Below are 129,749 nucleotides of genomic sequence, written 5' to 3'. Positions count from 1 at the left end.
TTGCTTGCATCCTTAAGATTTTTATTAATATCGATTGTTTCCAGATTGTTTATTTGACCCCTATGACGATCATTAAGTGTTGTACCGCATGATTCTTGACAAATGTCTCTTTTTCTTTTATGTACACTGAGAGCAGACGCACCAAAGACAAATTCCTTGTGTGTCCAGTCATACTTGGCTAATAAAGAATTCTGTTTTATTCTATTCTATTCTGTTGTGGTATTACCTTTAGGGCATATCTAATGATTCAGTTGCTTCTTCATTTCTGCATTTTCCTTCCACGCCGTTTGCACTTTAAGTATATGAAACATAAAATGGTCTCCGCAAAGAGGGAGCTGTAATAAATCAATGCACTCAAGATCTTCAAATGCTTTTTAAACGAGAGGAAGAAATTGAATTATCCTCCTTTCTCGCATGATGAAGGAAGTGTAGGCACAGCGAGAGTTCAAGTGGTTTGACCGACTTCTCTAACAACCAAGTGCTTGTGGGTCAGCTCAAGTTTCTAGTGCCTGGTTGAAACTCAGAAATGGGCCAATGTTTCCTCTACTGAAAGAGACCCCCCACCCCCAATACCTTCTTTTGAACACAATCCCAACTTCATAGATCACAGGTGAATTCAGATTTGGAAAGTGTTCTCGGGGTTGGTTTTTCCAGAATCCTGGCCAAAGGTCAAGTCTTCACATGTGGTGCCATGCACGTAAGAGACACCTGATGTCTTTGTTGTTCTGCATGTACACTGAGCGCTTCTGCAATGGAAGCAAATTTCTGGGGTGTCCAACCACACTTTGCACAATGGAATATGTCTATTCTATTCTATTCTATTCTAATTCTACCCTACCGTACTCTAGCCTTTTACTTCCCTTCTGCACTACCCTACCCTTCTACCCTACCTTACCCTATTTTACTCTACCCTTCTACCTCTCTTCTACCCTACCCTACCCTTCTACCCTACCTTATCCTACTCTATTCTACTCTTCTACCTCTCTTCTACCCTATCCTACCCTTCTACCCTACCTTATCCTACTCTATTCTACTCTTCTACCTCTCTTCTACCCTACCGTACCCTTCTATCCTACTCTATTCTACCCTTCTACCTCTCTTCTACCTTACCCTACTCTATCTACTACTTCTATCCTACTCTATTCTACCCTTCTACCTCTCTTCTACCCTACCCTACCCTTTTACTTCTCTTCTGCACTACCCTACCTTTCTACCGTACCTTACTCTACCCTTCTACCTCCCTTCTACCCTACCCTACCCTTCTACCCTACCTTATCCTACTCTATTCTACTCTTCTACCTCTCTTCTACCCTACCCTACCCTTCTACCCTACCTTATCCTACTCTATTCTACTCTTCTACCTCTCTTCTACCCTACCCTACCCTGCCCTACTCTACTCTACCCTTCTACCTCCCTTCTACCCTAACCTACGCTTTTACTTCTCTTCTGCACTACCCTACCCTTCTACTCTACCCTACCATACCCTACTCTACCTTTCTACCTCTCTTCTACCCTACTCTGCCCTACTCTACCCTTCTACCTCTCTTCTACCCTACCCTGCCCTACTCTATTAAACCCTACCCTGCCTTACTCTATTCTAGCCTTCTACCTCCCTTCTACCCTGCCTACCCTTCTACCCTACCTTACCCTTCTACTTCCCTTCTACCCAACCTACCCTACCCTACCCTATCCACCTCTTTCTACTGTGTATTATTCCATCTCATTATGTCAACTGTCAATCCATTTGGACTTTGCGATCTCAACCTGCAGGTGGAAAGCTTGACAGGTGAACACAGAAGTGTCATCTGGGGAGAGAACAGATCAAACCTATCCTTTTTTATGCACTCTTGCCTCCTAGAGGCCCTGCGAATCCTAGCATCAAGCAGAGACTCCTCCTCTTCTCCTGAGTCACTCATCTCAGGAGGTGCAGAAGGCCTGGGTTGCTCTTCAACCTCTGACACCACGTCTTCTTTGCCTGTTAGTCTTGGGTGCCAGGGACACAGGATGCCTGTACCACACCTAGAAACATAGAAACATAGAAGACTGACGGCAGAAAAAGACCTCATGGTCCATCTAGTCTGCTCTTATACTATTTCCTGTATTTTATCTTACAATGGATATATGTTTATCCCAGGCATGTTTAAATTCAGTTACTGTGGATTTACCAACCACATCTGCTGGAAGTTTGTTCCAAGGATCTATTACTCTTTCAGTCAAATAATATTTTCTCACGTTGCTTTTGATCTTTTCCCCAACTAACTACAGATTGTGTCTCCTTGTTCTTGTGTTCACTTTCCTATTAAAAACACTTCCCTCCTGGACCTTATTTAACCCTTTAACATATTTAAATGTTTCGATCATGTCCCCCCTTTTCCTTCTGTCCTCCAGACTATACAGATTGAGTTCATTAAGTCTTTCCAGATACGTTTTATGCTTAAGACCTTCCACCATTCTTGTAGCCCGTCTTTGGACCCGTTCAATTTTGTCAATATCTTTTTGTAGGTGAGGTCTCCAGAACTGAACATAGTACTCCAAATGTGGTCTCACCAGCGCTCTATATAAGGGGATCACAATCTCCCTCTTCCTGCTTGTTATACCTCTAGCTATGCAGCCAAGCATCCTACTTGCTTTTCCTACTGCCCGACCACACTGCTCACCCATTTTGAGACTGTCAGAAATCACTACCCCTAAATCCTTCTCTTCTGAAGTTTTTGCTAACACAGAACTGCCAATGCAATACTCAGATTGAGGATTCCTTTTCCCCAAGTGCATTATTTTACATTTGGAAACATTAAACTGCAGTTTCCATTGCTTTGACCATTTATCTAGTAAAGCTAAATCATTTACCATATTACAGACCCCTCCAGGAATATCAACCCTATTGCACACTTTAGAGTCATCGGCAAATAGGCAAACCTTCCCTACCAAACCTTCCCCTATGTCACTCACAAACATATTAAAAAGAATAGGACCCAGAACAGACCCTTGTGGCACACCGCTTGTAACCTGTCTCTGCTCAGAATACTCGCCATTAACAATAACTCTCTGATGTCTATGCTTCAGCCAGCTTGAAATCCACTGAACTATCCAGGGATTAAGTCCAATCTTCACTAATTTATCTATCAGCTCTTTATGTGGAACTGTATCAAAGGCTTTGCTGAAGTCCAGATAGGCAATATCCACTGTCTCTGAGTCCCCTGGGTCCGTTACTAATTGCGCAGGATGTGAACGAGCCACAACATCTTTCCTCAAGGATCAAAGGTGTTGTGAGTGCTCCTTGTCCATCTCAGGTCATGTCTGATTCTGAAAAGGATGAGCCAAGCCCCTCTGGGTAACCTGGGCCTTGGGGGCTGCCGGAGGAAGATGAGAGCGAGGGTGAGGCAGACAGTGACTGGGGAGAACCTCAGGGGGCTGATATGACATTGGGAGAATGGTCTCAGTCAGACATTGAGGAAGACATGTTAGTGGAAAACAATTGGATAAATCCTCGCAATAGAAGAATGGCCAAAAGGCGAGAGGAGATCCAGAGTAAAAGGTATTAATTCACAGCCTTAGCTCTTTGAGGTATGATGTCACTTCCAGGCAATATAAAGGAATGGGGTTGTGGGAAATGGGTCGTGGAACCTATTTTTGGATAAATTGATTTTCTTTTTACTCTGAGACGGTGTGTGTGTTTGAATTTACATTCGTAAATCTCCCCCTGGGCACGTTTAATTTATACATGGTATGCTTGTGTGTGTGTCTGTTAGTATATGGGGTTTTTTTTAATCTTTAAATATTTTAATTAATTGGAATACTTATTATTTGTTTCACTTGTTGTGAGCCGCCCCGAGTCTTCGGAGAGGGGCGGCATACAAATCCAAATAATAAAATAAAATAAATAAATAAATAAACTCATTAGGGGGGCTCTTCATGAAGGATCCAGCATTGGTTGCCGATCAATTTCCGGTCACAATTCAAAGTGTTGGTTATGACCTATAAAGCCCTTCATGGCATCGGATCAGAATATCTCCGGGACCGCCTTCTGCCGCACGAATCCCAGCGACCGATTAGGTCCCACAGAGTGGATCTTCTCTGGGTCCCGTCAACTAAACAATGTTGTCTGGCTGGTCCCAGGGGAAGAGCCTTCTCTGTGATGGCCCCGACTCTCTGGAAAAAGCTCCCCCCAGAGATTAAAACTGCCCCCACCCTCCTTGCCTTCCGTAAACTCCTTAAAACTCACCTCTGCCATCAGGCACGGGGGAATTGAGGCATTTCCCCTCCCTCCCCCCGGGCCTATACAATTTATGTATGGTGTGTCTGTGTGTATGTCTGGTTTAATAATGGGGTTTTTAAAATGTTTTTTAAATTTATTAGATTTGTTATGAATTGTCTTATTGTATGCTGTGAGCTGCCCTGAGTCTACGGAGAGGGGTGGCACACAAATCTAATAAATAAATAAATAACACTTATATTATACTGAACCGTTTTTTGTTGTTGTTGTCTTGTTCACTTCTTCTTCTTTTTTTAATATATATTTATTAATTTTTTCCTTTTTTAAAAAAAGTACATAGTCATATTTACAGATGAATCTACATCATATATACATTCCTATCGACATTGTCTTCTAATTACTTTTAGATTTCTTGATGTTTTATTCCAATGCTTCTTTTAAGTTTCTTTTTTTTGTCCATTGGTACCATTTTGTCCAGGTTTCATAATAGTCCGATTCTTTTCGATTATTAAGCTCCATTGTCAATCTGTCCATCTCTGCACAGTCGTATATTTTCTTGATAATCTCATTGCCTTCAGGTATTTGCGGATTTTCCCAGTTCTGTGCAAATACAATCCTTGCAGCTGTTGTAATATGCAAGCTTAGATAATTTACATTTTTAGAATAGTTACCTCTCATAATACCCAGTAGAAAAAACTCTGGCGTATATTCTATTTTTGTATTTGTTATCTGACACAACCAATTATTTATTTTCCCCCCAGTATTTTCTTGTCTCTGGACACAACCACCATAGGTGAAAGAAGGTGCCTTGAGTGTTTTTACATTTCCAATTTTTGTGCATTTCAGCTAGTCTTTTGGGTGGAAGATGGCAACGGTATAGCATTTTATATTGGTTTTCTTTATATATTGTGGCTTTTGTTAATTTAATATTTCTCTTCCAAATCTGTTCCCATTCCTCTATATATATATTATGGCCAACGTTTTGCGCCCAGGCAATCATTGTAACTCTTGTTTTCTTCTTAAATGTGTTTATCTTATTGTCATTATGTGTTCTCAAGTATCTTTGTAAAACTTTTTAAAATTCACAATAATTTAAAAAAAAAATAGAAAGATCCGAGTCGCATGCATTTATACTCTGTATTTTTTTAACTTTTTTTAAAAAAAAATGTTTGTTGCTGTTCCCTTTAGATGGCTTCTTCATCGTTTCAGCTTTATCCTATGTGGGCACTCGGTTTTAAGGCCTCTAGAAGTGGATGATATATTTTATAGAGGCAGCAAGAAGGATTTCCAATTCAGGACAAAGAAAACCGGGCGACTGCTTTTAAACTGGGAATTACATTTGGCAAATGCTGCTTTTGTCTGTTTCTTTTTTAAAAAAATAAATAAAGGGGAGGTGGGGGCGTCTCATACGGAGGCTTATTTTCTTTGACATTTGAAAAGAAACAGCCTCTGATCTTCACTGACAGTGCTTCAAAATACTCCAGAAGTTAAATTGATATGTTGCTCGCTCAACAAATAATATGATTGCTGTGTTATTCGGAGCCTTTCTTGTAATAGGGATGCTGTAGAAACTTCGGCTTTCTCTGAGATGCCTGTAGGTGATGGACGAGATAAATAGAATGCCAGAAACCTGGAATGAAAGCTCTGGAACAGATTTGCCGTCAGCCCATTAAATCTGGAATTTATTTATTTATTTATTATTTATTTATTTATTAGTTGGACTTGTATGCCGCCCCTCTCCGAAGACTCGGGGCGGGTCACAACAAGTAAAACAGTCACAACAATCCAATTAATTAAAATATTTAACGATTTAAGAAAACCCCATGTAATAGCAAACACACACACAAACATACCATATATAAATTTAACGTGCCCAGGGAAGATGTTTAGTTTCCCCATGCCTGACGGCAAAGGTGGGTCTTGAGGAGTTTTCGGAAGGCAGGAAGAGTAGGGGCAGTTCTAATCTCCGGGGGGAGTTGGTCCCAGAGAGCCGGTGCCGCCACAGAGAAGGCTCTTCCCCTGGGACCCGCCAACCGACATTGTTTAGTTGACGGGACCCGGAGAAGGCCCACTCTGTGGGACCTAATCGGTCGCTGGGATTCGTGCGGCAGGAGGCGGTCTCGGAGATATTCTGGTCTGATGCCATGAAGGGCTTTAAAGGTCATAACCAACACTTTGAATTCTGACCGGAAATTGATCGGCAGCCAATGCAGACTGCGGAGTGATGGTGAAACATGGGCATACCTAGGTAAGCCCATGACTGCTCTCGCAGCTGCATTCTGCACGATCTGAAGTTTCCGAACACTTAATTTGCTCACGTAATTTCTCCCATCTCTCTAGGTTTAATTGTGCTCTTTGTCTGGGGTTCTTTTTCAACTCATTTCTGTTTCAAACTTCTTGAGCATAATGAAAGCAATATACGAGGGTCGCCCAGAAAGTAATGCACCACGTTTTTCTCTTCTCAGCCTACAGTAATAGTACGGGTGCAAAACTTTAGATATACATTACAGTGGTACCTCTGCTTAAGAACTTTTCTAGATAAGAACCGGGTGTTCAAGATTTTTTTTTTTTGCCTCTACTTAACAACCATTTTCTACTTAATAACCTGAGCCCAGAAAAATTTCCCAGGAAATTTGAGAATTTGAAGCGTGGAACTCATTACCGGACTCCATAGTGTCATCCCCAAACCCCCAACACTTTACCCTTAGATGATCTACGGTTGACCTATCCAGATTCCTTAGAGGTCAGTAAGGGGTGAGTACAAGTGCACTAGAGTGCCTTCCGTCCCCTGTCCTATTGCTCTCCTATATCTCCTATACCTTTCTTCTATTCCTATATTTCTTCTTCTATTCTTTCATTGATATGTTCTATTACTATACCTCCTTTTCTATTATTTCTTAGATATATTTTACTATGAGTATCTCCTCTATAACCTTCAACATGTATTTTACTATGTGTATATAGATATATACCCACTAAAACCCTCATTGTGTATTGGACAAAATAAATAAATAAATAAAAATAAATAAGAGTAGCACGAAGGTCCTGTCAGTTTCCTGCCACTCCCCTGGGTTTCTCTCTCTGGAGCAGTGTATGGGAGGCAGCCTCGGGCCAGGTGTATGGGAGGCACATGCTCCTCCTCGCCACCTCAGAGTCCCTCTTTTTTTTTTAAGCCTTAAAGTTTTGGATTCTTTTGATTCCCCTCACCTCACCTTCTTCCTTCAGCAGCGACTGTCCTCCTCTTCTTCCTCCTCCTCCTCCCACCCAAATTCCGAGCTTTTATTTCTTTCCTAATGGGTTTGCACGCATTATTTGCTTTTACATTGATTCCTATGGGAAAAATTGCTCCTACTTAAGAATGTTTCTACTTAAGAACCTGGTCACGGGACGAATTAAGTTCTTAAGTAGAGGGACCACTGTATTTGAATTGTCAGGAGTGCGTGTGTAAATTTTGCGTTTCTTCCAACAGATAGCGTAGCTGCAGCGGTGTTTCAAAATGGCGTCTGTAAGTGATGTACGTTACAAGCAGCGTGTCGTCATTGAATTTCTCACTGCGGAGAAAGAAACTGTTGGGAACATTCACAAACGTTTGTCTACAGTTGATGGAGAATCTGCATAAGTCGACAGAAGTACGGTTAGTCGCTGGACACAGAGGGTGAGGCCATTAGAAGATGGTTTGGTTATTTGCACGGTGCAGAAATGGATTCGTGACGAGAACAAGGAGTGGTACCGACAGGGCATACACGCCCTTGTGTCTCGCTGGAGGAAGGCCATAGAACAGGACAGAGATTACGTGGAAAAATAGGGAGTATAGAAGAAACATCATTCTTTCTTATGTGTCAGTTTCATTGTGCTCAATAAATAATTGTTGGCGGGGAAAAATGTGGTGCATTACTTTCTGGGCGACCCTCGTATGTTTAAAGAAAAAAATAAGAGAAAAGGAGGGAATAAAAAAGGAAAGAAAAAAGACAGAAACTGAAAAAAGAAAAGCAAAAGAAAATAGGATTTAAAAACTGGCTTCCAAACTTCTTGACAGCACTTGTAAATTCATTTTGTAATTCTCTCTCTCTCTCTCTAAGGTTACATTGTGGTTGCCTACATTCCATAAGTCATTCTTTTTAATCATCAAATCAAAAATCACAAGTTTCTTTTCTTTTTTTTCCTTTTTAGCAAAAAGTCCATAAAGGGTTTCCAGCCAATTTGCCTCTTGTATTGACAGTGACAGTTAAAACAGTAGTAGAAGTCAAGATGATTTACAGTGTTCCCTCGATTTTCGCTTGGGATGCGTTCCGAGACTGCCCGCGAAAGTAGAATTTCCGCGAAGTAGAGATGCGGAAGTAAATACACTATTTTTGGCCATGAACAGTATTACAAGCCATCCCTTAACACTTTAAACCCCTAAATTACCATTTCCAATTCCCTTACATTATTTAGATTATTTAGATTATTACTCACCATGTTTATTTATTAAAGTTTATTTTAAAAAATATTTATTAAAGGCGGACGAAAGTTTGGCGATGACATATGACATCATCGGGTGGGAAAAACCGTGGTATAGGGAAAAAACCCATGAAATATTTTTTAATTAATATTTTTGAAAAACCGTGGTATATACTTTTTGTGAAGTTCGAACCCGTGAAAATTGAGGGAACACTGTACACTCTTTTTAATCATTAAACCCATGAATTGCAAGGTTTTTTTTTTTCATTTTTAGCAAAAAGTCCATAAAAGGTTCCCAACCAATTTGATTTGTTAGGTTGACAGCAGTGGTTAAAATGTCAATAGAAGTCAAGACAGTTTAAACTACCGGTACTTTTAATAATTAAACCCATAAATCACGTTCATTTATTTTTTTCCTTTTTAGCAAAAAGTCCATCAAGGTGGGAGTGACTCGGCAGAGGAGGGCTTGGCACACAGCCAAAGCAGTCAATCTTCCTTATCTTCTATTGCTTAGAATGATGACATTTTGGACAAACGTAAGTGCAGAATTATGCATAGAAGAGACCAAATAAGAACATATTACAGGAAATAAGGGAGGCCACCTGTGTTTGGGTGGGGCTCCAGTAATTAGGGCTGCTGCTATAAACAACAGCGTGTGGGTTTGGCCATTGTGGAAGAATATCTGATCGCAGTTCATCAGGAATCTTGTGTGCCAATCTGCCTCTTGCGTTGACAGTGATACCGGTAGTTAACACATTAACAGAAGTCAAGATGGTTTAAACCAGCATGGCTGGTTGAGGATTTCTGGGAATAGAAGTCCACACATCTTATAGTTTCCAAGTGTGAAAAATACTAGTTTTAATTTGTGTAAAAAAGCGAGCTTTTTCTGCCAAGCAACGGGACCAGAGTATACTTTGAATACACTTTTTAAAAGTTTTTTCACAGTCTAAAGTAGGCCTGCACAGCCTTTGAGCTGCAGGCAAAATCAAACCACCCTTGGTGTAAAAATCCTATTTTCCCAGTCTAAACACCTCCCCAAATGTTTGAATTACAAACAAATAAAAGGACCCTATCTTTTCGAATAATTGTTTATTCTTGCCAACGGCACATCACATTTGTACATTAACAAACATTATTCTGCACCATAATACCCTATGAGACTAGACTTTCAATCCTGGGCCTAGAAAGTTTAGAACTAAGACGCCTTAAACAAGATCTAAGTATTGCCCACAAAATCATATGCTGCAACGTCCTGCCTGTCGGCGACTACTTCAGCTTCAACCACAACAACACAAGAGTACACAACAGATCTAAACTTAATATTAACCGCTCCAAACTTGACTGTAAATAATATGACTTCAGTAACCGAGTTGTCGAAGCGTGGAACTCATTACCGGACTCCATAGGGTCATCCCCAAACCCCCACACTTTACCCTTAGATTATCTACGGTTGACCTATCCAGATTCCTAAGAGGTCAGTAAGGGGCGAGTAGAGTGCCTTCCGTCCCCTGTCCTATTGCTCTCCTATATCTCCTATACCTTTCTTCTATTCCTATATTTCTTCTTCTATTCTTTCATTGATATGTTCTATTACTTTATCTTCTTTTCTATTATTTCTTAGATATATTTTACTATGAGTATCTCCTCTATAACCTTCATCATGTATTTTATTATGTATATATTGATATATACCGACTAAAACCCTCATTGTGTATTGGACAAAATAAATAAATAAATAAACTAAAATAAATAATGAGTTGGGTTGGTTTTTTTTTTAAAGCCTTTTGCTGGACGGCATTCACAAAAGAATATTAAATGCTACAGAGGCTGACCAACAATCCCACCTCCCCTCAATTTACTTCTAACCCAAACACAACTGAGATAGGAAGGGGGCCTTCTTTTGGGCAACCCTAAGAATAAAAACCCTTCCACTTAAATACTTGAACGAAAAGCACCGAGACACTAATTTATCATTTGCAAACCGCATGATTTAAGTAGGAGCGGGTTTAATTTCCTGCCTGGTCCCTTCACACATTACAAGGCAGCCCCCCCCCCATTAGATTTTTTTTTTCCCTGCGCGGTTCCAATCACTTAAAGTCGCTTCCATTTTCTTGCTGATGAAATAATTGAAATTCTTCTCACTCCCTGCACTTTCGGGCAGGAGCGCAAATTTTTGCAGAGGGACAAACCATGTCTTCCACTCAACGTATGCACGGCGCACAATTCCCCCCCCCCTCGCCACCTTCTCTTTCCATTCCCACCAAGTTCCCCCACTTCCCAAAGGCGGTTTCTTTGGGGCTTAATCTTAAAAGCAGCTAAGCTTTCATTTATCGGTGGCCTATCAAACAGGTCCATTCGCCATCCGCCTATTTGCTGGATAATATAGTGCTCATTAAGTGATTGTTTGGAGGAATTAGGAAAACCCGCCTCGCCTAATTTAGCCACCAGGATGGAAAAATGGGTGAGTGGGGGCCGTGACTTGCTCCTGCTATAGAAAAGGCAGAGAGAGAGAGAGAGAGAGAAAGAGAGAAAACATTTGGCTTATGGGCTGTTTTCTTCCACCTAATCTATCCATTAAGCCTTGATTGTTTTTATTTGTTTTGTATTTCAATATTTCTCCCAATTAGGTTAACAACTTTCTAATAACGCTTCCCAGGGACCGACTCTGGGGCAAAATGTACAAATGCTTCAGAGTCATTGAAAACCGGAGCATCAATATTTACAACCTGCCCGTAATGGACCACAGGGTTCAAATGCAGCTATTTATGGCTTTTCATATGTCATCTTTCCCAAGATGCTTCTTTGATTCATCTGCCCTCTCTCTCTCTCTCTCTCGACCTTCCTCTCTCTCTATATATGTGTGTGTGTGTTTTCATATAAACATATATTTATATAAACATGTGATATATAGGGATTGGATACTGTAGCCTAGAGGATAATTCTCTGCCTTACAAGGCAAAGGTTGCAGGTTCAAGTCCCAGTGGGTATGGCTAGCTGATGAGGCCAAAATAAGGCCGAAATAGATCTATCCTAGTCTCCCTTAATTTTCAAATTCAGCTTAAACATGTGACACATACAGATAGAATTGTCGGCTATCAATAAAATTAACTGCCTTGGAAATGGCCCTGGGTTGGGCCAAGAGGCAAAAAAGGAGCTGTGATGTTCCTTCAATACACCAGGGTGATTCGACACAAAATGTAACCCTTCTCTGGTACAGAGCTGAAGGGATTGGATACTGTAGCCTAGAGGATAATTCTCTGCCTTACAAGGCAAAGGTTGCAGGTTCAAGTCCCAGTGGGTATGGCTAGCTGATGAGGCCAAAATAAGGCCGAAATAGATCTATCCTAGTCTCCCTTAATTTTCAAATTCAGCTTAAACATGTGACATATATATATATATATATATATATATATATATATATACAGTGTTCCCTCTATTTTCGCGGGTTCGAACTTCGCGAAAAGTCTATACCACGGTTTTTCAAAAATATTAATTAAAAAATACTTTGCGGGTTTTTTCCCTATACCACGGTTTTTCCTGCCCGATGACATCATATGTCATCACCAAACCTTCATCTGACTTTAATAAATATATTTTTTAATAAACTTTAATAAAGAAACATGGTGAGTAATGATCCAAATGGTAGCTAAGGGAATGGGAAATTGCACTTTAGGGGTTTGAAGTGTTAAGGGAAGGCTTGTGATACTGTTCATAGCCAAAAATAGTGTATTTACTTCCGCATCTCTACTTCGCGGAAATTTGACTTTCACGGGCAGTCTCGGAACGCATCCCCCACGAAAAGTGTGGAAACACTGTACACATTTGACCAAAAAAAAAAATCACACATAAGCCTTCCCTGGTACAAGCTGACCCAGGAGGCGAGCCTGTAGCCTAGAGGCTAAGGCCACTGCCTTACAAGGCAGAGGTCCAGGTTCAAGTAAATTAAACTTCTGTGAAATCAAACTGTCCACTTCGGAAGCAACAGTGATTGACAATCAATTTCACATGCTGTTGTGCATTTTCAACTTTGGACAGAACCAAGTATTCAAAGAGAATATTTCATTCCTTCTATAATTTAATAGTAACGATATTGATTTTTTTAAAAAAAAAATCCGCCTAGGCTGATATATGATATAAAATGGGATTTTTGATAGCTAAGTAGCATGGAATCAAACTCTTTTTAACAGATTGTCTAGGGCTCTATCTATCTATCTATCTATCTATCTATCTATCTATCTATCTATTTATCTATCTATCTATCCATCCACCTATTCATCCATACCTATCCACCTATCTATTTATCTATCCACCTACCTGCCTCTCTCTTTTTATCTCTCTCTCTCTCTGTCTGTCTGTCTATCATCTATCATTTCTCTCTCTCTATTTATCTGTCTGTCTGTCTATCTGTCTATCATCTATCATTTCTCTCTCTCTATTTATTTATTTATTTATTTATTTATTTATTTATCTGTCTGTCTATCATCTATCTGTCTATAATTTCTCTCTCTCTCTCTATTTATTTATTTATTTATCTGTCTATCATCTATCATCTCTCTCTCTGACATCTATCTATCTATCTATCTATCTATCTATCTATCTATCTATCTATCTACCTACCTACCTACCTACCTATCTGTCTATCATTTATCACCTCTCTCTCTTTCTCTGACATCTATCTATCTATCTATCTATCTATCTATCTATCTATCTATCTACCTATCATCTGTCTGTCTGTCTGTCTGTCTGTCTGTCTATCTATCTATCTATCATCTATGTATCTATGTATCTATCTATCTATCTATCTATCTATCTATCTATCTATCTATCTATCTACCTACCTACCTACCTACCTACCCACCCACCCACCCACCCACCCACCCATCTATCTCCTGGGTTGCTCATGTTGAATTTACCTTTACAGGTCCCTCATGGGTTAGTGGGGGCTTGCAGCCATAATCAAAAGAGACCCATCAAATCTTTTAAAAGCTTTCCCTTTTCTCCTTCTTTCCTTCCCACTCCTCCAGCCGCTCAAAGACAAAAAAAAAAAATATCCATTGCTGACAGATGCAAGCTATCAATAAGAAATTTAAAAACTCAGTATGAAAAGTGGCAAGGGTAAGAGGCCTTGATCAACATCACAAATAGGATTTTACCCAGCAGGTAACTCCTAGTTTATATTGGTAATTGTAAAGGGCATTTTACACGGGAATCAATTAAATGAAAATCTTTTAAACCCCTTTTAAAAAGGGACTTTTTAAAGTTAACAGGTGATTTTAATTGGAACCAGAGGCGAAGCATCCTTTTTCTCTCTTTCCTTTCTATAGCATTCAGAAAAGGAACAAAAATCAATACATCTCCATCAAGGGCTGATGTCCTAGTGTTTTTGTAAGCCAAATACTGAAACTTAACAAATACAATGTAGTTTGCTGTATGTGTGTGTGTGTGTTTTAAATTACCCTCTTTGGGTGATGGAATAAGAATGTAAAGATAAATCACGCAAGATCTATAGATTATAGAAATGTTCATTAAGTGGTTTAAAAAGGAAAACATGTAAGTACTGTAAATACTAAGGGAAAATGTACCAAGATTCTGGATTAAACCGTTTAATTCTGCTGCTATTATTATTATTATTATTATTATTTCTGCTACAAAGAGCTGTTTTTCCCCCTAATTGGTACTCCAGCTTTACTCCTACTTATTTTTCAGCCTAATGCAACAGATGTGAACATGTAAGTATGCAGCGGATAGTTACTTCCAGGTACAAAATTCTATTGAAAAAGCATATTTTAAGGCTTGGATTAAAGAATGATTGCAAAAGAATTGTACAGGATTTGGTATAATCTAAATTTGCTGTTTGCAATAAGGAACGGTTGAGAAACAGTATGTGCCAGTTATTTTAAGAAGATACAATCTCTTTTAAGTTGGGACTGACTGCCTGGATATATCCATGTAAATTTATTAGCAAACCACAGAACTGGTTTTCCCGTCCTTTTCCAATATACAGTATATCTTTATCTCTGTCTCTAGGATATATACCGGTATCCTTCTCTAGCCTGTTGTTGTTGTTAGTTAGTCATGTCCAACACATCACAACTCCATAGACAATGTTTCTCCAGGTCTTCCTGTCCTCTTCCCATCCTCTGGAGTCCATCTAAGCTCACGCCAACTACTTCAGTGACTCCATCTATCCACCTCCTTCTCTCTCGTCCCTTTCTTCTTTTGCCGTCTGTTCTGCTGGGCTCTCTGGTAGGAGCCTCCCGAAAATTCAAGGGTACAAATTGCAGACACATAAACGTTTGACAATTCAAAACAATGTTCCTTATCACAAACGTCAAAATAAACTAAGCACTCTTTTTGTATTGCAAAGAGCACTCGTCCCAAAACAACCGGGTAGTCTGTACAATTTCCCTTAAGCAGTCATTAAGTACTTAGCCAGCAGCTGTGGAGAAACTTCACACCCCTTCTTCTTCCAACGAAGTGAGACACACACACACACACACACACACACACTGCTCTGCTTTGGTTTCAAAGGAGTGAAAAAGTAACAAAGTCCAGCACACAAGATTCCTGACGAACTGCAATCAGATATTCTTCCACAATGGCCAAACCCACATGCTGCTATTTATAGCAGCAGCCCTATTTATAGCAGCAGCCCTAATTACTGGAGCCCCACCCAAACACATGTGGCCTCCCTTATTTCCTGTAATATGTTCTTACTTGGTCTCTTCTACGCATAATTCTGCGCTTGCATGGGTCCAAAATGTCATCATCTGAAGCAATAGAAGATAAGGAAGATTGACTGCCTTGGCTGTGTGCCAAGCCCTCCTCTGCTGAGTCACTCCCACCTTCTTTTTCGTCCGAGGAAACTAAACTCTGAACTGATTCTGTCGGCAATAATACAGGCCTGTGACATGTTGAAGTTTTCCCTGCATCCACCTCCCCATTCCCTGGGGCAGGAGCTGGGCCAGAGCCAACCACAACACTAATGAGTTTCCTCTTCAGGATCTGGCCTTCTAAAGAGTGGTCAGGGTTGATCTCCTCTAGGACTGACCAGTTTTTGTCTATCCTGTTTATAATCTAGCTATCATATAAATATTTTATATATGTCTATGTTTACATACAGGTTGTCTAGCCTACATCCTGTATATAAATAGAGAGAGATACAGTATATACCTCACTGTGTTTCCCTCCATCCAGCCAGTAGCCCACCAATGACCCTAACCCAAACCCTTGACGTGAGTGATGTCAAGTTGGCCACCTTTAAGCCAGTCACATGACCTTTAAGTCACCTCCCGGTCTCATGATCATCAGGCCACTCCCACCTGGTCACATGGCTGGCAAGCCACACCCATAAAATAACAACAACAACAACAACAATAATAATAATAACAATAATAATAATAATTTATTAGATTTGTATGCCGCCCCTCTCCGAAGCCTCAGGGCGGCTCACAACATAGCAATAGTACAATACATTACAAATCTAATATTAAAAGTCAATTAAAAACATTAATATATCATAATCAATATCGTAAAATCACAACTCTGCACCCGTACACACTCAACCCAATTAATCATACTACAGAGGTCAGAAAAACAACGAAGGTGGGAGGTAATCATCCCCACGCCTGGCGACAGGTGAGTCTTCAGCGTTTTACGGAAGGCGAGGAGGGTGGGGGCTGCTGATTCCAGAGGGCCAGGGCCACCACTGAGAAGGCTCTTCCCCTGGGCCCCGCTAGCCGACATTGTTTAGCCGATGGGACCCGGAGAAGGCCAACTCTGTGGGACTTAATCGGTCGCTGTGATAGTAAATTTTTTTTGCATCCCTGAATCCACTGCTTTGAATCTTACATTTCCCACTCTTCTGGATCAATGCCGAAACACAGAGCTAAAAAGTACAAGCAACTTTGAACTTACTGCATTGGTCAGGAAAGGAAACTGAGGCACCGGTGGCCTTCCTTTCCTCGCTGCATTATTCCGTGCGGAAAGCTACTGTGGACCGGACCTACGAGTAAATGATTAGTAGTTTGCCCATAAGAGTAGAGCAAGGAAAGCGTTTGGCTTTTTGTTTATTTATTCCATTTTCTCCTCCTCCTCACCTTCGTTCCAACCGACTTGAGAAAACAGGCTTTTAAATTAGGAAGTGATTTGGCATGTAAGTGAGTGCATTTAAGCTGATAAGAGAGGGAATGGATCTTAATGGCTGAAATATTTGTCGCCTCACAAATAAACGGAGGATATCGGGAGCTGCTAATACAGCTAATTTTGACCAACTCCTTCCAGCTCAAGGCTGAAAAATGAGGTCAGCACAGGTTGAGGCAACAGAAAATGAGCGTCTGTCAGGAGACCGGCCAGAATACTGATAAGAAAGTCTATTCGGCTGCATGACGGGGCCGTAGAAGAGGAAGGGAAAGCAGGAACCGGTATGTTCAAATTAAAGCGGTGGCTTTCCCAAGTGTCCAGGGTTTTTAAAAACAGCAAGGTGACAAAAGCTGGCTCTCAAGCAGAACCAGAATACAAATGCCTCCTTTCTTCTTCTTCTTCTTCTTCTTCTTCTTCTTCTTCTTCTTCTTCTTCTTCTTCTTCTTCTTCTTCCTCTTTTTCTTCTTCTCCTCCTCCTCCTTCTTCTTCCTATTCCTCTTCTTCTTCTCCTCCTCTTCCTCCTCCTTCTTCTTCCTATTCTTCTTCTTCTCCTTCTCCTCCTCCTCCTCCTTCCTCTTCTTCTTCCTCTTCTTCCTCTTCTTCTTCTTCTCCTCCACCTCCTCCTTCTTCTTCTTCCTCTTCTTCTCCTCCTCCTTCCTCTTCTTCCTCTTCTTCCTCTTCTTCTTCCTCCTCCTTCCTCTCCTTCATCTCCTCCTCCTCCTCCTTCTTCTTCCTCTTCTTCTTCCTCCTCCTTCCTCTCCTTCATCTTCTCCTCCTCCTCCCTCTCCTCCTCCTTCTTCTTCCTCTTCTTCTTCTTCCTCCTCCTTCCTCTCCTTCATCTTCTCCTCCTCCTCCCTCTCCTCCTCCTTCTTCTTCCTCTTCTTCTTCTTCTTCCTCCTCCTCCTTCCTCTCCTTCATCTTCTCCTCCTTCTTCTTCTGAAGATCTTCCCCTTCTCCTTCCTTCCCCTTCTTCCTCCTCCTTCTTCTCTTTGTCTTTGTCTTCCTCCTCCTCCTTCCTTCCCCTCCTCCTCCTCTTCTTTTTCTTCCTCTTCCTCTTCTTCCATGGTTGGAGGAAACAGGTTGTTGAAAGAGTAGTGGATGCTTGGAACAAACTTCCAGCAGACGTGGTTGGTAAATCCGCAGTAACTGCATTTAAACATGCCTGGGATAAACATAGATCCACCTTAAGGTAAAATACAAGAAATAGTATAAGGGCAGACTAGATGGACCATGAGGTCTTTTTCTGCCATCAATCTTCTATGTTTCTATGTCTCGAACTAACCAACTAACTAACTAACTAACTAACTAACTAACTAACTAACTAACTAACTAACTAACTAACTAACTAAACAACTAAATAACTAAAAACCAAATAACTAAACAAACAAACAAACAAACAAACAGGGAAGTTTGTTTGTTTGTACTTTATTTTAGAAAGTACGACGAAGTTTGGGATACACTGGTCTATGGGAAAGCTCCAGCCCGCGGTAGCCTTCAACGGATTATATGTCCTCAACAGAGCAATCCAAGGGCTCATATTTGATAACCATTAAGCAGCTTAATGAAATAATTATAAGCCAGGTGCCCCGAGTCCCATGCAATCAATAGCCATGAGCTCCAAACTGGCCATACACCCTGGGCGTTGCCATTTGCACCACGGGGCTGCAAAGCCCAGCCCTCGGCCTTCGAAATGCAATTGATGCTCAAGTTGCATTAAAACACTCCCATTGAGGGCCCGGCGTAATTAAAGGCGGGCAGGACACCCCAGTTTGCCAGTCAATATCCTTTATTGGCTCCATCAGTCCTTCCTGGGCTGCCTCCCTCCCTCTCTTTCTCTCCCTTCCATCTCCCTTCTCTCCTTTCTGCACACTATTAGCACAAGTCAATTTGCTGTCGGTGGGCAACCCGAGTCGAAGTGACATTAATGCACGCTCACAATAGCCTGGCACGTGATCGGCTCACTTCACTCGCTTTCAAAAATTACGCTCCGCCGCCAACTCCGGAAGCGCGGTGACTTGTTAGCCCGAGCTGCGGGGTTTGTCCCTCCCGAGCTTCATATTTCATGTTTAAAGATTTCGTCGGATGTGCTGATGGCAGAAATAAACTGCCCGCCCATGGGGAAATCACTCCGAATAATAGAATTAGCGATTGTTGGGAAAGCAATCCAAAGCAAAGTAGCACCAGAAAAGGCACGAAGTGATAAAAGTATTATTATTATTCTTATTATTTTCTCGCCATCACTTTTGCAGCCCCACTTTTATGGGATAATTAAAAGGCTGCTTATTAATAAATCAGGGTAAATGGCAGAAATTAGAAGTCAGATTTTTTTTTTTTGGCTGCGATTTGAGTAGAATGGATTAGAATGGAATGGAATAGAATAGAATAATGGAATGAATGTAGAACTGAATGGAACAGAACTCGAAATGAAGAATGGAATATGAAATATGAAATAGAATGGAATGGAATGGAATAGAATAGAAGAATGGAATGAATGTAGAATGGAATGAATGTAGAATTTATTTATTATTTAGATTTGTATGCCGCCCCTCTCTGCGGACTCGGGGCGGAATGGAATGGAATAGAATAGAAGGGACCGCCTTCTGCTGCACAAATCCCAGCGACCAGTTAGGTCCCACAGAGTGGATCTTCTCCGGGTCCCGTCAACTAAACAATGCCGCTTGGCGGGACCCAGGGGAAGAGCCTTCTCTGTGGCGGCCCCGGCCCTCTGGAACCAACTCCCCCCAGAGATTAGAATTGCCCCCACCCTCCTTGCCTTTCATAAGCTACTTAAAACTCACCTCTGCCGTCAGGCATGGGGGAATTGAGATACTCTTTCCCCCTAGGCCTTTACAATTTTATGCATGGTATGTCTGTATGTATGTTTGGTTTTTATATTAATGGGTTTTTAATTGTTTTTAGTATTGGATTATTGTTGTACACTGTTTTATTATTGCTGTTAGCCGCCCCGAGTCTCCGGAGAGGGGCGGCATACATATCCAATAAATAAATAAATAATAGAAGAATGGAATGAATGTAGAATGGAACGGAACGGAATTCGAAATGAAGAATGGAATATGAAATAGAATGGAATGGGATAGAACATGGAATGAAGAATGGAATATATGGCATATGGACTCCAAGTCTTCGGAGAGGGGCGGCATACAAATCTAATAAATCTTAATCTTAGTGTGGAATAGAGTAGAATAGAATTCTTTATTGGCCAAATGTGACTGGACACACAAGGAATTTGTCTTAAGTATGTAAGTTCTCATTGTACACAAAAACTATAAATGATAAATCATGGTCATAGCCATCATAAAAATACATTAATAAACAATAAGGTACAACATAGTGATAGAATCAACATGAATCATACTAGGAAACTAAATAAAACAATATAAAACGTAAAGATGCAGGCAATAAAGTTATAGTCATATATCATATAAATAGTGTGTGCGTATACATATACATACACATACAGTACATGTGTGTGTGTGTATGTATATATGTATGTATGTATGTATGTATGCATGTATGTGTATGGTGCATATATATATACACACACTATTTCTATCTATCTATCTATCTATCTATCCATCCATCCATCCATCCATCTATCATCTATCTATCTATCTATCTATCCATCCATCCATCCATCCATCCATCCATCCATCCATCCATCCATCCATCCATCCATCTATCATCTATCTATCTATCTATCTATCTATCTATCTATCTATCTATCTATCTATCTATCTATATCTATCTATCTATCTATCTATCTATCTATCATCTATCTATCTATCTATCTATCTATCTATCTATCTATCTATCATCTATCTATCTATCTATCTATCTATCTATCCATCCATCCATCCATCCATCCATCCATCCATCCATCCATCCATCCTATCTATCATCTGTCTAAATATAAATCTAAATTCTGAAGGTGCAGAATGGCACATCCATATGTACAAATTCGTTTTCTGTGCAATAAATCCATCTGGGTAGAGTACAGCCAGTATCTGGAGACGAGGAATCTACAGTAATTGAACTCAGAAAATTAGGAGGCTGCAGAAAAGGCTAAAGAACTTTATGTTGAGTATGAAGGGAATGTGTTTGTGTGTGTGTATGTGAGAGACACAGAGAGAGAGAGAGAGAGAGAGAGAGAGAGAGAGAGAGAGAGAGAGAGAGAGAGAGAGAGAGAGAGAGAGAGAGAGAGAGATTTGATTAAATATCTCTTCCTCCTCCTGTTGCCATTCAGGTCCTCCATAGCTAATCCCCAGAGATTCATTTTACTTTATAAAAAGGGAGGCAGGAAAAAGGTTTAAGTTGTGTCTTTTGAAAAAAAAATATTAGGAAAAACCTTCCATAAATTAACACTGGCTGACCTCTGGTGGACGAAAGCAGCATTTTGGCCGGAACCGTTGTAGCTGGATTATTAAACCCGCTGGAGACCTTCATTTTCCGAGCAATTGAAGTGGGCCTATACAATACAAGGGAGTCCTCAACTTATGGCCACCCACAATTAGGGACAGAATTGCAGTCCTTAAGCAATATAATGAAGTGAGTTGCATTCAAGATTTTACAACTTTTATTTTCCCATTAATTGTTGGAAGCTGGCCAGGAAGGTTATGGATGTGTTGATTTCAGTATAACTGTCATATATGCCAATTGCAAAAGCATCCGATATTTTGATTATGGGACCCTGGGGGAATGATGGAATTGTCACAAGAGTGAGGACTTTTAACTCCCACCCCCTCTCCCGCATTGCTGCAATGACAAGTCCGTTGCTAAATCAATGGTTGTGGGGTCTTAACACCCCAGAATGGTTTGGGCTTAGAAGGCAGACTGGGAAAAACAAAACAAATTCCAGACAAACTGCTCAAAACTCGGAGTATAAGAGCTGGAAGGGGTCTTGGAGGTCTTCTAGTCCCACCCTAGAACATTTTGAAGAAATGGCTTTTCTACCTCTTCTTTAAAACTTCCAGTGTTGCGTTCTTTACAACTTCTGGAGGAAAGGGGTTCCACTGATTTAATTGTTCAGGAAATTTCTTTTGCAGGTTGCTTCTCTTCTGAATTAGTTTTCACCCATTTCTGCTTGTTCTGCCATTGGGTGTGTTGGAGAATTGTTTGACTGCCTCAGACCCTGAGATATTGGAACACTGCTATGTCACTCCTAGTCCTTTTCATTAAACTAAACATAATTCCAACCACTCTCTTAAGTTTTAGCCTCCAGTCCCTCTAAATTATTGTATACTGCTCAAAAAAAATAAAGGGAACACTCAAATCTAGGATAATTCACATCCTAGATCTGAATGAATGAAATATTTTCATTGAATAACATGTGAAATTAGCTGTCAATCAGTGTTGCTTTTTAAGTGGAGTTTGATTTCACAGAAGTTTGATTTACTTGGAGTTATATTGTGTTGTTTAAGTGTTCCCATTATTTTTTTTGAGCAGTGTATTTTAGTAATTTGAAGCTCCACCTCAAGGTTGTTTCTACTTGTATCTACACGGAATTAAATAACAAATTTCCAAAATCCCGTAGGTTTATTCTATTTAATCAAGCTTCTTATTCATGCATTTCAAGTCAAGTACTGACTGTATTGATCTAGCACTAAGACTCTGAACCAGTTCTGACGACGCGACTTTTGAAGGAAGTTGAAGGCTTTTGAACTTCCTTGGAATTCCCATGCGAAAAAAAGTATATCCATTTCAAAAGCAGAGATAAATCTGTGAAATTTGAATGTCACCAAAACAGAGGATCCATTTTCTTAGGGGCGTGGGGCAGTTAATCTATGGCTACGTATGTATATATTCTTTGGAGCATGTCAAGAAATTCCCACTCATGTTAAGGCTCATCTTAGATTCAGTATTTCAATTCCAGTTCGTGTAATCCTACATTCTAAGACAATGTGAACTGAGCATCCATGTGGGCTTGTGTCATATCTGGGCTTGCCCAACCATGACCTTTGATCTACGCAAGTAATACTACAACACCCAATGCTCTTTAGCATTAGAGAAACCTCCACTGGAAATCCAGAGCAAAACTGGTTGATTAATTGCTTTACTCCATTACACACCTAGTCAATAAGCTTATTTTAGATTAGCACAAGAGAATAAAGCTTTTTTTCAACTTATACTCTTTACCATCACTTTATCTAGGCTTGGCAGCTACCCACACCATGCGCTATGATTTATCTGCAGCTGGGAGACCTTAGTATTGTGGCCTTTTCTGACAATCATCACATAGGCTAACAAACAGGTAGTTCTTCCAATTTGACATCACATTCGCATCCTTTTAAAGAGTCATTGAGGCCACCTGGAGCTTTCTCTGTGCTCAAGGTCTCCTCCTAAAGACCCTCTAGATAGAACAGTGATTTTCAACCTTTTTTGAGCTGCGGCACATTTTTTACATTTAGAAACATAGAAGTCTGACGGCAGAAAAAGACCCCATGGTCCATCTAGTCTGCCCTTATACTATTTTCTGTATTTTATCTTAGGATGGATATATGTTTATCCCAGGTATGTTTAAATTCAGTTACTGTGGATTTATCTACCACGTCTGCTGGAAGTTTGTTCCAAGGATCTACTACTCTTTCAGTCAAATAATATTTTCTCATGTTGCTTTTGATCTTTCCCCCAACTAACCTCAGATTGTGTCCCCTTGTTCTTGTGTTCACTTTCCTATTAAAAACACTTCCCTCCTGGACCTTATTTAACCCTTTAATATATTTAAATGTTTCGATCATGTCCCCCCTTTTCCTTCTGTCCTCCAGACTCTACAGATTGAGTTCATTAAGTCTTTCCTGATACGTTTTATACCCTGGGGCACATTGAGCGGGGGGAGGGTGGGGGCTAAAAAAAGTTTGGACAAAAAAATTCTCACTCTCTCTTCCTCCCTTTCGCTCTATTTCTCTCTCCCTTCTTTCTCTCTCCATCCCTTTCTCTTCCTTCCTCTTTTTTGCTTTCTCTCTCCCTCTCTACCTCCCTCTGTCTTTCTCTCTCCTTCCCTCCCTCTTTCTCTCTCTTGCTTTCTTTCTCTCTCTTGCTTTCTTTCTCTTGTTCTCTTTCTCTCTTGCTTTCACTCTTGTTCTTTTTCTCTCTTGCTCTTTCTCTCTCGTTTTCCTTCTCTCTCTTGTTCTCTTTCTCTCTTGCTTTCTTTCTCTCTGAGCTTCGCGGCACACCTGACCATGTCTCACGGCACACTAGTGTGCCACGGCACACTGGTTGAAAAACACTGCTCTAGAACAGGGACCTCCAAACTTGGCAACTTTGAAGACTTCTACCTCTTCAGCATGGCAGGCTGGAGAATTCTGAGAGTTGAAGTCTACATATATTAGAAACATAGAAGTCTGACGGCAGAAAAAGACCTCCTGCTCCATCTAGTCTGCCCTTATACTATTTCCTGTATTTTATCTTAGGATGGATATATGTTTATCCCAGACATGTTTAAATTCAGTGACTGTGGATTTATCTACCACGTCTGCTGGAAGTTTGAAGATATTAAAAGTTTGAAGAGGTCTGCTCTGGAAGAATGCAAATAATTTTGAAATTCCCCGATTTCCCTGTGAATTGCGGTCTAGTTAAGGCGCGATCGTAGGTAACATCATACCAAATGGCTAAGCCGTGGAGAAATATTGGTAGCTGAGAAAGCAAGTTGTTGCCACATTTTTCATGAATTCCCGTGATTTCCCTGAAAATTCTGATTTCCTTAATTTCCAGTTTTGCTGACACCCTGATAAATCTTTCCCATCCAGAGTTGAAGAAACTCCCTGGTTGAGAAGCAAAACATCTTCAGAGAAAAGCCCCAAGTCCTTCAGGATTGGGCAGCATGCAAATCTAAATAATAAATAAAATATTAAGTTGTTTCTTGAAAAAACTTGAGAAACAATTCTCTAAATTCAAAGTGTTGGTTATGACCTATAAAGCCCTTCATGGCACCGGGCCAGAATATCTCAGGGACCGCCTTCTGCCACACGAATCCCAGCGACCAGTTAGGTAGGTCCCAGAGTGGGTCTTCTCCGGGTCCCGTCAACCAATGTCGCTTGGCGGGACCCATAGAAAGAGCCTTCTCTGTGGTGGCCCCGACCCTCTGGAACCAACTCCCCCCAGAGATTAGAATTGCCCCCATCCTCCTTGCCTTTCGTAAGCTGCTTAAAACCCACCTCTGCCGCCAGGCATGGGGGAACTAAGATACACTTTCCCCCTAGGCCTTTACAATTTTATGTATGGTATGTTTGTATGTATGATTGGTTTTTATATAATGGGTTTTTAACTGTTTTTTTAGTATTGGATTTTGTTGTACTGTTTTATTGCTGTTGTTAGCCGCCCCGAGTCTGCGGAGAGGGGTGGCATACAAATCCAATAAATAATAATAATTAATAATAATAATAATTTGCTACATAACCCAATAGTCAATAGTATTCATTCGTCTGGAGTAGAATTGGCCCAAAAGTCTTCGGAGAGGGGCGGTATACAAACCTAGTAAACTATTAAAATTATTATTATCAAAACACGTTTTTTAAACTAAGAAAAAAGCAGAACACCAGTTCCACGTTGCCAATTAAATAAGTTTTATTGGGATTGGAGTTACATGTTCACTTGTTCCTTATACAGTACTCATACTGGTAAAGTGCAGTGTTTGTCCCCCTTCCCCCTGTGCACCTATTCAAAAGTATCAAGAATGCCCTTGTGGTTGAGTCCTTCAAGCTCTGAAGGTGGCCCCATGGAGTGCCGACATCTCCGGATCTTCAGTCAACCTCCTCAATGGTTGGTCCAGAAGATGCTCCACCAGAGGGGGGGGCGCCACCCCCAGGGAAATTGCCGGGCATCCCACCGGGCATCCCTCCAGCACTCTGGTACAGCTTGGTGATGATAGGGTTGCAGACTTTCTCCAGTTCTTTCTGCTGGTGCTCGAATTCTTCCTTCTCGGCCGTCTATAAAGATTAACAGGAGAAACGTATTAAAAACCCAGGAAAGACAATAGGACTATAACAGGGGGTAGGCAAAGTTGGCTCTTCTATGACTTGTGGACTTCAACTCCCAGAATTCCTAGGCCAAACATGCTAGCTCAAGAATTCTGAGTTGAGGTCCACATCTCATAGAAGAGTCAAGTTTGCCTTATATGTGTAATTATATGCACATAATTATTTACTTTTAAAGGGGGTGGGAGAATGTTTATTTATTTTTATTTATTTTATTAATCAGATTTGTATGCCGCCCCTGTCCGTAGACTCTTCCAAGGTACATGGTTGTTAGGGTTTGCCATTGTAAACTACCTATTGTAGTCTATCACATTAAATATTTTGGGCTGGTTCGCCATAAGAGGGCGCCAGTACTCCTTTTCTCAATGATGCTTTATCGCTCATTCGCTTTTGCTTTGCCTTGAGGGGGGAGTGTATTTGCTTAATGCTTATTATATTGGCTTTGCATCTACACACATCTACACTCTGTTAAAATTCTCTGCTCAGTGTATGTCAAAGGTCTCATAGCCTAGCTATACCGAGACATACCAACAGAGAATATCAAGTGTTTGAGTACAGAAAAAGGTTGGGAGGCCCCGATCTTATTTATTTATTTGAGTTGAAAGGGACCTTTGCAGGTCATCTAGTCCAGGGGTTGGCTCTTTCATGACATGTGGACTTCAACTCCCAGAATTCCTAAGCCAATCATGCTAGCTCAAGAATTCTGGAAGTCGAGGTCCATATGTCATGTAAGAGCCAACTTTGCCTACCCCTGGACGAGAATAACCTTGCCTGAATTTGCAATTCGGAAAGGTGTTTTAAAAACCCAAGAAGGCCCCAGCAACCAACATATATTGATTTATTAATTAAGTGATATCCCCTTGTTTCTGTGTTTCAGTAAAGGTAAAAAGTTAAGACCTTTCTTCAAGGAAAAAAGGCCAGGTCCAAAATCCAGCCATTTTCAATAATGCGATATAACTGCAAAAAAGGTCACTCAGGTGTTATTTAGAACATAGGCTTTTTCAAACCTTCAGGCAAAAAGCAGCTTTGGAACCTTCACCCTTGTGACCCTAATGTTATTCTTTTCTTTGACAGCAGCGCCACTTGGGGACGCCAGCAAACCCCTGCAAAGGACGTCCCAGTTTGGCCACAAACCTGGTTCTTATCCAGCCAGTTGATGATTTCATTGCATTTGTCCAAGATCTTCTGCTTGTCGTCATCGTTGATCTTCCCTTGCAACTTCTCGTCCTCCACTGTTGCCTTCATGTTGAACGCGTAGGACTCCAGGGAGTTTTTGGACGACACCTTGTCTCTCTGCTTCTCATCCTCAGCCTTGTACTTCTCGGCTTCTTGGACCATGCGCTCAATGTCTTCCTTGCTGAGACGACCTATGGAGAAGCAAGAATCATGATTGATTTTTCCTTCCATGCCAAACACCCAATAGAAGTCCACAAACGGTGGCACTGTTTGAAGCAAAGCCGTTGGACAAGCCAAGAGCCAACTTGTTAAATCTAGTGATGGCGAATCTATGGCACGGGTCCCACAGGTGGGGCATGCATCTGCTGGCATGCAAGCTGTTGCCCTAGCTCAGCTCCAACGTGCATGTGTGTACCAGCCAGCTGATTGTTGGCTTGCGCAGAGGCGCTGGGAGGGTGTTTTGGGCTTCCAGAGAGCCTCCAGGTCAAGGGTCCTCAAACTTGGCCACTTTAAGACTTGCGGACTTCAACTCCCAGAATTCTGGGAGTTATTTATTTATTCCAATGCATAATACACGTTAATTGGAGATAGGGAGAGACAATTGGACAGGGAACGGAAGGCACACTGGTGCACTTATGTACGCCCCTTACTGACCTCTAAGGAACCTGGAGGGGTCAATCGTGGATAGTCTAAGGGGAAAATGTTGGGGGTTAGGGGTTGACACTGAGTCAACCCAAGGTAAGTGACTGTCTAGACCAGGGGTCGACAAAGTTGGTTCTTCTATGTGGACTTCAACTCCCAGAATCCCTGAGCTGCCATGATTGGCTCAGGAATTCTGGAAGTTGAAGTCCATAAGTCATAGAAGAACAAACTTTACCTACCTCTGGTGGTCTAGACTCAACATTCAATGTTTGGAGGCAATGCCTGGTCTCTCTTTATGGAAGACTCACCTTTGTCATTGGTGATGGTGATCTTGTTCTCCTTGCCTGTGCTCTTATCAACAGCCGAAACGTTGAGGATGCCATTGGCATCAATATCAAAGGTGACTTCAATCTGAGGAACACCCCTTGGAGCTGGAGGAATGCCAGTCAGTTCAAACTTGCCCAGCAAGTTGTTGTCCTTGGTCATGGCTCTCTCCCCCTCATACACCTGAGAAGGCAAGCAGAATAAAGGAGGTTTAAGCAGGCCTGTGCTAAAACTCCCAGTGGTGGGAAATTTCCCCACTTTATGAGAAAAGCCCCCATTTTTTAAGTCTAGCCAGACCGGTGGAAGAAGACGCAAGCTGTAAGTCTAGCTACTAGAAATATTATTAAGCTGACTTCAATTTTTCAGTTCTTAGTGTTTAATAATGCTCCCCCTCTTGTTCCTCGCAAACTAAACTATGTTTGTTTCTTTTTTTCTTCTATCACTATCTGTTCTTTCCCTTTCTATATTTTGTTTTGTCTGATTTAAGACATTGTACAATACAACATGCAAACAAGTATGAAACAGAAGTTAAAAGATTATGTATTGTGTTTTTAAATGTTTATAAACTGCTCAAAAAAAAATAAAGGGAACACTTAAAACAACACAATGTAACTGCAAGTCAATCAAACTTGTGAAATCAAACTGTCCACATTCAACTTTGTGTATTCAATGAGAATATTTCATTCTTTCAGATCTGAGGTGTTATTTGAGTGCTCTCTTTATTTTTTTCAGCAGAATAAATTTAATAAACTTTTTTCTACTAAAAATCAGTTCTTAATGTTTAAAAGATGCAGCCCTGGAGAGAAAAAAAATCACCAGGCGCCTTTTGACCCAGGGAATTTGGTCGCTCAGACATCCAAGGAAGGTAATTTAAGCCAACACTGGTTTTCTTCCAACCTCTGGTGGAAACTACGAATGGTTTTGGAACCTTCATCATTGCAACCAAACCTTGGTCTGTGCACCCCAATTGGTGAAGCTCCAAGAGGGAATAAATGTAACTCTGCCTCTCAAAACATTTTCAGCAATCACGATAAAGTGGCACCTCCACTTACGAACTTAATTCGTTCTGTGAGCAGGTTCTTAAGTAGGAAAGTTTGTAAGAAAAAGCCATTTTTCCCATAGGAATCAATGTAAAAGCAAATAATGTGTGTGACTGGGGAAACCACAGGGAGGGTGGAGGCCCCGTTTCCTCCCAGGAGATTCCTAGAGGCCCCAAGGAGGCTTCGCCCTGGCCTTTTCCAGCCCTGTTTCCTCCCAGGAGATTCCTAGAGAGGCCCCAAGGAGGCTTCTCCCTGCCTTTTCCGGCCCCATTTCCTGCCAGGAGATTCCTAGAGGCCCCATGGAGGCTTCTCCCTGCCTTTTCCGGCCCTGTTTCCTCCCAGGAGATTCCTAGGGAGGCTTCTCCCTGGCCTTTTCCAGTTAGTTTCGGAGGCTCGGGTTTGTAAGTGAAAATGGTTCTCTGAGAAGAGGCAAAAAATATATTGAACACCTGGTTCTTATCTAGAAAAGTTCATAAGCAGAGGCGTTTGTAGGTAGAGGTACCACTGTATAACCAATTCTCCCACGGGATTCTCCCCTCGTGGGTTCCGCATACCTGAATCAGCACCCCTGGCTGGTTATCGGAATACGTGGTGAACGTCTGAGTCTGCTTGGTGGGGATTGTGGTGTTGCGTTTGATCAAGACGGTCATGACGCCACCGGCGGTCTCGATACCCAGAGAGAGAGGAGTCACATCCAGAAGCAAGAGATCCTGCACGTTTTCGGATTTGTCCCCGGAAAGAATTGCAGCTTGAACAGCTATGGAAATAAAAAGAGATTTAACATATGGTGAGTATCCTATTTGCTTGCTGGCATAAGCTTTTTGACATTATTAAAACCTGGCTGAAGTCATGTAAGGAATTTAAGAATTCCTTTGGGTAATCTAATATATACTACATCCAGATCGTTGTTTTGTATATCTTATAGTTAAGCACACTATAAGCCAGGAATCCTCATACGTGGCAACTTTTAAGACTTGTGGACTTTTAACTCCCAGAATTCTCCAGCCAGCTATGGAGAATTCTGGGAGTTGAAGTCCACAAGTCTTAAAAGTTGCCAAGTTTGAAGACTACTGTTCTAAAGCCATCACTGTGCAGAAGCCACCTTTGTTAAGAGTAATTAAGTGTAGAGAATAAACAGGAAATGCATCACAGGAACAATAGAGATGAAACTTAAGAGTGCCACCGTGATACAGGAAACAACTGCAATAGAGAGGAATGATATAGAGTTGCACCTAGGAGATTCATCTGACGTATGAAGACTCCTGTATGTATGACACACCTCAATGTTCAAATAAGTAAAATATTTTAAAGAAAAAATATCTTATACACGGAATAATACGACACCTAATATTAGGGGAGCTGTGTTAATGCAGGACATTAAATTCTGTAAAAGATGGAATTGCATCCCCCTTACCTGCTCCGTAGGCGACGGCTTCGTCGGGGTTGATGCTCTTGTTGAGTTCTTTGCCGTTGAAGAAATCCTGGAGGAGCTTCTGGATCTTGGGGATCCGGGTGGAGCCGCCAACCAGCACGATGTCGTGCACCTGAGACTTGTCCAGCTTGGCGTCCCGCAGCGCCTTCTCCACGGGGTCCAGCGTGCCGCGGAAGAGGTCGGCGTTCAGTTCTTCGAAGCGAGCCCGGGTGATGGACGTGTAGAAGTCGATGCCCTCGTAGAGGGAGTCGATCTCAATGCTGGCCTGAGTGCTGGAGGAGAGGGTGCGCTTGGCCCGCTCGCAGGCGGTGCGCAGGCGCCGGACGGCCCGCTTGTTCTCGCTGATGTCCTTCTTGTGCTTCCGCTTGAACTCGGTGATGAAATGGTTGACCATGCGGTTGTCGAAGTCTTCGCCCCCCAAGTGGGTGTCCCCGGCTGTTGACTTCACTTCAAAGATGCCGTCTTCGATCGTCAGGATGGAGACGTCGAAAGTGCCGCCGCCCAAATCAAAGATCAGCACGTTCCTCTCGGCACCAACCTGGAGGGGAGGGGGTTTAGGAAAAGGTGAAAGGTCAGACAGAACCCTGAAGCGAACGTGGCCCAGGGAATAACTTGGCTTGGCCATCGAAACTATAAGTCTGCCTGTGGGAAGCAAGGACATTTCAACAGGTGGCTGAGGAAGAGTAGAGTAACCTAGCAACCGCCCAGCACCTCCTATTGGGGGAAAAGTTCCATTTTTAATTAGCTGAAAACAGTGACAACTCCCAGAGTTGGGTTTTCACCAGTTGTGCAAATGATGTATCCAATAAATTGTTTTTTGAGGAATTTGGTAAGAATTATTTCTTTTTTTTCTACAGTGATCCCTCATTTTTCACAGGGGATGCATTCCAAGACCATCTGTGAAGTAAAGATTTTTTAAAATGTATTTAACAAGTATTTGGACTTTTAAAACCCATCCTTTGCATTAAACAGTCATTCCATAATGTTTCTCAGCTGGAACTACATATGATATCCTACCAGTTTAATAGAGTACAGTAGTACTGTAGAAGAATTTTATGCATTTTAATGGATTTAAAATTTTCAATGGATTTAAGCCCCCTTTGAAAACCCGTGAAGTAGCGAATCTGCAAAATATGAACAGTGAATGTAGAGAGGGATTACTGCATATTGTTTTGAATTGCTGTATGCTGCCCAGTCTGAAAAGAGGTGGTTGGCTTATAAATAAATTACATTGATCTGCCTCAAAGTTCTGCATTCAATAGGTACATTACTGGGAATATTGGCATGAACAACTCTTGTCAATGGAAAAACCCAAGCTGGATCCCCCAAGGGATTTAGGATTCCCCAGCATCTTATGCATTGAAGATTTCCCAACCTTCAACCACTCACTTTTTTATCCAAGCCGTAAGCAATCGCAGCTGCGGTTGGCTCATTTATAATCCGGAGCACGTTGAGACCAGCAATGGTTCCAGCATCTTTTGTAGCTTGGCGCTGGGAATCGTTGAAATAAGCTGGGACTGTGACCACGGCATTTGTAACAGTCTAGAGAGGGGAAAAAATAAGTTATAAATCCACAGTAACTGAATTTAAACACACTCCGCAGTCTGCATTGGTTGCTGATCAATTTCCGGTCACAATTCAAAGTGTTGGTTATGACCTTTAAAGCCCTTCATGGCATTGGACCAGAATATCTCCTGCCGCACGAATCCCAGCGACCGATTAGGTCCCAGAGTGGGCCTTCTCCAGGTCCCATCAACTAAACGTCGGTTGCCGGGCCCCAGGGGAAGAGCCTTCTCTGTGGCGGCCCCGACTCTCTGGAGCCTGCTCCCCCCAGAGATTAGAACTGCCCCTACCCTCCTTGCCTTTCGTAAACTCCTTAATACCCACCTTTGTCGTCAGGCATGGGGGAACTGAAACATCTCCCCTGGGCCTATACAATTTATGTATGGTATGCTTGTATGTATGTCTGCTTAATAATGGCGTTTTTAGAATATCTTAAATTGTAAATTATTAGATTTGTTATGAACTGTTTTTATTGTCTTGTGAGCCGGCCCGAGTCTAAGGAAAGGGGCGGCATACAAATCTAATAAACATAAACATGCCTGGGATAAGCATATATCCATCCCAAGATAAAATACAGGAAATAATATAAGGGCAGACTAGATGGACCAGGAGGCCTTTTTCTGCTGTCAATCTTCTATGTTTCTATAAATAAACGGGGAAAATGCTTGATAGTGTATCTCAAATTTCAGCAACTTTTTAAGAGGTGTAAACTTCCTGGCTGAGGAATAATTCAGGGACTTGAAGTCCACTATCCCTTTAAAGCTGTTAAGAGAAACAACGTTGAGTCCGCTTCCCCCTTCCTTTCAAAGAGCTCACCTTTCCTAGATAGGCTTCTGCAATCTCCTTCATTTTTGTTAGCACCATTGAAGAAATTTCTTCGGGATAAAAGCTCTTGGTTTCTCCTTTGTATTCCACCTGGACTTTGGGTCTGCTCGCATCGTTCACGACTGTGAAGGGCCAATGCTTCATGTCCGACTGGACGACGGCATCTTCAAATCGGCGGCCGATCAGACGCTTGGCATCTATTCCAAGATAGTGAAAATGTTAATTATCTTTCCTTATTTAAAATGTGCAAATTAGAACACATGTTAGAAGAGCTTAAACAGCACCTCTTAAAATCAAGCCAAGGTTGCAATTTTGTGGTTTTATAATGGGCAGGTAGCAACCACACTATTGCATTTTCAAAACCTATTACGTTCACAGAAGCCCTGAACGTAAGAGCCCTGGTGGCACAGTGGTTAGAGTGCAGTACTGCAGGCTGCTGACTGCCAGCAGTTTGGGGGTTCAAGCCCCAGGGGGTTCAAGCATGATTCAGCCTTCCATCCTTCTGAAGGCTGCAGGAGAGGGGCGGCATACAAATCGAATAAATAATAATAATAATAATAATAATAATAATAATAAAATGGGGACCCAGATTGTTTGGGGCAAAATGTTAAGAGACGACTACAAAGCACTGTAAAGTAGTATTTAAGTCTCAGTGCTATAAATGAAGGTCCCATTGCTTTAAGAAACAGAAATCTAATTACCACTTAATGTTAGAATGGTGTCAAGAGCCATAAACTTTGGCCACTGCAATGATTTATATATATATATATCAATAGTTCCAAACCAGTTTGGAAGTTTTAAGAATTATTGTGTATATGCCAGGAGTAGGCAAAGTTGGCTCTTCTATAACTTGTGGACTTCAACTCCCAGAATTCCTGAGCCAATCATGCTAGCTCAAGAATTCTGGGAGTTGGAGTTCACATGTCATAGTAGAGCCAACTTTGCCTATCCGTGGTATATGCATAATTACATGCAGATAATTATTTACTTTTATAAGGGGTGGGAGAATATCAGAAGCATTCTAGGGGTGTGGGGTATAGTAAAAGGTTGGGAGGCCTCGGTCTTATTTATTCCTTTGAGTTGAAAGGGACCTTGCAGGTCATCTAGTCCAACCCCCTGCTCAAGCAGAACCTACACAACCCCAATCTCCTTGCCTTTCGTAAGCTCCTTAAAACCCACCTCTGCCGCCAGGCATGGGGGAACTGAAATTCTCTTTCCCCCCTAGGCCTTTACAATTTATGCATGGTATGTTTGCTTGTAGGTATTGATTGGTTTTAAAATAAGGGTTTTTTAGCTGTTGTAGTATTGGATTTACATGCTGTTTTTATTATTGTTGTTAGCCGCCCCGAGTCTACGGAGGGGCGGCATACAAATCCAATAAATAAATAAATAAATTAAAAGCTTTTTAGGTATTCCCCCCCTCTTTAAAGTCTGCACTTTCCCACATGGTGATCCCTCATGCCTCCTTACCAAAGACTGTGTTTGTGGGATTCATTGCCACTTGGTTCTTTGCGGCATCGCCAATCAGCCTCTCGGTATCTGTAAATGCCACGTAGCTTGGCGTAGTCCTGTTACCCTGGTCGTTGGCGATGATCTCCACCTTGCCATGTTGGAAGACCCCAACGCAGGAATAGGTGGTTCCCAGGTCAATCCCGACAGATGGTCCCTTAGACATGGTTGATCTGCAAAGGTTAAAAAAAAAGCAAACATCGGTCATTCATTGGAGAGAGAACCATGCCCCCCCCCCTCTTGTTCCTCGAAAATTAAATTTCTAATTTCTTAGTGTCTAAAAGATGCAGCCCTGGAGAAAGGGAAAAAAATAACCAGGTGCCTTTTGACCGAGGACATTTGGTCGCTCAGACATCCAAGGAAGGTAATTTAAGCCAACATTGGTTTGTTTCAACCTCTGGTGGAAACTACGAATGGTTTGGAACCTTCATCATTGCAACCAAACCCTGGTCCTGTGAACCCCCAGTTGGTGAAGCTCCAAGAGGAAATGAGAACCATGCCCTGTCTTGTTCCTTGCAAACTAAAGCAGCAGTTGTTTAATTAATTACCATTGTTAATCTGGGCACCTAAAAAAACGATCAGCAACTTTTAACTTCTAAAATTCCCAGACAGCAATTCAACCGGTCAAACCAGAAGTCTACAAACTTTGCAATTTTTAAGATTTGTGGAGGTCAACCCCCAGAATTCTCCAGCGAGCTGCGCTAAAAGGCTGATTCTGTAAAAGCGCTTAGAGGGCTGTGAAGCTCTATATAAGCCTAATATAAATCCATATAAATCCAATAAACTTAAAGCTATTGTTATCCCTCCCTTCCTTCCAAAGTAGGCAAAAAAATAATATAAACTCGGATAATAAATTATAAATTTAATAAATCACAAAGGTGAAAGATAGTAAATGTTAATTATAGTATATATATAGAGAATGTATTTATATATATAGAATTTATTTATTTCTATTTATACAAATTTATTTATTTGTACATATATAGAATAGCAATAATGTATGATTAAAATGATTAAAGCGATAGATCTACAATACACCAAAAATGAGGTTGTAACAGGGCTAAATGATATGAAAAACTGCATGAAATACTATTTCAAAAGGGAAAGTTATACATAAGAATTTGATAGCTAAGAGAGAAAAGAAAGGAAGCTTTCTCTCCTATTTCCCACCAAGCAAATTCTTGTTTTTGTACTTTTGCTTTGCCTTTTTTCCTTTTATTGTAGTCATGCTGTTTTCTTTGACCCATATGCACATTTGTAAATAGAAGGGCTGTTTATTTTGCTTTTAGTTAATAAAAATATATAATTTTATTTTTTAATGAAAAAAAATAAATTTAATAATAAACTTGTACATTTAATAAATTAAAATATTTTTTTTTAAAAAATCTAACCCTCCCTGGAGCAACTGAACCAAATGGGGGAAAGCAATTTCATAACCTTGGAGAACAGGCAAAAGAATTCCGTTTATCCCCCCCCCCCCCCCCTCCAGCTCCGTCCTTCTCAATGGAACTTTTCCCATTCATCCATTTGCCTTGCGGGAGCAACCACGTGGCCGGCGCCCCTGCAGAGAAGCCCCGTGGAAGGGGCGGGGCTTCCCGCCGACCCATGTGCTGCGCCGGCCGGGACCGGAAGAGCGCGCTGTGAGCACGTGGCCGCAAGCGCAAGCAAAGCCAGACAAAATGGGCTCTTCTATGACTTATGGACTTCAACTCCCAGAATTCCTGGGCCGATCATGCTAGCACAGGATTTCTGGGAGTCGAAGTCCACATGTCAGAGAAGAGCCAGCTTTGCCTACCCGAGCTGGGCTATGCCCGGGTTTTTCTTTTTCGCCCCCGCGCTGGCTGCTTTTCTTCCCCCCCCCCGCGCCCGAGTTTTAGCAGCCGGGGGGAGTCGTGGAGTAAAGCCCACCGACCCAATTTCCTCCGCTTCCTTTTAAACCTCGCCTACTTTTCTCCCTTTTGCAGCCGCATCGCTTAATGCCCATTGAAAGCATTAAAAAAAAAAAAGGGGGGGTAGCGAGGTTCCCCTTTTTCCTTTATTTCTCGCTCGTTTTAAGAGAAAACGATTCACAGCTCGGGATTCAATTAGGCAACGCGAAAGAGACGGGGAGGGCTTTGTCCCCTATTAAATATCCACTATAACAAAGCAAAAAAATCTCCTTTCTTCCAAGCACTGCTGAGACCATCTAGTTGGGTCAGGAAACGCCTGCGAGAAAATCAAACACCCCCCCCCCCCCCACAAACGCTCAGGACCTGAATCCTTATTCCCCCCTTTTCCCCTCCCTCGGGATTGCAACTGGGGGGAAGGGGAAGAGAAAGCAGCTTTCCCTGCAGACGTCGCATTACCCAACTCGGTGACATCATCAGGGCAAAAGGAGGGAGGGAAGGGTGGAGTTTACGGGAAGAAAGTGGCGGAGGGGGCCAGAATTTTAAGGCAGGGATCCCCAAACTTGGCAAGTTGAAGACTTGTGGACTTCAACTCCCAGGATTCTCCAGCCAGCTGGAGAGTTCTGGGAGTTGAAGTCCACAAGTCTTAAGTTTGAAGACCATTGGATTATGAGGACCTTCGTGTTGTTACCCAACTAGGTAATATCAGGGCTAAAAGGGGGGGGGGGTGTTCTAGGCAGAAAGAAAAATTTGGGGGAGGAATAAGGACTGTGGGGTACCCTGAGCGGGGGGCTGGGTGTTTCCTCGCAGATGTTTGGTTACCCAACTAGGTGACGTCATCAAGGCAAAAGGAGAAGGGGGCAGTATTAAGGACTGCGAGGATCTTGGTACTGGAGGGGGGTTCCTCCGAGACGTTGTTACCCAACTAGGTGACATCATTAGGGCTAGGAAGGAGGGGTTCTAGAAAGGAAAAAAGGGGGATAGAATAAAGACGGTGGGGGGGGTCCCATGAGCATGGGGGGGAGCTCTCCTCGTAGGCGTCTCCTGACCCAACTAGGTGGTCATCAGTGCTATAAGGAAGGAGCTTTTGCTACAGAATGGATATTTCATAGGGAATAAAACCCCATCTTCCCTTTCTAAGCACTCGTGTTACCTAACTGGGTCACGAAACATCTTGCAAGACCCTAGAAGCCTTTGGAGGGGGGAAGCCCCCTCCTCCTTCTTAAATCCAGGCCAAAAGGAGGCATTAATAGCCTTAATCAGCTTTCGTTGGGGGGGGAGGAAGCAGAGAGTGCCAACGCCTTGGGGGGAAAAAGTGGGGCAAGGCAGCCCCCGCCTATGCTGTGTAAAAGAGCCCCCTGATGCAATGCAAAACCTCCCCCGCTTATTTTTTTTCCTTGCAGGGAGGCGATTGCAGACAAAAGGCTCAACCCAGGAAAGGAGGAAGAAGGTCGAAGGAAGGATCAAGGCTGGAAAAAAATTGCAGGTCACCTTGAAAAACGAGGAATGAGGGGGGGAAAGTCCCCCCCCCCCAATGAATGCATTTTCCCTCCACCCAGTCTGCATTGCACTCCGTAGAAACCCAGCAATCCCTCTTTCGTTTCTTATTTTAGCAAAAAATAAAAATAAAACTCATTTTTTTTTAAAAAAGAGCAATTTTAGATTTTAAATTAATTTTGATTTAAAAATCCACAAAGAACCTATAACACCTTCCTTTCTCTTTCCAAGCCTGCAAGAAAAAAAGGAATAATTACCTGTTTGCGCCTGCGCAGACCAAGCGATGCAAAACGAGCAGGGAGACCGGCCAGAGGAGAAAGCGGCTTTCCCGGGCCGGCCCCGGACCTTATATACCTCTGGAGAACCTTCCAGAAGAGTGACGCCTCTTTCCGGCCGGTCAGCCAATCGCGTAGCGCCGCAGGGTGGCTTTCCGCCAATGACGGCCGCCGGCGCCCGTGACGTAACAAAGCCGGGAGGGGGACGAGGGCGGGTCAAGGAGGCGCATGAGTCAAGGGGTGCCGGCCGGCTTTTTCCTTTCCTTCCTTTCTTCCTCTTTCCTTTTTTCTAGAACGTTCATCCCTCCCAGAGCGCGAGGGAAGGAGGGGCCTCCAACGCGATGACGTATGCTGGAGCCAATGGCGTTCCCTCACGGCGCGCTTTATTTGCATGAACAGGCGAGACAAAGGGAAAGAGAGAAAGAGGACGTTCGACGCCTCGGGTTGCTTCTTCCCTTTGTGTTCCGAGCGGGAGCCAATCGCTTTCCAGAGTGTCGTTCCACAATTTGCATACTCGGGGGTGGGCAGCGAGGAAGGAAGGCGCGCGGGGGTGGGAGGGAAGAAACGTCCCGTGGTTGGGAAACGATTTTAAGAGACAGACAAAGGAACCAATTCGAGTTGGAAACGGAGGGTCGACCGAGGGGGGGCCGCTCGGCCAATCAGGGCGCGGGCGAATCGGCGCGCGCGGGAAAAGGTGGTGGGTGGGCCCGGTCAGATCGTCTCCTTGATGAAGGAGAGCTGAGGAGAAAAACCGCCGGGCAAAATGGCGCCCGAGCGAGCTCCGGTTGCTGCAGGGCGTTGGCGAAAGGCCACAGCCTAGGTTACCGGAGGACGCGAGCCGAACGACTCGAAGGGAAAAAAACCCCCAAAACCTGATATTGGACTACAACTGCCATAGCCCCCGGCATCAAAGGGGTAGAGATATGTGTGGGAGGGAAGATAACGCAAAAAACTCAGTTCCCTCTTCAAAAAGCACCTTTGGGGCTGTTGAACATAGATATTATTTGTTTGTTTATACACACACACACACACACACACACACACACACACACATATATATATAAACATGTGACACATACAGATAGAATTGTCGGCTATCAATAAAATTAACTGCCTTGGAAATGGCCCTGGGCTGGGCATAGAGGCAAAAAAGGAGCTGTGATGTTCCTTCAATATACCAGGGTGATTCGACACAAAATGTAACCCTTCCCTGGTACAGAGCTGAAAGATTGAATACTGTAGCCTAGAGGTTAATTCTCTGCCTTACAAGGCAAAGGTTGCAGGTTTAAGTCCCAGTGAGGGTATGGCTAGCTGATGGGGCCAAAATAAGGCCAAAATACATCTATCCTACTCTCCCTTATTTTTCAAATTCAGCAAAAACATGTGACATATATATAAATTATTTATTTATTTATATAGAGAGAGATGATGAGGCCATAACAAGGCTGAAATATATCTATACCAGGCTCCCTTCCTTTTCACTTATCAACTTACCAGCAAAAATATGTAACCTACATTTATTTATTTATTTTACATATTTTTGCTGGTAAGTGAAAACGAAGGGAGCCTAGTATAGATCTATTTCTGGAGATGTATACTGTATATATATATATGTATGTATGTATGTATGTATGTATGTATGTATGTATGTATATATGCATGTATGCATGCATGGGTGGGCTGCTTTCCAGACGGGGCAAATGCAGTGGGGTAGCAAAAAGGAAGCTCCACCCCAGAGTACTCAATTTGGGCTGAAAGATGTTAAAAGAAAATGCAAGGTATCCACGCCCACAGTGTGGTAGTAAAACATTTGGTAGCCCTTCACTATCCTCGACCAACTCTGATTGATTCTGAGTAGGATGAGCCAGGCCCATCTTTGTACCCTGATACACACTGATGCGCAAACATACACATGTATGTTACACACACACATATATATACATATAGGTTACATATTTTTGCTGATAGTGAAAAGGAAAGGAGCCTACTATAGATCTATTTTGGCCTTGCTATGGCCTCATCAGCTAGACACACCCTTACGGGGATTTGAACCTGTAGCTGCCGCATGCAAGGCAGGATATTAACCTCTGTGCTACAGGCTTGCCTTCGAATTAAATTCATGCCTCCGAATTTTCTTTTCCACATAAAATCAACTATGTATGTATGTATGTATGTATGTATGTATGTATGTATGTATATGTATGTATATATGGATGAATGTGACTGAATGTTTTTTAAGACATGTTTTTTTAGGGTCGCCTACATTGGAGTTTAGCATTTTAATGGATTTTTAGGTTTGAATTAGTCCACTGTTAACTTCGATTTCTAATATGCTATGTTTCTGTATGTATTTATTGTTATGTTGTAAGCCGCCTTGAGTCTCCGGAGAAATTGAAATAATGAATAAAATAAATACATAATAAATATGCTTGCTGTGCTATCAGAGCCTCCGTAGCTGTGAAGCGAGGAGAAGGCGGCACTCTGCTCGTGCTCAAGGACGCCATTGCCCTAGAGGCGTTTTAATGCATGCCGCTTGACTGCAGGGAAAAAGTTGCAGCGATTTCCTTCAGTCAAATCTGATGAGATGACAGGCGCCATGTGGCCTCCCTTGACCCCGAAAGGATTTTTCCCCTCCTCCTTAATCAGAATAGATGATTGGCTGAACTAATCCAAGAAGCAAAGGAAGATTTCCTCCTCTTTTTTTCTTTTAAAGCCAAGGATTTGCAGAGACACAGAAAAATTGGGAGAGGGGGCCATACTTCCTTCTCACCCTCCCAACCGGGCAATGAATGAAAAACTGGCTTTCAACCCAAAAAGCAGATCATAGTTGGTCATTCACAAATATTGTTCATCCAGCCCACCTTTTCTGCATTTATCTAAGATGCTGATCCTTGCATTTTAATATTAACGTTAAATATTGCTGAACGCGGTCACCTTGCCCTGAAATTTAAAAAAAAAAACTGGACAGAGAAATTTAATCTTTTGGTTTAGTTGAACTGCAGTTTGGCAGCCTTTATTTAAAAACAAGTCTTAAAATGGTGGAATCAGGACTGTTTAAAATAAATATTTACTCCCTTTTGCTTTGCTTATGCTGAGCACAAATCATGAATGGCGGCAGACAAGAAGGTGTCCTCAGTTTACCAGTTCAAAAAAAAAGAAAGAAAAGGAGGAATTTGTACAACAGTAATACATAGTACTACATAGTAAATTGCATACAAGGTAACAATGTTGAAAGAATATTTTACAAAGTAGTAATAATTGGCTGTTCAGAGTATAGTGTTTCCCTTGTGAGATACTATTTAAGGTCATGGATTTGGAGCCATTGTGCTTAAATGTTCCCTTTTACAGTGAAATCCTAGTGAAGTGACATACTATTTTTTCTTGCACCATAATTTCCCCCCTCAATATCTGAGGAATTCCCTTACATTACTTTTATTTTATAATCTCATTTATTCTTTTCAGTGGTAGAATTCAGATTGCAGAGTTTGGCTGGTGAATATAAACAAGAGGTTCAAAACATCTGTGTATATACTAAATAACATGTTTTAGAGTTTACAGGGATTGCAATGCAGTGGCTAATTGTCCAAGTGTGCCATAAGATTTTATGCCTCTCATGGATTGCTCTTTTTGAAATAGAAAAGACTTGTAAAACAACAGAATCAACACTTGGGCCTTTGGGAATCTTAGCTGCTACTGTTCCATTTTCTTTCAACATACTTCTGCATCCCCATGGATAAAGTACAGCTTCAGGAAAGAAAAAAATGGATAGATAGATTTATCAGGAAAAAGGAAACAGGCTGCTGCAGGATAAGCTTTTAAAACAGGGAAGGAAGAAGGAAGGGGGTGGGTTAGAAAGTAAATGAAATGTGGATAATTTAAAGTACAGTAGCTATAATAGGGCAGAGTAGGTGGTTTTAGAAGAACACAAACCATGGAGTTGAAAAAAAGCATAAAGAATACTGATGGGGTGGAGAGGGGCTTATTTGGTGAATGCATTTTTTTGCTGATTTAAAAGGCAGAACTTTCAGAATTTTTAAAAATAATTGTTTTTGTGTGTATGAATTTATAGAATGGGTTGCTTGGGTTTTGTTGCATTTTATTACAATTGAGCATAGTTTTTGTGCTAATGGTTGAGGTAGCATTGGGACTAATTCATTTTTGGATTTGATATATATATATATCGGTATTTGCATGTAATTTATCACTTCCTGTAAAGTGGTTGTTTATTAAAGTAGAAAAACAAATGGAGTGTGTATTGCCAATTTATCTTTCAAGGAGCATTTTTCCATACACTAAATTTTGTGATTCCCATTCTTTCTAATGAGCATTTTTTCATGGTGCCAGCCACTTTTTCAGAAATAACAGTGCCTATAGCCCCCTCCCCCAGGTCTCCCCTTTTTTGTAGCAAGACATTCTAATTATTTGATTTCTATACAGTACTTCATTCATTAAGCATCAATTTTAAAATAAGATTTAAATAGCTTTTTAATTCAAAAGGTGGTGGAAACAGCTTGGGATAATTATTTTGATTGATAACCTGCATTATACTGAGCTTTGGTATAAATAAAATGATGAAATAGTTCATCTGCGTTGGGTTCTATTTTCTTCCTGTTGAGTTCTGTGTTATGGGACTTGAAATGATAGATTGTAAGCCGAATTGCTTTTTAAATATTCAGTTAAGGCCTATGAAGGGATAAACTAGCTTGGTTGAGAGGGATGAAATAATCCTAACATTCTAAACAAGCAGAGAGGAAGCCTGACACGTCTGGTTCTTCTGAGTGAGCATATATAAGACTCGGCTGAGGAATTCGTGCAATGCCGACTTTAATCATAGTTGAATGTGCTTCAAGATGCTCCAGAAATTTTGTTATGGAGACTTCTAAATTAAGTGTGTCTGTTGTATAGCTGGAAACCTGCTTCTTATTTCTTGTGAAAATAGCTTTCTGTCACAGCCTTATAAGATCTATAATACTGACTGCCCGGTATTAGCAATGCACATCCTACTTTTGAATCCTAAGTCACCATTATAAATTACTCTTATAATATATGAGTCTAGCGGTTCTCTTATTTCCTTCTTGCTGACTGTGTTTAAGAATGTGATGGAAATAATCCCCCTGGAATAATATCAGTTTAAAACCCATCATCTTTGCAATCTAGTTGGCACTTGAAGTCAAACAACTTGCATTTTCTTATCGTTAAAGCTGGATGATGCTAGTTCCGTCCGTAGATGAGACTTTCCATTTCGGAGAGATGAAAGCATTGTTAACACCAGTGCTGAAATCTTCATTCCCAGCTCATTTCCATTCTTTATATCTCCTTTAAATTTTGCACTTAGATTTACAAGTTTGAGTATGCTGTCTCCATCCAAATGATCACATTTTCTAGATTATTATCTCAAAATGTTTACATGACATTGTATTCTGACCAAAAATGCTCCCCCCACAAAACCCTTTGGCACTATTCATCCTAAAAATGAATGTCACTATGTCCAGCATAGAGAACAGTTTTTTAAAAACACCATTTTGAAAAACTTGTAAATGGAATTCAGGATTTGATGCTGATCTCACATTCTAATGATCCATTAGGATATAATTCCCTTTAGTGGAATTGCTTATTATTTATGAATATATACATACATACAAATACATTAGCTTGGTCACAGTGGGCTAATGTCTATATTCTTTAGCTGTATTCAGTCGTACGTACCTTCTTAAATTAATGCACTTCCATGTTCACAGAAAGTCCCTCCAGTAAAGAAGGCCAATTAAAGTCTAATATTGTTTCTCACTGTTCCCCAAAGTTACCGTTTTCTGCTTTGTTCTTGGTGATGTGTCCAAATATTGATAACTCAAAAAAAAAAAAAGGACACATGCAAAGTCCTGTCAGTTTTCTCTTGAAGCTGATCAGATTTAACATTAGCAGTGAAAAACAGAGGTCACAACCGAGAAGACTATTGTATATGTATGTGTTTCATTTTCCCTTAAAAATTCTGCTGGGACATCTCTATTGCAAATTGATCCAAAACTGCAAAATGCTATTCCTCTTGTGTCAGCATTCCCTTTTCTCCTTCCAAGCTTTAATCACAAAAATTAAAAAAAAAAAATCTTAAAAAAATAGAAATACTAATTGTTTTTACGAGTTCTCTTTTACAAGTCTGCTTGTACCTCAAAACAGAAAGATTGAAAAATACTGAGGGTTTTTGTTCTTTGTGTGTGTGTGTATGTGTGCATGATTATAGAAAACCAAGGTTGCATTGGAAAATAAAATAATTGCATAATGTTGGCAGTGCATGGTTATGGATATAAGTGGAGCCCAAATAGACAGATCTGAAATCAAACGGTTTGGAAAGCTCGACTCTGAGCAGGCATCATTGTAGGGGTCGCTTCCGTTTTGACCAAACTGGTGTAGTTACTTCTCTTTGGCTCAATTTTCCTGCCATTCATCTCAAGGTGGCTGTGCTGGGTCGGTGTTAAGTGTGGAGTAGCTTCTGTTGACAGGGTTTGCTGGCTGCGGGAGGCACTGTTTTCTGTGGATCTTGTTGAGGAAGAACCAGAATGTGAACTTCTGGAGCCCAAAGAGGAAGAGCCAGGCTTGACTAATCGGGCCTTGGGTGCCTCTGCATCTTCCCTGGGATTAAAAGAAAGCAAAAATGATTGAGAATCTGAGTAATAAAGGACCAGGAGTAGTCATACAACATAGATGTGTTTGAGATTTAGCAAATCTTCTGGGTTACCTGCCAGCAGTCTAGTCATATTTACTTGTTTAAGCCAAGACCATTTTCTCAGTTGTTCCGGTTGACAAAATACTTTCTGTCCCTCATGGTTAAAAGAAGTAGCATTTTTAAAAATAATTTTCTTTACAGTGCTGTTACATTATTTTTGTTGGTTACATAAGCCTGATGTTTGGAGTTGAATTGATATTGTTTTTATTATTATTAAACTGTTGAACAGAACTATTTGATACATGGTAAAAACAACTTGGTAGACAAAACATTTGAACCTCTATTTAAATTCATGACTGAGAAACAAGAAAGAATACTATAGAAGCACTGACTGAAATAAAGCATTCCCTTCCAAGTGACCTAATTTTTGTTAATTTTGTGATCATAATGTGTGCATACCTCCCTTAAAAATCAAACACCAAAACGAACGGAAATGAACAATGAAAACAATACAATAAAACTCTGGAAAGGTGAATTAATTATAACAAATGCAACTGAAAGGCTATCCATTCCTCCCCTGGACTTTATCTGTATCTGCCCAAGGGAGTCAACCTCACAATTTGAGAAACCTTGTTCTAGCTTGGAGAGGTCTCTTCTTAACCACTCCTTCAGGATATAAAATGCTCTCCCTCAGCTGAATCATAATATTTTTAATATAAAATCAGGATTAATTAGCTGGTAAAGGCACATTAGACTGAGAAGTAGGATTCTTGCAAATAAATTATACTCAGAAATTGCTGCATTTGAATAGGAATGTTCCTAGCCTTTAGTCAGAGCTCAGAGAGTCTGAGAAGACATTTATTTCAATTTCCTGATTGTTTCCAGGAATTTTTTACTTTTCTGTTGCCCTGGTTCTCCCCATATGATTGATCCCTTGGCTTACCTTGATTTTCCCAGACATGCTAGGCTAAAAGCAATTGACTAAATTCATAGATTAATGAGTTTTAGGAACATAGATATTGAAGTTACTTTATGATTCTGCTTTGTGTGAATCTGGCAGTTGGGTTAATTCACCGAACCATAATCTAGCTGGGCTAATGTACAAATAGAACCATTGACTCTCAGACTTTAGGCCCTGCCTTTAGAAACAGATTCTCTTTCCAGACCTCCTTGTTTGAATCCTAGGAGTAAATTTCAGATGGACTGCTCTATGTGACCTACATAATTGCCCTGTTTCTGACTCAACCGAGATTCACACCTACACAGAACATCATCTACCTTTTACACAGTATTCATCCTTTTAAGATAATGGGTTGTTGGATCAGACTAGAAAGATCCAAATATTGTTTAGAATTCTATTTCCATAAAAAACTGCAAGTTCACCTAAAACTGGTGTCAGCAGACGTGTACAGGATGGCTGCGATCAAAAAGTATATAGATACTTTTATCTTCCATAGATTTGTCTAATTTTAAATTTTTTTTTGTGCCGGTGCCTGGAGGCTGTTGGGGACTGGATGGGTGTCAACAAACTCAAACTCAATCCAGGCAAGACGGAGTGGCTGTGGGTGTTGCCTCCCAAGGACAATTCCATCTGTCCATCCATTACCCTGGGGGGGAACTACTGACCCCCTCAGAGAGGGTGCGCAACTTGGGCATCCTCCTCGACCCACAGCTGACATTGGAACATCATCTTTCGGCTGTGGCGAGGAGGGCGTTTGCCCAGGTTCGCCTGGTGCACCAGTTGCGGCCCTATTTGGACAGGGAATCATTGCTCACAGTCACTCATGCCCTTATCACCTCGAGGTTCGATTACTGCAACGCTCTCTACATGGGGCTACCTCTGAAAAGTGTTCGGAAACTTCAGATCGTGCAGAACGCAGCCGCGAGAGCCATCGTGGGGCTTCCCAGATTCGCCCACGTTTCTACAACACTCGGTGGCCTGCATTAGCTGCTGATCAGTTTCCGGTCACAATTCAAAGTGTTGGTCATGACCTTTAAAGCCCTACATGGCATTGGACCAGAATACCTCCGGAACCGCCTACTACTGCACGAATCCCAGCGGCCGATAAGGTCCCACAGAGTTGGCCTTCTCCGGGTCCTGTCGACTAAACAATGTCATCTGGTGGGCCCCAGGGGAAGAGCCTTCTCTGTGGCGGCCCCGGCCCTCTGGAATCAACTCCCCCCGGAGATTAGAACTGCTCCCACCCTTCTTGTCTTCCGTAAACTACTTAAGACCCATCTATACCACCAGGCATGGGGGATTTGAGACACCTTTCCCCCAGGCTTATTATAATTTATGTTTGGTATGTATGTGCTGTTTGGTTTTTTAAATCGATAGGGTTTTTAATTTTTTCTTAATATTAGATTTGTGCCTGTACAATATTGTTTTATCGCTTGTTGTGAGCCGCCCCGAGTCTTCGGAGAGGGGCGGCATACAAATCTAATAAATTATTATTATTATTATTATTAAAAGCTTTTCCATGATCCATCTACTTCAGGATGCAGTTTGAATAGGCTTTTACTCCAAATTCAGAATCCATTGCTTTTTCTCTGGTTCTTGGACTTCACTAAAGTCTGATAGGCTTTTTTCCCCTTGTGTTTTCTTGTGTTAAACATGAAAAATCAGTTGTGCCATTTTGTGGCATACTCTATTTCCTATGCCAATTAATTTATAATCCTTTTATATGGATTTCGGGAACTAGCAATGAAATAAAAAGAACAAAAATCCAGATATTGAAGCAAAGAAGGAGCCCAAAAAAGTGTGTTTGTGTGTTTGTGTGTGTTTGTGTGTGTGTGTGTGTGTGTGTGTGTGTAAGGGCGGGATGACAGGGAAGTTTTATGCCTTTGGAGATGTTGTTCTTAGAAAAATCAGTTTAGGTAAATCAAGGGTTTACTGAAGATCTTTAATGGATTGCTCAAAAACTGCAGAGGTCAGCATGATTGGATTGCAAGGAGGGAAATGTAATTCAAATAGGATTAAACTGCAGGATTCCTTTTGAGTCATAAGGGTGTTGCCAGTTGAGTCATACTTCTGAAAACTTCCCGTAAATGCCCCACAAAGAAAGTTCAAGAAACATCTAGTAAGATGAGATTTGCTATGATAAGAGTGGATTCAACACAGAGAGAATATTGTCATCTTATAGAAAACAAGTTATGAAAAGCGCATGTATCCTCCCATGCATACTGATGACTTAAACAGTTCAAAACACGAAAGGGAACCCTCATTCCATCTTTGAAAATGTAAATTTGCTTTAAATAGAAGATCAAGAGCTGTTTCAGAGGGAGGAAAATAGCCTTATTTTATCCAAAGGGCAGTTGTAATCCAGGAAAAGAAATGGTATAGTAAATGTGCTCTATCTTTTAAAATAGACAAACATATTTTTGACAGACTGTTACTTCATAGAGCACACTAGGAGATTCCTCACAATTCAGATTCACTTCACATGGTTTCAGAAAGATATATTTTGGAACCCTATTACATGATCTCATTTTAAAACTGAATGTTGGTGATTGATTTTGGAATCACACACAAAACATTGCCTTTATCACTGACTTATATTCTCCCTCCAGTTCTGAGGCTGTTCTGTAATAAAATTAAGAGGCATTGCAATTTGGGAATGCTTAAGAGCGGTTTTTACAGACAAAATTACCTGATTTCATTTGGAGTCTCGTCTTCATATTTATTTTTTTCTTTCTTTTTGATAGTTCGCCACACCGCCAAGGCAACCAGCAAGGATACTCCCATCACTCCACAGATTGCTCCGGCAACGATGCCGACATTTGGGGGATCTGTTGATTTAGGAACAAATGCTAGGTTTTACTTGTTCTACTGCCAAATACTGCCCTTGTAATTCTGGCATCTGTTTGCATAGACATTTTCAATTCCTTTCTCATTGTTTTATGCCACAGGAGGTACAGCCTGGAGCAATTTCGGCTGACCTTGAAAAAAGATAAACAAATTGGATCTGATTTGTGATTTGAGGCAGAGATCAACAGGAAGTCCCTGGGTTTCTACACTGCTTTGGAAAGTTGCAAAATTATTCTGAAGGAAGTTGAAAACAAACGACATTGGACATGTTTGCGTTGTCCCCAGGAAACGAGCTCAATTCAAGGGAGACTTCATTTTCCATGGCTAAACGGTGAATAAAATTATAACACTGAATTAACTCTACCCTGGAAGCAGTGGGCCGGTTGTTTGCTTCTCAGTTTTTCCTTAGCCAACGCATCTATGCAAATGGCGGCAGTTCATCACTTCAGATATTCAATAGTGGTGCAATCCACCTTGTTGTGCACAGTCCCTTAATTGCCCTAAGTGCACTCGGTGTTACCTCAGCTTTCTTTTGCATTGCATATTTCACATACCTGACTCCCAAGCTTAGATTTGAAATGTTAAAATGTTTTGGTCTTCTTATATTTTGCATATTAGACTTTTCATTTGTTAAAACTTAAGTTGAGTACAAGGAAGTTCCGGATGAAGAAAGAAGCACATCCTTTTAGATATCTGACAAACATGTGGCAACCTTCTGGACTGCATATTGGGATTTAGAGTAGGAGGCTATTTCTAAGATTGTGTAAGTCATTTTTTTTTAAAACGAGCCGTTCCAGTTGATACTCGTGGGGAAAAGCTTTTAAGTCCCACAGAGCCAGTTGCCATCTCTGTGTTAATTAACATCTATATGAAATTTTCCAGGGAGGTTTTGAATAAGGTGGGGTGGTGAACTTTGATTAATATTTTGAAGGCGCTCAGGTATATACGTCCCTATTTCAAACACAGCCAAAGATGCTCCGTCGGTCTCAGTCCAGCATTTTAAGTAGTAAGATGGGTTGAAAGATGTTCAAATTGAATCTTTGTGAGGCAGTATTTATCGATTGCCCAGAAATGTTTTTGCTGCAATTTGATTGCAGTAATTGCTTTCCATGAGGTCATTTTCTCTTCAAAATAACATCGGCTTCATTTAAGAGGGTTTTCTTTTTCCAGCTCACAACTCGGATGAATGCTGGGAATGGGTGTGCCTTTTCCCAGCTTAAACTGGTGCACCAGTTGCTTCCCTTTCCAGAACAGGGAGCCCTGTTAACAATGACTTAAGTTACATCACTACCCATTTTGATTATTCAGTGATGTTCAATTCCCGTGGAAGGCTGGAACTACGAGAGGTCCTTGGTGGCTCTCCGAGTTTGCTTTTGTTTTCCTGCAGACTTTTCATTACCCTAACTGGGTAATATCATCAGTGCTAAGCTACCGATGTAGCAATTCCTGCAGTGATTCAGATTAACAGAGTTGGAAGGGACCTTGTAGGTCATCCAGTCCAACCCCCCAATCAGGAGACCCTACGCTAGTGATGGCGAAACTTTTTTTCCTTGGGTGCCAAAAGAGCGTGTACGCGCACTATCGCACACGCGCGAGTGCCCACACCCATAATTCAATGTCCGGGGAGGGCAAAAACAGCTCTCCCCACCCCGTGGAGGGCTTGTGGAGGCAAGAAACAGCCTGTTTCCCAACTTCTGGTGGGCCCAGTAGGCTCATGTTTCGCCCTCCCCAGGCTCCAAAGGCTTCCCTGGAGCCAGGGGAGGGTAAAAACGCCCTCCCCCACCCTCCTGGAGGCTCTGGAAGCCAAAACCGCAATCCCAGAGCCTCTGTGAGCCAAAAATCAACTGGCTGGCACACACATGCACATGTGGAGCTGAGCTAGGGTTATGACTCACGTACCAGCAGATATGGCTCTGTGTGCCACCTGTGGCACCCGTGCCATAGGTTCGCCATCACTGCCCTGCACCATTTCTCACAAATGGCAGTGCAATCTCTTCTTGAAAGCCTCCAGTGATGAAGCTCCCACAACTACCTAAGGCAACTTCTGTTCCATTGGTTGACTGTTCTTCCTCCTTATTTCCAAGTTGAATCTCTCCTTGATCAGTTTCCATCCATCATTCCTCATCTGGCCTTCGGGTGCTTTGATTATCAGTGGTTTCCTGAGCTCAAGATCAAATGTTGCCAGATATTTTCCATACTTACGTTGCACGGTGACTTGTATGACGCAGCTGTCCTCTCCTGCTTCATTGGAGGCAGTGCATTGGTAAGACCCCGTGAACATCCACGTGAGATTCTTCATGATGATTTGGGCAGGATTAGACAGATCTAAAATAAAAGAGGAGACAAGATTCAACGACGTCTACAGCATAATGGTATCATTCAATCGTGGAATACATTGATGGTTTGAAATAAGAAACGGGATAATCCACCAGGGAGCGGCGGGTGGTTTGAACTGGCAGAACTTACTGAAACGTGTCAAGGGCGGCAAAGACTTGAGTTTTCCATTTGCCTCGACACGCTGCCACGTGTACATGATGGGGGCTGTGCCGGAGATGGAGTTGCATTGCAAAGTGATTTCTTTGCCTTCCGACGCCACCCCTTCTTTCCAGCATTTGGGTTTTGAAGGTTTTTCTGCAAAGGAAGAAAAAAAGAATCAGATTCTGTAGAGATTCTCACATATTCAAGTCCCAAAGGTGCTTTTCACCCCCCTCCCCCAAATGGGCTTCTCTTGTTTGTTCTTCCGAAGACATTTCCCTTCTCATCCAAGGAGCTTCTTCAGCTCTGACCGGGTAGTGGGGAATGGAAGGATTTATGCTCCTTGCAGACAGCTGGTGTGCTGTCCCCACAGACAGAAATAGTTAGATTGTGTTAAGACATATTTCTTTAAGACATTGCATTAGGGGAAATGTAGTGAAATGGCACTCTGAGTAATATAGTTTTACAGGTGACCACATCTGTGTATTCCTATTGTCTCTGACCCGGGATGAGGGGTAATTGGAGAGAGCATTCCAGCAGGTCCTTTGTTTTTCACTAAGAAAGACAGCATGTAGAAGCAACATGTAGATCTGGGGACGATTCAATCAGGTAATGACCAAATCGCTTTGCAACCAAAGTTAGGGTGTACTTGTTTTGAAAATGTGGTGACTGTCTTACCTAGAACCTTCAGAGTGATGTGTGTCCATTCATACTGTCCAGCATTTTTAACCTTGCACGTGTATTGCCCCGAGTCGCTTGGCTGCAGAAGAGAAATCTCCAAAGAAGCGTCTCCGCTCAGGAAATTGGAGGCGAATGAAACACGGCCCTTTTGTTCTTCGATCATATCATGGTAGATGTTGCCTCCTGCATAAGTGATCACCTGGGAAACACAGTTACTCATCAGCTTGGCTAAGTCTTTTGCAAACGTTTGCAACAGGTGATATTAAGGCAGCATTTATTAGTTCACCAGATAACCTGCCCAGCTATGATTACTCACTTCATATAACCAATAACAAAGTAAGCTTCCAAAATGGCTAATAACAGGGTGCACCCATTCAATTCCAGCTTTTTCATCCCATAAACAGTTCAGTGAGACAATATGAGTTATTACCATTTGTACTTGTTCAAATATATAATCCTTCCATTGTTTTAGTGTCAATTTACTTTTATTTTTCCAACCATATACTATAGTTGCACGAGCAGCTTTTATCATAGTCCTTAATACTTCGTGTTCTTCTGTCTTCATTCCTTGAGTTTCTTTAATACTTCCTTCTATTATGTCCCATCCTACCCGCAATTCATTTTTAACTATTCCATTTATATTTTTCAGTATTAAAGTTCAGAACTTTTGAATCCCTTCACATTCCCACCAAAGATGTGTGTACACGCAACCTCTGCAACTTTAAAACATGTGGACTTCAACTCCCAGAATTCCTCAGCCGGCATGTGGAATTCTGGGAGTTGAAGTCCTTATGTCTTAAAGTCGGAACACTAAGTTAGACCTACCGGGACCACTTTCGATTCAGCATCAGAATTCTTTAGCAGCCACTCTATATCCAGACTGGCTGGCTCCAGAAGGTGAAGGCGATGATGGCAGGGCAAAGTTACATTTGCTTCGGCCACCCTTTTAAATTCGGTCTGTGCTTGTGTCATCCAAGTACAACAGGAGGCTGAAAGAGAAGAATTAAGCCAGTCAACTGATTTATGATCTCACCAGTATTGTGGTTTTTTTTGCTGGTTTCTTTTACGGTTGCAATAGGGGCCAATGTACCAAGAGTCTATGGAGAGGGGCGGCACACAAATCTAATAAATAATAATAACCTTGCTTTCATAGTGGGTGGGTGGGTGGAAGGAAGCAGACATTTAAAAAACAACAAAATCCACTTTTAAGAATGACTGTTTGTTCATTGTTGGCTTTAAAATAAGACAACAATGAATAATCTGTCATTCTTAAAGTGTTTTTCTTTTTTTAAAAAATGACCTATTTCGGTTGTAGCCAACAATGTGGAGAAGTAGTAAAAGAACCAGAACCATGATGTCATTGGGATGTCACCAGCAGTTTGCTACCGGATCGGGCAAACCCATCCAAACTTGGAGGAACCTACCTCTAGGGTGGCGGTGGAAGAATTTGATTTTTTAATTACCATATACGGGGTTTGTGCGGGAAAAATCTAGAGCTGGTTTTGCCTGCAAACATGCCACAATGATGTACTGTTTTTTGTTTTTGTTTTTTAATTTTTTTAATTAAAATAAACTTTATTTGTAATACACAAAACATAAACAACAAACCACAAACATTTAAAGAAAAGTTGGACAATTTGTGACGTTCCTGTATCACAACTCTATCAGTGTTCATTTTCAATTACGCAGATTATATTTACATAATATACATCAGATCCTAGCAATGATCTTATTCAGGTTTGTTTGTTTTTTTCCTTTTATGACCGATCCTCTGACATTTACTCTTCAAATTTTCTAACATTTATTAACTCCCTAGTTTTGCTTTTTTCCATTCAATCATAGAACCTCTAACAACAGTTAGTATACTCTCGCTCATCTATATTTTTTTAATTCTTTGGTTAGACTATCCATTTCTGAACACATTGTTATTACCATTACTCATTACCGGATTCCATAGTGTCATCCCCAAACCCCCAACACTACCCTTAGATTATCTACGGTTGACCTATCCAGATTCCTAAGAGGTCATTCCTAAGAGGTCAGTAAGGGGCGAGTACAAGTGCACTAGAGTGCCTTCCGTCCCCTGTCCTATTACTCTCCTATAGCTCCTATACCTTTCTTCTATTCCTATATTTCTTCTTCTATTCTTTCATTGATATTTTCTATTACTATACCTTCTTTTCTATTTTTTCATAGATATATTTTACTATGAGTCTCTCCTCTATAACCTTCATCATGTATTTTTCTATGTGTATATATGTGTATGTATATACCCACTAAAACCCTCATTGTGTATTGGACAAAATAAATAAATAAATAAAATAAATAAAAACATTGTTATTTTTTCGATTATATCTTCCTCAATGGACATAATTTCATTTTTCCAATATTGCGCAAGCACTATTCTCGCTGCTGTCGTTATATGAAGGATTAATTACAATTGATTTTTGTCAAAGTTTTCATGGGCTATACCTAACAGAAAAAGTGCAGGCTGCTTTTCTATTCTCTATTTCTATATACAGTGGTACCTCTACTTAAGAACTTAATTTGTTACGTTACCAGTTTCTTAGGTAGAAAGGTTTGCAAGTAGAAGCAATTTTCCCCATAGGAATCTGTGCAAAAGCAAATAATGCATGCAAAAGCATTAAGAAAAAAATAAAAGCTCAGAATTTGGGTGGGAGGAGGAGGAGGAAGATGAGGAGGAGGACAGTCTCAACATCTTTTTTTTATGGTGTGGTGACCAAAACTGATATGCAGTATTCCAGGTGTGGTCTTACTTTATATATAGAGTGGTATTAGTACCCCACTTGATCTTGATATCATCAAAATAAACTACTTGAAGGAAAAATGGGTGCTCTAATTCTGTACTCACCAACAGAGAAGCTTCTCTAAAAATGAATTGTATCAAAGAATTAGTCCCTACCCAGTATACAGCTCCCCAAACTCTATACTCAGGATTGCAATAAATGCATTAAAAGGGGATTTTAAAAATTGCTAAAGGTTGGTAGCTAAGCAATGCAGTCCATATTCTCCACTGATTTGAGCCTTACTTTTCCTACTGGGATTTCTTGCCTTTGAAAACAAAGCACTGTTTACATAGTTACCTCCCTCTGTGAAAACGGAAGTCAATAACTTTTGTTTAAAAAGCAATGAACGCAGTTGGTGAGTTGCAACACAAGAGGGCAGAATTTACTCAAAGAACAATGTCAAGTCAAGCATTTGAAGTGATAACTTTAGAATTTTTTAAAATTTTATTTTGGAGTTCTGTTTTCTTTCTCCTCTTCAGTGGTTCAAAATTAGAATAATAGAATTGGAAGGGATCTTGGAGGTCCAATCCCCTGCTCAGGCAGGAGGAAACCCTTTATCATTTCAGACAAACGGTCATCCAATCTCCTTTAAAAACTTCCAATGCTGGAGCACTCACAGCTTCTGGAGGCAAGTTGTTCTGTTGACTAATTGTTTTCAATGTCAGGAAATTTAAATTGCTTCTCTCCTTGATTAGTTCCATCCATTGTTTCTTGCCCTGCTCTCAGGTGCTGGCTTGGTAGTAGAATTTGTGATAAGAATAGAATAGAATAGAATAGAAAATAGAGTAGAATAGAATAAAATAGAATGCAGAATAGAAAAAAAGAATAGAACGGAATGCAGAATAGAATACAGTAGAAAATAGAAAATAGAATAGAATGCAGAATAGAAAATAGAATAGAATAGAATGCAGAATAGAATACAGTAGAAAATAGAATAGAATGCAGAATAGAATGCAGAATAGAAAATAGAATAGAATAGAATAGCAGAGTTGGAAGGGACCTTGGAGGTCTTCTAGTCCAACCCCCTGCTTAGGCAGAAAACCCTCTACCATTTCAGACAAATGTTTGTCCAGCCTTCCATGTTGGAATCCCCACAAATTCTAGAGGCAAGTCGTTCCACCGATCCATTGCCCCAACTGTCGTTCTGCCGCTTCATGAACAGAGCCCGTAGGACACAGGGTGGATTTTGCAGCTCCATTTGCACAGGGAAAGAATTGGCTAGGGCCGTCCTGTCATCTCCTCTATCCATCTCGCCCGATTCCGCACATCTGCTTTGTGTTTTCTTTGGCTGGGAGCGGAAGAGAGGCGAGAGGTCACCTCGTCTCAAGGGCTGCCGATGTTTTGAACCAGGCAGGCTCGGTCCCACAAGCATGATGCCTGCAGCCATTCGCTCTGAGCTTCTCTTCTGTTTCAGGAATTTGGCGGAGAGGCAGAAGTGTCTGCCCTTAAAAAATAGTTCATCCCTGTCAGATCCCAGTGGGACCAGCTAACAGGGCTCATAGCAAAGAGGTTGGCTAAGTCAAGCTGTAGAAATCTAGAGCTTTGGAAGAATAGAATAGAATAGAATTCTTTATTGGCCAAGTGTGATTGGACACACAAGGAGTTTGTCTTTGGTGCATATGCTCTCAGTGTACACAAAAGAAAATACACATTTGTCTAGAATAGAATAGAGTACAATGGAATGGAATAGAATAGAATAGAATAGAATAGAATTCTTTATTGGCCAAGTGTGATTGGACACACAAGGAGTTTGTCTTTGGTGCATAGGCTCTCAGTGTACACAAATGAAAATACACATTTGTCTAGAATAGAATAGAATTCTTTATTGGCCAAGTGTGATTGGACACACAAGGAATTTATCTGTGGTGCATATGCTCTCAGTGTACACAAATGAAAATACACATTTGTCTAGAATAGAGTAGAATAGAATGGAATAAAATGGAATAGACTAGACTAGACTAGACTAGAATAGAATAGAATTTGATTGGCCAAGTGTGATTGGACACACAAGGAATTGCATATGCTCTCAATGCACATAAAAGATAAGAGACATTTGTCAAGAATCGTGGTACAACACTTAATGATTGTCATAGGATCAAATAAGTAATGAAGACACAATCAATATTCATAAAAATCTTAAGATACAAGCAACAGGTTACAGTCATATAGTCCTAAGTGGGAGGAAAAGGATGATAGGAATGATGAGAAAAAACTAGTTGAAATAGACAGTAAAAAGTTTGATGGTGTTGAGATAATTATTTGTTTAGCAGAGTGATGGTGTCAGGGAAAAACCTGTTCTTGTGTCTAGATGTCTTGGTGTGCAGGGCTCTGTAGCGAAATTTTGAGGGTAGGAGTTGAAACAATTTGTGTCCAGGATGCGAGGGGTCAGCCAATATTTTCACCGCCCTCTTTTTGACTCGTATACGAGTCAAATCAAGCCCATCTTGATCTGACTCTTATGTCTTTGCGATAAAGCTTTTAGGAGGCTCTCTTAAATTTGTGTTTGCATGTGTGTGTGTGTGTGTTTGGGGAGGGAGCGGAAGGGTGGTGGTGTATTTCCCACCCCTTCTGTTTTGCTCTTTCGGAGGATAAGAAGCAGCTGGAATCTGTGCGATGAAAGCATGAATAAAAGTTGAGTCAAACTGCAGAAGGCAAAAAAAATACAAAATAAAGCTGAACGAAGGATTTACGCGGAAATGCCACATCATCAGAAGACACAGCCAGCCCTTTAAGAATCCGATATAATTGCTGAGCTGGGCCCAAAATGTAGACAATCGTGGGAAGGTGTGTAGCTGGGGGAAAAAAATATGGGAATTATATCCTGGATACTTGCTGCAGAAAGCCCAGGAAATAGACAAGAAAATGTGCATGCTGCGTTTATTTTTATTTTTTATTTTACTTTTGGTATTGTTTCATGCATAGGGTATCGCTGCATCCTGATAGCTGGTGGCTGAGATTTTGTGCCAAATTTGCCATTTTTCCCTTTTAAAAAGAAAAGAGCTTTGGAAGATTAAATGCATGAATTGCTCCCCTTATCTCCATCTGTTAATAAAATGCAGTCGTTCGAACAGCAAAAAATTGGGTGCAGAATGTTGGGCTTTATATAAGATAAGACAGGATGGGATGGGATAGAATAAGAAGATAGGATAAGAGAAGAAGATAGAATAAGAGAAGAGAAGAGAGAAGAGAAGAGAAGAGAAGAGAAGAGAAAAAAAGAAAAGAAAACGTTATTGTCATTTTTTTAATGTGAGCACACTGGCCCAAAATAAAAATGAAATTCTATTGCCTGCTCTCAAGAGACAATGTACATCTTCCCAAACACATATGTAACACACATATACACATGCTACATATACACATATATGCATGCTCCTTGCCTTTCGAAAGCTCCTGAAGACCCACCTTTGTCCCCAGGCATAGGGAAACTGATATTCCCCTAGCTATTATGGTTTATGTATGGTCTGTTAGGTTGTGTGATTGTTTTTCTTTTTATAATAAGGGTTTTAAATTGTTTTTTTTAAACATTAGATTTGTACATGGTGTATTGTTGTCCTCGGATACGGGTGGCATACAAATCTAATAAATTATTATTAATTATTATTATAATAATTGTTATTGTTGTTGTTGTTATTATTATTATTATTATTATTATTATTATTACATACATAAATATATGCCTAAATCCACCCACCCCCACACATATATATTAATCACTGTCCATTTTGAATATGGGCACTTGAGAGTTCTCAAGGTTGATGCTATATGGAAGAAAACTGTGACTGATTCTGGATGTATCTGTTTCAGATACATATACTGTATCTTCAATTCGAGCCGAGGTGGCACAGTGGTTAGAGTGTAGTAGCTACAGGCTACTTCAGCTGACTGCTAGCTGCAGTTCGGCGGTTCAAATCTCACCACCTGCTCAAGGTAGACTCAGCCTTCCATCTTTCCGAGGTGGGTCAAATGGGGACCCAGATTGTTGGGGAAAAGAGGTTGATTCTGTCAACTGCTTGGAAGGGCTGTGAAAGCACTATGAAGCGGTATATAGGTCTAAATGCTATTGCTAAATGCCCCCACCCTCCTAGCCTTTCGTAAGCTCCTTAAAACCCTCCTCTGTCGTCAGGCATGGGGGAATTGACTTTCTCCCCTCCCCCTAGGCTTATAAAATTTATGCATGGTATGCTAGTATGTATGATTGGTTTTAAATTGGTTTTTTTTAAAATTAAGTTAAATATTAGATTTGTTTTTACATTGTATTGTTGTTACTGTGAGTCGCCCCGAGTCTGCGGAGAGGGGCAGCATACAAATCTGATTAAAGTAAAAGTAAAGTAAAAGTAAAAGTATAACATGAGTCGGGGTGGCGCAGCAGGTAGAGTGCTGTACTGAAGCTGACTTGTAGATCTGAAGGTCAGCGGTTCAAATCTCATCCCCGGCTCAAGGTTGACTCAGCCTTCCATCCTTCCGAGGTGGGTCAAATCAGGACCCGGATTGTGGGGGCAATAGCCTAGCTCTGTTTTAAAAAAGTGCTATTGCTAACAGGTTGTAAGCCGCCCTGAGTCTAAGGAGAAGGGCGGCATAAAAATCGAATAAATAAATAAATAGTTTATGAAATGATACTGTCAAGTTTTCATCCAATTTTCTTTCTTGAGTAACGTTGGTTTATCTTGGCAACTATTCAGAGCCAACTTGTCACGTGGAGATATGTTGTTGTTATGCATATATATATTTCATCTGTTGGAACATTCCCCCCACCAAAAAAAGAGATTCTTTTCTCCTCAAAACCCACCTTTGCCGTCAGGCATGGGGGAACTAAACATCTCCCCCTGGGCACGTTGAAGTTATATATGGTATGCCTGTATGTGTGTATGTTAGTATAGGGGATTTCTTAAATTTATAATATTTTAATTAATTGGATTGTATTGGATTGTTTTTCACTTGTTGTGAGCCGCCCCGAGTCTTCGGAGAGGGGCGGCATACAAATCCAAATAATAAATAAATAAATAAATAAATTCTTATCCGGACCCAAAGCCATCAACAACAACATTACGATAGTGATGACTTCTACTCCAAATGTTCAGTTTCCAAGACCCACAAAGAGCAATTCAGATGACTTCTTTTTTCTTTTTAGGAGCAATCAAACTTCCTCCTAGGCTAACTCTGATGCACACTCCCTCCAGTCTTCATGGTCAGTGCCCCTTTATATAATAGCTGGCCTTTTCACATCTAATTAGCGGCTGATGATATTTATTAGGCCACATGCAATAATATTCATTTTGACTTAGCATCTTTGAAACATGGCATTCGTTTCTCAGATTTCTCCATGGATCTTAAGCCAGGGCATCTGTTTTTTTTGTTCAAGCTCTCTACTGATCTCAAGTTGTTTATGGACCTCAAGATGGTGTCAAAGATCTCTGCAACCACAGGTAGGCTTAAAAACCAACATCCTCTTGTCCCACCAAAGTCCTCGGAATATTAGAGCCGAGCTTTGTTTCTTTGGTGGCGGTTGGGTTGGAATTTTTGCATTTTTAGTTTAGTTTTCCTGCAGTACCAAATTCCTTGGGCCGATTTGAAGCGCGGAGCCCTTAATTGCCGACTGAATTATTCAGCATGTTACAAAAACACCGCAGAGGTTTTCCTGCCAGGCGACACAGGAAAGGAGGACATGACAACGTTTGAAAGATGAACATTCGGTGACCCGTTAAAAGGCGAAGACAAAGTAGGCTGAGGACTTATTGCCTCGCTTTTAGTCTCCGGATTCCTTCCATCTGCCATCTTTCACTAGCAATATATCCTCCACGTAACTGATAAATAGAGCCTAAGTTCACTCCCACTTTGCGGCCATCGTCTCTGTAAAAAAAACACATGCCCAATCTGAATTTATGTCATTGGACAAAATTACAGAGTTGAGATAGGCCTTTGCAGTAAAACCTAGATGTAATGGACAACCTGGCTTCAATGGAAGGCCCCTTATTTTAGTACTTTAGTACAAAAAGATATTGACAAAATTGAACGGGTCCAAAGATGGGCTACAAGGATGGTGGAAGGTCTTAAGCATCAAACGTATCAGGAAAGACTTAATGAACTCCATCTGTATAGTCTGGAGGACAGAAGGAAAAGGGGGGACATGATCGAAACATTTAAATATGTTAAAGGGTTCAATAAGGTTCAGGAGGGAAGTGTTTTTAATAGGAAAGTGAACACAAGCACAAGGGGACACAATCTGAAGTTAGTTGGGGGAAAGATCAAAAGCAACATGAGAAAATATTATTTTACTGAAAGAGTAGTAGATTCTTGGAACAAACTTCCAGCAGACATGGTTGGTAAATCCACAGTCACTGAATTTAAACATGCCTGGGATAAACATATATCCATTGTAAGATAAAATACAGGAAATAGTATAAGGGCAGACTAGATGGACCATGAGGTCTTTTTCTGCCGTCAGACTTCTATGTTTCTATGTTTACTATCTGTTACATGGGAATGGAGGCCTTTGAATTTTGGTGTTGGAGAAGACTCCCATGAATCCCTTGGACTGCAAGGCGATCCAACTGGTCAGTCCTAGAAGAGATCCACCCTGACCGCTCTTAAGAAGACCAGATCCTGAAGATATAACTCAAATGCTTTGGCTACCTAATGAGAATGAAGGACTCACTGGAGAAGAGCCCGATGCTGGGAACGATGGAGGGGAAAAGAAGAAGGGAACGACAGAGAAGGAGGTGGCTGGATGGAGTCACTGAAGCAGTCGGCGTGAGATTAAATGGACTCCAGAGGTTGGTAGAGGGCAGGAAGGGCTGGAGGAACGTTGTCCATAAGATCATAGTGGATAGAAACATAGAAACATAAAAGACTGATGGCAGAAAAAGACCTCATGGTCCATCTAGTCTGCCCTTATACTATTTCCTGTATTTTATCTTACAATGGATATATGTTTATCCCAGGCATGTTTAAATTCAGTGACTGTGGATTTACCAACCACGTCTGCTGGACTTTTGTTCCAAGGATCTACTACTCTTTCAGTAAAATAATATTTTCTCATGTTGCTCTTGATCTTTCCCCCAACTAACTTCAGATTGTGCCCCCTTGTTCTTGGGTTCACTTTCCTATTAAAAACACTTCCCTCCTGGACCTTATTTAACCCTTTCACATATTTAAATGTTTCGATCATGTCCCCCCTTTTCCTTCTGTCCTCCAGACTATACAGATTGAGTTCATGAAGTCTTTCCATTTTTTCATTAAGTTGTGATCAGACATGATGACGACTAACAACAACATTAAATGAGAGTTGAGGCCAAAAGAAAAAAGTTGTTCCTTTGGGTCCCAAAATCCTTTAAACCAAAGCCTGTTAAACACAGCTCGTACTATACTGTAAACTGATGATCTGAGTAGCAGTTCTACATAAACATTTTTCATTTGGCCTAACATAAATCCAGGGCTGTTTGAAATGTTTGAAAAGCGTTATTTGGTGCCAGATTAACACGTGTTATGTATTTCCGTTCGTTTCTTTTCTTGGGAGAATGTTTTTTCATCTCCCTGCCTGTATATCTCTATTCATGCTCTTTCTGGTTGTGATTTTACTTATGCGTCTCCTTTGTCTTCTCCTCTTTTGAATGACTTTTTAAATCTCCCTGTTGACTAATCTTTGGGCTAAAAAGACAAATCGTTTATCTTTGTTCCTTGTCAAAAGCCCTTAGTTTTGTCTAATGACAAATTGGGTTTATGGTTGCCTTCCTTTTCCTAGAAGAGGACCTGTATACTGCACGAGTCAAAAACTGCCTGGTTCGGTTCTGCAACCCAACAGACCGACACAGACTTCAGAGGAGAATCAGAACTGCAGAAAAAACAATGGCTGCCAACCTGCCTTCCATTGAGGACCCGTAGACTGCACGAGTCAAAAAGAGGGCAGGGAAAATATTGACTGACCCGTCGCATCCTGGACACAAATTGTTTCAAGTCCTACCCTCAAAATATCGCTACAGAGCACTGCACACCAAGACAACTAGGCACAAGGACAGTTTTTCCCCGAACACCATCACTCTGCTAAACAAATAATTCCCTCAACAATCTCAGACTTTTTATTAAATCTGCACTTCTATTCTACTAGTTTTTCCTCATCATTCCTATCATCCTTTTCCTCCCACTTAGGACTGTAGGAGTGTAACTTGTTGCTTGTATCCTAAGATTTTTATTAATATTGATTGTTTCTTCATTGCTTATTCGACCCCGATGACAATCATTAAGTGTTGTACATCCTGATTCTTGACATAGGTATCTTTTTCTTTTATGTACACTGAGAGCATATGCACCAAGACAAATTCCTTGTGTGTCCAATCACACTTGGCAATAAAATTCTATTCTATTCTATTCTGTTCTATTCTATTCTATTCAAGAGAGACAGAGACAGACAGGACAGACAGACAGACAGACAGACAGACAGACAGACAGACAGACACTGGCCCAAGGACCCTTAGCTGCCTTTGTGCCCAAAGCAGGAAGACTTTAGCAACTGAGTAGTTAATGCCTGGAACTCACTACCTGACTCTGTAGTATCATCACCAAACTCCCAAAACTTCACCCTTAGACTATCCACTGTTGACCTCACCCGATTCCTAAGAGGTCAGCAAGGGGCGTGCATAAGTGCACCAGCATGCCTTCCGTCCCCTTTCCTAGTGTTTCTCTCTTATTAGTACCAATAACATGTATATAAATAGTGTTATATCTTTGTATACTACTAATACATACTCAATGGTGGGCTACTAAAATTTTTACTACCATGCTGTGGGCGTGGCTTATGCATTTTGTTTCAACATCTTTCAGTGCAAATTGGGTGCTCTGGGGTGGAGCTCCATTTTCGCTACTCCACTGTGTGTCGTCCCCCCCGCCCGGGCACCCAATTTGCACTGAAAGATGTTGAAAGAAAATGCAAAAGCCCCACCCACAGTGTGGTAGTAAAAATTTTGGTAGCCCTTCACTGCTTTCAACCTAAGGCAGGACTGCAACTAGCAGTATTGTTAGAGTGACCTTGGAGTCTTAGTGGACAACCAATTAAATAGGAGCCAGCATTGTGCAGAGACAGCCAAAAAAGCCAGTGCAATTATAAGATGCATTCACAGAAGGATGCAATCAAGATCAAGAGAGGTACTAATGCCATTCTATAAAGCCTTAGTAAGACCACACCTAGAATATTGCTTCCAGTTTTGGTCACCCACACTATAAAAAAAGATGTTGACACTCTAAAAAGGGTGTAGAGAAGAGCAACTAGGGGACAGTTTTGGGCAGACAAAAGTCAGGTCTAGAATGAGTGAAAGAGAATACCGCAAAATAAAATTAGTTGGTGGTTAAAACTTTAAACAATTACATTGCAGTCAAAATATGTTGTTTCCTAGCAATCTTGTTGCCCTTTGTTATTCCTTTATCATAAAATACTGGATACAAGAGTGAAATATACATGACCAAGATTCTTGTAAAAATATGAACATAGTAATCAATAGTAAAAGCTGTAGTAACAATGTCAACCTGCAGGTTGGCAAATATATGTTTTGTTTTATTTATTTATTTTATGTTTTTCTTTTTTATTATTAATTCTTTTGTTTTTGTGTATTGTGTATATTGATGTATTGTTTTCTTTTCTCTGCACTGTATTTGTCCTGTTTTTGTTTTAGTGTAAATAATTAATAAAAACTATTTTTTTTTAAAAAAATAAAGATGTTGACACTCTAAAAAGGGTGCAGAGAAGAGCAACTAAGTCGATTAGGGCAGTGATTTTCAACCTTTTTTGAGCCGCGGCACATTTTTTACATTTACAAAACCATGGGGCACATTGAGGGGGGGGGGGGCTAAAAAAATATTGGACAAAAAAATTATGTCTCTTCCTCCCTTTTGCTCTATTTCTCTCTCCCTCTTTCTCTCTCTTTTTTTCTCTCTCCGTCCCTCTTTCTTTCTCTCTTCCTTCTTTCCTCTTTTTTGCTTTCTCTCTCCCTCCCTACCCCCCCTCTATGTTTTTCTCTCTCCCACCTTCCCTCCCTCTTTCTCTCTCTCTCTTGTTTTCTTTCTTTCTCTCTTGCTTTCTTTCTTGTTCTCTCTCCCTTTCTCTCTCTTTCTTGCTTTCTCTCTCTTGCTTGCTTTCTCTGTTTTCTTTCTCTCTTGCTTGATTTCTCTTTCTCTTTCTTTCTCTCTCTCTTGTTTTCTTTCTCTGAGCTTCGCGGCACACCTGACCATGTCTCGCGGCACACTAGTGTGCCATGGCACACTGGTTGAAAAACACTGGATTAGGGGACAGTTTTGGGCAGACAAAAGTCAGGTCTAGAATGAGTGAAAGAGAATACCGCAAAATAAAATTAGTTGGTGGTTTAAAACCTATTTGGAAGAAAACAATTCTTGAGGTTTCAGGACTGTTTTTTTTAAAGGTGGCATTAAAACTATCCCCAAAGTCAAACCACTTCAGGCTGAAGTGTGTAGGTGGCTCTAAATTTTTATCAAATGCATCATTTCCTTTCACCAAATCCACACACCCCTCAGCCAGTCATAACAGCCCAGAATAAACGAAGAGTTGGTTGAGTCAGGTATATTCACTCACCATTTATATACAATTTTGCACTGACAGTTGCTAAATATTTGTCTTTTAAAAAAAAATAATATTTATTTTAATTTTTTAATATAGAAAAAACAACACACAACATATAACAAATGCTCAGTGATTGTGCCCACCACCAGACAAACATTCACACCCCACCACCAAATTGGGGGTGTTCCTTATATATACTATTTTAACTCAAGAGCAAAATATCTATTTACATATTATAAAGTGATTCCAACTTGTTTCTTATAGCTTGGTCTCGGATCCTACTCGCCATATATCGTCTCACCTTATCCCATCGCCCCATCAGTTGTCTCAATTCAGTTTCATTAGTCAAATTCATCCTTTTGTCCATAATCTCAAATTGAATGTCGTCCACCATGTACCTATACCAATTTTGCAATGTCCATTTTGTCGTGTCCTTCCAACCTAAGACTATTGCCGCCTGAGCGCTTTCTATCGCTGCTTGTTTTATTTCTCTGAATTCTCCCATCTCATTACTTTAAACTAATACAGTGTTCCCTCGATTTTCACGGGTTCGAACTTCGCAAATAGCCTATACCATGGTTTTTCAAAAAATATTAATTAAAAAATACTTCGTGGTTTTTTTCCTATACCACGGTTTTTCCCACCTGATGACATCATATGTCATTGCCAAACTAATAATTTTTGCAAATAAATAACAAAAAAAATAATTATTGTTAATAAATAATTATGTTTATAAATATCAGGATCACTATTCAATGGTGAGTACCAGTAATAATGGTGAGTAAATGATTGTTAAGGGAATGGGAAATGGTAATTTAGGGGTTTAAAGTGTTAAGGGATGGCTTGTGATACTGTCCATAGCCAAAAATGGTGTATTTACTTCCGCATCTCTACTTCTCGGAAATTCGACTTTTGCGGGCAGTCTCGGAACGCATCCCCCGCGGAAATCAAGGGAACACTGTACTGTCATTTCCTAAGTAATTATCCATCTTATGTTTAATATCCTATTAATATCCTCTTGCACTTTTTGCCAAAAATTCTACATGTGTGAGAGTAAACAAACTGGGGGTGACGTAGGTTGGAAGTCATCCCTAATCTGTTCCCTCGGTCACACAATTCAGATTCAAGAGCGAAGCAATGGGTGGAAAACTAAACAAGGAGAGAAGCAACTTAGAACTAAGGAGCAATTTCCTGACAGTTTTAACAATTAATCGGTGGAACAGCTTGCCTCCAGAAGTTGTGAATGCTCCAACACTGGAAGTTTTAAAGAAGGTTTTGGATAACCATCTTTCTGAAGTAGTGTAGGGTTTCCTGTCTAAGCAGGGAGTTCCTTCCAACTCGTTGTTGTTGTTGTTGTTGTTGTTGTTGTTGTTATTATTATTATTATTATTATTATTATTATTATTATATCAGTACAACACAGGAAACGAGATCACTATGCTGGATTTCATATTTCATCACCAGTCGGGCGCTTCCCAAGCACCTAGGACTGCATGATGTAGCGGCGAATTATGTTTGCCGATCCCAGTAAAGCGGCCTTTTGCAATTGACAGGTGGAGATTTTGTCAATTCCGATGGTTTTCAAATGTCCACTGAGATCCTTTGGCCCTGCGCCCAGCATGCCAAGGACCACTGGGACCACTTTCACTGGCTTATGCCAGAGTCGTTGCAGCTCGATATTTAGATCTTCGTATTTCAGTAATTTCTCTCGCTGCTTTTCCTCAATTCTGCTGTCTCCTGGGATTGCGATGTCGATGATCCATACTTTCTTTTTCTCCACGATCACAATGTCTGGTGTGTTATGCTTCAGAATTCGGTCAGTCTGAAGTCGGAAGCCCCACAGTAGTTTTGCTTGCTCATTTTCGACCACTTTTTCGGGCTTATGATCCCACCAGTTCTTTGCCACTGGTAAATGGTAGTTCCGGCACAAGTTCCAGTGGATCATCTGTGCCACAGCATCATGTCTATGCTTGTAGTCAGTCTGTGCTTTTTTATGTAGTCAGTCTATTATTATTATTATTATTATTATTATTATTATTATTATTATTATTATCTTTAAGCAGACTTTTGGGGTCTTTCTGCTGTTGACAAGTCATATCTGGAGTTTGGGTTCATACAGAAGGGAGCAAGCGATGCTTCACGCTAAGCCTCTCCTTTTCACAGTCACGATGGGGGGCCTTGGGAGGCTGTGTTTCTGCTTAATTAGCTGGTTCGACGCTGCCCTGCAGCGTCACAATCCTGTCCAACCACTTCCAATTCCAACTCTGTTCTTGCCAACAAATCTACACAAGTTCAGACACATTGGCACGCACACGAAACACATTTGGTGTCAATTGTAAAAGATAAAAATACGCACAAGGACGGCATCTCTTTTTTGATATAACCTATTGCGTTTTTAACCTAGTGAAAATCTCTCCAAAACCTAAAATTCACAGCAAGCTTTTTTTTCAATAAAATGAGAAAAAAAAATGCACCCAGGTCGGGATTTTAACTTAGACCACTTAGAAACATAGAAGAAACGTAGAAGATTGACGGCAGAAAAAGACCTCGTGGTCCATCTGGTCTGCCCTTATACTATTTCCTGTATTTTATCTTACAATGGATCTATGTTTATCCCAGGCATGTTTAAATTCAGTTACTGTGGATTTACCAACCACATCTGCTTGAAGTTTGTTCCAAGCATCTACTACAGTCAAATAATATTTTCTCACGTTGCTTCTGATCTTTCCCCCGACTAATCTCAGGTTGTGTCCCCTTGTTCTTGTGTTCACTTTCCTATTAAAAACACTTCCCTCCTGAACCTTATTTAACCCTTTCACATATTTTAAATGTTTAGATCATGTCCCCTCTTTCCCTTCTCTCCTCCAGACTCTACAGATTGAGTTCATGAAGTCTTTCCTGATACGTTTTATGCTTAAGACCTTCCACCATTCTTGTAGCCCGTCTTTGGACCCGTTCAATTTCGTCAATATATTTTTGTAGGTGAGGTCTCCAGAACTGGACACAGGATTCCAAATGGGGTCTCTACAGCGGGATCACTCAGGAATTTGTGCACAATCCCAGCTGAAGCCTCCCCAGCTGCGCGCCACTCGCCAAACTCTCCTTGTTTATGCATTTTTCTATTATGAGGCAAGCAGGGGAAAAAACCACCCTTAAATCAACCGCATTTCAGCAGCATCGGTGTGCAATCTAGAGATCATACGGAGAGGAAAACAGACCAAGGGGCTGCATGTCCTTTGCATTCCTTTTACCCTGCGGGCAATAAAAAATTCATGTTTTAAAACATTCCATCTACCCTGTGGATGTGTGCGCAGGCAGCTTGTTTAATGTTTGAGGGGAGGAAAAAAAATCTGTTCGGAGCACTAGGTATAAGCATAATGTTTTTATGTTGTTAATAAGATCGAGTGTAGGAAGATTTTTGTTTTTTAAAAAATCTGGTTTGGGCAGCCATGGGCAGGAAAGGATCTGGGTGATCCCAGGAGCAAGATGAGGCAGCGATGTGAAGAATTTGCAAAAATGGCAAATTCTGCCTTGGGGTGCATTAATAGAAGTACAGAGTTGGCTGACGGGAAATAATTCTGCTTTAATCTGCCCTGGTGAGACTCCATTTGAAAAGAAAAATCTGTCTGGTTTTGAGCATCAGAATTTAAAAAAAAAGAAGAGAGAGAGACATTTAGAGTATGCTCAGAAGATAGCAACTAATGAGGATGAGGATGAGTCTGCCTATCGAGATGAAATAACAATAACAATAATAATAATAATTGCTGTGAAAGCCAGAATTGAAAAATCAACAGACGATCCAAAGTGCAGACTCTGTAAAGAAACAGATGAAACAATCGATCACATACTCAGCTGCTGCAAAAAGATCGCACAGACTGACTACAAGCATAGACACGATGCTGTGGCACAGATGATCCACTGGAACCTGTGCCAGAACTACCATCTGCCCTTGGTAAAAAACTGGTGGGATCATAAGCCCGAAAAAGTGGTCAAAAATGAGCAAGCAAAACTACTGTAGGACTTCCGACTGACCGAAATTTGAAACATAACACACCAGACATCCTGATTGTGGAGCAAAAGAAAGTATGGATCATCGACATCGCAATCCCAGGAGACAGCAGAATTGAGAAGAAGCAGCTAGAAAAATTTGCGAAATACTAAAATCTGAAAATCAAGCTGCAACAACTCTGGCATAAGCCAGTGAAAGTGGTCCCAGTGGTCCTTGGCATGCTGGGCGCAGTGCCAAAGGATCTCAGTGGACATTTAAAAACCATCAGAATTGACAAAATCTCCACCTGTCAATTGCCAAAGGCCGCTTTACTGGGATCGGCACACATAATTCGCCGCTACATCACGCAGTCCTAGGTGCTTGGGAAGCGCCCGACTGGTGATGAAATACGAAATCCAGCATAGTGGTCTTGTTTGCTGTATTGATGATGATTGATGATGATGACGACGACAACAACAACAACAATAATAATCCTCATCTTATTTTCAGATTCTCTACTCATTCTTCACATATACAGTGGTACCTGTGCTTAAGAACTTAATTCGTTCCAGGACCAGGTTCTTAAGTAGAAAAGTTTGTAAGTAGAAGCAATTTCCCCCATAGGAATCAATGTAAAAGCAAATAATGTGTGCAAACCCAATAGGAAAGAAATAAAAGCCGGGATTTGGGTGGGAGGAGGAGGAAGAGGAGGAGGACAGTTGCTGCCAAAGGAAGAAGGTGAGGTGGATCAAAAAAATCCAAAACTTTAAGGCTTAAAAAAAAGAGGGACTCTGAGGCAGCGAGGAGGAGCATGCGCCTCCCATACACCCGGCGCGAGGCTGCCTCCCATACACTGGCTGCTGCTGCTGCCACCTGCTTCCTCTTCCTTCCCATGCTGAAGGGCTCCCCTCTCCTCTCGCTCGCTCGCTTTGTAGCTGGTGCTTTTCCTTCGCTGTGGTGACTCCTTGGCTGCCCAGAGCAAAGGGAGCGTTTCTTTTCTCTGGGCACTGGCAGAGGTTTATTCCCTGTCCAAGGGACCAGAGAAAGGAAAAGGCTTTGTTTGCTCTGGACTGCCAAAGCCTCCTTAAGCACCACTGAAAGGCTCCTCTGGCAGCCCAGAAAAGCCCAAAATGGCCAGATGAAAGGGGGAAGGGTAGGAAACTGGGATTTTCCTGGGAAAATTTCTGGGCTCGGGTTCTTGAGTAGAAAATGGTTCTTACGAAGAGGCAAAAAAATCTTGAACACCCGCTTCTTATCTAGAAAAGTTCTTAAGTAGAGGCATTCTTAAGTAGAGGTACCACTGTATATTGCTCAAAAAATAAATAAATAAATAAAGGGAACACTCAAATAACACATGCTAGAGCTGAATGAATGAAATATTCTCATTGAATCCTTTGTCCTGTACAAAGTTGAATGTGCACAACAGCAGGTGAAATGGATTGTCTATCAGTATTGCTTCCTAAGTGGACAGTTTGATCTACAGAAGTTTGATTTACTTGGAATTATATTGGTTGTTTAAGTGTTCCCTTTATTTATTTTTTTGAGCAGTGTATTGCCCCCCCTCCCACCCCATTTCATTTTAATATGTGATCTGGGTTTATGGATTGCAGTAAGCTTGGTTTGTTGAATAAGCGACTGCCTGCTTTGCAGCTTACATTAAAGTGGGTGTCAGCAGCCTTTTACAGAAATATAATATATATATATATTCAAGTTCATGGAACAGTTGCAGGTACCTATAGCTTGTAGAACAATGTGACCTCCCTGGATTGATGCTTACTGCTACTGGCAGTGACAGCCACAGAAAAATAAAAAGGACAATTTAAAGCAACAAGGACAAATTTTCATGCAATTTGGTACATTTTTTTAAAAAAAAAGAGATGCATTGCTTCTACAAATTGTGAAAATGAGGAGTAAGAGTAGACGGAAAATAGGAATATAGGAAAATTTAAAAACAGCACGCAACTCCCAGCCTCCTCAATAATATCTATCAAGAGCGTTTATGAGAGATGTATCTTTATTATAGACATTTTTAAAAATGCGTCTTCTCAAAAACAATTGTGTCATCTGAATCTCTCTATGTGGCACCGCTATAACGATGTTGAGTGGTTTGGCTGAGTGTTAATTTCTTTACCTTCCAAGCTCATGCACATAAAATGTGTTAATTTGAGGAGATAATGTAGCAGCCCTTGGAGGTGTAACCTTGTTGCATCGCGTTAATTTGTGATGTGTTCCTTATATGATTTAGAACGAATATGGAGCAACATAAGACATCCAGATCTTGTAAATGGAATTTTATGCAAAAGGAATTAGCTAGTGCACAGATTACTCCCCCCTGTTATAAATATAGATAGGAGTATTGAATAGAACAGAACAGAATCTTTATTGAGAATAGAATAGAATAGAACAGAATTAGAAAAGAGTAGAGTAGGGTAAAGTAGATTAGATTAGGTCAGTGTTTTTCAACCAGTGTGCCGTGAGACATGGTCAGGTGTGCCGTGAAGAAGGAAGCTCAGGTTCCGGTCTCACAACTTTTTGCTGAGAGAGAGAGAGAGTGAGAGAGAGAGAGAGAAAGAGAGAGAGAGAAAGAGAGAAAGAGAGTGAGAGAGAGAGAAAGCAAGAGAGAGAAAGAAAAGAAAGGAGAAAGCAACAGTGAGAGAAAGAAAGCAAGAGAGCGAAAGAGAGACAAAAGAAAGCAAGAGAGAAAAAAAGCAACGGAGAGAGAGAAAGAGAGAAAAGGAGAGGAAGGGAGAGAGAGAGAGAGAAATGAGAGGATGGGAAGGAAAAAAGAGAAATGAGAAAATGATTGAGACAGAGAATGAGAGGAAAGAGAGAGAAACAAAGGAGAGAGAGAAGTGACTCTTGATTTAAAGCATATGATAAAAAGCACCCAAAGAATAAGAGAGAAAAAACACCCAACCCTCACCTGTTTTTGGAAATGGTTCAAGAGTGTGTATACACACACACACACACACACAGGGGGGGGGGAGGAGACAGGGTTGGAAAAAGAGAGAAGAGTGTCTTAGGGTGTCATTTTGTGTCATTTTGGTTGGTGGTGTGCCCCAGGATTTTGTAAATGTAAAAAATGTGCCACAGCTCAAAAAAGGTTGAAAATCACTGGATTAGGTTATATTAGAGTAGGTTAGATTAGATTAGATTAGATCAGATCAGATTATAGTAGATTAGATTATAGTAGATTAGATTATAGTAGATTAGATTAGGGTAGATTAGAGTAGATTAGAGTAGATTAGATTAGAGTAAAGTAGATTAGATTAGAGTACAAGAGAATAGAATAGAGTAGAAGAGTTGGAAGGGACTTTCCAAAAATGGGGACATTTTTTCCATTCCCCAGCACCCAGGAGCTCTCTGCAGGCTTCATAGATCCTTTGGTCACCCACTTTTTGTGAAAAAACAGGCAAAAAATGGCCCATTTTCCACAAAAATGGGGCTGTTTTTGCCTTCTAATTACCCCATCCAGCATGACTGGAATTGAAGTCCACTTGTCTTAAAGCTGGCTAGTTTGAAATTTGTAAAAAGTGCACTTGGTTGTAAAAAGGATGCATGTTTGTGAAAAGTATTCTGCTACACTGGTATTTTATTAAATGATATATTACTACACCATTCGGTTCAGAATACTTTTTTTCCTTGTTTCCCACCTCTAAAATCTAGGTGCGTCTTATACTCCAAAAATACAGTAGCTATATACCGAAATTGTAAAAATGATTCATTGTAATATAATGGTACTTTTTTGTACACGTGATTGGAGAGAAAAATAAAAAAATTCTTTGCCTGAAAAAAATACGGTAACTAGGAGTCCTACATAACTGCCCATCTTTTGTGCCATAACTCTGGACTGTTCATAGCAGCAACAACAATCATTAAAAAAAAAAATCAGTACAAAAAACTCAACATCCAAACAAACCAAGAAGCAGCACCCTGTGACCTAAAGCCACACTGTCCAAAGCAACAAACATCACTGGTCTATAGCCCTACCCAAGCCCAGTATTTGGGGTGGGGGGCAAGAGTCCGCTTTTAAGGCCCCCTCTAGAGGTTAGAAAGGGTGAAGGTCTGTGAGCTCTCTCTTCTTTTTTGCATTTTCAAGCTCACCTTTTGGCTGTACATGCAAATCTCCGGGAAACAGTCTTGCTAATTTTTTTTTTGCAAACCACCCTATAGCAATTTTGCAACATCCCGGTTGACAGTACAGTAATACTCCGGAGAAACGACATGTTCCCAAAAATAGAGAAGGCCTCTTCTCTTAGGGCCAGGATGCCACCAGAGTCTAAAAATACTTTGCCCGTAAGATCTGCCGAGGCTGAAGGCCACGAGAGGAGAAGAAAAGACGCATCCAGAGAAACGAAGGTCGTGATTCCAGAGTTCTCATCCATGTAGAATATCCCAGGAGTGGAGCGGATGGAAAGCTTGCAATGTATAGTTGAGTTAATTCCTCCTAACGAGTTGCAAATTAAACTAAGCTAGAGTGAATAGAAATGAGCCGAGGTGGCGCAGTGGGTAGAGTGCAGTACTGCAGGCCATCAAAGCTGACTACTAGATCTGCAGGTCAGCGGTTCAAATCTCACCACCGGCTCAAGGTTGGCTCAGCCTTTCATCCTTCCGAGGTGGGTCAAATGAGGACCCAGATTGTGGGGGAAATAGGCTGGCTCTGTTTAAAAGTGCTATTGCTAACAGGTTGTAAGCCGCCCTGAGTCTAAGGAGAAGGGCGGCATAAATAAATAAATAAATAAATAAATAAATAAATAAATAAATAAATAAATAAATAAATAAATAAATAAATAAATAAATAAATAAATAAATAAATAAATAAATAAATAAATAAATAAATAAATAAATAAATAAATAAATAAATAAATAAATAAATAAATAAATAAATAAATAAATAAACAAACAAATAAATAAATAAATAAATAAATAAATAAATGGACGGACGGACGGACGAACAAACAAACAAACAAACAAACAAACAAACAAATCAATCAATCAATCAATGGGAATTTAGCTTGTTTTCTTGGAAAAGAATTAGGACTAAATTGCTACATTAAGAGCCTTGGTGGCGCAGTGGTTAGAGTGCAGCATTGCAGGCTACTTATGCTGATTGCCAGCTGCCAGCAGTTTGGCAGTTCAAATCTCACCAGGTTCAAGGTTGACTCAGCCTTCCATCCTTCCAAGGTGGGTAAAATGAGGACCCAGATTGTTGGGGGCAATAGGTGTACTCTCTGTAAACTGCTTAGAGAGGGCTGTAAAGCACTGTGAAGCAGTATATAAGTCTAAATGCTATTGCTATTGCTGGCCAAAAATTGTACCATGAGCGCCATAAGCACTGTACCATAAGTTGGCTTAACCTGGGTGTAAAAAAAAAATCTTGCTTTAAGATCAAATTAATCCCCAATTGATAACTGGATGTTATCTTTGATTAGGAGCAACCAAAGCGCCCTAAAAGAATGAGTCGAGTTTTAACAGAATAACAGAGTTGGAAAAGACCTTGGAGGTTTTCTAATTTAACCTTTTGCTCAGACAGGAAACCTTATACCATTTTCAGACAAATGTTTGTCCAATTTCCAGTGTTGGAGCACCCACAACTTCTGGAGGCAAATTGTTCCACTGATTAATTGTTATGATTGTCAGGACATTTCTCTTTAGTTCTAAGTTACTTCTCTCCTTGTTCAACTTCCACTCATTGCTTCTTGTTCTACCCTCTGGTGCTTTGGAGAATAGGTTGACTCCTTCTTCTTTGTGACAACCCCTGAGATACTGGAGGACTGCTATCATGTCTCCCCTGGTCCTCCTTTTCATTGAACTAGCCATGCCCAGTTCCTGCAACCTTTCTTCATATGTTTAAGCTTCCAGTCCCCGAATCATATTTGTTGCTCTTCTCTGCACTCTTTTTAGAGTCTCAACATCTTTTTTATAGGCCAAAATTGGATCCAGTATTCTTAGTATGGTCTTACCAAGGCATTATGTATTGGTACCAACATTTCATGTGATCTTGATTCTTTTTGAGTTTTGAATTCTTCTGAACTCTTGCCAAAACTGACCTTGTGAGTTTCATCTTGGCCAGAGGTAGGCAAAGTTGGCTCTTCTATGATTTGTGGACTTCAATTCCCAGAATTCCTGAGCCAATCATGCTCGCTCGGGAATTCTGGGAGTTGAAGTCCACATGTCACAGAAGAGCCAGCTTTGCCTATCCCTGATCTTGGCAGATCTAAGTCTATATATTCTTCCAATTGTTCCTAAAATTGTTGGCTTCATCAGTGTTAAGCTTAAGGTGTTGGAGAGAGATGTTGCCCATTGATACATTTGGGCCAAATCAACATATCTTAGCTTAACTTTCACTGGATGGTTAGGAAAACAAATGGGTTGTGTATGTCACTTGTATGTCACTTTCAATTTGAGATCTGGGGTTAAACAAATGATAAAGGCAAGAAATGGGAAGGAGGGTATTTGCTAATTTTCCTATCTTCAGTTTTGACTTGTTCTGACATCCAGTGTTGTAATATTTATCTGAAATTTGATGCGTTAAATGTGCACGCGACATTTCTTCTTAAAAAGATTCCTCTGCTTATCATAGGCAAGTCGAATCATTTTGACAAATTGTGGCATGTCTTGGTTCCTTTACCACTAGAGAATTTTATTTGTCTTCTAGCAGAGGTTTTTCATTGGATAGCTTCTGCAGAGCGGGAGAAGGCAGCTTCGCTTAACATAATAATCATAATTTGGAAGGGAAAATAATATTTTTGCAGATGCAAACCCGAGAGAGGGAAACGGCTCCTGCAAATTGGAAGAGCGCATAAATCAAAAATGGGTTTTGTACTTGCACAAGAATCAGAGATATTTGTGCAATGTCATGCCAAATCCCCAAAGAGTTCAGGGTTCAGACGGCACAGACTAGGTTATTATCTTGAATGTTGGCATGATTGTCTGTTGATTATTGTCTTTTTAGTCTCAAGGGCACCCCTCTGTTCTTGACGGACAATTCATATAGCTTCCAAAGAGATTTTTCTTTCCCTGGTTTCACTATATTCCACTTGAATCTGTTTGCCACAGAAGATCCAAAATCCTTGCAAAATACTGGGAGAAACCTCCAACTGGGAAAGGATGGCTTCAGTTTATTCTAGTGATTGATTTAGAAATACAGTGTTCCCTCGATTTTCACGGGTTCGAACTTCGCGAAAAGCCTATACCATGGTTTTTCAAAAATATTAATTAAAAAATACTTCGCGGGTTTTCCCCCTATACCACGGTTTCCCCCCCATCCGCTGACATCATATGTCATCGTCAAACTTTCATCTGCCTTTTAATAAATATTTTTTTAAATAAAGTTTAATAAATAAACATGGTAAGTAATAATCTAAATGGTTGCTAAGGGAATGGGAAATTGCAATTTAGGGGTTTAAAGTGTTAAGGGAAGGCTTGTGATACTGTCCATAGCCAAAAATAGTGTATTTACTTCCGCATCTCTACTTCGCGGAAATTCAACTTTTGCGGGCGGTATCGGAACGCATCCCCCGCGAAAATCGAGGCAACACTGTAGACTTGTCTTTACTGCAATATCAGCTGTACCAGGGTATTTCTAGTTAACAGATTAACAGAGTTGGAAGGGACCTTGTAGGTCATCCAGTCCAACCCCCCACCCAAGCAAGAGACCCTATACCATTTATCACAAATGGTAGTCCAAAGAGCCGCGGCGGCACAGCAGGTGGAGTGCTGTACTGCAGGCCACTAAAGCTGACTGCTAGATCTGTAGTTCAGCGGTTCAAATCTCATCACGGGCTCAAGGTTGACTCAGCCTTCCATCCTTCCGAGGTGGGTCAAATGAGGACCCGGACGATGGCGGCAATAGGCTGGCTCTGTTAAAAAGTCCTATTGCTAATATGTTGTAATCCGCCCTCTGAGTCTAAGGAGCAGGGTGCCATAAAAATTGAATAAACAAACAAATAATAAATAAATAAATCTCTTCTTGAAAGCTTCCAGTTTTATGTAATGCCAATGGATTATATGCATGCAATGACTAAATCGATCAGCATTACATAAAAGCAAGCATTTCAATGGGGATGTTACACTCTGATAATATCAGTAGGAGCTGACGAAAGCTTAGTACAGTATATTAAATTTTTTAAAACATTCCAGAGATTGGAATATTTATTGTTTCTTCATCTATATACATACATACATACATACATACGTACGTACGTACGTACGTACGTACGTACGTACATACATACATACATACGTATTTGTTTTTGTACATTTTCGTGGGTATATACAGTATATGTAGATTGTTGTTTTGCGACATTTCAGCAAAATCACATTTGCCATCTTCAGGCTGAAGTTATTGGCTTTGTAATCCTCAAAGCATACTCAGAGCAGCACGAAGCCAATAACTTCAGCCTGAAGATGGCGAATGTGATCGCTGAAACCTCGCAAAGACACTCAAAATATTACACGGGAAAAAACCCAAACTCACAACAATCTACACAACACACATATGAAGGTCTTGGTATATTCGAGTTTCTTCCCGTGTACGTTTCAGAGATTCCTGGCGATGTTTCCATTCAGTCCAGTCTGGGTCTGTAGCTAAATCATAGTGCTATGTTGATTAAGATTAGATTGGAGAACAAGTTAGTTTGCCACGGTGCAATTGTACACATGGAAAGGATTTTGGCCAACTGAAAAGCTCCTGAGTTGATGGATGCATCAAGTTAACTCAACAATTCTATTTTAAAAGACAGTTTGATTAACCTAACCCTCTGCGCAGCTCAGATATTTAAGACTGCAGTCACAGAAACAGATTTTTTTTAAAAAAAGTTTTTTAATTGCTTTCCATATTTCATTAACAACATCAGAGGTGATGTATAATAGGTGAAAATGTATTCTTTCCGTCACTTTTTGAATGGGCCTGTATTTAGATGAGCCTTGGGCTCTCTGGAAAAACAGTGGAAAGTCACAAGATTAGAGCCTTAACTGGACTTAGTGTTACTTATTTTAGACAAGTAATAGAATCATAAGACTGTAAAATTAGGAGGGACCGCAATGATTTTTAGCCTGGTATTTCTAAACCTTGGCAGCTTGAATGTATGGACTTCAATTTCCAGAATTCCCCAGCCATCATTAAACCTTAAACAAAATGTTGTTCTCCAGCATCTTCTTACAGAACAAATGCCTGTCCAATCTGTTCTTAAAAACCTCCAATGATAGAGTACCTACAACTTCTGGAGACAAGCCATTCCACTGGTTGATTGTTGTCACAGTGAAGACATAATTTCTTTACTTCTAGGTTGCATCTATCCTTGATAAATTTCCATAGGTAGACTGGGCTGCAATTATACAGACCTTATACAGTAAGGTTGTTTTCCTTTATATGTAAATAAAATCTAAATAGCTGATTAAAAGTTGAATTTGGAATTGGATTCCCTTTCTATATACAGTGGTACCCCTACCTAAGAACGTCTCTACTTAAGAACCTTTCTAGATAAGAACTGGTTGTTCATGATTTTGTTCTTCTTAAGAAACATTTTCTACTTAAGAACCCGAGCCCGGAAAAATTTCCCAGGAAATTTGAGAGCGGCACGAAGGCCTGGCCAGTTTCCTGCCATTCGACCTGGGTTTCTCTCTCTGGCTCAGTGTATGGGAGGCACGTACTCCTCCTCGCCGCCTTAGAGTCCCTCTTTTTTTAAAAAAAGCCTTAAAGTTTTGGATTTTTTGGATTCCCCTCTCCTCCCCTTCTTCCTTCGGCAGCGACTGTCCTCCTCCTCTTCTTCCTCCTCCTCCTCCCACCAAATTCCGAGCTTTTATTTCTTTCCTAATGGGTTTGCATGCATTATTTGCTTTTACATTGATTCCTATGGGAAAAAAATGCTTCTACTTACAAACCTTTCTACTTAAGTTCCTGGTCACGGAACGAATTAAGTTCTCAAGTAGAGGTACCACTGTATTTTATGGTTGGGGGTCACCACAACATTAGAATGCAGCTGCAAGAGCTATCATGGGCTTTCCCAAAAATGCCCATGTAACACCAACACTCCGCAGTCTGCATTGGTTGCCGATCAGTTTCCGGGCACAATTCAAATTGTTGGTCATTACCTATAAAGCCCTTCATGGCACTGGACCAGGGTATCTACGAGACCGCCTTCTTCTGCATGAACCCCAGCGACCGGTTAGGTCCCACAGAGTGGGCCTTCTCTGGGTCCCATCAACAAAACAATGTTGTTTGGCGGGGCCCAGGGGAAAAGCCTTCTCTGTGGCGGCCCCGGGCCTCTGGAACCAACTCCCCCCGGAGATTAGAATTGCCCCCACCTTTCGTAAGCTCCTTAAAACCCACCTCTGCCATCAGGCATGAGGGAACTGAGATACCCTTTCCCCCTAGGCCTTTACAATTCATGCATGGTATGTTTGTTTGTATGGATGTTTGGTTTTTTAGTTGTTTTAGTATTGGATTTATATGATGTTTTTATTACTGTTGTTAGCCGCCCCGAGTCTACGGAGAGGGGCGGCATACAAATCCAATAAGTAAGTAAGTAAGTAAGTAAGTAAGTAAGTAAGTAAGTAAGTAAGTAAGTAAGTAAGTAAGTAAGTAAATAAATAAATAAATTAGGAACTGTATTAAAGGCTCGTGGCATTAGGAAGGTTGAGAACCACTGTGGGAGGCAGAGTCAGATTTAAAATGCTGGAAAGCATGTGGTGAGAAAGATTTCCCCATCTTCTCTCTTTGTCATCCCGAGCTTCCACAGCTGTGCTGGACAACCTGATGATGAAATCGCTTCCCAGGAAAGGCAGTTAAATACATGCTAATACGTGTCCATTCAAATACACCTCTTTCTTGCTTTTCACCCCCAGCAGTTCTTCCTTCTGGGAATCTCCAAACTTTCTCTCGTCTTCTTCATCGCCTGATTTCAAAATGTGAAGTTTGATTTGGCAATTAAAACACTTGAGATATAGATTTGGCCCCTTGTTTCTACGAGGGCTGTTTTCATGCTCTCTCTGGTCGTCTACTTATCAGCAAGTTGATGGGGCTACCGATTAGGTCCCACAGAGTCGGCCTTCTCCGGGTCCCGTCAACTAAACAATGTCGGTTGGCGGGCCCCAGGGGAAGAGCCTTCTCTGTGGTGACCCCGACTCTCTGGAACCAGCTCCCCCCAGAGATTAGAACTGCCCTTACCCTCCTTGCCTTTCGTAAACTCCTCAAAACCCACCTTTGTCGTCAGGCATGGGGGAATTGAGATATCTCCCCCGGGCCTATGTAATTTATGTATGGTATGTTTGTAGGTATGTCTGCTTAAAAATGGGGTTTTCTTAACTACTTTAAATTTTAAATTGTAAATTATTAGATTTGTTATGAATTGTTTTATTATGTTGTGAGCCGCCCCGAGCCTACGGAAAGGGGCGGCATACAAATCTAATAAATAAATAAATAAATAAATAAATAAATAAATAAATAAAAGGGGTATGTCGATGATAATATCTAAACAGGATGCTCGAAAATAGGTTGTGGATCTAGCTTTAGAGAAACAAGGAGAAAGGGTTCCCAAGCCAATCAGAATAGAGATGAAAGGGATCTTGGAGGTCTTCTAATTAAGTTTGCAAGTAGAAGTACCACTGTACAATCAAGAGAGTCCAGAGAGATTCCTTCACTCCTCCTCTTGTAACAAAACACCTTACTCCACCAGACTCGAAATATTGTGATGAGACAATTTACAACTACGTCAGTTCCGATCTGATCTAACAGTAGTTCATAAAATCAAATACCATATATCCTTCCTCTTAGTGACTACTTCACCTTCAACCACCACAACAACACACGAGCATGTAATAGGTTCAAACTTAACAAACCATTCCAAACTAGATTGCTGAAAATACGACTTCAGAAACAGAGAGATCAACACCTGGAACCAGTAATGGGCAACCAAAATTTTTACTGCCACACTGTGGGTGTGGCTTATTTTGTGGGTGTGGCTTAATGGTCATGTGACTAGGTAGGAGTGGCTTGCCAGCCATGTGATCTGGTGCTTTGGACAATTGTTTGGCCCTGTCTTCTAGGTGGCAACCCCTTGGATATTGTAATACAGTGTTCCCTCGATTTTCACGGGTTCGAACTTCGCGAATAGCCTATACCATGGTTTTTCAAAAAATATTAACTAAAAAATACTTTGCGGGTTTTTTTCCCTATACCACGGTTTTTCCCGCCTGATGACATCATACGTCATGGCCAAACTTTAGTCTGCCATTGCTGATTGGCTGAAATCTCGGCCAATCAGCGTTGTTATCACAAAAAGAATAATTATTGTTAATAAATAATTATGTTTATAAATATCAGGATCACTAAGTGTCTTATTCAATGGTGAGTACCAGTAATAATGATGAGTAAATGGTTGTTAAGGGAATGGGAAATGGTAATTTGGGGGTTTAAAGTGTTAAGGGATGGCTTGTGATACTATCCATAGCCAAAAATGGTGTATTTACTTCTGTATCTCTACTTCGCGGAAATTTGACTTTCGCGGGTGGTCTCGGAACGCATCCCGTAAACTACTCAAGACTCACTTATACCACCAGGCATGGGGGAGTTGAGATATTCCTTCCCCCTAGGCCATTACAATTTATGCATGGTATGTTTGTGTGTATGTTTGGTTTTATAATAAGGGTTTTTAGTTGTTTTAGTATTGGATTGTTGCATGCTGTTTTTATCATTGTTGTTAGCCGCCCCGAGTCTACGGATAGGGGCGGCATACAAATCCAATAAATAATAATAATAATCCCCCACGAAAATCTAGGGAACACTGTACTTCTATCATGTCACCCCTAGTCCTTCTTTTCTCTGAAGAGATATCAAAACTAACTTCTGGCCTTTTTTTTATTCAACTTTATTTCTCCCATTCAACTCTGTCCCAATTCTGGCAGAGTTTCGCTTGTTTTGAAAAGCTCTGATAAAGCACTCCAGGGTTTTAAGAGCCAAGCTAGTCTCACCCGCCTCCGTCCACTCGAGAAGATGCGAGAAATTGTGTAAGGAAAAGCTGTGATCCATTCGCCAAGTTGGTTTTGCCGAAAGAGTTATGTGGTTTAGAATGACAACAGATCACCCCAAAAATTGCTACGTGCAACTTTTGGGAAGCATCAGTTGCGCAAGAAAGGACATCTGAGAAAGGCTTTCATCTTTAAAACCTCATTATGCTCATTTTCTCTAGAGTTTGATGTATAAGGATTTGGCTCATCCCAGGAAAGGACGCTGCCTTTGGCCTGTTCCCAAGTATAAACGGTTCTTCGTTTCTGCGTATTAATTATCTTCCTGTGTTATGGAAGTTTTAATTAATGTAAGATATTGAAATCATGAACCCATGATGAAAGAACTGGGTGATGCTGCAGTTTCCTATAATCCGAATTGCAAAATTTATAAACTTATAAATAAACTTATAAATTTATCATATATATTTACAATGTATTTTTATGATTACTATGATTATGATTTATCACTTATAGCTTTTATGTACAATGAGAGCTTATTCACCGCAGACAAATTCCTTGTGTGTCCAATCACACCTCGCCAATAAAGAATTCCATCCCCTTCCATTCCCTTCCATTCCATATTCTATTCTATTCATTTTCTATATTTCATGTTCCATGTTCCATTTTCCATATTCCATATTCCATATTCTCTCCTCTCCTCTCCTCTCCTCTCCTCTCCTCTCCTCTCCTCTCCTCTCCTCTCCTCTCCTCTCCTCTCCTCTCCTCTCCTCTCCTCTCCTCTCCTCTCCTACTCTACCCTACCCTACCCTACCCTACTCTACTCTACTCTATTCGATATTCTACTAGTACTGTATGTATAATTCCCTGTCACAAGATCGACCAACATGGTGCATGTTGATCCTCCAAGGCTGCCAGACATCTGAAGTCAGAGGAACATTCATAGCAGAAGAGAAGCGAGCACTCCACAAAGCCAGAGCTGCAAATGCTCCGACAAGGGTGCCCGTGCACATCTGCCCAACATGTGGCAGAACATTTCATGCCCTTATAGGCCTTACCAGCTATCTGCAGACACATCGTAAACAGCCCGCAACCTGCTAGATGTCATTCATTAATTCATTAATTAATTCATTAATTCATTCATTAATTCATTCATTAATTAATTCATTCATTAATTAATTCATTCATTAATTCATTAATTAATTAATTCATTAATTAATTAATTAATTAATTAATTAATTCATTCATTAATTCATTAATTCATTAATTCATTAATTAATTAATTAATTAATTAATTAATTAATTAATTCATTCATTAATTAATTAATTAATTAATTAATTAATTAATTAATTAATTCAATTCTCATTCCATTCCATTCCATTCTATTCTATTCTATTCTATTCTATTCTATTCTATGCTTTTAAAAAAATATTGAATTTAAAGCATAAACAAACACATACAAAAAGCAGACCCATCCTATAATACACCATACAAACAATTTACGGAAACTTGTGCATTTTGAAATAAAGTTATTTTTACACTGCCTTTTTCTACATTGTCCTCTTTTATTTTGTCTGGTTTTTTTTATTTCTGTTTTCCCCCCTCAATCCATTTGTATAATTTTCCCCATACGCTATAACATTCATTTTCCTGTTTATTCTGCAACTCCATCGCCATTTTATTCATTTTTGCGCATCCTAGTATCATCTGTTCTGTTGGCATATTTTCCCCACGCCCCGCTCTACTCCATATTGCAAAACTGAGGAATTGCAGCTCAAGGTTTTACTAAGAGGGATGGCTTCACGGCAACAGAATCCAGCCCAGCACTCTGATCATTATATCCTTCTCGTTTACTCTCCCTTGATTGACCTTGCTTGGAGATACATTCAATGACAAGGCTTACTTCTGATTATCTCCCTTTACGTTTTGCTCCAGGGAGAAAAATGCCCCAACAACTACAGCCTCATATTGGAGAAGTTCGGAACCTCTTTCCTTTATTGTCTCTGGAATAGCAAGAGGAAATAATTGGAGGGGCACTAGAAATCATCCAGGATGACAGTCCCTGGGCTTTTCAGTTTAATTAACATTCTCCTCCAAGCCCCACCATCCAGTTCCCCACCCTCTAGATTTAAACCAGCCACAAAGGGATTTGCCTCCAAGGCTGAAAAGATATCAGTTTGCAAAGCTTTTGGGCCAGAAAGGGGTGGAGAGGAAAGAAGGAATATTTGACTATACATTTCAACTCTACTGCCAATATTTTTTTTTTCTGGTGGCAGGACAAAGAACATTTCAGTGCTCTGCTTCCTTGCTCTCCAACGTAGAATTTTGTTCTGCACGAAACTTTTCTAAAGCCGTTAACATTCTTTCAGAAATTAAAAAAAAAGACATCCTGGGCAGGGCGGGTTATATTACAGCAGCAGAATGTGTCTCCTACATCTGGCTCGGATGAACGAAAGCCAAGTCCATCCCTACGCAAAGGAACGGCCAAGGAACAAAATCTTTCTGTTTACTTTTTCTGAAGTTGTGCTTCGTTTTCTTTCCAGCTGAAATCTGATTGTGATACCTTTCTGCAGACCGTTAATACTGCAGTATGCCATGTCTGGGATATAATATATATATGTATATATGGTGTGATATATAAGACCTTCAAATTTCTAGGTTTTATCATATCTCAAGACCTAAAATGGTCACCTAGCATCAAAGATGTCATCAAAAAAGCACAACAAAGAACGTTCTTTCTGAGCCAACTCAGGAAGCTCAAACTGCCCAAGGAGCTGCTGATCCAGTTCTACAGAGGAATCATTGAGTCTGTCATCTGCACCTCTATAAGTGTCTGGTTTGGTTCTGCAACCCAACAAGACTGACTCAGACTTCAGAGGAGAATCAGAACTGCAGAAAAAAAACAATTGCTGCCAACCTGCCTTCCATTGAGGACCAGTAGACTGCACAACTCAAAAAGAGGGCGGGGAAAATATTTACTGATCCCTCGCATCCTGGACATAAACTATTTCAACTCCTACTCTCAAAACATCGCTACAGAGCACTGCACACCAAGACAACTAGACACAAGAACAATTTTTTCCTGAACGCCATCACTCTGCTAAACAAATAATTCCCTCAAGACTGTCAAACTATTTACTAAGTCTGCACTATTATTACTACTAGTTTTTTCTCATCATTCCTATCACCCATCTCCTCCCACTATGACTGCAACTTGTTGCTTATATCCTTAAGATTTTTATTAATATTGATTGTTTCTTCATTGCTTGTTTGATCCCTATGACAATCATTAGGTGTTGTATCTCATGATTTTTGACAAATGTATATTTTCTTTTGTCTATACTGAGAGCATCTGCACCAAAGACAAATTCCTTGTGTGTCCAATCACACTTGGCCAATAAAGAATTCTATTCTATTCTATTCTATTCCATTCCATTCCATTCCATGCTGGCAAGCCTTGGGGCCAGTAGTGTGTCAATGGAGTGGATGAATGATGGGCAATTGTTTTTAATATTGTGGGTTTTTACAATGTATTTTGCTCTGTGAGCCCACTGGAGGACGGCAGCCTGTGAATTTGATTAAAGAAATAAATCAATTCACAAAACCAGATAAACACCCTCTTCTTTGAGACATTCTGGCTACCTAAATCTCTCCGCAACTGGTTCCATAACATCATCGCGATGCCACCAACAAGTTCGGTTGAATTGGTTCGAAAATGAGAGGAAACCACCTCTGCTTTGGAGGCCTCATAAAGATGTTTGGATCCTTTCCCGAAATCTGTCCACTTCATCCACCTGCCTCAACTTTTCTGCAAGAAAAACTACGGCTGGTTTCTTTGCGGCGCTGTATTTAGTTTCATCATAAAGGAGCAAGTTTCTACTTGTGTTTTCACTCTAGATTTGTTCCAATATTGTCTTCTTGCCTCCGGGATTCTTCCCTTATAGGTGAGACCCCAAACCTGGTACTTGCAAAGATGAAAGAAGATACCACCAAATGATTGCAAGTACTAGGAATGTATGCCGCCCCAAGTCTTCGGAGAGACGCCGCATACAAATCGAATAAATTATTATTATTATTAGGAAAGGCTAATGAATTAGAGCAATGATACGGAGCCATATCTGCTGGCACGCGAGCCACTGCCGTAGCTCAGCTCCAATGTGCATGTGTGTGCTGGCCAGCTGACTTTTGGCTTGCACAGAGGCTCTGGGAGGGTGTTTTTGGCATTTCATTAGAGCCCACCCAAAATTGGGAAACAGGCCGGTGGGGGAAGCTGTTTTCGCCCTTCCCAGGCATTGGATTATGGGTATGGGCACTTGTGTATGCGCCACAGTGCGTGGGCACGCTCTTTTGGCACCTGAAGACAAAAAGGTTCACCATCACTGAATTAGAGTGTCCTGCATGCTTAAAAGAATATCAGACTTGGAAGGGACTTTGGGGGTCTTCTAGTCCAACCCCTTGCTCAGCCAGGAAACCCTACACCACTTCAGACAAATGGTTATCCGACATCTTCTTCAAAACTTCCAGTGTTGGAGCATTCACCACTTCTGGAGGCAAGCTGTTCCACTGATTAATTGTTCTAACGGTTAGGAAATTTCTCCTTAGTTCTAAGATGCTTCTCTCCTTGTTTATTTTCCACCTATTGCTTCTTTTTCTACCTTCAGAGCTTTGGAGAATAGCTTGACTCCTTCTTCTTTGGGGCAACCCCTGAGATATTGGAACGCTGCTATCATGTCTCCCCTGGTCCTTCTTTTCGGTAAACTAGCCATGCCCAGTTCCTGCAACTATACTTTGTATGTTTTCGCTTCCAGCTTAATTCTCTTTTGCTATCTTTTCTGATGATGACCTGCTTTCCATCTATTGCATCCTTTCTAGAGTGTCAACGTGATGAAAACCCTCTGCAATTGTTTTTTTTTCTTGCGCATCAAAAAAGCTCCAAGGACTTTTATTGTGCATGCTCTTTCCTTAGCTTTCCTAAGGGAGATGGCGAGTCTTTGGTTGAGTCAATGCTAATGTGTCTGTGATGGAGAGACTGGGATTTGGCAAACTCCATGAAGCCTTAATCCATGGTTGTTGTTGTTGTTGTTGTTGCTGCTGTTGTTGTTGTTATTATTATTATTATTATTATTATTATTATTATTATTATTATTATTCAGCAATACAACACAGCAAACGAGATCACCATGCTGGATTTCGTATTTCATCACCAGTCGGGCGCTTCCCAAGCACCTAGGACTGCGTGATGTAGCGGCGAATTATGTTTGCCGATCCCAGTAAAGCGGCCTTTTGCAATTGACAGATGGAGGTTTTGTCAATTCCGATGGTTTTCAAATGTCCGCTGAGATCCTTTGGCACTGTGCCCAGCGTGCCAAGTACCACTGGGACCACTTTCACTGGCTTATGCCAGAGTCTTTGCAGCTCGATTTTTAGATCTTCGTATTTTACTAATTTCTCTAGCTGCTTGTCCTCAATTCTGCTGTCTCCTGGGATTGCGATGTCGATGATCCATACTTTCTTTTTCTCCACGATCACAATGTCTGGTGTGTTATGCTTCAGAATTCGGTCAGTCTGAAGTCGGAAGTCCCACAGTAGTTTTGCTTGCTCATTTTCGACCACTTCTTCGGGCTTATGATCCCACCAGTTCTTTGCCACTGGTAGATGGTAATTCTGGCACAAGTTCCCGTGGATCCTCTGTACCACAGCATCGTGTCTATGCTTATAGTCAGTTTTTTTGCAGCAGCTGAGTATGTGATCGATTGTTTCATCTGTTTCTTTACAGATTATTATTATTATTATTATTATTATTATTATTATTATTAACAATACAACACAGCAAACGAGATCACTATGCTGGATTTTATATTTCGATGATGATGGTGATGATGATGATGATGATGATTATTATTATTATTATTAATCACAGAGTCACAGAGAACTGGTGGATGTCCTTCTTTTTATCAGAACAGCCCCAGAAGGAATTGTTTTATTTATTGCCAGCTGGGTTAAATGATGATCCCGCCTTGCAGTATTTGGCACGAGGTTGCTCTCTGCAATGCATCTGTTTCTCATTTTGGGTTCACATAGTTTTATCGCATAGTTCGATCAACATTCGGTTGCTCCTGTCTGGCTATTCTCTCTTTTCGCTTCTTTACGGAACCACCGTAGCTCCATCTAGCTGAAGTAGAACCTCATTCAAAGCCCCATTAATTTCACCACGTGTACAATCATCCAGAAAATAAGTTCAGTACTTCAGGGTGATTCGGGGTGGACTAGATGATCTCACCGTGCCTAAAATGGACAATGTGAATGCAGCAGCCACTGAATGGATTTTACAGCTCAAGGAGCCATTTTTGCTCCCTCTCTAGGATACATTTGTTTGCCTCTCCGTTAAACTATACTGCTCAAAAAAATAAATAAAGGGAACATTTACACAACACAATATAACTCCAAGTAAATCAAACTTCCGTGACATTAAACTGTCCACTTAGGAAGCAACACTGATTGACAATAAATTTCACAAGTCGTCAGCACATTTAACTTTGTGCAGGACAAAGTATTTAATGAGAGTATTTCATTCATTCAGATCTAGGATGGGTTCTTTGAGTGTATATTATAGAATAAAATATATTATATATTATAAAATATAAAACATATAATATATTATAAAATAAAATAATAAAAATATATTATTTTTAAGATCTATATCTATATCTATATCTATCTATCTATCTATCTATCTATCTATCTATCTATCTATCTATCTATCACCTATCTATCTATCTATCTATCTATCTATCTATCTATCTATCTATCTATCTATCTATCACCTATCTATCTATCTATCTATCTATCTATCACCTATCTATCTATCTATCTATCTATCTATCTATCTATCTATCATCTATCTATCTATCTATCTATCTATCTATCTATCTATCTATCTATCTAAAACATCACTCTCTTGATCTTCAATCTCTCCTGTGCACCATCCTCTCTTTCTCTTGGGTTGACTTTTTGCTTCTTTGGTTTCTCTTTTTTTGCCTCTCGTCCCCCTGCTTTCAATCATCCTCTCCCCCCCCCTTCCCCAGGACCTCTTTCCAACTGGTACATTGACACATCTGTTTCTCATTTAGACTTCTTTTTTTTTTTAATGGTATCACTTGGAAACAATGCACTCCTTTAAAACAGGACAAATGAACTCCCGCGCACAAAACACCCTTCTCCAAAAAGTTAAATAAATTGGCCCCGGAGTCCTGAAACAAGAATTCTTTGTTCAGGTTTGAGAAAAGACAAATGAGTCCAACATGTTCCTTTGTTTTAGCCCCCAAAACACCCTTTCCATATTATATGTGCCTTTGAGAGAGGCCAAGAAAGAGCCTTTACAAAATAGTTAATAATCTGGTTGACAAATTATGGCAACTATCTGTCTGTCTGTCTGTCAATCCACCCCCCCACCCACCCACCCATCCATCCCTGAATCTAAGATAACTTTATTGTCATTTTTTTCTGCGAAAACATCAGCCCACATTAAAAATTAAATTATGTTCACTGATCTCAAGAGAAATTCTCTCTCTCATCTATCTATGTATCTATCTCTATGTATCTATCTATCTATCTATCTATCTATCTATCTATCTATCTATCTATCTATCTATCTATCTATCTATCTAATCTATCTATCATCACCCAAAATCTATTCACAAACCTTTTGAAGAATAGAGCTTTTCTGGAATGGATGGGACTTTTTAACGGATTTAACGGATTTAACTTTTTAATGCTCACATTAATGTGGAGGATTGTAAAAGAACAAGCAATTGAAAGCAGATGAGTTTCTTGTAAACTTTAATGCCAGCAGTTTCCCGTCCTAGAGCCCTTCCCTTATGCCTTATGTCTTATGGTTGCATTGAGTTAACTTTAGGCTAACTTCCCAAATTATATTGTACGGATAAAATCAAATGCTACAACTTACCTAGGAAGAGGGTGAAAAGCACAGACATTCCGCCTCTCTCTGTGTGAAAGAAACCTTTCTTCCTCTTTCTTTCTTTCTTTCTTTCTTTCTTTCTTTCTTTCTTTCTTTCTTTCTTTCTTTCTTTCCTCCTCACTTCTTCCCACTCAGGAAACCGACAAGCCGACCTGCTCAAAATTCAAAGCAGCGCCTCTGGAATGCGCTCTGGGTAATTGACTCCATGCGCCAGTAAAATATCCAGCGTGGTGCTTTTTTCGGGTTCTTCTGTCCTCCTGCCATTCATCCCCCCTTCAGTTTTCACGCGGAGAGGCGAAGAGCCGCTGCCGTTCCTCTCGAGCCGCCGATTCAGTTTGGAGCCTGTCAACATCTGGAAGGGGGAAAAGTCAGAGGCGGCAGCACAGCCGACAGACACATCTAGAACTGCCAGAGTAATTTGGTTTGTCTGGAAAGAAGAGGAGAGGAGAGACGGGGGGAGTGGGGAGTGGAGAGAAAGAGAGAGAGAAAGAGAGAGAGAGAGAGAAATCTCAGCCTGCAAGTATCACCTATGAGTGTGTACTGTACGTGTGTAAGACCCCTCCCTACCAACCACCAGGATTAGGGGACAGGGTGGTGGTGGAAGATTGGGCGTGCAATGAGTTGTTCCTGACTTCTGGCCCTTACGCAGCCCAACCTTCTTGGGGGGGAGTGGATGGTGGTGGTGGTGGTGGTGGGGAGAGCAAAGAGGCTTTCCTCGTGTCAAAAGCGGTTAAAGAGATTAAACGTGGAGAAGCATCCGCCTGCAAAGAAGCTTCTCCCCCCCCCTTTTTAAAAAAAGCAATGAAAATAAGGCGAGAAACACGGCCTTCCGAGATAGAAGTGTTGACTGCAGGGATGACTCACGATAGCAAATGCAAGCTCCCTGCAAACTCGTGCCCCCCCTTTCTCTCCCCCCCCCGCAAACCCCTGGAGCAGTCAGATGGAACTGTTGAATTGTGATGGCACCGTTTCCCCCAAAATGAAGGGCGGCGTGGTTTCCCTTTGTTTGGAAGGATGCCGAAGGAACCAGAGCACGCCCTCGGTGGTTTTCCTATGAGCAGCACAGGAGATTTACGGTTTCCTCCTCCTGCGATATTTTTTCAGCTTCCCCATTTTAGCCCATCACCTGGTGGTCTCCCATCCTTATATTAACCGAGTTGCAACCTTTTTAGATCAGCCAATGCTGCCATCTAGCTTAGCCAAATATACTGACCTAACTGGAATAGAAGGGAAGGGAAGGGAAGAGAAGAGAAGAGAAGAGAAGAGAAAGAAGAGAAGAGAAGAGAAGAGAGAGAAGAGAAGAGAGAGAAGAGAAGAGAAGAGAGAGAAGAGAAGAGAGAGAAGAGAAGAGAAGCGAGAGAAGAGAGAGAAGAGAAGAGAGAGAAGAGAAGAGAAGAGAAGAGAGAGAGAAGAGAAGAGAAGAGAAGAGAGAGAAGAGAAGAGAGAGAAGAGAAGAGAGAGAAGAGAAGAGAGAGAAGAGAAGAGAAGAGAAGAGAAGAGAGAGAAGAGAAGGGAAGAGAAGAGAGAGAAGAGAAGAGAGAGAAGAGAGAGAAGAGAAGAGAAGAGAGAGAAGAGAAGAGAAGAGAGAGAAGAGAGAGAAGAGAAGAGAAGAGGAGAGAAGAGAAGAGAGAGAAGAGAAGAGAGAGAAGAGAAGAGAAGAGAGAGAAGAGAAGAGAGAGAAGAGAGAGAAGAGAGAGAAGAGAAGAGAGAGAAGAGAAGAGAGAGAAGAGAAGAGAAGAGAAGAGAGAGAAGAGAAGAGAAGAGAGAGAAGAGAAGAGAAGAGAAGAGAGAGAAGAGAACGTCCTGCCTGTCGGCGACTACTTCAGCCACAACAACACAAGAGCACACAACAGATTTAAACTTAATATTAACCGCTCCAAACTTGACTGTAAAAAATATGACTTCAGTAACCGAGTTGTCGAAGTGTGGAACTCATTACCAAACTCCATAGTGTCATCCCCAAACTCCCAACAATTTACCCTTAGATTATCTATGGTTGACCTCTCCAGATTCCTAAGAGGTCAGTAAGGGGCGAGTACAAGTGCATTAGAGTGCCTTCCGTCCCCTGTCCTATTGCTCCCCTATATCTCCTATACCTTTCTTCTATTCCTATATCTCTTCTTCTATTCTTTCATTGATATGTTCTGTTCCTATATCTTCTTTTCAATTCTTTCTTAGATATATTTTACTATGAGTATCTCCTCTATAACCTTCATCATGTATTTTACTATGTGTATATAGATATATATACCCACTAAAACCCTCATTGTGTATTGGACAAAACAAACAAACAAACAAACAAACAAACAAACAAACAAGCAAACAAACAATATTGAGGGAATTATTTGTTTAGCAGAATGATGGTGTTTGGGGGAAAATGTTCTTGTGTCTAGTTATGTTCTGGTGTGCAGTGCTATCAACAATGGTTGGGGAGGGGGGAGATGAGTGAGCTGGGCCATTCCTTGATGGCTTATTGACGAATCTTCTATGTTTCTATCTCAACTCCAGGCTGAATGCAGAGAATCCCATTGCTGTGCCTGTTCCATTGAAAAACAAGCTGCATTAAATTCAGCAAGGCTAAAACCAAGGAGTTGAGTCTCTGCCTTACATGAAATTCTCGGGATTTCAAGGGACACTGGCAAGAGCATGGCTTCCCTTGGCTCCTGACACATTGATTCTATTAAAGCCATGAAGCGTTGGCGGGGCGGGGGGGAGAGCAAGGGAGCATTGATGACAGAGCTTGAGCCTTCATCTGTCGAAGCCATAATGCGGCACGACACGCTTGGTGTTTCTAGAATCTGGGGGGAAGGAGGAAAATGCACATTTTGGTCTCCGCTGATTTGCCGCATATACCTGGAAAAACCCAGGCAGAGTCCTTTTGCATGCTGGAACTATTCAAGTAACGGAGGGCAAAAGTTGCAAATGAAAGCAAAACTCATTTGCTCAATTAAAATGCTAAGATTCTGCTGGTATTTTTATTTCATTTTTTAAAATAATAATAATAATAATAATAATAATTATTATTATTATTATTATTATTTAGATTTGTATGCCGCCCCTCTCCGTAGACTCGGGGCGGCTCACAACAGTAATAAAACAATATACAACAAACTCCAATCAAACTCTGGAGAAGGTGCAGAAAAGAGCAACCAAAATGATCAGGGGTCTAGAAACCAAGACTTTCGAAGAGAGACTGAGGGAACTGGGCATGGGTAGCCTAGAGAAAAGGAGGGCCAGAGCGGACATGATAGCAGTCTACAGGTATACGAGGGGTTGCCACAGAGAGGAGGGGATCACTTTATTCTCCAGGGCACCAAAGGGCCGGATGAGGAACAACGGCTGGAAGCTGACCAAGGAGAGATTCAACCTGGAGATAAGGAAGAACTTCCTGACGGTCAGAACGATCAACCAGTGGAACAACCTACCAGCGGACGTTGTGAACTCCAATACTCTGGACAATTTTAAGAGGAAATTGGACTGCCATTTGTCTGGGATGCTATAGGGTTCCTGCTTAGGCAGGGGGTTGGACTTTATGACCCACATGGTCTCTTCCAACTCCAACAATAAATAAAAATAAAAATAAATAAATAAATCTAATAATTTAAAAGTCACTAAAAACCCCTTATTAAAAAAACAAAAAACATACACACAAACATACCATGCATAAACTGTATAGGCCTGGGGAAGTTATCTCAGTTCCCCCATGCCTGACGGCAGAGGTGGGTTTTAAGGAGTTTACGAAAGGCAAGGAGAGTGGGGGCAATTCTAATTTCTGGGGGGAGCTGGTTCCAGAGGGTTGGGGCCGCCACAGAGAAGGCTCTTCCCCTGGGGCCCGCCAAACGACATTGTTTAGTCGATGGGACCCGGAGAAGGCCAACTCTGTGGGACCTAACCGGTCGCTGGGATTCGTGCGGCAAGAGTTAAGCTTTCCTACTAGAGCAGGGGTTCTCAATCTGGGGATCAGGACCTCTTTGGGGGTCGAATGACCGTTTCATAGGGGTCACCTAAGACCAAGGGAAAAAATAAATTTCCCCTGGTGTTAGGAACTAAAGCTTCTATTCTGGTGCCTTGGAACATATTTTTACAATCCGACCAATCGGGCGTTTACAGTGGGGCTGTCCTTCTGACTGTCCTGCCAATCCGCTTAAAGTTCTGTTGGGAGAATTGGCGCTCGGCTTATGGTTGAGGGTCACCACGACACGAGGAACTGTATTAAGGGGTTGTGGCATTAGAAAGGTTGAGAACCGCTGTACTAGTGTCTGCTGAATTTAGATGAATTCCTTTTTTTAACAAACCTCTCCCTGACTGAATTTAGCCATAATTGGGATTTAAAGAGAAAACCATACAGTGTCTCCATCAGCAAATTTTGAATGGCATTGGAATGTTTCCTTTTCAGATATTCTTTATATTTTTCTTTTCTTAAGAATGTTGTGATTCAGTCCTTGCATGAATAGAGCTAAAAGTGTTCCAACTGGCTCAATCCTGCCAAGCCACACCAAATCCTCCCATGTATCATTTTTCCTTTTCAACTTTTGCCCTAGACATTTTTTTTTTTTGAGTGCTTCCTGTGACTTGCTACATCCAAAGAATTTCATTGTCGGCCTAATATTGCTTAAGAAAGTGAGTAAAAGTCTTCTTTTTGGAGGGGGCGAGTCCACATTTTCCCCAGTGTTGTTTAGGAAATAATATCCTTCATGAGGTTGAAGGAAAGAAGTACCTGCAAAGAACTCATTTTGTCCTTACTCAACATTTTCTCATCCTTTAGTTATAGAAGGAATCCATCCTTAAAGTGTCTTCTTGCTAATTGCACCATTGCTTGATCTCTTCTCTTCTCTTCTCTTCTCTTCTCCTCTCCTCTCCTCTACTCTACTCTACTCTACTCTATTCTCCATTCCATTCCATTCTCCAGGCATTTATATGTTTTTTCTCCAGTGCGGATTCTTTGACACAGGTTTGCATCGTTAGTAAAGCTCTTTCCACTCCCAAGGCATTTACCATTTCCCCTTGAAAATATCACCTGACTATTTTCTTTTGGCATCCAAAATAAGCACTAGGACTTATTTTCATGGAAACACAATTTTAGGGTGATTATAGGTTTCTCTCCTGTGGATTATTCGATATTTGTAAATGCTATTCGTTTTAGTCTTGGTCTAATAGATTGGGTGTGCTTGTAGGCAATAGAAAGAAAATAGGGGAAAATACGGTATCTATCTATCTATCTATCTATCTATCTATCTATCTATCTATCTATCTATCTATCTATCTATCCATCCATCCTTCCTTCCTTCCTTCCTTCCTTCCTTCCTTCCTTCCTTCCTTCCTTCCTTCCTTCCTTTATTTATTGGATTTGTATGCTGCCCCTCTCCGTAGACTCGGGGCGGCTAACAACAATGATAAAAACAGCATGTGACAATCCGATAATAAAACAACTACAAACCCTTATTATAAAACCAAACATACACACAAACATACCATGCATAACTTGTAATGGCCTAGGGGGAAGGAATATCTCAACTCCCCCATGCCTGGCAGTATAAGTGAGTCTTGAGTAGTTTACGAAAGACAGGGAGGGTGAGGGCAATTCTAATAAATAAGATCGGGGCCTCCCAACCTTTTTCTGTACCCCACACTTGTAATAGCCTAGGGGGAAAGGATAACTTAACTCCCCCATGCCTGGCGACAAAGGTGGGTCTTAAGTAATTTGTGAAAGACAAGGAGGGTGGGGGCCATTCTAATCTCTGGGGGGAGTTGGTTCCAGAGGCCTGGGGCCGCCACAGAGAAGGCTCTTCCCCTAGGGCCCGCCAAACGACATTGTTTGGTCGACGGGACCCGGAGAAGGCCAACTCTGTGGGGCCTTATCGGCCGCCGGGATTCGTGCGATAGAAGGTGGTTCCTTCCTTCCTTCCTTCCTTCCTTCCTTCCTTCCTTCCTTCCTTCCTTCCTTCCTTCCTTCCTAACTTCCTAACTTCCTAACTTCCTTCCTAACTTCCTACCTTCCTACCTACCTACCTACCTACCTACCTACCTACCTACCTACCTACCTACCTATCTATCTATCTATCTATCTATCTATCTATCTATCTATCTATCCTGTTTCCCCCCAAAGACCCCCTGATAATAAGCCCAATTGGACTTTTGAATGCATGGCAATAAGGCCACACGCTTATTTCAGGGTTAAAAATAAAATAAAAATAAGACAGGGCCTTATTTGGGGGAAACCACAGTACTAGAAGAGATAACTTTAATCACCCCTGTCCTTTGGGAAGTACCCCAAGTGTATGATGGCTAACCCCGGCTGCAGAACTTCCACATGGTTGCAAACAGATAACAATAGTAAGGCTGCGTTTTCTCATCATCTCCTTGGGCAGCGTCACAAACCTTCTGTTCCAAATCTACCCGTTTCTTGACGCTTTCTTCTTCTTTCTTCCAAAGGCATTAACATATAATCAAACACCCAGAGATGTCAGATTCTGCTGTCTAACAGCTGCCCTCGTTTCCCTGGCCTTTTTTTTCCTTTCCTTTTCTTTTCTTCTTTCACAGGACTCCGTTGTAGGCAATTTACGGTTCAGCCTGTCATGGCACAGGAACCCCAAAGGAAGTGAGTTTCCGGTCTGATGAAATTAACACTGGCAGCCTCCTCCCTCCCCCCCCCCCGTGCCAAGTGATTGATGAAACGAGGAGATCTGCTGCTTTAAAAGGTTGTGCTTCGCTTTCAGCTAAGTGTAGCTTTGAGAAGCGTTAAAAGGAGAGATGGGGGTTGGGGGTGAATTCCTTTAAATATCTCCATCCACCAACGATTTCAGGGTGGAAGATGAAATACAGTGGTACCTCTACCTAAGAATGCCTCCACTTGCGAACTTTTCTAGATAAGAACCGGGTGTTCAAGGTTTTTTTTGCCTCTTCTCAAGAACCATTTTCCACTTACAAACCCAAGCCTATGAAACCGTAACCGGAAAAGGCAGGGAGAAGCCTCCGTGGGGCCTCTCTAGGAATCTCCTGGGAGGAAACAGGGCTGGAAAAGTTGGGGAGAAGTCTCTGTGGGGCCTCTCTAGGAATCTCCTGGGAGGAAACAGGGCCAGAAAAGTTGGGGAGAAGCTTCCGTGGGGCCTCTCTAGTAATCTCCTGGGAGGAAATAGGGCCAGAAAAGGTGGGGAGAAGCCTCCATGGGGCCTCCCTAGGACTACTGGGAGGAAATAGGGCCTCCACCCTCCCTGTGATTTCCCCAATCGCACGCATTATTAGCTTTTACATTGATTCCTATGGGAAAAATTGCTTCTTCTTACAAACTTTTAAGAACCTGCTCACGGAACGAATTCAGTTCGTAAGTAGAGTTTCCACTGTATCTTGAGCGTGCCTCATTCTTTGCTGGGCATAAACCACAAGTGAACATTGCAGGGGGGGGGAAAGTGATATTGACAGAACATGTCTGGGTCAGGTTAGATGCAAGGGCCATGGAAGAGGTCAAATTGTGAAGCTCGCTTGGGGAGACCACCCAGGAGGAAGAGAACCACAGTCGCAGAGCCAAAAATGCCATGCAAAATGTCTTGAAAGTAGTAGAACCAGCTGTTAGCAGCAGCAGCGTTAACGCGCAATTAGTGTCTGCTTAATTTTGTACGTTTCGGTTCAGTAAATTAGGTTTCAGAATGCGGCTATTCCCCCCCAGGCCTCCTCCGACAGATAGAATTAATGGGGATGAGGTGGTGCGAAAGTTAAACCTGCGTGATTTAGTTTGCTTGGTGAAGTTTCTGCTCACATATACGCCATTGCAACACGCTGCGGTTTTTAAATATTCAGAGGAGAATCAGAACTGCAGAAAAAACAATGGCTGCCAATCTGCCTTCCATTGAGGACCTGTATACTGCACGAGTCAAAAAGAGGGCGGTGAAAATATTGACTGACCCCTCGCATCCTGGACACAAACTTTTTCAACTCCTACTCTCAAAATGTCACTACAGAGCACTGCAGACCATGACAACTAGACACAAGGACAGTTTTTCCCAGAATGCCATCACTCTGCTAAACAAATAATTCCCTCAACACTGCCAAACTATTTACTAAGTCTTCACTACTATAACTACTAGGTTTTTCTCATCATTCCTATCATCTTTTTCCTCCCACTTAGGACTGTATTACTGTAACTTGTTGCTTGCATCCTAAGATTTTGATTAATATCGATAGTTTCTTCATTGCTTATTTGACCCATATGACAATCATTGTTATACCACATGATTATTGACAAATATATTTTCTTTTATGTACACTGAGGGATTCTTTTCCAAGACAAATTCCTTGTGTGTCCAATTACAGTTGGCCAAGAATTCTAATATATAATAATAATAATACTACTCTGTAAAGAAACAGATGAAACAATAGATGATGATGGTGATGATGATAATTATTATTATTAGCCACTCCAAGTCCTCGGAGAGGAGCGGCATACAAATCTAATTTCCCTCTCTATTTACTATTACGGAACATCCAAAATATACTACTTAATTTTATGTATATATGCCCTCTGTGTACATACATATTACACACAGGTGCACAAAAATATACATTATCTACTATATAAACAGCACGCAAAGCTCTTCTAAAATTATACACATTCAACCTCATTTACTGTGATAGGAAAAAACATACCCAGAAGGGAAAAAAAGAAAAAAATTCAAAATTTTTCTACCGGTTCTGCATATCTGACCAAATTTTTCTACCGGTTCTGCATATCTGACCAAATTTTTCTACCGGTTCTGCATATCTGACCAAATTTTTCTACCGGTTCTGCATATCTGACCAAATTTTTCTACCGGTTCTGCATATCTGACCAAATTTTTCTACCGGTTCTGCATATCTGACCAAATTTTTCTACCGGTTCTGCATATCTGACCAAATTTTTCTACCGGTTCTGCATATCTGACCAAATTTTTCTACTGGTTCTGCATATCTGACCAAATTTTTCTACTGGTTCTGCATATCTGACCAAATTTTTCTACCGGTTCTGCGTACCTGACTGTACCTGTAGGAGTCTATCACTGGGCACAGATTATATATAAAGAGCTTCAAAGAAAGGAACATAAGGAAACATTCTTAGAATTGGATGTCCTGTTCTGAAAAATGTTTCCTGTTCAAGCTTCCTGTTCACTTTAAGAAAGAAGGAACGGAAAAAGAAAGATAGAAAGGAGAGGCTTGGATGAGTTGCACTTCAGCAAAGCCTCTTTACACCTCATATTAATTCCTCCGTTCTCAACAGCATCTTCTATTCTTAGCTGAGGCGAAACCGTTCAATTTACAGGAAAAAAAACCCTGCTCCATAAAAAATAAAAACTGCCTTGAAAAAAGTGATTTTGTAAGGAAAATCTTGCTGGCAAGAAAGTCTTCATATTCAAGAGGTTGCCTTATGTGAGACAGTGATGGAGAACATAGAAACATAGAAGATTGAAGGCAGAAAAAGACCTCATGGTCCATCTAGTCTGCCCTTATACTATTTTCTGTATTTTATCTTAGGATAGATGTATGTTTATCCCAGGCAATATTAATTCCAAAATACAGACTATTATTAATTGTTAATCAGATTTCTATACCACCCTTTCCCACATACTCAGGGCAGCTTACAACAAAAATAAATACAATAATACAGTGGTACCTCCAGTTACGAACTTAATTCGGTTCTTAAGTAGAAACGTTTGTAAGAAGAAGCGATTTTTCCCATAGGAATCAATGTAAAAGCAAATAATGTGTGTGATTGGGGAAACCACAGGGAGGGTGGAGGCCCTGTTTCCTCCCAGGAGATTCCCAGGGAGGCCCCATGGAGGCTTCTCCCCACCTTTTCCGGCCCTGTTTCCTCCCAGGAGATTCCCAGGGAGGCCCCACGGAGGCTTCTCCCTGCCTTTTCTGGCCCTGTTTCCTCCCAGGAGATTCTTAGAGAGGTCCCACGGAGGCTTCCCCTGCCTTTTCTGGTCTTGTTTCCTCCCAGGAGATTCCTAGAGAGGCCCCACGGAGGCTTCCCATGCCTTTTCCAGCCCTGTTTCCTCTCAGGAGATTCCTAGAGAGGCCTCACGGAGGCTTCTCCCTGGCTCTTCCGGTTACAGTTTCGGAGGCTCGGGTTTGTAAGTGGAAAATGGTTCTTGAGAAGAGGCAAAACAATCTTTAACACCTGGTTCTTATCTAGAAAAGTTCATAAGTAGAGGCGTTCTTAGGTAGAGGTACCACTGTACTCTGAAAAATGCAGTATTCTATTTTTTTTAGGTAGCAGAAACACCGGAGCTGGAAATATAGTCTCGGTCTTTTGAAATTATGGAAGCTCAAATGGCATTGAGGATGTACTGATTTATTTCCACGTCCTCGGAAAAAGTTATCTTGGCTGCATAATGGCTCTAGCAACAGGCGAGAAAATTTAATGAGAAGCGAGAAATTTTTTTGCAGCGAGGTAGGAATGAAGCGTCTCTTGAGTTTTAGCTCTGGGCCATGACATAGATCGCCTTTTATTCTCTGAAAGAGGTAAGCGCTGCCATGGGAAGACAGATTAGTTTGAAGCGCTGCCTTTGTGACAGCAGCCAACTGGAAAGGCTCTCCGCTAATGAGGTCTTCCGAAGTATATCGCTCACGTTGCAACCTGTCGAACGAGAAGAAGAAGAAAAAAAAGAAGGAAGGGCTTTGAAGGGTTGTGAAATTGACTTCCTTTGCTGAGCATCTTCGTTCAACATTAGTCGGGCTGCCTGGAGCGGAGACGCCAGTTGTAACGGAGCCACAGCTGGGGGCTTACAAGTTTTCCATTACAGCTTGGAAATTTCCCCTTCCCGAGATGGCGAATAAATCTCCTGCGTTAAGAGAGAAATGAGATTTTTCATCCCAGCCTCCTCTTTGTGTATATTGAATGTTGACTGAAACCAGGATGAAAGGACCTTGCGGAAAATCCTGTTTCTGTTCGTTGTGATTACTTTGCCTGAACGTCTCAATCACGCGATGTCATAGAGACTCATTTATTTTCTTTGAAATATAAATTATACACGCACACTGTATTTTTCGGAGTACAGTGGTACCTCTACTTACTAACTTAATTCGCTCCGTGACCAGGTTCTTAAGTAGAAAAGTTTGTAAGAAGAAGCAATTTTCCCCATAGGAATCAATGTAAAAGCAAATAATGTGTGCGAATGGGGAAACCACAGGGAGGGTGGAGGCCCTGTTTCCTTCCAGGAGATTCCTAGAGAGGCCCCACAGAGGCTTTTCCACGTCTTTTCCAGCCCTGTTTCCTCCCAGGAGATTCCTAGAGAGGCCCCACAGAGGCTTTTCCCTGCCCTTTCTGGCCCTGTTTCCTCCCAGGAGATTCCTAAAGAGGCCCCACAGAGGCTTTTCCCCGCCTTTTCCAGCCCTGTTTCCTCCCAGGAGATTCCTAGAGAGGCCCCACAGAGGCTTTTCTCTGCCCTTTCTGGTCCTGTTTCCTCCCAGGGGATTCCTAGAGAGGCCCCACAGATGCTTTTCCCTGCCCTTTCTGGCCCTGTTTCCTCCAGGAGATTACTAGAGAGGCCCCACGGAGGCTTCTCCCCGCCTTTTCTGGCCCTGTTTCCTCCCAGGAGATTCCTAAAGAGGCCCCACAGAGGCTTTTCCCTGCCTTTTCCAGCCCTGTTTCCTCCCAGGAGATTCCTAGAGAGGCCCCACAGAGGCTTTTCTCTGCCCTTTCTGGTCCTGTTTCCTCCCAGGGGATTCCTAGAGAGGCCCCACAGATGCTTTTTCCCACCTTTTCTGGCCCTGTTTCCACCTAGGAGATTTCTAGAGAGGCCCCACGGAGGCTTCTCCCTACCTTTTTCGGTTACAGTTTTGGAGGCTCGGGTTTCTAAGTGGAAGATGGTTCTTGAGAAGAGTGGCCAGTGGGCAACATTTGGTGTATAAGTTGCATCCAAATTTTCACCCTCTTTGAAGGGGAAAAAATTGCATCTTATACTCTGAAAAATATGGTGTGTGTGTCTCCATTGTCTATTGTAAGGATTGTTGTTGTTGTTTTGCTTTAGCCCTGCACCAGAGACAGAGCTTTTGTGAGTTCTTGTTCCAAATGACTTGACTTGAAGCTGATCTCTTCCACTAGGTTGACTTTGATATTAAAAATGGAAGACACCGGGGACTTTCTGCATCCCGAGCAGAGTACAAGTGGCGAGAGTCAGACTTTTGTTTTTGCAACTTTTCTAAATGCGTCTATAAACTTCGGCTGACTTGGAGTCTTCTACTCAAAAGGAAGCCAAGCCACAGTGCCACAACTAAGAGCCAGAAAAGGTGGGGAGAAGCCTCCGTGGGGCCTCTCTAGGAATCTCCTGGGAGGAAACAGGGCCGGAAAATGCTGAGAGAAGCCTCCGTGGGGCCTCTCTAGGAATCTCCTGGGAATAAACTGTGCCTCCACCCTCCCTGAGGTTTCCCCAATCGCACACATTATTTACTTTTACATTGATTCCTATGGGAAAAATTGCTTCTTCTTACAAACTTTTCTACTTAAGAACCTGGTCACGGAGAACGAATTAAGTTCGTAAGTGGAGGTACCACTGTATTATTTTATTTATTTTTGTTATAAGCTGCCCTGAGTATGTGGAAAAGGGTGGCATAGAAATCTAATTAACAGTTAATAATAGTCTATATTTTGGAATTAATATTGCTGAAGTATATGAAATATCACAGTGGTTCTGTCTTGGATTGTTCTGGGAGAGAAACCCAGAGTTTTATGTATCTACTTAGAAAGAAAATTAATGCATTTTAAATAAATTACAGTCACAGCTTCAACGTTCATTTCCTTCGTATTTTTTTTTAAAAAAGCATATTGTAAAGAAATGTTCTGAACCGGTTCATTTTTGTTTGAAAATCTGGATAAAATCTTTAATAAAGTCAGCTTGCTGAAAAGTCAGGAAGGATCTGGAGAATTCACATCAGATAAGCACTGCTGAAAAAGGCAGAACATTCCCACAAAATCAGTGTTTCCTCTTTAGGGAAGCGTGGAGGGGATTTATTATGCAGGAGACCCCCTCAATGGATGCTTGGGGGCTAAGAATAATCTAAAGGCGTGGGATGTACTTTCCTTCCCCTTGCATAAAATATAAACCCCACTAAGGCTGGATCTGTTGGTGCCCTGATGCTCAGAACCAACGAGGGGGACAGGAAGATTTTAACTGAGCTGAAATAGCAATATTTGAATCGCGTTTGTTCCCGGTGTATTTTCACATTTTGGAATTGAAAACGGAGATCCCTATTGTGATCTTCTTTTCCTCCCCTCTCCTCCCTCCCTCCCTTCTTTCCTTCTTCCCCTGCTCTTTCCTTTCCTTTCCTTCCATTCCTTCCCTTCCCTCTCTCTCATCTCCTTTCCTGTCCTTTCTTTTTTCTTATCTTCCTTTCTTTTCCTTTCTTTTCCCTCCCATCCCCTTTCCTCTCCTCACCACTTCCCTCCCTCTCTCCTCCCTCTCTCCCACCCATTCGCCCTCCCTTCTCTTCCTCTCCTCCCCCCTCTCTGGCCCACCCTTTCCCTCCCCCTCCCTCCCTTCCTTTCCTTCCTTCCTTCCTTTCTTTTCTTCCTTCCTTCCTTTCCTTTCCTTCCTTCCTTTGTTTCTTCCTTCCCTTTCTTCCTCCCTCCCTTCCTTTCCTCCCTTCCTCCCTTCCTTTTCTTCCTTTCTTTTCTCCCTCCCTCCTTCCCTCCCTTTCCTTCTTTCCTTCCTTCCTTTCTTTTCTCCCTCCCTCCCTCCCTTTCCTTCTTTCCTTCCTTCATTTCTTCCTTCCTTTTCTCCCTCCTTCCCTTTCCTTCTTTCATTCCTTCCTTTTCTCCCTCCCTCCCTTCCTTTAACCCCTTTCCACCAGTCTACCCCATCCCTGCCCAGTTAAATGTTTCCCTTCTTCCCCATTTGATTTTTGATTTTTTTTAGTGATCTCTTAAACAGCCCATCCCAACGTGCTACTGTGAGAATTCACAAGACTCACCTGGAACAGATGGTCAAGTGAGGACCACGTCCGTCCTGCCTGTTGTGCTTGCAACCTCCCAGCATAAAGGAACTTTTAATTGCCCTCGGCCTCAGCCATGGCTGAAGGGCCCAGCTGCTGGCGCTGCTTCTAGAAAGGGGTGTGGGGGTCCCTCCCAGGGTTCCCTCTCAAAGAATATTCCACAAAAAGAAATTAGAAGCTGCAACAAGCGGAACGCTACGTGGTTCACCAGGCCCTTTCCCCCCCTCGCGAGGCTGAGCAGAAGCTTAAATGAAGGTTGTACATGAGCAGAAGGAGGAGGGAGACGATTAGAATTAGAATAAAAAGGGAAAGAGGAGGAAGAAGAAGATAAAGAAGAGGAAGAGGAGGAAGAAGAAGAGGAAAAGTTGGAAGAGGAAGAGGTGGAAGAGGAAGGAGAGGGAGAAGAGGAAGAAATGGAAGAAGAAGAGGAAGAAGAGGAAGAAGAAGAAGAAGAGGAAGAGGAAGAAGGAAGAAGAAGAAGAGGAAAAGGTGGAAGAGGAAGGAGAGGGAGAAGAGGAAGAAATGGAAGAAGAAGAGGAAGAAGAGGAAGAGGAAGAAGAGGAAGAGGAAGAAGAAGAGGAAGAAGAAGAGGAAGAAGAAGAGGAGGAAAAGGTGGAAGAGGAAGAGGTGGAAGAGGAAGGAGAGGGAGAAGACGAAGAAGGAGAAGGAAGAAATGGAAGAAGAAGAGGTGGAAGAGGAAGAGGAAGAAGAAAAAGAAGAAGAAGAGGTGGAAGAGGAAGAGGAAGGAGAAGGAGAAGAGGAAGAGGAGGAAGAAGAAGAGGAAGAAGAAGAGGAAGAGGGAGGAAGAAGAAGAAGAAGAAGAAGAAGAAGAAGGAGTTGGTTTTCATTTTTCACCTCAATACAATTTAATATATATTTCAATACACATACTTTAAACTACATCAATAACATACATATTTATATGCATTTTGATTCTACCAGTCCCACGTCAGTATCTCACTTGGCATCTATTTTCAACTGTTCATCAGTCTGTTTTTCTTCTTTCCTCTTTTCTCCTCCCTCTATCTCCTTCTCCTTTCCTTCTACCTTCTTACTCCGTCTCTCCCCCTACTCCTGCTTCTTTCCACTCCTTCTCCTCTCCCTACCCCTTTCTCCTTCCTCTTCCTCCCTCTTTGCAAAGAGCAATCACCCCCTTTCCGAAAGAGGCCACTGCGTCTAGGGCTATGCTCCTTTCTGCTGGTGTGTAACTCATTGCTGTTTCTCCTTCAGTGAATCATATCGCCACATCTTTTGAATTATTCACTGCTGACCTTTATGGGGGCAGAGGAAAAAAAAGCAACGAAAAACAACCCAGATTTTTTTTGGGGAAAAAACATGCAAATATGCTTCTTTGGCCCAGGGCACCGTTGTGTTTGGGGTTAAAATTAAACAACTTGCCTGAAAAAATGTGAGCGCAAAGTCTTCCATTCCCCCACAAGCCTCCAGCAAATGTGGTCTGTGCTCGGGAAGAGTTGCTCTATTAATGTTCAGAAAAAAATCACTTTATCGAGTGCAAACTAATGACTGTGTTTCCTTTTCTGCTGGCTTAGGCTGCTCTTTTCCCCGGCAATTATTCCATTATCGGAATTGGTCAGAGTATATGAAATGTTTTGAAGAACTGGTGCTGTTTGGTACAAGAGTTCATCTTTAGTGGGATGCTTCTGTTGTCATTTATGGAAAAGGGCATTCCATCACCTCATTTTCCCTTTGCAATCTAGCCCTGAATCTAAGCTAACTTTATTGTCATTCTGTTTTTACTGCGAACACATTGGCCCATATTAAAATTTTAATTCTGTTGTTTGTTCTCAAGAGAAAGTCCCTCCCCCCCTCTCTCTCCCTCTCATCCATCATCTGTCTGTCTGTCTGTCTGTCTGTCTGTCTGTCTGTCTCTCTCTCTCTCTCTCTCTCTCTCTCTCTCTCTCTATCTATCACTTCCTCCCATGTTGACTGTATGATTGTAACTTGTTGCTTATATCCTAAGATTTTATTAATATTGCTTCTTCATTGCTTATTTGACCCCTATGACAATCATTAAGTGTTGTACCACATGATTCTTGACAAATGTATATTTTATTTTATGTACGCTGAGAGCATATGCACCAAGACAAATTCCTTGTGTGTCCAATCACACTTGGCCAATAAAATTCTATTCTATTCTATTCTATTCTATTCTACTCTACTCTACTCTACTCTACTCTACTCTACTCTACTCTACTCTACTCTTATCTATCTATCTATCTATCTATCTATCTATCTATCTATCTATCTATCTATCTATCTATCTATCTATCTATCTATCTAATAATTTATCACCCAAAACTTCCGTCCGTCCATCCATCCATCTATCCATCCATCCATCTACAAGTGTCGCCCAGAAAGTAATGCACCACTTCCCCCCCCCCCCCTTCAGGCTACAGTAAGGGTATGAATACAAAATTTCAGATCTACATTATTTAAATTGTCAGGAGTGTGTGTGTAAATTTTGCATTTCTCCAGATGGATAGCGTAGCTGCAGCAGTGTTTTGAAATAGCGTCTGTAAGTGATGTACGTTACAAGCAGTGTGTCGTCATTGAATTTCTCACTGCGGAGAAAGGAACTGTTGGGAACATTCACAAACGTTTGTGTAGAGTTTAAGGAGAATCTGCAGTCGACAGAAGTACGGTTAGTCGCTGGGCACAGAGGGTGAGGCCATTAGAGGTGATTCGCACAGTGCAGAAATGGCTTCGTGACCAGAACAAGGAGTGGTACTGACAGGGCCAAAACGGGGAGGAAGGAGTCTCCCCTGCCCCCGGAATCCCCTTGTGGGATTTCCCACCTCCTTTTGCTTACAGCGTCGCAAGCAACAGGAGGTGGGAAATCCCACAATGGGATTCCCCATTCTCCTCCCGGGCGTCGTCGTTTTGTGGTGTTCAGGCAAACGCTAAACCTGAACTTTACCCGAACTTCACATCGAATCCGAACTTTACCCGAACTTTTTAAAAAAGCACTGCTGCTGTTCAGGTTCAGGTAAAGTTTGGGTTCAGGTTCGGCGAACTCACCCGAACTTCACGGCAAAGTTCGGGTGAGTTCGCTGATCCCGAACTTCGTGAAGTTTGCCCAACACTAGTTATAACCTTCTAGAAATGGCAGACCCCCTCAGACTTTCAGAGGCCAAATCGTTGGTGCTCGAATGGCAGGCGCTAGTGGAACAGAAAGTGCCCGAATGTTTGGCGTTTCAAGAGGTCATGTCTCAAAAGTCATGACTGCTTTTGAAAGAGAAGGGAAAATGTCCCCAGCCAAGCACAGGTCTGGTCGAAAGTCGAAGTCGTCTGAGAGAGACCATCGGACTCTAAAGCGAATTGTTAGAGCGGATCGCAAGACCACAGCTCCTAAAATCACTGCAGAGCTCAATAGACACGTACAGAACCCAGTTTCCACAAAAACTGTTTGAAGGGAGCTTCACAAATCTGGATTCCACGGAAGAGCTGCAAGGTGTTTCCATTTCTATGTCCACCCCTGTAGAAATTGGACTCCGCTCCTTCCTTTCTTCAACTCCTTATTTATTTATTTATTTGGTCCGCGGGCAAAACATCCCACTTGCATCACAGAGATTTTAGGTTGCACAAAATTCTTTCCGGTTGTTTGCAGATAATGAAGCAGCAAATTGTGATTTTTCTTTTTCAGCCACAAAAGGACAAGAAGGAGGGGTGGAGAAGCACACAGTAGCATGTGAATAATTTACATCTCTCTCCTCCCACGCTTCTAAGTTGGGCCTCTCTAGGTGTTAGAAGTTCATAATTCCCATACATTATGCGTGGGAAGGAGTGCGTGTTTTGGTGAAGGTGTGACTCTCACTTCGGGATGCAGGGGGATGGAGGAAGAGGGAGGGTGGGTAAAACTGGGGTGCAGGAATCGGGGAGCAACGATGGATCCGCTGAGGTTTATCTGAGCTTCCCGACGTGATTTTGCAGGGTAGGCGATAAGAGAAGTGGCTTTGCTCTTCCGACTAAGCTATTAATTCCCATTGTGTACAAGCTTAATTTTTATCAAGAATTCTGGGAATTATAGTTTGCGGCGGCTTAAACCCTGCTCAGAGTTCTTAGTTCCCATCTGGCAATGCTACTCTTTTTCTCCGGGAGAGATAATGACAATTAAGTTCGACTAAGACGCTACTATGTAGATTCGCCCCGAAGTTACAGATAACAGCTAGTGGGATTATTCCGTAGTATATCTTGAGTTGAAGACACCCGGAATTAATGCCTGTAAACATTTCCTCATGCCTGAAAGTCAACACCGCACATTTTGTGCTTATTCCGCAGATTAGATGCCTTTCAAGATAAAACATAGAGGAGATGTGATGTTCAGTTTACGTATTTGACATCTCTTTATTGTTGCTGAAAAGCTACTTGCTAAGAAAAATGCATTAGAAACATAGAAACATAGAAGATTGACGGCAGAAAAAGACCTCATGGTCCATCTAGTCTGCCCTTATACTATTTCCTGTATTTTACCTTAGGATGGATAGATGTTTATCCCAGGCATGTTACTGTGGATTTACCAACCACATCTGCTGGAAGTTAGTTCCAAGCATCTACTATTCTTTCAGTAAAATAATATTTTCTCACGTTGCTTCTGACTTTTCCCCCAACTAACCTCAGATTGTGGCCCCTTGTTCTTGTGTTCGCTTTCCTATTAAAAACACTTCCCTCCTGGACCTTATTTAACCCTTTAACCTATTTAAATGTTTCGATCATGTCCCCCCTTTCCCTTCTGTCCTCCAGACTATACAGATTGAGTTCATTCAGTCTTTCCTGATAAGTTTTGTGCTTAAGACCTTCCACCATTCTTGTAGCCCGTCTTTGGACCCGTTCAATTTTGTCCACATCTTTTTGTAACACTCGCAGGATCGTACAGAGTAAGCTTCGCAAGATGCAGGAGTCCTGGTTGAGTACCAATTTGTTCCAAGCATCTACTACTCTTTCAGTAAAATAATATTTTCTCATGTTGCTTCTGATCTTTCCCCCAACTAACTTCAGATTGTGCCCCCTTGTTCTTGTGTTCACTTTCTTATTAAAAACACTTCCCTCCTGGACCTTATTGAACCCTTTAACCTATTTAAAAGTCCCCCCTTTCTCTTCTGTCCTCCAGACTCTACAGATGGAGCTCATGAAGTCTTTCCTGATAGGTTTGATGCTTCACAAGATGCAGGAGTCCTCGTTGAGTACCAAAGTGGATGAAGTTCAGACATTTTCTGATAGAAATAATGTGAAACGATTTTATGAAGCCCTCAGATCCATGTATGGACCTCAGCCCTCAGGGAGTTTCCCTCCACTGTAGACCCTGATCCTACAGCGTTGGGCCGAGCACTTCCAATCTAATAATAATAACAACAGAGTTGGAAGGGACCTTGGAGGTCTTCTAGTCCAACCCCCTGCTTAGGCAGGAAACCCTACACTACTTCAGACAAATGGTTATCCAACATCTGCTTAAAAACTTCCAGTGTTGGGGCATTCGGGAGGCAAGCTGTTCCACTGATTATCTGTTCTGACTGTTAGGAAATTTCTCCTTAGTTCTAAGTTACTTCTCTCCTTGTTTAGTTTCCACCCATTGCTTCTGGTTCTACCCTCAAGTGCTTTGGTGAATAGGTTGATTCCTTCTTCTTTGGGGCAACCCCTGAGGTATTGGAACACTGTTTTCATATCACCTCTGGTTCTACTTTTCATTAAACTAGCCATGCCTAATTCCTGCAACCGTTCTTCATTTTAGCCTCTAGTCCCCTAATCATCTTTGTTGCTCTTCTCTGCACTTTTTCTAGAGTCTCAACATCCTTTTTGCATCGTGGTGACCAAAACTGAACACAGTATTCCAAGTGTGGCCTTACCAAGACCTTAAAAAGTGGTATTAATCCTTCATGTGATCTTGATTCTCTCCCTCTGTTAATGCAGCCTAGAACTGTGTTGGCTTTTTTGGCAGCTGCTGCACACGGCTAGCTCACATTTATTTATTTATTTATTTATTTATTTATTCATTCATTCATTCATTCATTCATTCATTCATTCATTCATTCAATTTTTATGCCGCCCTTCTCCTTAGACTCAGGGCGGCTTACAACATGTTAGCAATAGCACTTTTTAACAGAGCCAGCCTATTGCCCCCACAATCCGGGTCCTCATTTTACCCACCTCGGAAGGATGGAAGGCTGAGTCAACCTTGAGCTGGTGATGAGATTTGAACTGCTGACCTACAGATCTACAGTCAGCTTCAGTGGCCTGCAGTACAGCACTCTACCTGCTGTGCCACCCCGTCTCTCTACAGTTACTACTGTTGAGCAATGTACCACCTACACTGTACCTGTGTGTTTTGTTTTTCTTGCCTAAATGTAGAACCTGACTTTTTCCCCACTGAATTTCATTTTGTTAGATAGCGGCCATTTGTTCAAGTTTGTCAAGATCCTTTTGTATTTTGAGCCTATCTTCTGGAGTGTTGGCTATTTTGCACTGAACTACCCATCTTCCATTAACAATGAGGCCATCAACAGTATGACCCAGATAGATATCAACCGCAGTTTGGACTCAGTGAGGAGCCGCCACTTGCCGGCACCACTGGAACAGCTCCTGGTGTTGTGGGGGCGTGCGCAGAAGCCAAATGATGTGTGCGACATTTCTCCAATGTCTGGTTATTTTTTGCTTGCTTGCTTGCTTGCTTGCTTGCTTGCTTGCTTGCTTGCTTGCTTGCTTGCTTGCTTGCTTGCTTGCTTGCTTGCTTCCTTCCTTCCTTCCTTCCTTCCTTCCATCCTTCCTTCCTTTCTTTTTTCTTTCTTTTTCCTTCCTTCTTTTTTCTTTTTTTCCTTCCCTCCTCCCTTCCTTCCTTCCTATTTCTCTTTCCTTTCTTTTTTCTTTCTTTTTCCTTCCTTCTTTTTTATTTTTTCTCCTTCCTTCCATCCATCCTCCCTCCCTCCCTCCCTTCCTTCCTTCCTTCGCTTGACAGACCCGTGAAGACTGTAAATGTCAGAACTGGTTGCAAGGGCTCGCTTTTTCAACACCACTGTGATTGCAAACGGTCGCTAAGTGAGACAGTCACTAAACAAGGACCCTCCCGAACGAATCCTACCCCTCAGTCGGCCGCCCTTGTAACATATTAATGTCCAGAAATAAAAACTGAGTTTATTAGCTGAGTTTTTATTTTTTTATAAACAGCAACATTCATTGCAATACTTTCCTTCCTTCCTTCCTTCCTTCCTTCCTTCCTTCCTTCCTTCCTTCCTTCCTTCCTTCGCTTGACAGACCTGTGAAGGCTGTAAATGCCAGAACTCGTTGCAAAGCTCACTTTTTCAACACCACTGTGATTGCAAACGGTCGCTAAGTGAGACAGTCGCTAAACAAGAACCCCCCGAACGAATCCTACCACTCAGTCGCCCGCCCTTGTATCATATTAATGTCCAGAAATAAAAACCATTAGCTGTGTTTTTATTTTTTTATAAACAGCAACATTCATTGCAATACTTTCTTTCCTTCCTTCCTTCCTTCCTTCCTTCCTTCCTTCCTTCCTTCCTTCCTCCCTCCCTCCCTCCCTCCCTCCCTCCCTTCCTGTAAATACCAGAACTGGTTGCAAAGCTCACTTTTTCAACACCACTGTGACTGCAAACCGTCACTAAGTGAGACAGTCGCTCAACAGTCCTACCCCTCAATCGCCCACCCTTGTAGCATATTGACGTCCAGAAAACTCCAATTTGCTATCGGACCCCAAGAAGCCATGCTGGTGATGGTGATGGTAGGGTTGGACTAGAATCTCCCCAGGCCCAGACCCCCCCTATTTAAAATGGGGTGCTCTCCTCCTTTGGGGCAATATCTCCAGCCAAGAACCAGGGCGCTTCGATTTGGACCCTTTCTGGGCCAGCTCTGTCTGACCTTCGTGTGCTTCTGTCTCTAATGACCGCGACAATTTTCTCCCTCTCCCCCTCCCTCTGCATTTTGAAACCTACAAGCGAAACAGACTGGAATGATTTCTCTGGATCAATAAACTGCAAAGCATTCCAAGGCAAGGGATTTATTTTTTATTTTATTTTTTAACCAGACTACCCGGTGGCTGAAAGAGCCACATACCATTAGAGCGCCTCCTGGTGGCTCATTAAGAAGGAGATGCTGTATGTGTATGTCTTTATGTATGTTTTTTCTTTTTTTGTATGTTATATTTGAAAAAAAACACCAAATAAATAAAATTTTAAAAAAGAAGAAGGAGATGTTAAAATGCTCAGCTTCTAATCTTTTATCAACACTGTCAAACTACACTGCTCAAAAAAATAAAGGGAACCCTCAAAGAACCCATCCTAGATCTGAATGAATGAAATATTCTCATTGAATGCTTTGTTCTGTACAAAGTTGAATGTGCCCAACAGCAGGTGAAATGGATTGTCCATCAGTGTTGCTTCCTAAGTGGACAGTTTGATTCCACGGAAGTTTGATTGACTTGGAGTTATATTGTATTGTTTAAGTGTTTAGTTTTTTGAGCAGTATATTTACTAAGTCTGCACTACTATCACTAGCAGTTTTTTCTCATCGTTCCTATCACCCATCTCCTCCCACTTATGACTGTATGAATGTAACTTGTTGCTTGCATCCTTAAGATTTTTATTAATATTGATTGTTTCCTCATTGCTTATTTGACCCCTATGACCATCATTAAGTGTTGTACTTTATGATTCTTGACTAATGTATATTTTCTTTTATATACACGAGAACATATGCACCAAGACAAATTCCTTATGTGTCCAATCACACTTGGCCAATAAAGAATTCTATTCTATTCTATTCTATTCTATTCCATTCCAGTCTAGTCTACTCTAGTCTACCCTATTCTACTCTATATTCTATTCTACTCTATTCTACTCTACTCTACTCTATTCCATTCCATTCCAGTCCAGTCCAGTCCAGTCCAGTCCAGTCCAGTCTACTCTAGTCTACTCTATATTCTATTCTATTTTTATTATCTTCTAGGGCTGGCTTTGGAGCTGTGAGGAGATCCACAGACCAGATATTTATAATACGAGGTTGCATCGATTCAGCTTTGAATGGTGTGATTAAACTGATGGATGTGAGATTCGGAACTGATAACCAATAAGGGCTTTCTCAGAGACTGTATAGCTCAGCTATGGATTTTCCCTTTAAAAAGCAATTGGACTAATTTGAAGGGAATAAAACAAATCACAGTTAATTGCAAATACCATTCCAGGAAATTGTTGAAGAATACGAGCAGGACTGCACATTTCTGCAGTATCCTTCCCCTGGAGTGGGGAGGGAATGGGGATTTTGCAGTATCCTTCCCCAGGACTGAGGAGGGAATGAGCATTTTGCAATATATTTCTTGTGCCATGACCACCAAGCCACGCCACACCCAACATGCCACACCCACAGAACTGGTAGTAAAAAAAAAATGGATTTCACCACTGAGAGAAACCAAAAATACTGAGAAAACCTCATCAGGGAACTGCTGAAGATTGCAGAGAGCTCTCTGGCCTAAAGATCAGAAGGGATCAGAAGAGATTTGCCAGCCGCTGCCAGATTGCTTGCATTGTGTTTTTCTTGTTAACAAAACAGGATAAATATAGAAACTGCAGTTACGGAAGGGAAAAAAATATGGCCTCTCCTTGGCCAGCATTGCTTTTAGAAATGAGCCAAATTGACAATTGAACTGGCATTTGATGTAGCATCGCGAGTTGTGAATTCTTCCTTAAGGGACCGGTCCTGTCCAAGGTACTGAACTACAGGTAGGCCTGGATGCAGAATCATTGGTTGGTGATTGTTCAAAGTTACAACAGCCCTGAAAAAAGTGACTTACAACAGTTTTTCACACTTCTAACTGTTCTGTGCACGGCCCTCGGAGTGAACTTACTGACTCAAAAGTCCCTTATTTCATGGTAAAATCACACTTTTTATTGATTAAAGCATGCACAGCAAAAAGCAGATTTGAATGGCAAGGAAAAGGGAGTTATTTCTCTCTCTGGAGTGAAGCATCAACAAAGTCTGGGAATTGGCATTCCTTAGATCCGTGTTTCCCAACCTTGGCAACTGCTGGCTGGGGAATTCTGGGAGTTGAAGTCAAGATATCTTCAAATGGCCAAGGTTGGGAAACACTGAACTAGACAATGTCAGTTGGCGGGACCTAGGGGAAGAGCCTTTTCTGTGGGGCCCCCGGCCCTCTGGAATCAGCTCCCCCCAGAGATTCATATTGTCCCCACCCTCCTCACTTTTCACAAGAGTCTAAAGACTCACCTATGCATCCAAGCTTGGGGTCATTAGATTCTGCCTCCTGATTTACTTTTTGTATCTGTTGTGTGCTCGTATATTGTTGTGATTGAAGCTGAAGTAGTCGTTGACAGGAAGGACATTGTAGCAGATGATTTTATGAGCTATGTTTTGGTTGTGTTTCAGGCAATGTAGTTCTAAGCTTTCTAAACCTAGGATTGTGAGTCTAGTTGCGTAGGGGATTCAGTTGCGAGTGGAGGAGTGGGGGCTTCTTCTCAGAGATTGTTGCATTTTCATCGCTGTGATTGTGTCAAAAAAGTGTAATAAATACATGAAATATATGTACACTAGGTTTTCAATTTTAGGAAATGTGTTTTAAGTTGGAACGATGGAGGACAGGAAATTTCTCCATTCTCTTTAAAAATTGTGTATAATATATTCCTATAAAGGCACCATATAACGACTAAATTCTTTCTGCTATTGGGTGAAAAATGCCAGACTCCCCCACCAGATGGTGCAATTGCCATTCCAAGATCTTTTCCATATGTTTTAAATCTTTCTGTAAAAGTGATATTGGTAAATTTTCCCTATCCCAGTTTGGACTTAATCTATCATATTTTTCAGAGTATAAGACACACCTTCATTTTTGGGGTGGAAAATAAGGAAAAGAATCTGCTGACCAGATATTCATCCAGCTGGCATCCTTAGTCTGGTCAGCTTCAGCACATTATTTTATCCCCTGGTTAGGGCTGTAAAAAAACTTTATTCGGAGAAACAATGAAAGAGCTTGCAAGCTGCTAAGAGCTGGGCAGATCATGAGCACCTGGTTAGGGCTGGAAAGAAACATTCAGAGCAAGTAGAGCAATGGAAAAAAACCTGCAGAGACTTAGGGCTGGGAAAACATTTTACGCAAAGAGTAACAATGAAAGAGTTTGCAAGCCGGCAAGAGCTGGGAACATTGTTAGCACCTGGTTAGGGCTGGAAAGAAACATTTGGAGCAAGTAGAGCAATGGAAAAAAACCCTGCAAAGACTTAGGGCTTGGAAAACATTCTACACAGAGAGTAACAATGAAAGAATCTGCAAGTAAGAGCTGGGAAGAACGTTAGCAGCTAGTTTGGGCTGGGGAAAAAAAAAAGCTAAATTCAGAGTATAAGAAGCTGCTGAATTTTCAGGGAGGAATAAGGTGCATCTTATATTCTGAAAAATACGGTACTTTATTTCTGCCTTACTGAATTGTTTCCTTCAACCCAATTGCATGGGTTCAGTTTATAGGTTAAGTAAACCACAGTTAACAAACGTGTGTTTATTTTTCAGATTACAAATGAAGGCAAATAGACGTGTCCCAGGATGATGTTGCCAGATACAATCATGGTCGATCTCGGGACTAGAGGTTTAGTCTTCCGAGCTTTCAGATTGGTGCTGGAGCACTGCTCTCAAATTTCCTGGGAATTTTTTTCCTGGCTTGGATTCTTAAGTAGAAAATGGTTCTCAAGAAGAGGCAAAAAAAATCTTGAACACCCGGTTCTTATCTAGAAAAGTTCTTAAGTAGAGGCGTTCTTAAGTAGAGGTATCACTGTTTGAGAGCGGTACGAAATCTGAGAGCGGCACGAAGGCCCAGCCAGTTCCCTACCAATCCCCCTTTAATCCTGGCCATCTTGGGCTTTTCTGGGCTGCCAGAGGAGCCTTTCGGTGGCACTTAAGGAGGCTTTGGCAGCCCAGAGTGAACGGAGCATTTTCCTTTCTCTGGGCACTTGGAGAGGGTTTTGCCTCCCAAGGACAATTCCATCTGTCCATCCATTACTTATTATTTATTTATTTATTACTTAGATTTGTATGCCGCCCCTCTCCGAAGACTCGGGGCGGTTCACAACATGTAGAAACAAATCATAAGCAATCAGACAAATTTAAAATATTTAAATATTTAAAAACCCCATATGCTAACAGACACACACACAGACATACCATGCATAAATTAAACGTGCCAAGGGGGAGATGTTTCAGTTCCCCCATGCCTGACGGCAAAGGTGGGTTTTAAGGAGTTTACGGAAGGCAGGAAGAGTAGGGGCAGTTCTAATCTCCGGGGGGAGTTGGTTCCAGAGGGCCGGTGCCGCCACAGAGAAGGGTCTTCCCCTGGGGCCCGCCAACCCACATTGTTTAGTTGACGGGACCCGGAGAAGGCCCACTCTGTGGGACCTAATCGGTCGCTGGGATTCATGCGGCAGGAGGCGGTCTCGGAGATATTCTGGTCCGATGCCATGAAGGGCTTTAAAGGTCATAACCAACACTTTGAATTGTGACCGGAAATTGATCGGCAGCCAATGCAGACTGCGGAGTGATGGTGAAACATGGGCATACCTAGGTAGGCCCATGACTGCTCTCGCAGCTGCATTTTGCACGATCTGAAGTTTCCGAACACTTTTCAAAGGTAGCCCCTGGAAGCGGAATTATTAACTCCCTCAGAGAGGGTCCGCAACTTGGGCGTCCTCCTCGATCCGCAGCTCACATTAGAGAAACATCTTTCAGCTGTGGCGAGGGGGGCGTTTGCCCAGGTTCGCCTGGTGCACCAGTTGCGGCCCTATTTGGATCGGGAGTCACTGCTCATAGTCACTCATGCCCTCATCACCTCGAGGCTCGACTACTGTAACGCTCTCTACATGGGGCTACCTTTGAAACTTCAGATCGTGCAGAATGTAGCTGCGAGAGCAATCATGGGCTTTCCCAAATATGCCCATGTCACACCAACACTCCGCAGTCTGCATTGGTTGCCGATCAGTTTCCAGTCACAATTCAAAGTGTTGGTTAGGACCTATAAAGCCCTTCATGGCATCGGACCAGAATATCTCCGAGACCGCCTTCTGCCGCACGAATCCCAGCGACCAATTAGGTCCCACAGAGTTGGCCTTCTCCGGGTCCCATCAACTAAACAATGTCGTTTGGCGGGACCCAGGGGAAGAGCCTTCTCTGTGGTGGCTCCGGCCCTCTGGAACCAACTCCCCCCAGAGATTAGAATTGCCCCCACGCTCCTCACCTTTTGTAAACTTCTTAAAACCCACCTTTGTCGTCAGGCATGGGGGAATTAAGATATTCTTTCCCCCTCGGCTTCCACAATTTATGTATGGTACGTTTGTATGTATGATTGGTTTTTAAAATAAGGGTTTTTAGCTTCTTTAGTATTGGATTGTCGCACATTGTTTTTATTACTGTTGTTAGCCGCCCCGAGTCTACGGAGAGGGGTGGCATACAAATCCCACAAAATGAAAACGAATTGAAATGAAATCTCTGCCAGCACCCAGAGAAAAGAAATGCTCCCTTCGCTCTGGGCAGCCCAGAGTGAACGGAGCGTTTTCCTTTCGCTGGGCACTTGGAGAAGGAATAAACCTCTGGCAGCACCCAGAGAAAAGAAATGCTCCCTTTGCTCTGGGCAGCCCAGAGTGAACGGAGCATTTTCCTTTCTCTGGGCACTTGGAGAGGGAATAAACCTCTGGCAGCACCCAGAGAAAAGAAATGCTCCCTTTGCTCTGGGCAGCCCAGAGTGAACGGAGCATTTTCCTTTCTCTGGGCACTTGGAGAGGGAATAAACCTCTGGCAGCACCCAGAGAAAAGAAATGCTCCCTTTGCTCTGGGCAGCCCAGAGTGAACGGAGCATTTTCCTTTCTCTGGGCACTTGGAGAGGGAATAAACCTCTGCCAGCACCCAGAGAAAAGAAATGCTCCCTTTGCTCTGGGCAGCCCCGAGTGAACGGAGCGTTTTCCTTTCTCTGGGCACTTGGAGAGAGAATAAACCTCTGGCAGCACCCAGAGAAAAGAAATGCTCCCTTTGCTCTGGGCAGCCCCGAGTGAACGGAGCGTTTTCCTTTCGCTGGGCACTTGGAGAGGGAATAAACCACTGTATTTAGCTTTCCTGAACTCTGTGAAACAGAGAAGACATATCCTTCTGAAAATCCTGTGCCTTGGCGTCAGAAAATCCTGCTAGTTCTCTTGAGGCTTTGTGTATGTGTGTGTGTGTGTGTGTGTGTGTGTGTGTCCATTTGCATTCACAAAGGGCTAAAAACTTGCTTTCTCAAAAGAAACCGAGTGGGAAAGTTTAGATACCAAAACGGGAGCTTCTTGCACGATCAGCGCCGTCTTTGTTTTTAAAAATGGGTCTGTTTTGTTTTGTGAACATAATTTGCTCATTTTGCAGAATGTTGAAGCATCCTCCTACCGACTTTATGCAAATGCACGGCTGTGCACAACATTACCATGTTGTGCAGTAGCTGGGCTTAATTTGGGAGAAAAATATGTTTGATTGTCGAGCATCTGTTTCCCAGCCTTGAAATTCTGGGAGTCTATCAGAACTGTTTTGTCCTTCTGGAAATTAATTTATACACGTTTCTCTTGCCTCCCTGTCGTTGCTATCCTTTTTCTCTCCCTTAAAAAAAAAAAATGCTAAGCGGAAGCAAAGCTACGGATTCATAATAACTTTCTGTTCCTAACTACCTAGGAATGCAGCTGTGAGGAGGAGGAGGAGGTAGAGGAGGAGGAGGAGGAAGAAGAAGAAGAAGATGATGATGATGAAGAAGAAGAACAACAAGAAGAACAAGAAGAAGAAGAAGTGGAGGAGGAGGAGGAGAAGGAGAAGAAGATGAAGAAGAAGTGGAGGAGGAGGAGGAGGAGAAGAAGTGGAGGAGGAGAAGGAGAAGAAGAAGAAGAAGAAGAAGAAGAAGAAGAAGAAGAAGAAAAAGAAGAAGAAGAAGAAGAAGAAAAAAAGTAGTAGTAGTAGTAGTGGAGGAGGAGGAGGAAGAAGAAGGAGGAGGAGGAAGAGGAGAAGAAGAAGAAGTGGAGGAGGAGGAGGAGGAGGAGGAAGAAGAAGTGGATGAGGAGGAGGAGGAGGAGGAAGAAGAAGAAGGAGAAAGAGAAGGAGAAGAAGATGAAGAAGATGAAGAAGAAGATGATGAAGAAGAAGAAGAAGAAGTGGAGGAGGAGGAGGAAGAAGAAGGAGAAGGAGAAGAAGGAGAAGAAGAAGAAGAGGAAGAAGAAGAGGAAGAAGAAGAAGTGGAAGAGGAGGAGGAGGAGGAAGAAGAAGGAGAAGGAGAAGGAGAAGAAGAAGAGGAAGAAGAAGAAGAAGAAGTGGAGGAGGAGGAAAATGAATTTTCTTCTTCTTTTTCCTTTCTGGGCTCTGGATATGTTTTTCCTATCGCAGTAAATGGGGTTGAATTTGTATAATTTAAGAAGACCTGTGCATGCTCTTTATATAGTAGATAATGTATATTTTTGTGTGCCTGTATGTAATATGTATGTATACCTATGGCATATAGACATAGAATTAAAGAGTATATTTTGGATGTGGAGTAATAGTAAATAGAGAGGGAAATTGTATCTCTTTGAGGGAAGGAGAGGCCAGGCACCCTAACACTAACCCTTGACGTGAGTGACATCAAGTTGGCCACTTTTAAGCCAGTCACATGACCTTTAAGCCATCCCAGTCACATGATCATCAAGCCACTCCCACCTGGTAACATGGCGGGCAAGCCACACCCACAAAATAAGGCACGCTCACAGTGTGGTAGTAAAAAAATTGCAGCCCTTCCCTGGCAACACCTCATGTGCCCTGATATGGCTCCGGGTGCTACCTGTGGCTCACATGCCATAGGTTCACCATCACTGATTTAAAAATTTCAGAAGAGAAGGATTTAGGGGTCGGGATTTCTGACAGTCTCAAAATGGGTGAGCAGTGTGGTCAGGCAGTAGGGAAAGCAAGTGGAATGCTTGGCTGCATAGCTAGAGGTATAATAAGCAGGAAGAGGGAGATTGTGATCCTGCTGCATAGAGTGCTGGTGAGACCACATTTGCAATACTGTGTCCAGTTCTGGAGACCTCACCTACAAAAAGAGATTGATAAAATTGAACAAGTCCAAAGCTGGGTTACAAAAATGGTGGAAGGTCTTAAGCATAAAACTTATCAGGAAAGAATCAATGAATTCCATCTGTAGAGTCTGGAGGACAGAAAGGAAAGGTGGACATGATCAAAACATTTAATTATGTTAAAGGGTTAAATAAGGTTCAGGAGGGAAGTGTTTTCAATACGAAAGTGAACCCAAGAACAAGGGGGCACAGTCTGAGGTTAGTTGGGGGAAAGGTCAGAAGCAACGTGAGAAAATATGATTTGACTGAAAGAGTAGTAGATGCTTGGAAAAAACTTCCAGCAGTCGTGGTTGATCAATCCACAGTCACTGAATTTAAACATGCCTGGAATAAACATAGATCCACGCTAAGATAAAATACAAGAAATAGTATAAGGGCAGACTAGATGGACCAGGAGGCCTTTTTCTGCCGTCAATCTTCTATGTTTCTATGTTTCTATCAATCTTCATTAAAAGAATCTGAAAATATTAGTTCCACCCAATATTGGAAGATGATTCTAGGAGCCACCACATTGATGATCACAGCTTTACACGCTGTAACCTAAGGGCAGACTAGATGGACCAGGAGGTCTTTTTCTGCTGTCAATCTTCTATGTTTCTATGCTAAGTCATCCATCCTGCCATTTTCAGTAACCAGGTTACCCTGACACCTGAGAGAAGGAACGCAACAGTTGGCCAGGATATAGCTTTAGATGTAATTGGCTTTTTTCGCCTCTTTTTTTCTAATTCCTTCTGGAAGATGACAGAATCCGATGACACACACTGGAGCCAATTAGCAGGTTCTATCGATGTCAGGTTTTATCATCGGCGAAATTAATTAGGAAGAGACACTGTGTTAAAATGCGCAGGGAAGACCAATCACACTCCCCTCGTTAAATTTTCCCTGGCGTGTGTGTGTGCGTGTTTGTGTGTGTGTGCTCCATCTCTCTTTCATGTTTGTGTAAGTGACAAAGCACAAGTGAACGGGCAGGAAAGGCGAAGAGCCACTTGGTGACAATTAGTCCTCTTAATATTGAAATCATCACTGTTGAGTAAAATGTACGAGAATCGGTTTTCGGCAAAGTGCCCTTCAGTATCCGGCAGTGTCCCACTGCGAAAGAGCTCTCTTCCTTGTCTTTCAAAATAATTGGATTTTAAAAAGGTTGTCTGCCTGTACTGAATGGCTTTGACCTTTGAGGAACGATGATGGAAGGTGCGTATCTTGGTTTGCTCCGAATAGCAATGCCAGTAAGCTTGAATAGCAATAGCACTTTGACTTATACAGTGATACTTACGAACTTAATTCGTTCTGTGACCAGGTTCTTAAGTAGAAAGGTTTGTAAGAAGAAGCAATTTTCCCCATAGGAATCAATGTAAAAGCAAATGATGTCTTTTCCGGCTCTGTTTCCTCCCAGGAGATTCCTAGAGAGGCTGCATAGAGGCTTCTCCCTGCCTTTTCTGGTCCTGTTTCCTCCCAGGAGATTCCTAGAGAGGCTGCATAGAGGCTTCTCCCTGCCTTTTCCAACCCTGTTTCCTCCTAGGTGATTCCTAGAGAGGCCGCACAGCGGCTTCTCCCAGCTTTTCTCTCCCTGTTTCCTCCCAGGAGATTCCTAGAGAGGCTCCATGGAGGCTTCTTTTTGCCTTTTCCGGCCCTGTTTCCTCCCAGGAGATTCCTAGAGAGGCCGCATAGAGGCTTCTCCCCGTCTTTTCCGACCCTGTTTCCTCCCAGGAGATTCTCACGTGAGGACATGCGAGACCATGAGATTTAGATTAGATTTATTGGATTTATATGCCGCCCCTCTCCGCAAACTCGGGGCGGCTCACAACAATATTCGTTGTTGTTTTTTTTGCTTCAGCGCATGTGTGCTAGCAAAAAAATCAGTGAAAATGGCTGAAATCTCGCTGACGCGCATGTTGTGTGAGACTCCACTTCCTGGGCATGTGCAGGTAGCAAATCTTGCACCCGGCGCATGCACCCAACCGCCGCTCTTCCCACGAGCAGCCCGCCCCTGATTCTAACCACGGCACCCCACAAACGATCTCTCTCCTTGTTGTTTATTACTAAATGATTTGCGCTCTGCATGCCGCCATTGAATTGAGAACCCAATCAGGAGATGAAGCGCGAAAGACATTTGGCCACGGGAAGTCCAGCTGTTAGCTAGAGAAGGAACATCTGCAGGGAACCTACTTTGATCCTTCCTGTGGGGGAAAAAAAAAAGCAAAATATTTCCTCCCCTCTCAAATCGAGCTAAGACTCCCTGGAGACAAGACCTGTCTCATTGTTTTGATGGTGATGAAAAAAATGCTCTTCTTTTAGGGATGTTTTTTCTAAAATTTACAGGAGGACCAACTGGAAACATAGAAGAAACGTAGAAGATTGGCGGCAGAAAAAGACCTCATGGTCCATCTAGTCTGCCCTTCTACTATTTCCTATGTTTTATCTTAGGATGGATCTATGTTTATCCCAGGCATGTTTCAATTCAGTGACTGTGGATTGACCAACCATGTCTGCTGGAAGTTTGTTCCAAGCATCTACGACTCTTTCGTTCAAATCATATTTTCTCACGTTGCTTACGATGTTTCACCCAACTAACCTCAGATTGTGCCCCCTTGTTCTTGGGTTCACTTTCCCATTAAAAACCCTTCCCTCCTGAACCTTATTTAACCCTCAAATTTTCAGTCTCTCTTAGGGAGGGAAAATGTGCATCTTATACACTGAAAAATACGGTAATGCTGATTACTGTACCTTTCAGTGCATATTTAAAGCAAAGGGCTGTTTCCAATGCTAGTTGTAAGTAGAGGACTCTTTCTCCTTACGTTTTTGGGAATATTTTTTTCAAATGCAATAAAGCCCAGCTATCCCTGGAGCCTTGCTTTTATTTTTCCTTCTTCTTTATCGTTGGCTCCTGGAAGAAAACACTCTGGAACAAAACATAAATAGATCTATTCCCTCCAAAGTAGCAATAAAAGTGCTAGGATCCCAAAACCGCTGAAAAATGGCATGTTTTGGGTAAGTGATATTTATAACTGCAGAAGAAAAGGCTATCTGTTTTCTCAAAGCCTGGCACTCTATCGGATGCCAATCACTACCCAGACAGAGAAACAAGATGATTTTTTTCTTTTTTAAAAAAAATTGAGTTGTACATTTTGTCTGGAACAGAAAGAATACCACGTTCTCTATTGAATTAGACCTTGTGCACTTCGCAGTCAAAAAATCTAGTGCCATTTAGCTGAGAGTGAGTAATCACATTGTGGCTCGCCGTCTCAGCTAACCTACATGAGAGGTGATCGTAATGGGACAGAAAAAGGTATCTTGGAAAAAGGTATCTGTTCTGTCGGACTCTCTGGTAGACTCCTCCCAAAAATCCACAGGTACAAATTTCAGACACACACACGTTTGAAAATTCAAAACAATGTTCTTTATAATGAAAATTCACTTAAACTAAGCCCTCTTTTGGGATAGCCAAGAGCACTCGTCTCCAAACAAACTGGTAATTTGTACAAGTCCCTTATCAGTTCTGTGATACTTAGCTTGCAGCTGTGAGGCAATTCACAGTCCTTCTTCTTTCACCAAGTGAAACACACTTTGCTCTGGTTTAGTTTCAAAGCGAGGAAAAATCAGCACACAAAAGGTCAAAGTCAGTAAAACAGTCATGAAACACAACAAACGATCAGATAATCCTCCACAAATGGCCAAACCCACAGGCTGCTATTTATAGCAGCCTCACTAATGACCACAGCCCCACCCAACCACAGGTGGCCTCATTTTCTTTGATAATAATCTCTCAGTTGTTGTTGCCTATGCATCGCTCTCCGCATGCGTGGCTGTATTATTAACTCTTGTTCTGAATCCAAGGAGGAGCTAGATAATTGATCTCCTTCTGAGCTGTCTGCCACACTCTCCTCCTCCCTGTCACTCATGTCTTCTTGGTCAGAGGAGCCTTCATCAGCAGATTCCACCGGGGGCAAAACAGGCCTGCAGCATGTGGATGTCTCCCCCACATCCACAGTCCTTGGGGCAGGAGCTGGGCCAGAGCTAACCACAACAGTATCCAGGAAATAAAAATATTGAAATAAATGGGTTATTATCCATTTTCTTTCCTTTGGATAGAAAGTGTTCCATTCTTCTGCTATAAACTTAGGGCATCTGCTGTTTAATTCTGAAGGAATAAGGCTGTGTTTTTGGTCTTTCCTTCAGAACAATTGGGGAATGCATAATGGACCACGTTGGCAAGACTTTATCAGAAATGATGTACGGTTTCCTGCCAGAACATGGGGTGGACGACCTCTCATATAGAAACATAGAAGATTTACGGCAAAAAAGGACCTGATGGTCCATCTAGTCTGCCCTTATACTATTTCCTGTATTTTATCTTAGGATGGATCTATGTTTATCCCAGGCATGTTTCAATTCAGTTGCTGTGGATTTACCAACCACGTCTGCTGGAAGTTTGTTCCAAGCATCTACTACTCTTTCAGTAAAATAATATTTTCTCATGTTGCTCTTGATCTTTCCCCCAACTAACTTCAGATTGTGTCCCCTTGTTCTTGGGTTCACTTTCCTATTAAAAACACTTCCCTCCTGAACCTTATTTTACCCTTTAACATATTTAAATGTTTTGATCGTGTCCCCACCCTTTCCCTTCTGTCCTCCAGACCAGTGTTTCCCAACCTTGGCAACTTGAAGATATTTGGACTTCAACTCCCAGAATTCCCCATCCAGCGAATGCTGACTGGGGAATTCTGGGAGTTGAAGTCCAGATATCTTCAAGTTGCCAAGGTTGGGAAACACTGCTCCAGACTAGACAGATTGAGTTCATGAAGTCTTTCCTGATAAGTTTTATGCTTAAGACCTTTCACCATTCTTGTAGCCCGTCTTTGGACCCGTTCAATTTCATCCATATCTTTTTGTAGGTGAGGTCTCCAGAACTGAACACAGTATTTCCAAATGTGGTCTCACCAGCGCTCTATGCAGCGGGATCACAATCTCCCTCTTCCTGCTTGTGATACTTCTAGCTATGCAGCCAAGTATTCTATTTGCTTTCCCTACCGCCTGATCTCACTGTTCACCCATTTTGAGACTGTCAGAAATCACGACCCCTAAATCCTTCACTTCTGAAGTTTTTGCTAACACAGAACTGCCAATACAATACTCAGATTGAGGGTTCCTTTTCCCCAAGTGCATTATTTTACATTTGAAAACATTATGAGCCAGCAATGTTTGGTGGTAGCCCCAAAAGCCAACACAATCTTAAACTGCAGGAAGAGAGGGATTCAATCAAAATCAAGGGACGTAGTTACTTACTTACTTACTTACTTACTTACTTACTTACTTACTTACTTACTTACTTACTTATTGGATTTGTATGCCGCCCCTCTCCGTAGACTCGGGGCGGCTAACAACAGTGATAAAAACAGCATGTGACAATCCAATACTAAAACAGCTAAAAACCCTTGTTATAAAACCAATCATACATACAGACATACCATGCATAAATTGTAGAAGCCTAGGGGGAAAGAATATCTTAGTTCCCCTATGCCTGACGGCAGAGGTGGGTTTTGAGGAGTTTACGAAAGGTGAGGAGGGTGGGGGCTGTTCTAATCTGTGGGGGGAGTTGGTTCCAGAGGGCCGGGGCCGCCACAGAGAAGGCTCTTCCCCTGGGTCCCACCAAACAACATTGTTTAGTTGACGGGACCTGGAGAAGGCCCACTCTATGGGACCTAACTGGTCGCTGGGATTCGTGCGGCAGAAGGCGGTCCCGGAGATAATCTGGCCCGGTACTAATACCGTTCTATAAAACCTTAATAAGACCACACCTAGAGTACTGCATCCAGTTTTGGTCACCACACTATAAAAAATGTATGTTGAGACTCTAGAAAGAATGCCGAGAAGTGCGACAAAGATGATTAGGGGACTGGAGGCTAAAACATATGAAGAGCGGTTGCAGGAAATGGGCATGGCTACTTTGATGAAAAGAAGGACCAGCGGAGACATGCTAGCAGTCCTCCAGTATCTCAGGGGCTGCCACAAAGAAGAGGGAGTCAACCTATTCTCCAAAGCACCTGAGGGTAGGACAAGAAGCAATGGGTGGAAACTAAACAAGGAGTGAAGCAACTTAGAACTAAGGAGAAATTTCCCGACAGTGAGAGCAATCAACCTATGGAACAGAATGTATATTGTATGATAGGATGAAATGTGGATGATTGGTTTTAAGAATTAGGGTTTGAGAGCATATTTTTTTAATATTAGATTTTTAAATATTGGGGGGGGGGGGGTGTTTGAGAAGCGAAACCTTTTCGAGGACTAAAAACCAAGCAAGTCCAGTTCTTTTGGAAAAGCACAGTTGGGATAACCATGACCTGGAAGGCAACTGGACTTCCTGGATCTTTTTCTTGAAAACGTTTCGCTTCTGTTCCAAAAAGCTTTCCCACGAACTGAGGAAGCTTCCAGGCTGAGAAGTGAAACCTTTTCAAGGATGAAAAACCAAGGAAGTCCAGTTCTTTTGGAAAAGCACGGTTGGGATAACCATGACCTGGATGATTTCAGAAGCTCCATAGACCATCTGAAAAGTTCCCAAAACAATAACGGGGAACCGTTATTGTTTTGAGAAGCGAAACCGTTATTGTTTTAAGAAACGGGGAATAAGAGAAGCGAAACAAACTAATACACTTTTTATTTTATATTCCTTTTGCATTTAGCCCATAAATCCAGTGACAACTTCCTTCCCCCTGGTGGCAGTTGTGCGTTGTCACCTGTAAAAATGTGATGCTCTTTGAGCAGTTGGAACGAACGTGGCTTTCTTGGCCAAAGAATCCGTTCCGATGGTCGTGTTGTGCTAACCGCCCACTCCTGTCATAATTCAGGACGGACGTCTCTTTCTCTCTCTCTGTTCCTTCCCTCCCTTCCCCTCCTCCATTGCATTTCCTCCCTCCTTCTCTTCCCTTAGATAGGCGGATGAAAGTTTCGCTCCCCTCGGCTGCGTCTTTCTAAGAATAGCTCCCCACTCAACCCTTATCGGGCTCGTTCCAGGGAGACGCCAGAGGCTCCAAAATCTCAAAGTCCACTTTACATCTCTCCCGGTGGTTTTGTTCCCTTGGATCCGGTTATACTTAAAAGCTGTGACATCCTGGAAGGACGAGACATTTAGGGAGATGGATTGAAAGTCGATCTCCGGAGGTTGGGAAGAGACAGGCACCCCCATCCCCAAGGACACTCCCCCTCTCTCTTTCTCTGTCCCCTTCCCTCTCCCCTTCTCTCCCCTGTCTCTCTCTCCCTCTCTTCTTCTTTTCTCTTTCCCTCCTTCTCCCTCACTTTCTCTCTCTCCCCTTCCCAACTCCCTCTCTCCCTGTCTGTCTCCCTCTTCTTCTCCCCCTCTTTTCCTCTCTCTTTCTCTCTCCCCTTTCGTCTTCCCCTCTCTCCCTATCTCTCTCCCACTCCACCTCTCTCCCTCTCTCCCCTCTCTCCCTCTCTCCCTCTCACTCCCCCTCTCCCTCTCACTCCCCCCTCTCTCTTCTTCTTTTCTTTTTCCCTCCTTCTCCCTCCCTTTCTCTCTCTCCCCTTCCCAACTTCCTCTCTCCCTGTCTCTCCCTCCCTCTCTTCACCTCTCCCTCCCCCTCTCTTTCTCCCCTCTCCCTCTGTCTCCCTCCCTCTTTCTCTCTCCCCTTCTCTCCCTCTCTCCCTCCCTCCCCCTCTCTCTTTCTCTCTTCCCTTTCATCTCCCCCCCTCTCTCTCTTTCTTCCCTCTCCCTCTCCCCCTCTTTCTTTTTCTATTCCCTTTCATCTCTCCTTCTTTCCCTTTCTCTCTCCCTCTCTCCCCCCACCCTTTCCCCCCTCTCTTCTTCTCTTCCCTCTCCCTGTCTCTCTCCCTCTTCCTCTCTTCCCCTTTCTCTCCCTCCCTCCCCCTCTCTCTCACACACAGACAGACAGACATACGCTGCACTGCCTTGCTTCCAACAGCCAGCTGTTCTTGGTGGTTCTTGGCTGCGAAAGGTAGATCTCCGCCTGGCTGTTAAGAGATTCCCTTCTCCTTTCCAAGCACCGGCAGGCTTCAGCGGATCCCTTTCAGGATTGCTTACAGACAGCAAACCCTCCGGAGATCTCTTTGTTCCTGCCCAGATGGGAACCCTCTCCTCTCCGCCTGGGATTTAACTCCAGGGAGGAGGAGGAGGAGGGAGATCCTGCCAGGAAGTGTTTCCTCTTACAATTGTTGGATCTCCCCACCTCGCCTGGATTCATGAGTGCCTTTCTCAGCCGCTCCAGGTAAGTCGGTCAGTGGGATCAGAAGCTTCCGGGGTAGCATCCCCAGATCCCCCCCTCTTGGCCAACCTGGTGGGAAGATCCCTGAATCTAGTGGGCGTTTTTCCAACCAGAGCAGACGGAATGGGTCGATCCTTCTGAGAGTCCTCATCTTAACAATGGCAATTGAGCCCCCCAATTTTTTTGGGGGGGGGATTAAATGAGTTTTGTCCCATATTTTTTTTTTTGGCCACCGTTGCTAAGCAAATTGCCACGTGGGTTAAGCGGAATCATGTGGTCGTTAAGCAGATTTGGCTTCTCCCATTGGAAGCTGGCAGGGAAGATGACAAATAGAGATCATGTGACTGGCAGGGATGGGGAAACTGACAGGAGTACATGCCAGTTTCCAAGCTTTTGAATTTTGACCCTCATATTGCAACAGTTGTTAAGTGTGAACCCCTTCTTTTTCAGCGCCATGGAAAGCTCCCTTAAAGAATGATTGTTAAGTCAAGGATTACCTGGTGGTCACTTTGTTTCTAACCGGGCGATGGGAGGGTGGAGAGAATGTAGGGATGATGTTGATCAGCCTTGATGATGTGGTTTGAGAGGGACGGCCCAAGCTATCAACCTGGGCACAAGGCAAAGGCTGGATGGAAGGAAGGAGGTTGACTCCGATGAAGGACGTAGGTGATAGTTGAGTGGCCAGCAGGCCTCTCAAAAAGGAAAGTTTTTGTCTAAAAGTCTCAGAAGGCAAACATTTTCGCCTTTGATGCTATCTGAGTGTGGCAGGACATTTCCTCCCACTAATGTCCCTGAATTGGGAAACCAAGCTTTTCATGCCTTAATTTGAGATATAAACATGCACAGAGAGAGGGGGGGCAGGGAGACAAAGAGACAGAGAGACAGAATGTGTGAGAGAAAAAGAAAGGAAGAGAAAAAAGAGAGAGGGAGAAGGAGAGAGAGAAAGAGAGAGAGTGAAAGAGACAGAGGGAGAGGGACAGAAAGGGAGAGAGAGAGGAAAAAAGAGAAAGAGAGAAACAGCAAGAGAGAGAAAAATAGAGAGAGAAGAAGAGAAAGCGAGAGACAGAGAAAGTGAGAGAGAGAGGGGGGGAGAGAGAGAAAGAGAAAGAGGGAGAAAGCGAGAGAAAGAGAGAAAGAGAGAGAGGGAGAGAGAGACAGAGAGAAAGAGAAAGGGAGAGGGAGAGGAGGAGAGAGAAAGAGAGAAACAGCAAGAGAGAGAAAAAGAGAGTGAGAAACAGAGAGAAAGAAAGAGAGAAAGTGAGAGAGGAAAAGAGAAAGAGTGAGAGAGACAGAGAGGGAGAGAGAGAAACAGAGCATTGCTGGTGAAGTTCCCGCTTTCTGTTTATTCACTAGTTGCTTTCGAACTACTTCATTCGGAATCAGACATGCTATTATAGGCAGACCACAATTGAGCCCGGATTTTCTGTGGCTAAGTGAAGCATTTGCGAAATGCGTTCTGTCCCATTTTACGACTTTTCTCACCACCGTTATTAAGTGAATCACTGCAGTGGGTGAGTCCCACAGGTGATTAAGTGGCATCCTCATGGA

General features: G+C 41.8%; 2 protein-coding genes and 2 non-coding genes across 4 annotated transcripts; all 4 read right to left on the bottom strand.

Moving 5' to 3' along the window:
* Positions 1–25,350: 25,350 nt before the first annotated feature.
* On the bottom strand, positions 25,351–38,417 carry HSPA8 (heat shock protein family A (Hsp70) member 8). Its single transcript, XM_070765557.1, has 9 exons — positions 37,937–38,417; positions 34,258–34,469; positions 32,779–32,984; positions 31,789–31,941; positions 30,382–30,937; positions 29,522–29,724; positions 27,912–28,110; positions 26,920–27,152; positions 25,351–25,737 (listed from the first exon to the last, which is right to left on the bottom strand). Exons 2-9 carry the CDS (start codon positions 34,460–34,462, stop codon positions 25,552–25,554), a joined length of 1,941 nt encoding a protein of 646 aa, XP_070621658.1. The 5' UTR covers positions 34,463–34,469; positions 37,937–38,417; the 3' UTR covers positions 25,351–25,551.
* On the bottom strand, positions 28,772–28,869 carry LOC139175107 (small nucleolar RNA SNORD14). Its single transcript, XR_011560470.1, has one exon. It is a non-coding gene; the product is annotated as a small nucleolar RNA SNORD14 (small nucleolar RNA).
* LOC139175106 (small nucleolar RNA SNORD14) lies at positions 34,640–34,735 on the bottom strand. The gene has a single exon (XR_011560469.1). It is a non-coding gene; the product is annotated as a small nucleolar RNA SNORD14 (small nucleolar RNA).
* Positions 38,418–40,934: 2,517 nt separating the features above from the next.
* CLMP (CXADR like membrane protein) lies at positions 40,935–90,154 on the bottom strand. The gene is made up of 7 exons (XM_070765874.1): positions 89,869–90,154; positions 52,405–52,568; positions 51,577–51,778; positions 50,890–51,054; positions 50,626–50,748; positions 48,266–48,404; positions 40,935–44,581 (listed from the first exon to the last, which is right to left on the bottom strand). The coding sequence occupies exons 1-7, from the start codon at positions 89,894–89,896 to the stop codon at positions 44,287–44,289; spliced, it is 1,116 nt and encodes a 371-aa protein (XP_070621975.1). The 5' UTR covers positions 89,897–90,154; the 3' UTR covers positions 40,935–44,286.
* Positions 90,155–129,749: the final 39,595 nt, after the last annotated feature.

Source organism: Erythrolamprus reginae, chromosome 12 (assembly GCF_031021105.1).
Source record: "Erythrolamprus reginae isolate rEryReg1 chromosome 12, rEryReg1.hap1, whole genome shotgun sequence".
Classification (NCBI taxonomy): Eukaryota; Metazoa; Chordata; class Lepidosauria; order Squamata; family Dipsadidae; genus Erythrolamprus; species Erythrolamprus reginae.
This window is presented reverse-complemented; position numbering and strand designations above follow the sequence as displayed.

Excerpts from the sequence above, each read along its gene's own strand:
- CLMP (XM_070765874.1), bottom strand. The coding sequence starts at position 89,896 with ATGTCTGTGCTTTTCACCCTCTTCCTAG. Across the intron at positions 51,055-51,576 it reads CATCACTCTGAAGGTTCTAG|AAAAACCTTCAAAACCCAAA; the intron begins GTAAGACAGTCA and ends CTTCCTTTGCAG. Across the intron at positions 50,749-50,889 it reads GCCGCCCTTGACACGTTTCA|ATCTGTCTAATCCTGCCCAA; the intron begins GTAAGTTCTGCC and ends CTTTTATTTTAG.
- HSPA8 (XM_070765557.1), bottom strand. The coding sequence starts at position 34,462 with ATGTCTAAGGGACCATCTGTCGGGATTGACCTGGGAACCACCTATTCC. Across the intron at positions 32,985-34,257 it reads TCCCACAAACACAGTCTTTG|ATGCCAAGCGTCTGATCGGC; the intron begins GTAAGGAGGCAT and ends ATCTTGGAATAG. Across the intron at positions 28,111-29,521 it reads AGCCAGGGGTGCTGATTCAG|GTGTATGAGGGGGAGAGAGC; the intron begins GTATGCGGAACC and ends TTGCCTTCTCAG.